General features: G+C 39.8%; 1 long non-coding RNA gene across 5 annotated transcripts; it reads right to left on the bottom strand.

Moving 5' to 3' along the window:
• Window positions 1-69,425: 69,425 nt before the first annotated feature.
• LOC123253849 lies at window positions 69,426-130,923 on the bottom strand. Of its 5 annotated transcripts, XR_006506617.1 has the most exons (12): window positions 130,532-130,923; window positions 128,214-128,354; window positions 127,098-127,236; window positions 126,153-126,295; window positions 124,898-125,035; window positions 123,806-123,946; window positions 122,481-122,613; window positions 121,553-121,687; window positions 119,914-120,058; window positions 118,906-119,052; window positions 80,622-80,741; window positions 69,426-74,053 (listed from the first exon to the last, which is right to left on the bottom strand). It is a non-coding gene; the product is annotated as an uncharacterized LOC123253849 (long non-coding RNA). The 5 variants fall into 5 exon arrangements; XR_006506619.1 differs by lacking the exon at window positions 80,622-80,741; XR_006506616.1 differs by lacking the exon at window positions 69,426-74,053 and having other exon boundaries at window positions 78,133-80,741.
• Window positions 130,924-144,179: the final 13,256 nt, after the last annotated feature.

Raw genomic sequence — 144,179 nt, 5'->3', positions numbered from 1 at the left:
GAAAAGGGAACGGAAGAGGGATCGCTTATCTATCCCAGGGCACAGGGTCAGGTGCTAAGTGGTACCTCTGTCTCCCATTACTCAGTTCGAAGATGTAGTTCCAAGATGGAAAGAAGTGTAGGTAGTCAGGAGGGAGCATGTGCCCTCCCTGAGTAAGGACCAGGGCCCAAATCAGCAGACTGGTGACTAGACCTTTCTTTCCCAGCCACTTTGGAAGCACCAGAAACCTACGGGAAACCAAGATTGAGCTGTAAAAGCAAAAGGATGTAATAGACAGAAGCTCAATATAGTCATCCCCTCCACTGGAGAGCAGAGTCCAAGTATAACATAAAGTCCAAGGTGGAGGAGTAGGTGAGAAAAATGAGCAAACCAAAAAAGGAACCTAATGATAGAAAGCAACTATGGTGACAGGGAACCCTGGGACATCAACTCAGAAATAGACAATATCTTAAAATCTAGAGCAGTAGCAGAAAAATTGGGAAAAGAATGGAAAAGTGGGCACAAAGATGATGATTACAGAATGAACAACTTGATAAAATATAGAGGCCTTAAATCCTATGAAAAATATCCCCTTAGCTATCAGACTTCAACAAATGGCAAAAACGTAAAAAAGCTCAGTGAAGAAATAAAGTCCTGAAAAATAGGAATTTGAGCAGTGGGAGCTAATGAATCTATGACATATAAAGTAATACAGGCAAACAAGGAGGAAAGCATGGGGAAAAAAGAAAAAAAATGAAATATCATAGAAATAGCAACTGAATTGTCAAACTGATGGAAGAAAGATCAGTGCAGGATCATTCTACTCACTGACAGCTATGATTAACCAAAGAGCCTTGATATCTGATTTAAATACAACATGAAGGAAATATTTCCAGATAGCTTGGATCCAAAAAGCAAAGTCACAATTGAAAGAATTCACTAGTGAACTCCAAAATGAAATCCCTATAGGAGGACTCCCACGATAAGTCTAGCTACTACCCTGAGCTCCCAGGTCAAGGAGAAAAAACTGCAAACAAGCATCAAACAATAATTTCAGTATTGTGGAGCCACACTGAGGATCACACAAGATTTCTCCTCTAGCATTCTATAGGATCGCCAACTCTGAAATTCCCTTCTCTCTGGCTTCTGCTGGACCTGATCCCATAGACACTTTCAGTTCTCTGCTTCTCATCGTCTTAGGCCTTTCTGTGATCTAAATCCCTTCCCAAGTTGGATCATTGAGGTGTGAAGGTGCCATCCTGCTCAGGACCCATCTCTTCTAAATTGCCTCTAAGGCCTATCACTCTCTTTTGACCATAGCATCTCAAGTCTCATAGTCTGAATACTATATCGGCTCCCTATTGTGATAGTAAGAGCATGGACTGACATACCCACGTGGAATTTTTCGATGCCAAGCTGTTTCTATGCTCTTTCATGGCACCTCCAAGTTAGACGTTCAGTTTCCTCTCCCGGCATAATTTTTCATTAGTATTTTGGTTGGTTTCTGTTTCCAGATATATCGACATTCTTATAGCAGAACTTAGAAGAAAATATTTTCATATCACATCATGTTTCTTTAGAACCTTTTTCTGACATTAATGGTTTTATTTTAGTCTAGTGCATGGTTTGACCTCTGCTCATACCAGAATTCTCTTTGCAAGAGAAACACATCTAGTCATGCTAACATGTTATCATCATCTTCATAACAACAGAAGCTTATTTTGATATCCAGATTTCCAGAGGTGCTTGGCCATCCATCATCTTATTTGAATTTCTAACAGTTGTGCAGAGGACAGCTTTTTTAAATTCTTCATTTTATCCTCATTATTATATATAAAGTTGATATTTCGCATTATTTGCTTTGTTTTCAATGTTGCGTTCCCATTTGTCCCTGTCACTCCCTTGCTTAGACAGTAAGTACTCCAATATGGCGTTTACACGTGCAATCCAATCACAGTATTATTTTTTGATGTTTAAAAGGCTTTTGTTCTCTGATATTTCTTCTTTTCACTTTTTTGGTCAATCTTAGTATAAGAAATGGCATAAGTTTCTTATAAATACAAGTATTCAAAAATCAGAAATGGCTTCCCTTCTAAAACTTGTATACTTACGGGATTTTTTCTGTATGTACAGCCTATCGATTCACCATAACGATCAGAGGCAAAATAGCCTTTCCTGTGCAAAACACTGCATTTGATTCCATTTTTATAGTTATTATTGTTTTTCTATCTTATTATTTGACATTTAGTTTGGGAGTGACATATTCAACATTGAATATTGTGGGTCTGAGGGAAGGTTTCAGAGCAAAAGGCCATAACAACAGCCAAACCTTCTCCACAACATTCTTCTATAAAGGAATCACAGAACATCCTGAATCAATTTTCCATGAAGATAGACATGAAAACTCACAGTTATTCCTTTTTGTTGCACAAGAAAGCTGAGGAAGACCCAAGGAAAGGTTCAGAAATGTTGGAATGCACTTGACTCTTGGTATGATGGAACTGCCAGATGGCTGCCAGGTACTGGCGGAAGGTAGCAGCAGTGAGGACGGCAATGGTGGTGGTAGCTTCGGCACCAGAGCCAGGAATAGAAAAGGGGGCTTCCAAGTGGACCGCTATCCTATCCCTGGGTGCAGGATCAGGTACTAATGGTTAGCTATGTTGCCCATTACTCAGATTCTAAGTGACGTTCCAAGATGCAGAGGTGTGGTTGCAGTCTGAAGGGAGCATGAGCCTTATCTGAGGAAGGATCAGAGCCAAAGTCAGCAGCCTAGTGACCCAATCTCTACCAGGAGGATTCCAGGATGGAGGCAGCAGAAACCTACAGGGACTCTAGAATGAGCTGTGAAAGAAAAAGGGTACAATAAACAAAAGCTCAGGCTTAGTCGTTCTGTCCACTGGAGAGAAGAACCCAAGTGTAACAGAAACTCCCAAGTGAACAAGTTGGTAAGAAAAATGAGCAAATCAAATAAGAACCTAATGGCACAAAACTACTATGGCGACAAGGAAGCTTTGGGCATCAACTCAGTTATACACAATGTCTTGAAAACAATACAATCACAGAAACATGGGAAAAGAATTGAATAGTGTGCAAAAAGTTGGTGACTACAGAGTATGAAAAGGTGAGCAAAATAGAGTTCCATCCCAAGTGCTAAAGAAAATATCTACTTAATATTCACAATTGGACGAATGGCAAAAGGAACAAGAAGTTAATCAAGAAATCACCTCCTAACAAGTTAGAATTGGAAAAGTGGCACATGACACATCAAGAAAAACAGACAAAGGGAAAAGCTTGGATTAAAAATAGAAGTAAATGTGAAATATCTCATAGCAACTGACCTGCTAAATTGAAGTATGAGAGCCTATTGATTCACCATAATGATCCCAAGTAAAACAACCTTTCCTGCGGAAAACACTGCATTTGATTACATTTTTGATGATGATGATGATTTTTCCATCTTATTATTAGACGTCCAGATTAAGCATAGCATATTCAGCATAGCACATTGCGGGTCTCAGGGAAAGTTTCAGAGTGACAGGTCATAACCAAACCTTCCCCACAACCTCCCCTACAAAAGAACTACAGAACATCCCAAATTCAATTTGTGAGCAGAATAACCAGAAAAAACTCACAGTGATTCCTTTGTGAAGTATGAAGAAGCTGAGTAAGATGTAAGGAGAGGTCCACTGATGCAGGAGTAGAGCTGGCCCTTGGCATTGTTGGTGTGTCAGGCACCTAAAGGAGGTGCTGGCAGAAGGCAGCAGCAGTGGTGATGGTAGCAGCGGCACCAGTACCAGGGATAGAAAAGTGGATTTTGAAATGAACCGCTATTATATCCCTGGGTGCAGGGGCAGCTGCTAATGGTTAGCTCTGTTGCCCATTACCCAGATTCAGAGTTGAAGTTCCAAGATGTAGAGGAGTGGTTGTAGTCTGGAAAGCACATGCTCTACCCAGAGCCAAGGTCAGCAGCCTAGTGAGCAGACTTTTCCCAATAGCATACTAAGTTGGAGGGAGTAGAAAACCTAAAGGAAATCATGAGTGAGCTGTGAAAGCAAATGTAATACACACATTTTCAGGCCAGTCATCCGCTCCACTGGAGGGCAGAGCCCAACTGTTATATAGGGTCCAAAGTGAAGAAGTGGGTAAGCAAAATGAGCAGCAAAAAAAAGAACCTGATGATACAAAAGAACTATGGTGAGAGGGAAGGCATGAACTCAGAAAGAGACAGTGTCTTAAAAACAAGAGTAACAGCAGAAAATTTGGGAAAAGGATTGATAGGTAGGCATAAAATTGATGACTATAGAACGAATAGCTTAGGCAAATAGAGGGACCCCAATCCTAAAAGCAATATTCCCTTAGATAACAGAATTTGAGAAATGGTGAAAGGTACAGAAGCTCAGTGAAGAAATTCAATTCTGAAAAATCAGCATTGATTTGATTGATTGAGCTAATGAATCTATGACCCATTAAGAAAAACAGTGAAAAAATGTGCAAAACTTGAAAAACTAGAAAAAAAATGTGAAGTATAGGTAAAGCAACTGCCCTGCAGGGGAGGAGAGGAGAATTACATCATCACTGGACTACCTGACAGTCTCTATTACCCAGAGTCTTGACGTGTGATTTCAAGTAGTTATAGAGAGCCATGTCCAGATAGTTTGTAACCGAGGGTCAAATTCACAATTAAAAGAATCCCCTGGTCACCTCTGAAAAGAAAACCCCAAAGGAGAACCCCCACTCCCCCGAGCTCCCAGGTCAAGGAGAAAAGAGTAGCAAACAATAATTCTGATATTGTGGAGCCACAGTGAGGATCACACGAGATTTCTCTTCTACCATGCTATGGGATTGCCACTACTGAAATTCCTTTTTTCTGGCTTCTGCATGGACTGACATTTTCTGTGTTCTGATCCCATGGAATTAGACCACTTTCGGTTCTCTGGCTCTCATCATCTCTCCTTTTTTTTGTGCTAAATCTCCTCCCATGTGAGATAATCTAGGTGAGAGGGCGCCGTCGTGCTCTTGTCTAAATTACCTAGAAGCTCAGCCATTTTTTCTTGGCCATGGCTTCTCAAGTCTCACAGGCTGGACATTGTCAGCTCCCTCTTTGGACAGTTAGTCAGGACTAACCACTCATCACAGGAATGCCTCATGCTAAACTGTTTCCATGTTCTCTTGAAAGGCACTTCCCACAGAGATACTCAATCTCCTAATCTATAGTATACAGTATAGTAATCGCCTAGTATATAGTTTTTGAATTGGGTTTTTTCTGCTTTGATTTTTCAGATCTGTTGTTGCACCAAAGGCAGATTTTAGGGAAAAAAATTTCATATCACACCATAGTTCATCAGGACAATTTTTCTGACATTAGAATACAAGGCCTTATTGGACCTATGATAGTTTCATGATCACCTTCAAGACAAAATCATGTCTACTGAGCCTACCATGTTAAGATCATCTTTAAAACAGTCGAAGCTTATTTTGATATCAAATTTTATAGAGGTGCTTTGCCCTCCATCCATTTATTTGATTCTCCGATAATTGGGAAGAGAATAAATGCATTAAAAAGATTTCATTTTCCCCATGATTACATGTAAAGACTTTTTTAATACTAGTTTTCTGCTTTTATTTTGAGTTCCACATTCCTGCCCCCAAGCCTTTGCTAAGACAGAAAGCACTCTGTTATAGATTTGACACGTGCAATCTCTATATACTTATTTGATGGTCAAAAGCATTTCATCTGTTAATATTCTTGGACTTTGTTCCTTTAAACTTCATTTGTCAATCTTACAATAATGGCATCCGTTCCTGAGAAAGACAAGGATTCAAAATCAGAAATGGCTTTGCTTCTGAAACTTGAGTATTGATCTGATTTTTTTGCTAAACAAACAGCACATTCCTTCACCATAACAGTAATAGGTACAACCTTTCTAGTAGAAAACGGTACATTTAATTACATTTATGACAATTTTTCTTGCTCTTTTCATGCTTTTCCTTTGACATTCAGATGTATAGTCAGCATTACATATTGAGGGTAGAGTGAAGATGGCAGGGTGCAAAGTCACCACCACAGCCAAATCTCCCTCAAAACCTCCCCTAAAAAGTCATCAAAGAAAATATCTAATCGATTTGTGAGCAAGAAAAGCAGGAAAATGTTCCAGAGATTCTTATTTCAAACATGAGGCATTTTAGGAAGACGCAAGAGAGGTCTGCAGATGTCTGACTGGAACTGGCTCTTTGTACGGTGTTTGTGGCGGTCAACTGAAGACACTGGCAGCAGGCAAGCAGCAGCGATGGTGATGAAGGTAGCAGCGGCACCAATGCCAGGGATGGAGAAAGGGATTACAAAGGGATCACTTATCTATCCCAGGACACTGGGGCAGCTGCTAAGTGGTAGCTCTGTCTCTCATTGTGAAGTTCCAAGATGGAGAGGAGTGGTGGTAGTCAGGAGGGTGCACATGGCCTTCATGAGTGAGAACCTGAGCCAAGGTCAGCAGGCTGGTGACCAGACCTCTACCAGGAGGACCCCATGTTGGAGGCACCATAAATATACAGGATACCAAGACTGAGCTGTGAAAGCAGAAGGATGTAATAGACAGAAGCTTCTGGCTTTTGCTGGGCCTCACATTCTGTATGCTCAGATTCCATGGAATTGGACACTTCTAGTTCTCTGGCTCTCATCCTCTCAGCCCTTTCTGTCATCTAAATCCCCTCCCATATTGTATAATTGAGGTGAAGGGGTGCTATCCTGCTCAGAGCTTCTAAATTGCCTCCAAGCTCAGCCATTCTCTAGATATTATGTAAGCACTCTGTTATGAGAGAGTGTGGACCAACGTGCCCACATGGAAATTCTCCATGCTAACCTATTCTCATTGCTCTTTCATGTTCTCTTGTAAGGCACCTCCAAGTTAAATATTTCATTTCCTCACGACCCTCCCAGCATAGGTTTTTGTTTGTTTTGTTGGTTTCTATTCCAGATGTGTTGATATTCTTTTTTTAATTAAGTTCATTTATTTAATTAGTTAATTTAGGTATGTTGATGTTCTAAAGGCAGATTTTAGGAGAACATATTTTCATATCTTACTATATTTCATGAGGACCCTTTTTAATGACAGTAATGGTTCAATTTTAGTATAGGGCATGGTTTGACATCTGTGAACATTATGGTTATCTTTATAATAAAAATACTTTGGTCCATGCCACCAAGTTGTCACCATCCTCATAACAACAGAAGCTCATGTTGATAGCCAGATTTCCAGAGGTGCTTTCCCCACCTTCGTCTTATTTGATTCTCTGCCAGTTGTGCAGAGGATCATTTCTTTTTGGCCATTCTCCATTTGCCTCCATTATTACATATAATGCTGATATTTTACGTTGGTGGCTTTATTTTCAATTTTGCTTTTCTACTTGTCCCCACAACCCCCTTGCTAGGATGGTAAGCACTCTGATATAGATTTGACATGTGCAGTCACAGTACAGTTATTTGATATTCTAAAAGCTTTTGTCCTCTAATCTTCTCTTACTTTTCATTTCTTTTGCCAATCAGTATAAGACATAACACGAGTTTCTTAGAAGTACAGAATTCAGAATCAGAAATGGTGCCCCACCTGAGACTTGTTTATTTACAGGATATTTTTCTATAGGTACAGCCTATTGATTCATCATAATGGTAGATCAGTGGCAAAACAAACATTCCTGTGGAAAGCATTACATTTGATTACATTTTTGATAGTTATTATTATTTTTGCATTTTATTCTATGGCATTCAGATTAGGAATGACATATCAAGCATTGTGCATTGGGGGTCTGAGGGAAGGGGGCACAGTGAAAGGTCATTAGAACAGCCAAACTTCCCCCCATAACCTCCTCTACAAAGCAATCACAGAACAATTAGAATTCAATTCGCAGGCAGGTAGCCAGGGAAAACTCACAGTGATTTCTTTTTGAAGCACAAGGCAGCCGAGGAAGACCCAAGGTGAGAGGTCCACTGAGGCCAGGGTGGAGTTTGCCCTTGGCATAGTGGGCAGCAGGCACCTGAAGGTGCTGGCTGAAGGCAACAGCAGGGGGGCATCACTGGGAGTTGGTAGTAGCAGCACCAGTGCCAGGGATAGAAAAGGGGGCTTCCAAGTGGACCGCTGTTCTATCCCTGGGTGCAGGGTCAGGTGCTGATGGTTAGCTCTGTCACCCATGACTCAGATTCAGAGGTGTAGTTCCAAGACACAGAGGAGTGGTTGAAGTCTAGAGAAATACATGCCCTACCTGAGACAGGACCAGAGCCAAGGTCAGCAGCCTAGTAACCAGACCTCTATAGCACATTGGAGGCACCAGAAAGTTGAGCTGTGAAAGCAAAAGAGTATAATAGACACAAACTCAGGCCAGTCATCCCCTTCAGTCCCAACTGAAGAAGTGGGTGATAAAAATGAAGAAACTGAAAAAGAACCTGATGATAGAAAGCTACTATGGTGACAAGGAAGCTCAGGACATTAACTCAGAAATAGACAATGCCTTAAAAACCAGAGCAATAGCAGAAAATTTTGTGAAAGAATTGAAAGGTGGGCACAAAGTTGATGAATAGAAATGAACAGCTGAATCAGATAGGCAGACCCCAAATCCTACAGAAAATTTCCCCTTAAATATCAGAGTTCAATAAATGGTCAGAAGTACAGAAACTCAGTGAAGAAATAAGATTCCCAAAATTAGTGTTGGACAAGTGGGAACAAATGGATCCATAACACATCTAGAAAAACAGTTAATGTGCAAAGAATGAAAAAAAGAGAAGAAAATGTGAAGTATAAGAAAAGCAACTGACCTGCAAAATAGGTGGAGGGAGGGAGAATTCCAGAATCATTGGACTACCTGACAGTCACGATTAACCAATGAACCTTGACATACGATTTCAAGTAGTCATAGAAGACCATGTCCAGATAGCTTGGAACCAAAGACAAAACCACAACAGACAGAATCCCCAGTGAACTCCAAAAAGAAATGCCCAAAGGAAAACTCCCAGGAATATTCTAGCCAAAACTGTTCTCTTGAAGGGCTCATCCCAGTGAGACACTCGGTCTCCGAAAGACTCTCCCAATACGGTTTTGGTGACCTCCTCTGACTACTTCATGATCATCTTTGAAATACAACCACTTTTACTCATGCTACCATGTTATTATCATCATCTTTATAACAATAGAACCTTATTTTGATATCAGGTTTTACGGAGGTGCTTTGACATTCATCCTCTTATTTGGTTCTTTGAAAACTATACAGAGGATAAATATATTAAAAATGTTTCCTCCCCCCCCCATGGTTACATGTAAAGACAAATTATAATATTAGTTTTTTGTTTTAATTTTAAGATCCATATTCTCACCCCCACACCCTCACCAGGACGGTAATCATGCTTCTATAGAGTCTATAGCGTACAGTCTAGTTATTTGGTGTTTGAAAGCATTTTGTCCCCTAATATTCTCAGGATCTGTTCCTTTAAACTTCTTTTGTCAATCTTAATATTTTTTGACAGCATCTGTTCCTTAGAAATACAAGGATGAAAAATCACAAATGGCTTCACTTCTGAAACTTGAGTACTCACATTTTCCCCCATAAAAGAGCCCATTCATTCGCCATAACCATAATAGGTAGAACAACCTTTCTTGTAGAAAACAGTGCCTTTTATTACATTTCTGACAATTGTTCTTGTTCTTTTCATGCTTTTCTTTTGACATTCAGATTAGACATGATATGTCCCCCATCGCATATTGGGGAGCAGAATGAAGGTGGAAGGATATAAGGTCACAACAAGAACTCAACCTCCCCAAAACTTCCCCTCCAAAAGCATCACAGAAAATACCAAATTGATGTGTGAGCAAGAAAGGCAGGAAAATGTCTGGCGGGTTCCATTTTCAAGCATGAAGCACTTAAAAAAGATGCAGGAGACACCAAAATGGAGCTGGCTGTTGGCATGGCGGGTCCCTGAAGATGCTGGCAGCAGGTAGGCAGCAACAGTGAAGGCAGTGGTGGCGGCGGGAGCAGCGGCACCAGTCCCAGGGATAGAAAAGTGGGCTGCTAAGTGGACCGCTATTCCATCCCTGAGTGCAGGGTCAGGTGCTAAAGGTTAGCTCTGCAGCCCATTACCCAGATTCAGAGGTGCAGTTCCTAGATGGAGAGGAGTGCTTGAAGTCTGGTGGGAGCATGTGCCCTACCTGAGGAAGGACCAGAGCCGAGGTCAGCCGCCTAGTGACCAGACTTCTACCAGGAGGATACCATGTTGGAGGCACTAGAAACTTACAGGAAACCAAATTGAGCTGTAAAAGCAAAAGGATAAAATTGACATAATCTCAGGCTAATCATCCCCTCCACTGGAGGGCAGAGCCTACCTGTAACATAGAGTCCAAATGGAAGAAGTGGGTGAGAAAAATGAGCAAACTGAAAAAGAACTTGATGATAGAAAGTGACTATGGGGACAGGGAAGCTCAGGACCTCAACTCGGAAATAGACAGCGCCTTAAAAAGCAGACAATAGCAGAAAAATTGGGCAAAGAATTGAAAGCGAGGCACAAAGTTGATGACGAGGGAATGAATAGCTTAGTCGAATAGACTATAGACTAAAATCCTAAAGACTATATCCTCTTAGATGTTAGCATTCAACAAATGGCGAAAGGTACAAAAGCTCTGTGAAGAACTTAAATTTTGAAAAATTAGAATTGGATCACCAGAAACTAATGAATCCATGACACGTATTAAAATGGGTAAACAATGTGCAAGGAATGAAAAAAAATAGAAGAAAATGTGAAGTATAGGAAAAGCAACTGACCCGCAAAATGCTTGGTAGAGGAAGAATTGCAGAATCGCTGGACTACTTGCCAGTCGTGATTAAGCAAAGACCCTTGGCCCGCGATTTCAAGTAGTTATAAAGAACGACGTCCAGAGAGCTTGTGACTAAAGGGCAAAGTCACAATGGAAAGAATTCCCTGGTCACCTTTAAAAACCCAAAGGAGAACTCCCAGCAATATTCTTGCCACAATCCTGAGCTCCAGGGTCAAGGAGAAAAGACTGCAAGCAAGCTGCAAACAGTAATTCCAATAGATTGGAGCCCCGGTGAGGATCACACAAGATTTCTCTTCTACCATTCTACAGACTTGCCAGTTCTGAAACTCCCTTCTCTCCGGCTTCTCCTGGGCATGATATTCTATGTGCTCAGATCCCATGGAACTGGACACTTTCAGTTCTCTGGCTCTCATCATCTCAGTCCTTTCTGTGATTTAAATCCCCTCTCAAATTGAATAATCGAGGTGAGAGGATTCCATACTGCTCCATGGCTCATCTTTTCTTAGTTGCCTCAAAGGTCAGCCATTCTCTGTTGACCATAGCTTCTCAAGTCTTGTAGTCTGGACACTATGTCAACTCCCTGTTATGATGGTCAGAGTCTGAAATGACATCCCATCATGGGAATTCTTCATTCTAAGCTGTTTCCATGTTCTCTTGAAGGGCACCTCCCAGTGAGACACTATCTCCTAAAGACCCTCCCAATATAGATTTTGGTTGTTTTTATTTGGGTTAAGTTTCCAGATCTGTTGATGTTCCAAAGGCAGATTTTAGGAAAGAAACTTTTTCTAGTCATACTATACTTCATCAGGACTGTTTTTCTGACATTACTTGTTCTTTTTTTTAGTTCGGCACCTAGTTTGACCTGAGATATTTAATGATTGTCTTTGAGATATAACCATTTCTACTCTTCATCTTCATTCAAATAAAGGCTTATTAAGATGTCAAGTTTTACAGAGGTGCTTGGCCATCCAGAATCTTATTTGATTCTCTGACAACAGTGGAAGTAGTCACTGTTTAAAAAAATATTTCATTTTATCCCCAAATTACAGGTAAATACAATTAATTTTTTTTTTGCTTTAAGTTCCACATTCCCACCCCCAAGCCTTTATCAGGATGGTAAGCACTCTGATGCAGATTTTACATGTGCAATCACAGTATAGTTATTTGATGTTCAAAAGCTTTTTGTTCACTTATATTCTTGGGATTTGTTACTTTAAACTTCTTTTTTATCAATCACTATTTTTTTTAAAACCCTTAACTTCTGTGTATTGGCTCCTAGGTGGAAGAGTGGTAAGGGTGGGCAATGGGGGTCAAGTGACTTGCCCAGGTTCACACAGCTGGGAAGTGTCTGAGGCCGGATTTGAACCTAGGACCTCCCGTCTCTAGGCCTGGCTCTCAATCCACTGAGCTACCCAGCTGCCCCCTCAATCAGTATTTTTAACAGCATCTGTTGCATAGAAATGTAAGGATGCAAAATCAGAAATGGATGCGCTCCTAAAACTTGTGTACTTACATGTTTTTAGTTCTATACGAACAGCCCATTCATTCACTATTACAATAATAGGTACAACAACATTTTTAATGGAAAACAGTAGATTTGATTACATTTATGATGGTTATTCCTTTTTTATGTTTTTTTTTCCTTTTACATTCAGACTAGATATGGAGGAGGCAAGCAATCATTGCAGTATTGTAGAGCTACAGTGAGTATCCTATGGAATTAGACACTTTCAATTCTCGCTGCCCTTCTCTAAATGTAGATCCCACATGGAAATTCTCCACGCTAAGCTGTTTCCATGTTCTTTCATGTTCTCTTGAAAGGCACCTCCAACTTAGACATTCGATTTTCTCACAACCCTCCCAGTATGTTTTGGGGGGGGAGTTTGGTTGGCTTCTGTTTCTAGATGCGTTGACGTTCTAAAGGCAGATTTGAGGAGAAATTCTTTTCATATTCTACTACATTTCATTAGGATTTTTTTCTGACCGTAATGCACGGTTTCACCTCTGCTGATATCACAGTCATCTTTGCAATAGAAACACTTCTAGTCATGCTACTACCGAGTTATAATCATCTTCGTAGCTCATTTCACTATCGGAATTTCCATCCATTGTCTCTTATGATTCTCTGGCAGGTGTGCAGAAGATGCCCTTTTTTAATTCTTCATTTTCCCCTTTTTTTATATGGAAGGCCAATATTGAACATTAGTTCTTCTTTCTTCAGTTTTGGGTTCCCAGTTTCTCCTTGACACGCCCTCGTCAGGACGGTAAGCCCTCCGACATTGGTTTTACATGTACAATCACTATAGAGTCATTTGATGTTCAGAAGGGGTTTGTCCTCTGATATTCCTTTTCCTTTTCAATTGTTTTGTTGGTCTCAGTATAAAAGAAATGACATATTTCATACAAGTATTCAAAACCAGAAGTGGCTTCTTTTCTGATTCTTACATACTTACAGGATATTTTTCTATGTGTACAGCTGATTGATTCACCATAAAAGAAGCATGTTACGCAATATCGCCTATGGGAAACGCTGCATTTGATTACCTTTTAATGGTTATTATTATTTTTCCATATTAGTCTAGAACATTAAGATAGCATATTCAGGTTTATACATTGGGGATCTGAGGGAAGGTTGCTGAATAAAAGGTAATAACAGCCCAAACTCCCCCATAACCTCCCCTCCAAAGGAATCAAAGAACATTCCCAAATTGATTTGCAAGCTGGAAATACAGGAAAAACTCACAGTGATTCCTTTTTGAAGCACAAGATGACTGAGGAAGACACAGAGAGATCTGTAGACACTGGAGTGCACCTGGTTCTTGGCATGGCAGGTGTGGCAGGCACCTGAAGGTGCTGGAAGAAGGCAACAGCAGTGACAGCAGCAGTGGTGATGGCAGCAGCGGCACCAGTCCCAGGGATAGAAAAGGGGGCTTCCAAGTGAACCGCTATTCTATCCCTTGGTGCAGGGTCAGATGCTAATGGTATGCTCTGTCGCCCATTATTCAGATTGGGAGGTGCAGGTCCAAGATGCATAGCAGTGGTTGTAGTCTGGTGGGAGCAAATGCCCTACCTGATGAAGGACCAGAGCCAAGGATGGCAGTCTAGTGACCAGACCTCTACCAGGAGGACACCACATTGGAGGCACCAGAAATCTACAGGAAACAAAGGTTGAGCTGTGAAAGCAAAAGGGTACAAATAGACACAAGCTCAGGCCAGTCATCCACTCCACTGGAGCGCAGAGCCCATCTGTTAGATAAAGTCCAGGTTGAAGAAGTGGACAAGAAAAATGAGGAAACAGAAGATACAAAGCTACTGTGATGGCAGAGAAGCTTATGATGCTAAGTCAGAAACAGACAATATCATAAACATTAAAGCAATAGGAGGAAAATTGGAAAAAGAGTCGAAAGTTAGGCAGAAAATTGATGACTCTAAAAGGAACAGCTTAGTCAAATAGACATGCCCCAAATCCTAATGGAAATATCCCCTGAGTAATAAAAGAATTCCACAAATGGTAAAAGGTACAGAAGCTCAGCGAACAAATGAAATCCCTAAAAATTAGAATTGTGTAAGTGGGAACTAATGAATCCACAGCAGTCAAGAAAACATGCAAACAATGTGCAAAGAATGAAAAAAAAAACTAGAAGAAAATGTGAAGAAGAGGAAAAACAACTGACCTGCACAATAGGTGGAAGAGGGAGAATTCCAGCATCATTTGACTAGCTGATAGGCACGATTAAGCAGAGAACCTTGTCATACAATTTCAATAAATTATAAAGCAAATACGTCCAAGATACCTTGGAAGCGTACCTTTTCAAGTGTCAGAATCTGGAAACTGTGAACTCCCTATACTGATAGTCAATGGCTAGACTAACATGCTTTCATACTAGGCTATTTACATTAAAGGCTATTGCTCAGTAAGACATGCAGTCTCCTATAGACACTCCAAGCATATTTTGGGTTTGGTTTTAATTTCCAGATCTGTTGATGTTCCAAAGGCAGATTTTAAGAAAAAAATATTTTCATATAATAGCATATTTCATCAGGACTGTTCTACTGGCAATGCTGGTTCTTTTACATTAAAGCTCATGACTCGAGTAGAGGTGATTTCATAATTGTCTTTGACATATATCACTTCTGTTCATGCTACCGTATGATCATAATATCACAACAGCAGATTATTTTGATATCAAGTTTTACAGATGTGTTTTGCAATCCAACATCTTATTTGATTCTCTGACAATAGTACGGAGGATAATTTCTTTTAAAATGTTTCATGTTTCAAAAGATTACATGTAAAAATAAGTTTAAGTTTAGTTTTTTGTTTTAATTTTAAACTACATATTCCCACCCCCAAGCTCTTGCCAGGACAGTGAGCACTCTGATAATAGGTTTTCCATGTGCAATCCCTACATAATTAACAGATATTCAAAAGAATTTTGTCCACTAATATTCGTGGCGTTTGTTCCTCTAAATTTCTTTCATCAATTTTAGTATATTTAATGGCCTTGGAAATTCAAGGGTGCGAAATTAGAAATGATTTCACTTCTGAAACTTGTGTACTTGCATGATTTTTTCCTATACAAACAACCAATTCATTCATCATAAAAATATTAAATACAACTTTTCCTGTGGAAAACAGGACATTCGATTACATTTCTAACAATTGTTCTTGCTCTTTTCATGTTCATTCCTTTGACATTCAGATCAGTCATGGTACACTCAACTTGGCACTTTGTGGGGCTGAGTGAAGTCGGCAGGTTATAAGGTCACCGCAACAGCCAAATCTCCCCAAAACATCCCCTACCAAAAAAAATCACAGAAAATATCGAATCGATGCGTGAGCAGGAAAGACAGGAAGATGTCCCAGGAATTCCTTTTTCAAGCATGAGACATTTTAGGAAGATTGCAGGCAAGGTCTGCAGATGCTGGAGTGGAGCTGGTTCTTGGCATGGTGGATGTGGCAGGCCCTGGAAGACTGGCAGCAGACAGGCAACAGCAGTGAGGCACAGTGGTGGTGAAGGCAGCAACGGCACCAGTGCCATGGATAGAAAAGGGAAAGGAAGGAGATCACTTATCTATCCCAGGGCACAGGGTCAGGTGCTAAGAGGTAGTTCTGTTGCCCTTTACTCAGTTCACAGTTGTAGTTCTAAGACGAAGAGGAGTGGTGGTAGTCAGGAGGGAGCACGTGCCCTACCTGAGGAAAGACCAGAGCCAAGGTCAGCAGGCTGGTGACCAGACCTCCAATAGGAAGATACCCCTTTGGAGGTACCAGAAACCTACAGGAAACCAGGATGGAGTTGTGAAAGCAAAAGGATGTAACAGAAACACAGGACAGTCGTCCCCTCCACTGGAGGGCAAAGTCCAAATGTAACATCAAGTCTAAAGTGAAGAAGTGGGTGAGAAAATGAAGGAACTGAAAAAGAACCTGATGATACAAAGCTATTGTGATGGCAGGGAAGCTTCAAATATAGACAGTCTTGAAAATGAGAGCAATAGCAGAAAAATTGGAAAAAGAATAGAAAAATGCACTAAAAAGTGATGTCTAGTGAATGAAAAGCTGAGTAAAATAGAGGTCCTCCATCCCCAAATACTGAAAAAATATATTCTTAGGAATCAGAATTGGACAAATGGTAAAAGATACAAAAACTCAATGAAGAAATTACCTCCAGAAAAATCAGATTTGGACAAGTAGGAGCTAATGAATCCATGACACATCAAGAAAGACATGCCAAGAGAAATGTAATGGGAAAAAATAGGAGAAAATGTGAAATAACTCATAAGATTAGCAAATGACCTGTGAAATAGATGGAAGAGAGATAATTACAGAATGATTGGATGACCTGTCAGCCATGATTAAGCAAAGAGCCCTGAAATCTTATTTCAAGAAATTATAAAGGAAACCTTTCCAGATAGTTTGGAGCCAAATGAGACAGTCACAACTGAAAGAACCCCTTGGTTACTTCCAAAAAGAAATACCCAAAGGAGGACTCCAAGGAATATTTTAGCAACTACCCCAAGCTCCCAGGTAAAGGAGAAACGACTGCAAGTAAATGGCATGTACATATAAAACAATAATTCCAGTATCATGGCGTCGTGGAGAGAATCACACAAGATTTCTCCTCTACCATTCTATAGGATTATGAACTCTAAAATTCTCTTCTCTCTGGCTTCTGCTTGGCATGACATTCTGTATGCTCAGATCCCATGAAATAGACATTTTCCGTTCTCTGACTGTCATCCTCTCTCCCTTTCTGTGAACTAAATACCCTCCTAAGTTGGGTAATCAAGGTAAGGGGGTGCCATCCTGCTCAGGGCCCATCTCTTCTAAATGATCTCTAAGGTCAGGCATCCCCTGTTGACCATATCTTCTCAAGTCTCATAGTCTTGATACTACGTCGGCTCCCTATTTTGATAGTCAGAGCCTGGACTCACATGCCCACATGGAATTTCTCCCTGTTAGGCTGTTTCCATGCTCTTTCATGTTTTCTTGAAATGGACCTCCAAGTCAGTCATGTGATTTTCTCATGACACCCCCAGCATGATTTGGTTTTGGTTTTGGTTTTGGTTAGTTTCTGTTTCCAGATGTGTTGGCGTTCTAAAGGCAGATTTTAGGAGAAAATATTTTCACAACCTACTATATTTCACGAGGACCTTTTTTCTGACAGTAATGGTTCTATTTTAGTACAATGCGTGATTCGACCGGAGCGTCATGGTTGTCTTTGCAATAGAAGCATTTCCAGTCATGGAAATTATCATTATCATCAGCTTCATAACAATAGAAGCTCATTTCAATATCCAGATTTCCAGAGGTGCTTTGCCACCCATCATCTCATTTGATTCTCTGACACTTGCACAGAGGTGCACTTTTTTCATTCTTCATTTGCCCCCCATTATCGTATGTAAAGCCAATACTTAACGTTAGTTCATTTCTTTTCAATTTTGCCTTCCCAATTGTACCCATCACCCTCTCGCAAGGACTTGCACTCTAATATAGATTTTACACGTACAATCACAGCATAGTTGCGTGCTTTTTTTAAAAAATACAAGTATTCAAAATCAGAAATGGCTTCCCTCTTCTAATTTGTGTACTTACAGGATATTTGTCTATAGGTGCAGCTTATTGATTCTTCATAACGATAGCAGGTAAAAGACCCTTTCCTGTGGAAAACACTGCATTTGATTACAATTTGGCGGTTATTATTATTTTTCCATCTAATTTTTTGATACTCAGATTAGGTATGGCATATTCAGCATTGCCCAATGGGGGTCTGAAGGAAGATTTCAGAATGAAAGGTCATAATAACAAGCAAACCTCCCCCACAACTTCCCCTACAAAAGAACCACAGAACATCCCGAATTGATTGGTGAGCAGGATAGCCAGAAAAAAAAAAAACTCACAGTGATTCCTTTGTGAAGCGCGAGGCAGCTGAGGAAGACCCAAGGAAAAGTCCGCAGACTCTGGGGTGAAGTTGACCCTTGGCATGGCGGTCGTGGCAGGCCCCTGAAGGTACTGGCAGCAGTGAGGCAGCAGTGGTGATGGTAGCAGCGGCACCAGTACCAGGGATAGAAAAGTGGGTTTTAAAATAAACCGCTATTATATCCCTGGGTGCAGGGGCAGCTGCTAATGGTATGCTCTGTAGCCCATTACTCAGATTCAGCGATGCAGTTGCTAGATGCAGAGGAGTGATTGTAGTCTATAGGGAGCAAATGCCCTACCTGAGGAAGGACCGAAGCCAATGTCAGCCACCTAGTCACTATACCTCTACCAGAAGGATACCACTTTGGAGTCACCAGAAACCTATAGGAAACCACAAGGGATCTGTGAAAGCAAACGTATACAGTAGGCAGAAGCTCAGGCCAGGCTCCTCTCTCACTGGAGAGCAGAGTCCACCTGTTACATCAAGGCCAAAATGAAGAAGGAGTTGAGAAAAATGAGCAACCAAAAAAGAACCTAATGATACAAAGGTAATATGGTGACAAGGAAGCTTTCTACATCAACTCAGACCTAGGCAATGTCTTAAAAATTAGAGCAATAGCAGAAAATTTGGAAAAGTATTAAAAGGTAGGCACAAAGTTGATGACTACAGAATGAACACTTCAGTAAAATAGAGGAGCCCCTAAATCCTCAAGAATATATACCCTTAGAAATCAGAATTCAAGAAATGGTAAAAGGTACAGAGGCACAGAGAAGAAATTAAATCCTGAAAAATTAGAATTGAATAAGTAGTAGCTAATGAATCTATAACACATCTAGAAAAAAAAGGTAAACAATGTGCAAGGGAGGAAAAAAAAGAGAAGAAAATGTGAAGTATAGGAAAAGAAACTGACCTGTGAAATACATGGAGGAGGAAGAATTCCATATTCATTGGTCTACCTGACAGTCATGATAAACCAAAGAGCCTTGTCATCTGATTTCCAGAAGTCAGAGAAAATCATGTTCAGATATCTTATAACCAAAGGGCATAGTCGCAATTGAAAGAATCCCTTGGTCACCTCCAAAAAGAAATCCCCAAAGGAGAACTCCCAGCCAAAATGCTAAGCTCTAGGGTCAAGGACCATGGTGGCAAACCTAAGATACGTGTGCTAGACAGGGCACTCAGAGCCTTTCTGTGGGTGTGCATGCCATTTCCCCAGCACAGAGTTCACCAGAGTTTGTTACTAGAAAGCCAGAGGGATGCAGGGCCAGGCTGCTCCCTTCCCCATCTCCACACATGCCTGAGAACATTTCTCACATCACCCAACCTTCTAAAAGGTTTGCCATCACTGGTCAAGGAGAAAAGACAGCAAGCAAATGCACACAATAATTCCGACACTGTGAAGCCAAAGTGAGGAACACACAATATTTCTCCTCTATCATTCTATAGGATTTCCAGTTTTGAAATTCTCTTCTCTCTGGCTTCTCCTGGGCCTGACATTCTGTAATCTAAATCCCCTCCCAAGTAGGATAATCAAGGTGAGAGGGTGCCTTCCTTTTCAGGGCCTGTCTCTTTTAAATTGCTCCACACTCATTCCACATTGACCATACCTTCTCAAGTCTCATAGACTGTTGATGTTCCAAAGGCAATTTTTAGGGGAAAAAGTTATGCTATACCATAGTTCATCTGGACATTTCCCCTACCATTACCTGTTCTTTTATAGTTTAGCACCTGGTTTGATCTGAGATCATTTCATGATTATCCTTGAGATATAATCACTTCTACTCATGCTACCATGTTATCATTTTCAATACAATAGCAGCTTATTTTGATATCAGGTTTTACAGAGGTGCTGTGCCATCCATCATCTTATTTGATTCTCGGACAATTCTGCAGAGGATGAATATATTTAAAAATATTTCTTTTTTCCCATGATTACAAGCAAAAACATTTTTTAAATATTAGGTTTTTAAATTTTTGAGTTCCACATTCCTGCTCCCAAGCCCTTGACAGGATGGTAAGCACTCAAATATACATTTTACATGTGTAATCTCTGCATAGTCATTTAATGTTCAAAAGCTTTTCATCCACTCATATTCTCAGGACTGGGTCCTTTAAACTTCTTCTAGCAATCTTAGTATATTTTATAGCATTTGTTTTACAAAATCAAAGGGATGCAGAATCAGAAAAGGATTCGATTCTTAATGTTGGGTACTTACGTGATTATTATTCTGTACAAACAGCCACTTTTAATAGAACAATAATAGGTACAATAATATTTCTTGTGGGGAAAAAAGTTCATTTGATGACATTTCTGAAAGTTATTGCTCTTTTTCATGTTTTTTCCTTAGACATTCAGATTTGGCATGATTTACTCAGCATTGCACTTTAAGGGGCTGAGTGAATGTGTCAGGGTGAAAGGTCACAATAACAGCCAAACATCCCCCATAACATCCCCATCACAATAACAGCCAAACAAAAGCCTACAAAAGAATCACAGAAAATCTTGAAATCAATTTCTGAGCAGTATAGCCAGGAAAAACTCACAGTTTTCAAGTATGAGGCAGTTGAGGAGCAAGAGATGTCCACACATGCCATAGTGGAGCTGGCTCTTGACATGGCAGATATGCAGGCACCTGAAGATGCTGGCAGCAGCAGTGATGGCAGCAGTGGTGGTGGCAGCAGCGGCACCAGTCCCAGGGATAGAAAAGGGGGCTTCCAAGTGGACCGCTGTTCTATCCCTGGGTTCAGGGTCAGGTGCTAACGGTTAGCTCTGTCGCCCATGATTCAGATCTGGAGATGGAGTTCCAAGATGGAGAGGAGTGGCTATAGTGTTGAGGGAGAATCTGCTCTATCTGAGTAAGGACCAGAACCAAGGTCAGCAGACTAGTGACCAGACCTCTACCAGGAGGTAACCACATCAGAGGCACCAGAAATCTACAGGAAATCAAGATTGAGCTGTGAAAGCAAAAGGGTACAAATAAACACAAGCTCAGGCCAGTCATCCACTCCACTGGAGAGCAAAGCCCAGCTGTTACATAAAGTTCAAATTTAAGAAGTGGGCAAGGCACACGAGCGAACCAAAAAAGAGTATGGGGGTAGAAAGTGACTGTGGTGACAGGGAAGCTTAGGACATCAACTCAGAAATAAACAATATCTTAAGAACTTCAGCAATAATGGAAAATTTGAGAAAAGAATTGAAAGGTGGGTACAAAGTTGATGACTAGAGAATGAACAGTTTAATCAAATGGGGGGGGGCAAATCCATCAAAAAATATCCCTTTAGACATCAGAATTCAACAAATGGTAAAAGGTAGAAAAGCTCAGTGAAGAAACTAAATCCTGATCAAGAAAAACAAGTAAACAATGTGCAAAGAATGAAAAAATAGGAGATAATGTGAAGTATAGGAAAAGCAACTGACCTGCAAAATAGGTGGAGGAGGGAGAATTCCAGAATCACTGAACTACCTGGGTCATGATTAATCCAAGAGCCTTGAAATGAGATTTCAAGAAATTATAAAGGAAACATGTCCAGAGAGCTTATAAACAAAGGGCAAAGTCATAATTAAAAGAAATCCCTGGTCACCTCCAAAATGAAATCTCCAAAGAACTCCCAGGAATATTCTAGCCACAGGATCAAGGAGAAAAGAATACAAACAAGCCACAGACAGTCATTCCAATATTGTGGAGCCACAGTGAGGATCACACAAGATATCTCCTCTAATATTTTACAAGATTGCCAGCTCTGAAATTCCCTCCTATTTGGCTTCTGCTTCTAGTCATGTTACCACATATCAACATCTTCATAACAATAGAAACTCATTCCAATATCCAGATTTCCAGAGGTGCTTTGCCATCCATCGTCTTATTTGATCCTCTGACAGCTGTGCAGAGGACCACTTCTTTCCTCCCCCCCCCCCCATTAGTTGCTATTTTGTCAGTACTGATATCAAAATTGTCCCTGGCACTCAGATATAGATTTTAATGTGCAATCACATTATATATAGTTATTTGATGTTCAAAAGGCTTTTGTCTTCTGATATATTTTCCTTTCCACTTGTGTCATCAATCTTAGTATAATAAAAGAAATATTTCTTAGAAATTCAGATATTCAAATCAGAAATGGCTTCCCTTCTGAGACTTGTGTACTTCCAGGATATTTTTCTCTACATACATCTTAACGTGGAGATAAGAGGTAAAATAACCTTTCCTGTGGAAAACATTGGATTTTATTCCATTTTTGAAAATTATTTTTTCCCATCTTATGTTTGACATTCAGGCTAGACACGGTATAATCAAAATTTCACACTGGGGTCAGAGGGAAGGGGGCTGGGTGAAAGGTTATATATATCGATAGCCAAATCTCCCCCTGCCAAACTTCCCTTTCAAAAGAATCACACAAAATCCCAAAACGATTTGTGAGCTGGAAATGTAGGGAAAAGTCCAAGGGATACCTTTTTAAAGCTTGAGGCAGTATAGAAAGATGTGAAGTGAGGTCCACCAAGGCAGAGTGGAGTTGGCTCTTGCCAGAGCAGATATGGAAGGCATCTGAAGACACTGGCAGTGGGAAGGCAGTAGAAGTGTTTGTGGAGGCAGCAGCAGAAACAGTGCAAGGGATGGAAAGTGGATTCTAAGGGGACCTCTTATCTATCCCTGAGCACTGTGTCCCGTGCTAAGTTGTAGCTCTGTTGCCCATTTCTCAGTTCACAGGTATAATTCCAAGATGAAAAGGAGTTTTGATAGTCAGGAGGGAGCATGTGTCCTACATGAGGAATGACCAAGGTCAGCAGCCTGGTGACCAGCCCTCTATGAGGAGGATACCACGTTGGAGGCAGCACAAACCTACAGGAAACCAAGATTGAGCTGTGAAAGCAAAAGTACGTAATAGAGAGAAGCTTAGAACAGTTTCCACTGGAGAGCAGAGTCCAAATGTAACAATTAAGTCCAAAGTGAAGAACTGGGTGAGAAAATGAAGAAACTGAAAAAAGACTGTGATGATACGAAGCTACGATGGTGACAGGGAAGCTTAAGCTATCAGCTCAGATATAGAGAATTTCTTGAAAACAAGAACAATAGAAGAAAAATTGGGAAAAAGAATTCAAATGCGTGCAAAAAAACTGACGATTAGAGAATGGAAAGCAGAGGAAAAAAACAGGCCCATCACCCATGAAAATCCAGTAGAAAACATCTCCTATTTTCATATCCTACCATATTTCATGAGGGCCTTTTTTCTCGCAGTGACAGTGTACAGTTTGACCTCTGCTAATATCATGATCATCTTTGTAATAGCAAAAAGTCTAGTCATGCTATCATGATATCATCGTCATGAGAATAGAAGCTCATTTGGATAACCCGTTTTCCAGAGTGCTTTCCCCGATCTCTTCCTACTTGATTCTCTGACAGTTGTGCCATGGATCACTCTTTTCATTCTTCATCTTGTCCCCATTATTACATATAAAGTCTATATTTAACATTATTTGCTTTGTTTTCAGTTGGGCATTCCCAGTTGTCCCCGTCACTCCCTCACTAGATGGTAAGCACTCTGATAGAGATTTTGCATAAGCAGTCACAGTATATTTGTCTATCTTAGTATAAGACATCACATAGGCTTCTTAGAAATACAAGTATTCAAAATTAGAAATAGTTTCCTTTCTGAGTCTTGTGTACTTACAGGACATTTGTCTATAGGTACAGCCAATTGATTCACCATAATGATCACAGTCAACCTTTCCTGTGGAAAACACTGCACTTGATTACATTTTTTTTTAACCCTTGTACTTCGGTTTATTGTCTCATAGGTGGAAGAGTGGTAAGGGTGGGCAATGGGGGTCAAGTGACTTGCCCAGGGTCACACAGCTGGGAAGTGGCTGAGGCCGGGTTTGAACCCAGGACCTCCTGTCTCTAGGCCTGACTCTCACTCCACTGAGCTACCCAGCTGCCCCTTGATTACATTTTTGATGGCTGTTGTTACTTTTCCATCTTCTTATTTAACATTCAGGTTGGGCATGGTATATTGAACATTGGGGATCTTGGGGAAGGTTTCAGAGTGAAAGGTCATAACAATAGCCAAACATCCCCCACAACCTCCCCTACCAAAAACATCACAGAGCATCCCCGAAACAATTCACAAGGAGTGCCAGAAAAACTCACAGTTATTCCTTTTTGAAGTATGAAGCTATTGAGGAAGATGGAAGGAAAGGTTCATAGACGCCACAGTGGAGCTGGCCCTTGGCATGGTGGGTGTGGTAGGCGCCTGAAGGCAGCAGCAGTGAGGGCAGCGGTGGTGGTGGTAGCAGCGGCACCAGTGCCAGGGATAGAAAAGGGGGCTTCCAAGTGGACCGCTGTTCTATCCCTTGGTGCAGGGTCAGTTGCTCATCGTTAGCTCTGTTGCCCATTACTCAGATTCAGAGGTGCAGTTCCAAGCTTCAGAGGAGTGGCTGAAGTCTTGAGAGAACATGTTCCCTATCTGAGGAATGACCAGAGCCAAGGTCAGCAGCTTAGTGACCCGACTTCTACCAGGAGGATACCATATTGGAGGCCCCCAAGACCTACAGAAATTCAAGATTGAGCTGTGAAAGCAAAAGGGTACAAATAGACACAAACTCAGGCCAGTCATCCGCTCTACTGGAGAGCAAAGACCAGCTGTTACATAAAGTCCAAATTTAAGAAGTGGGCGAGAGACACGAGCGAACCAAAAAAGAACATGGTGGTAGAAAGTGACTGTGGGGACAGGGAAGCTTAGGACATCAACTCAGAAATAAACATTATCTTAAGAACTTGAGCAATAATGGAAAATTTGAGAAAAGAATTGAAAGGTGGGTACAAAGTTGATGACTAGAGAATGAACAGTTTAATCAAATGGGGGGGGGGCAAATCCATCAGAAAATATCCCTTTAGACATCAGAATTCAACAAATGGTAAAAGGTAGAAAAGCTCAGTGAAGAAATTAAATCCTGAAAAATTAGAATTGGACAAGTAGGGGGCAGCTGGGTAGCTCAGTGGATTGAGAACCAGGCCTAGAGACAGGAGGTCCTAGGTTCAAATCCGGCCTCAGACACTTCCCAGCTGTGTGACCCTGGGCAAGTCACTTGACCCCCATTGCCTACCCTTGCCAATCTTCCACCTATAAGTCAATACACAGAAGTTAAGGGTTTAAAATTAAAAAAAATACTCTCTAAAAAAAAAAAGAATTGGACAAGTGGTTGTTAATGAATCCATGACACATCAAGAAAAACAGGTAAACAATGTGCAAAGTGTGGAAAATATAGGAGAAATTGTGTTGTATAGGAAAAGCAACTGACCTGCAAAATAGGTGGAGGGAAAATTCCAGAATCATTGGACTACCTGACTGTCACAATTAATCAAAGAGCCCTGACATATGATTTCAAGAAGTTTATAGAGAATCATGTCCAGAGAGCTTATAACCAAAGGGCAAAGTCACAATTGAAAGAATCCCCTGGTCACTTCTGAAAAGAAATCCCCAAAGGTGAACTCCCAGGGATATTCTAGCCACAACCCTGAGCTCCAGGGTCAAGGAGAAAAGACTGCAAGCAAGGAGTAAGCAATAATTTCAATATTTTGGTACTACAGTGAGGATCACACAAGATTTACCTTCTACCATTCCATAGGATGTCTAGCTCTGAAATTCCCTTCTTTCTGGCTTCTACTTTGCCTGTCTTTCTATGTGCTCAGATCCCATGGAATTAGACACTTTCAGTTCTTTGGTTGTCATCATCTCAGTCCTTTTTGTGATCTAAATCTCCTCCCAAGCTGGATAATTGAGGTGAAGGGGTGCCATCTTGCTCAGGACCCATCTCATCTAAATTGTCTCCAAACGAACAAACACATAAATAGTCTCCAAGCTCAGTCATTCTCTTTTGACCATACCATCTCTATTCTCATAGTCTGGACACCAGCACCTCCCTATTCTGATAGTCAGAGACTGCACTGACCTCCCATCATGGAAATTACTCATTCTAAACGGTTTCCATGTTCTCTTGAAGAGCACCTCCCAGTAAGACACTGTCTCCTAAAGTCCCTCCCAGCATAATTTTTTTGTTTGGGTTTTAGTTGGTTTGACCTGATGATTTTCCAAGGGCAGATTTTTGGGCCGGGGGAGAAACCATTTTCCTATTATGCAGTATTTGATCAGGACCATTTCATTGACATTACTGGTTCTTAGACTATGGTGCCTGGTTTGATTTATGATAAATTGAAGTTCGTTTTGGAGTTATAACCATTTCTACTCCTGCTGCCACGTTATCATCATCTGCATAACAATAGAAGCTTATTTTGATATCAGATTCTACAGAGGTACTTTGCCATACGTCATCAAATTTGACTCTCTGACAACTGTGCCGAGGATGACTGTTTTTAAAACGATTTCATTTCCCCCCAAGATTACACTTAAAGACAATTTTTAATATCGGTTTTTAAATTTAAATTCTGAGTTTCACATTCCCACCCAGAAGCTCTTGCCAGGATGCAAAATCAGAAATGGCTTCGCTTCTGAAACTTGTGTACTTAAAAGATTTGCTTTCTAAACAAACAGCCCATTTATTCACCATAACAGTAATTGGTACAACCTTTCCTGTGGAAAAGAGTGCATTTGATTACATTTCTGACAATTGTTCTTGTTCTTTTCATGTTTATTCCATTTACATTCAGATTAGTCATAGTACATGCAGCCTTGCATATTGGGGGGCAGAGAGAAGTTGACAGTGTGAATGGTCACAACAACAGCCAGACTTCCCTCAAAACCTCCCCTACAAAAGCATCACAGAAAGTGCTGAATCAATTTATAAGCGGGAAAATGTCCCAGGAATTCCTTTTTCAAAAACGAGGAAGTTTAAGAAGACGCAAGAGAGCTCGGTGGATGCCAGAGTGAGCATTCTCTTGTTATGGCAGATGTGGAAGTCACTTGAAGATGCTGGTAGCAGGTGGGCAGCAGACGTGAGGGCAGCAGTGGTGCAGGCAGCAGTGGAAACAGTACGAGGGATGGAAAGTGGATTTTAAGGGGACCTCTTATCTATCCCAGGGCACTGTGTCCAATGCTAAGTGGTAGCTCTGTCGCACATTTCTCAGTTCGCAGGTGCAGTTCCAAGATGAAGACGAGTGGTGGTAGCACATGTCCTACATGAAGAATAACCAGAGCCAAGATCAACAGGCTGGTGACCAGACCTCTACCAGGAGGATACCATTTTGGAGTCACCAGAAACCTTAGATTGAGCTGTGAAAGCAAAAGTATGCAGTAGAAAGAATCTCAGGGCAGTCATCCCCTCCACTGGAGATCAGAGCCCAACTGTAACATAAAATCCACAGTAAATAAGTGGGTGAGAAAATGAAGGAACCAAAATAGAACTTGATACAAAGCTACGAGGGTGACAGGGAAGCAGAACGTCAACTCAGACAGTGTCTTCAAAACAAAAGCAATAGAAGAAAAATTAGGAAAAGAATTGAAATGTGTGCAAAAAATGGTGACTAGAGAATGAAATGCTGAGCAAAATAGAGGCCCTCACCCCCAAATCCTAAAGAAGATATCTTCTTAGGAATTAGAATTGGATAAATGTTAAACGATAAACAGCTCAATGAAGAAATTACATCTTGAAAAATTAGATTATACAAGTGGGAGCTAATGAATCCATGACACATCAAGAAAAACAGGGAAACAAAGGAGAAAAGAATGGGAAAAAATAGAAGAAAATATCTTAGAGTAATAGCAAATGACCTACCAAATTGATGGATGAGAGGTAATTCCAAAATCATTGGACTACCTGACATCTATGATTAACCAAAGAGCCTTGACATTGGATTTCAAGAAACTATACAAGAAATATGACTGGATAGCTTGAAACTAAAGGGCAAAGTCACAATTGAAAGAATCCCCAGGTTCCTTTCAAAAAGAAATTACCTAAGTAGAACTCCCAGAAATATCATAACCACCACCCTAAGCTTTCAGGTCAAGGAAAAAAACAACAGCAAACAATAATTCTTATATTGTGGAATAACCACAGTGGGGATCACACAAGATTTCTCCTCTACCATTCTATAGGCTTAATAGATCTGAAATCCCCTTCTCTCTGGCTTCTGCTGGGTCTAAACATTCTGTGTGCTCAGATCCCATGGAATTAGATACTTTCAGATCTCTGGCTCTCCTAATTTCTGCCCTTTCTGAGGTCTAAATTCCCTCCAAAGTTGGATAATGGAGGTGAGAGGGTTCCATCCTGCTCAGATCCTATCTCTTCTAAATTGCCTCCAAGCTCAGCCATTCTGATGATCATACCTTTTCACTTCTTATTTCTGGATTCTATGTCAACCCCCTATTCTCAGAGAGCCTGGATTGACACGCCCACATGGAATTTCTCCATGCTAATTTGTTTCCATGCTCTTTTATGTTCTCTTAACCTTAAAAGGCACCTCCAAGTTAGACATTCAATTTCCTCCCAGCCCTCCCAGCATAGTATTTTGTTTGGGTTATAGTTGGTTTCTTTTTCCAGTTCTGTTGATGTTCTAAAGGCAGATTTTAGAACATGATATTTCATCAGAGCCATTTCCCTGATGGCAATGATTCTATTTTAGTCCAGTGCATGGTTTGACCTCCGCTAATATCATGATTGTCTTTGCAAAAGAAACACTTCTAGTCATGCTATCATGTTATCATCATCTTCATAACAATAGTAGCTCATTTTGATAACTAGATTTCCAGAGGTGCTTTGCCATCCATTGTCTTATTTGATTCTCTGATGGTTGTACAGAGGGACACTTTTTTCTATTCTTCTTTTTGTCCCCATTATTATATATAAAGCTGATATTTAACATTAGTTCTTTTGTTTTCAGTTTTGTGTTCCAAATTGTTCCCACTACCCCCTTGTTAGGATGGCAAGCACTCTGATATAGATTTTACATGTGCAATTACATTATGGTTGTTGGATGTTCAAAAGGCTTTTGTCTTCTGATATTTTTTCCTTTTCATTTTTTAAAATCAATCTTAGTATAAGACATGACATAGCTGTCTTAGAAGTACAGGTATTCAAAATCAGAAACGGCATGTCTTCTGAGACTTGCTTATTTACAGAATATTTTTCTATAGTACAGCCTATTGATTCATCATAACGATAACAGGTAAGACAACCTTTCTTATGGAAAATGCTGCATTTGATTACATTTTGATGGTTACTGTTATTTTTTTCATCTAATGCTTTGACATTCAGATTAGACATGGTGTGTTGAGCATTACACATTGGGGATTTAAAAGAAGTTTTCAGAGTGAAAGGTCATAACAACACCCAAATCTCCCCACAGCAACCTCCCTTACAAAGGAATCACAGAAAATCCCCAAACAATTTGTAAGCAGGATAACCAGAAAAAATCTCACAATTATTCCTTTTTGAAGCACGAGGCAGCTGAGGAAGATGCACAAAGAGGTTTGAAGACACTGAAGTGGAGCTTGTTCTTGACATGACGGGGTGTAGGCACCTGAAGGTGCTGGCAGAAGGCAGCAGCAGTGAAGGCAGAGGTGGTGACGGCAGCAGCGGCACCAGTGCCAGGGATAGAAAAGGGGGCTTCCAAGTGAACCGCTATTCTATCCCTGGGTGCAGGGTCAGTTGCTCATGGTTAGCTCTGTTGCCCATTACTCAGATTCAGAGTTGAAGTTCCAAGATGCAGAGGAGTAGTTGTAGTCTGGAGGGAGTACATACCCTACCTGAGGAATGACTAGAATTGAGATCAACAGCTTAGTGACCAGACCTCTACCAGGAGGATACAACATCGGAGGCACCAAAAACCTACAGGAAACCACGACTGAGCAAAAGGGTACAATAGACACAAGCTCAAGCCAGTCATCTACTCCACTGGAGAGCAAAGCCAAAGTATAACAGAGCCCAAAGGGAATAAGTTGGCAAGAAAAATGACAAACCCCCTCCAAAAAAAAAAAAATATATATATATATATATATATATATAGAGAGAGAGAGAGAGAGAGAGAGAGAGAGAAAGAGTTATAGAAATTCATCTAATCCAACAGGGAAGTAAGCAGGGAAGGGGCTAAGAGAAAGGAAAATTATAAATTGGTAGGGCAGTGGTCAGAAATAAACCAGACTTCTGTACTTTCATTTCCTATTCAGGATAAAAAAGGATAATTATTAGAGAATGGAGGGAAATACCCAATTAGCGATCTTAATAGTGAAAGTAAATGGAATGAATTTACTCATAAAATGGTAGAGGTTTGGGGAATGGGTTAGAAACCAGAATCCAGCAATATATTCTTCATAAGAAACACATGAATCAGAAAGATACTCACAGAATTTATATAAGGGGCTAAAGCAAAAAATATTATGCTTCGGCAGAAGTAAAAAAGGCAAGGATAGCAATAATGGTCTCACACAAAGATAAACACATGAAGACTTAATTAAAAGTGATGGTCAGGCAAACGCCATTTTGCTAAAAGTTACCATATATGATGAATTAACATCAATACTGAACTTATGTGCATCAGATGATATAACATCAAATTTTTTGAGGGAAATATTAAATGCTTTATAGCAGGAAATAGGCATTAAGATGGAAATATTGCAGCATCTCAATTTATCCCCTCTCAGACCTAGATAAATGTTATAAAATTGGCAAGACAGAAGTTAAGGAGATGAACATAATTTTTTCAAATGAGATATGATGGACTCCTGGAGAACAGTGAATGGAAATGGAAAAGATTATGCCTTTTTTCTCATCTCTACATGACACCTTCACAAAAACTGACAATGTATTTGGACTTAAAAAACTCAGAAAGAAATACAGAAAAGCAAAAATATTAAATTCACTTTAGGAGCCCATAATGCAATGAAAATTACACTCAAAAAAGAGCTTTTGGAACATAGATGAAAAATTAGTTGGAAACCAAATAATCTATTCCTAAAAAATGAGAGATTTAAAGAGTAAATGATAGAAAGAAATTTCATTAGTTAATGAAAAAATTAAACAACAGGCCAAAGTTTGTAGGATGCAGATAAAATAGTACTTAGTGGAAAATTTACATCTATCAATATTTATTTCAGTAAAAGAGAAAAAGAACAGACCCACAAATTGTATTAATGAATTATATTAAATTACATGAGTCAGCAACACAATTATTTAAAATGACAAATGGTGTATCTTTTAAAAGTAGGTACTTCATAGCTTTTTTGTTAAAAACAAAACAAAACCTCAAACTTCATAATTTATTTCTAATAATAGGAATATCAATAGTTGTCTTACCAGATTAAGGCAGTACAAAAATTATTTTTTTGAGTATTTTTGGGGGGATTTTCTTCTCACCAAAGTAATATAATTTTCTATTTTCTCACTGACTGTTTTCAGGACCTGGCATTTACTAAAGAACATTAGCATGGTAGTGATATAAATTAGTTAAAAACCATGATGCATGTCCTGTGCTAAATTACTCTTTTATTGATTGTTCAATTTAACTGTCCCTACTCATTAGTGGAAACTCTGCACACAGAAACAAAGCTTATGTAAATGTGTTTTTTCTTTTCATTTATTTCTTCAGTTTCAACATATTAAATTACCTCTACACATTAGCAGTATAATTATTTGTGCACATAAATTGTATCTTTTGAATTTTGTGTGCTGACTTTTTCAATAAATAGTGACCATTTATTAACAATGATAATGATGTCTACTGCAACTCTAACCCTTCAAGACACTGAATTTGTTTTCAGGGATTTTTTCTTTGATTAAAAAAAAACTGGAGCCAGATTAGGCACTTGAGGTTCACCTTTCTCTACTGACTTTGTCTGAATGAATATGGATAAAAAAATCCTAAGTAAAAAACTAGCTAAGAACCTATAACAACAAACAGGATTTACATCAGGAATGTAGGAATGGTTTAATGAAGGAAAATATCAATATAATTGATTATATTAACAAAATCATTTGGTTATATCAAGAGATGCAGGAAAAACCTTTGGCAAAATCCAACACCCATTTCTATTTAAAAACACTGGAAAGTATAGGAATAAATGGATTTTTTTCTCAAAATGATAAGCATCTACCTAAAACTATCAGCAAGTATTATTTGTAATGGGGAGCAGCTAGAGGCCTTCCCAATAAGATCAAGTCAGACAATCTGTGTACTAAAGACTTTCCAAGCTGTGTCCTTTTATGTTCAAAATCCCCTCACTACATTATTATTCTAGAAAATTGTTTTCCTTTTCAAATTTCTATTCCGTTGTAGTATATTAAGTGACATATACACACACACATGGATACATATACACATTTATGTATACATACGCAGATATATTGTTCTTGTCTTTCATTCCTTCAGTTGTATCTGACTATTTGTGGTCCCACAGACCATAGTAGGCCAGGCTCTTCTGTCTTCCACTATCTCCTAAAGTCTAAGTTCATGTTCATTGCTTCCATTATACTATCTATCCATCTCATCCTCTGCCTTCTCTTTCTCCATTTGCCTTTAATCTTTCCCAACATCAGGATCTTTTCCAGTGAGTCATTTTTTCTCATTATATGGTCAAAGTATTTAAGCTTCGGCTTCAGTATTTGTCCTTCCAGTGAATAGTCTGAATCAATTTCTTTCAGTATTGACAGATTTGATCTCCTTGCTTTCCAAGGGACTCTCAAAAGCCTTCTCTAGCACTACAATCTTAAGGCATTGATTCTGCAGCACTTGGCCTTCCTCATAGTCCACCTCTCACGGCCATATATTACTGCTGGAAAAACCATAGCTTTGGCTCTCTGGACGTTTGTCAGCAAAGTAATGTCTGCTTTTTAGTATGCTGCCCAGATTTGCCACTGTTTTCCTCCTCAAGAGCAAGCATCTTTTAATTTTATGCTATCGTCACTGTTTGTAGTGATCTTTGAGCCCAAGAATATAAAATTTGGCACTGCCTCCATTTCTTCTCCCTTTATTTGTCAGGAAGTGGTGGGATCAGCTGCCATAATCTTAGGGTTTTTTAATGTTAAACTTCAGGCCAATTTATCCCCTCTCAGACCTAGATAAATGTTATTATAAAACTAACAAGACAGAAGTTAAGGAGATGAATATAATTTTATACTTTCAGTCCTCTTTCACCCTCGCCCAGAGGCTTCTTAATTCTTCTTTACTTTCTGTCATCAGAGTGTTATCCTCTACATATCTGAGATTGTTGATATTTCTCCAGGCAACCTTAATTCTGGCTTTTGATTCATCCAGCCTGGCATTTAGCATGATGTATTCTGCATATTAGCTAAGTAAATATGGTGAAAACATACAGCTTTGCCTTACTCTTTTCCCCATCTTAAATCAACTAGTTGTTCCATGTTTGGTTCTAACCATTGCTTCTTGGCCTGTATACTGGTTCCTCAGAGGACAAGTAAGATGATCTGGTACTCCCATCTCTTTGAGGACTTGCCATATTTTGATATGATCCACAGTCAGAGGCTTTAATGTAGTCAATGAAGCAGAAGTATATGTTTTTTCTGGAACTCTCTCATTTTCTCTATTATCCAATAAATGTTGGCAATTTGGTCTCTAGTTCTTCTACCTCTTCAAAAACCAGCCTGCTCATCTGCTAATGCTTGGTTCACATGTTGCTGAAGCCTAGCTTGTAGAATCTTAAGCATAACCTTGCTGGCATGTGAGATAAGTGCAATTGTTCAGTAATTTGAACATTCTTTAGCATTGCCTGTCTGTAGGATTGGGACATAAACTGATCTTTTCCAATCCAATGGCTACTGTTGAGTCTTCCAAATTTGCTGGCATGTTGAATGTAGCTCTTTAATTGTATAATCTTTTGGGATTTTAAATAACTCAACTGGAATTTCATCACCCCCACCAACCTTATTGTTAGCTCTTCTTAAGGGCCACTTGACTTCATTCTCCAGGATGTATGACTTTAGGTCACTAACCATAACATCATGGTTACTGGTGAAGTGAAGATATTTCTTTTATAGTTCTGTTTATTCTTGCCATCTCTTCTTAATCTCTTCTACTTCTCTTAAGTTCCTATCATTTTTGTCTTTTGTCATGCCCATTTTTACATGAAATATTGCCTTGATATCTCTAATTTTCTTGAGATGTCTTGTCTTTCACATTTTGTTGTTTTCTTTTTTCTTTTCTTTTTTTTTTTTTTTTGCTTTGTTCATTAAGTAATCCTTCCTATCTCTCCATGCTATTGTCTGGAATTATGCATTCAGTTGGATTTATTTTTCCCTTTCTCCTTTGCTTTTCCTTATTTTCTCGGCTATTTATAAAGTCTCATCAGAGAGCCATTCTGCTTTCCTGCTCTTCTTTTTCTTTAGGATGTTTTTCGTTGCTGCCTCTTGTACAATATTGGGAACCTCTGTCCAGAGGTCTTCAGGCCCTCTATCTACCAGATCTATCCCTTAAATCTTCATCATTTCCACTTCATATTCATATAGATATGATGCCTAGATCATATCTATATGGCCTGATGGTTTTCTCTACTTTCTTTCATTTAAGTCTGAATTTTGCAACAAAAAGCTTATGATCTAAGCCACAGTCTGCTCCAACTTTTGTTTTTACTAACTGTATGGAACTTCTCCACCTTTGGTTACAAAATTTAAAATCAATCTGATTTCTGTTTTGACCATATGGTGATGTTCCAGGATAGAGTCTTTTTTGAGTTGTTGTAAAAGTGTTTCCTGTAACCATGAGTTACCTTGACAAAACTCTGTCCATCTGTGCCCTGCTTCATCTTTGCACTCCAAGGCCAAACTCTCCTATTATTCTAATTATTTTTCGATTTCCTGCTTTAGTATTCCAGTCCCCTATGATGAATGCTATGTCTTTTTAAAATGTTATTTCTAGAAGAAGTTGTAGGTCTTTGTGGAAATGATCAACATTGGCCTCTTCAGCATCGATGGCTGGAGTGCAGACTCGTATTGCTGTGATGTTGAATGGTTTTTCTTGTATTCGAACAGATACCGTTCTGTCATTTTTGAGATTACATCCAAGGACTGTTTTCTTCTGCCTTTTATTGGCTATGAAGGCTCCTCCATTTCTTCCAAGGGATTCTTGCCCACAGTAGTAGAAATAGTGATCACCTGAATTAAAGTTACCCCTTCCTGTCCGTTTAGATTCAATGACACCCAAGATGTCAATGTATAATCTTTCCGCAATGTGTTTGACCACATCCAGCTTGCCTTGGTCCATAGATCTTACATTCCAGGTTCCTAGACAATATTGATCTTTATAGGCCCAGACTTTCCTTTTGGCACCAGAGCTTGCTTTCAGCTTTGGCCTAGATGCTTCATTCTTTCTGTAGCTACTTGCCCTCCTCTTTTCTCCAGCAGCATGTCGGATACCTTCTGACCTGAGGGGCTCATCTTCCAGTGTCATCTCTTTTGTCATTTTAATATTTCCTAAGGGGTTTTCTTAGCAAAGATACTGGAGTGGTTTGCCATTTCCTTCTCCAGTGGATCACCTTTTGTCAGAGCTCTCCACTATGACCTGTCTGTCTTGACTTGTCCGCCTCGGGTAACCCTACATGGCAGAGGTCATAGTTTCATTGAGCTACGCAAGCCCCTCCGCCACGGCAAGGCAGTGATCCAGCAGGAGGGGATATATATATATATATATCTAATATATATATATATAAAAACCTGAATTCGAATCTGGTCTCAGACATTTACTAGCTGCGCAAGTCATTTAACCCTATTTGCCTCAGTTTCCTAATCTGTTAAAATGAGCTGGAGAAGGAAAAATATCCCTGCCAAGATCCAGTATCTTTGCCAAGAAAACCCCAAATGGGGTCACGGAGAGTCAGACCCAACTGAAAACGATTAAACAAGACAACAGTGATGCAGTAAATAGAGTGCTGGGCCTGGAGTCAGGAACGCTCATCTTCCTGAGTTCAAATCTGGCTTCAGGCACTTACTACCTGTGTGACCCTGGGCAAGTCACTTCACCTTGGTTGCCTCAGTTTCCTCATCTGTCAAATGAGCTGTGGAGAAGGAAATGGCAAACCGCTCCAGTATATCTGCCAAGAAAACCTCAAATGGGGTTATGGAGAGTCAGATACGACTGAAATGACTGAACAAACACAAAGTACATATATATATATACCATACAATTATTTGTGATTGCATATTATTTCCCTTCTGAATCCTGTGTGCTTACCTTATGTTTTCAATGAATATGTCCCACTCATTAACAACAATAGAAAGTGTTTAAAACACCACATGTTTTTAATTCTTTATCTAATTGTTTTCTTTTTAATATTTTCCAGTGAATACAGGTCACACACTATATTCACATTGCCATTTTTGTTTTAATTCAGAGCATTACCATCGGGGCTACAGATATTATTTTGAGAAAAATCTTGCATTTTATACCATATACATTTTAACTGCTTTTACATTTTAATTTGCCTTCTGTAAGACTTGGAAGCCTGAGCATATAAACAAGACCTCTTCCCAGCACTGATATTATGCATGCATAAGACCCTCAGAGGGAGGATAATCTATATTTGAAGAACCTACCCAGCTCAGACCCTCTGTGGTTTTACGGGCAAAGCTGGAAGTGACGTTGTTGTATGGGCTCTGCTGGGCCACATGCTGCTGGCTCTAACATTCCTTCTTCTATGTTTTCTCCCCAGCCAGACATTCTCTTTGCTCAGCTACCTTGGAGCCAAACAGTTTCCTTTCTCTGGCTCTGACCATGTCTCGCTTTCTGAGCTCTAAAGTCCCTCTCAGACTTGATAAGTCAGGTTGGAGGGTCCCATGCAGCTCAGGCCTCATCGGTCATAAATTACCTTCAAAGTCCTCCCTCGAGTCTTTATCTGGTTTCTATGCCAATCGTCAATTCTGACCCATATGGATTCGGTTTTCCTTTTCATCTATTTCTTCAGTTTTAGTACATCAAATCCCATATACTTATTAGCAACATGCATTTTTGAGAGCACCAGTTATCTTTGGAAGTCTGTGTCTATCTTATGTTTTTGGGAATGAATCCTTGATGATTCCTTAACAATAATAGTGATGGCCACAGCAGTCTTGAGCCTTCAGACACTAAGCAATTACTGTGTTGTTGGCTTTTTGCTTTTCTTTTCACTTCTTTATGTAAATACCAGATTAGACATTGCATGTTCGTGTTTCATCTTTCTGAGATATATAGTACATGAGTTTTCATTCAAAGGATCGCCATAGTGCTGATGAAAATTATGCTAATATATACATATATACATATGGCATCTCATATTCTAAATATATTTTGTTTTGGTTGTGCAAATTTGTCTGCTCTTCCTCTTGATTTGGAACTCTGAGCAGAGAAACAAAACTCCTTCCCTGCAACAGGACTGCTTTTCCTCAGGACCACTGGAGAGCTGATTCTCTACATTCCCAGAGTCCTCCCAGTTCTGACACTGTGCAGTTTTATGGCTAAAGCTTGTCCTGGTATTGTATGTTCTAAGGCCTTATTCCTTCTTCCAACTACCTTCTCAGCTTTAACATTCCCTTTTCTGTTGCTTCTCTTTGGCCCCAAATTCTGTGAGCTTAGATTCCATGGAATTAAGCAATTTCGGTTTTCCAAATCTGACCACTCTCATTTTCTTTGATCTAAAATCCTGCCCAAGTTTGATACTCTAAGGTTGGAAGGCCTAAATGCAACTCAGATCCGATTGATTCTAAATTGCCTCAAAGCTTACACTTTATATTGAATATACTTTCTCAATTGCCATATTCTGGCTACTAAGTCACCTCTTGGTTCTGCTATTCAGAGCCTGGGCTGCCATCTCAGCAATGGAAATCTCCATTCTAAGTTCTATCCACTCTCCAATATATTCTCTTGCTAGGCACCTCCAGACCTTCCCAAGCTACTTATTTTTGTTCAAAAGCCTTTTCCTCCTTAGGATTTTTTATGCCTTTGAGCTTCTTAATCAGCATTAGTATAGTAGTATAAGTTTACTAACAATCTCATCATTTAAAATCATAAATTATTTCCTTTGTGAATTCTGTGTACTTACCTTTTAAAAAATTAATATGACCCATTCATTAACAACAATAATAAAATGGACAGCAGTCCCTTCCCTTGAGAACATTACTTTTTTTGTCAAGCATTTCCCTTTTTTGTTTAAATTCAGATTAGACATTGTATATTTCAACTTCCATTTTGCCTCTGTGACTCAAGACATGAATTTAATTTCAAGGGATCATGATTGTGCTTAGTGGTACTATATTCCCATATATTTGGCCTTTTATACCAAAAATATACTTTTTAAATGTTTTTTTTTATTTTAACTTGCTTTCTATAGAACTTGGAGCCCTGAGCATATAAACAAGATTCCTTCCCAACACTAATATTGTCTGTTCCCAGGACCATCTGAGCTCTGCTAATCTTTGTTCTAAAAGCTTTCCCAACTCTGACACTGGTTTTATGGCCAAAGCTAGTCTTGAAATTGCATGTTCTAGTGGCTTTCCCAGCCCTGATATCCTTTCTTCTAAGTGCCCTTACTGGGCTGGACATTCTCTTCTCTGTGGTTTCTCCCAAGCCCTCCATTCTGTATGTTCACAACCACAGAATCAGATCATTTCTGTTTTCTGAGTTCTAAAGTCCCTCCCAAGTTTGATATTCCAGGTTGCAGTGACCCATCCAGCTCAAGTAATTTTTTTTTCTTAGTTGCCTCCAAGCTCATTCATTCAATGTTCTGCATTCTCGCCTAGTTCTAACGTTCTGCCTTTTTGTCAACTCCTGCTTTTCACGCTCAGAATCAGGACTGTTGTCTCCACCCTGGAAGTCTCAATTCTAAGTTCTCTCCAACTTCCAATATATTCTCTTGAAAGGGCCCTCTAAGTCAGACACTGTTTTCGATGTTCCCTCTCAGTATGGTTATGTTAGAGTTGACGACTCCTCTCTCCTCTAATATTCTAAGGGGATTTTTTCCTTTTCACTGATTTCCTTAATTTTATTATATTAAATTACACATATATTTGCAATACTCATTTAGAAGTATAAACTCTTTTTCTTTTGAATTCTCTGTACTTCATTCTTTTCAATAAACCACCATTCTATTCATTCTATAATAATAGTATTGAGATATATGTGCATATAATCCTTAACCCTTCAAACCCTGGGTGCGATTATTGTGTTTCAGGTTTTGTTTTGTTTTGCTTTGCTTTCTCTTCCTTCCAGATTAGGCATTTTATCTTGATCTTTCATCTTTGAGTGAATGATGTTAGACATGAGTTTTAATAATCAGAAAAACAACATTGTGTTGATAACAATTATTATGTAATATAGATTGCATCTGGCGCTCTTAAGTAAATTTTAAATTACTGATCCAATTTATTTGTCTGTCCCCATACCTTGCAACTCTGAACTCAGAAACAAAAATCCTTCCCAGCAATGATATCCTGTGTTCTCGTGCCCATCTGAGCTCTGATAATGTGTATATATTTCTTTCTTTCTTAAAACAGTTACCAATAGAATCAATGTTGTGTATTGGTTCCAAGGCAGAAGAGCGGTAAAGGTTAGGCAATGGGGGTCAAGTGACTTGCCCAGGGTCACACAGCTGGGAAGTGTCTGAGGTCAGATTTGAACCCAGGACCTCCCGTCTCTAGGCCTGGCTCTCCATCCACTGAGCTACCCAGCTGCCCCCTGATAATCAATATTCTAAGAGCCTTCTCAACTCTTATAATCTAATAATCTTATAATGTGGTTTTATAATCCAAGCCAGTTCTGAAATGGTGGAGTCTGAGGCAATTCCTGGCTTTTCTATTCCTTCCTCTAAGTTCTTTGCCAGTCTTAGCATTCCTTTCTCTGTGATTAATTGTGGACCTGACATTCTGTGTGCTCAGATCCCACAAAATCAGATAATTTCTCTTCACCAGCTTTGAACATCTCCTACATTTTATGTTTGAAAGTCTCTCACGTCTTTGCGATCATAGGGTTGGAGACCCCCCATCCAATGTCGGTACTTGAAATGTTCAATTGCCTACAGCAGGGGTCGGCAACCTTTTTGGCCGTGAGAGCCATAAATGCCACCTTTTTTAAAATGTAATTTTATGAGAGCCATACATTGCCGACCCCTGGCCTACAGGCTCAGACATTCTGTGTTATACAGACCTTTTCAAAAATGTGACATTCTGACTTCTCTTTGAAAACCCATCTCTAACGTCCTGAACCTGGGACTGACATCGCAACCCTGAAATTCTCCATTCTAATCTCTATCAAGTTTCCAAGCAAGCTATACACCTGCACTGCCCCTCCAAGTCTGGCATTCTTTTCTCAAAAGAACCTGTTGGCTCTGTCATTTTATGTTCAAAGGCTCCTCAATCCAGTGATATTCAAAGGTTTTGTTTTCCTTTTCAATTATTTATGTTTTATTATATTAAAGTTACATATGTCTTAGCAATACAATTATTTTAAGCAACTGTCACTTTTAAAATTAGGTCTTTAACACCTTATTTATTAAGAAAAAACCCCACTTCCCTTTCCCAAAATGAATAGGAACAGGAGAAGTTCGATAGCTTAGTGGATCTAGAGACCCAGGCCTGGAGTCAGGAGGCCCTGGGTTCAAATCTGACCTCAGACACTTCCTAGCTGTGTGACACTGGGCAAGTCACTTCACTCCAATAGCCCACCCTTACCACTCTTCTTCTTTAGGATCAATACTTAGTAATTGAAGCATTCATGGTATAGGAAGTATATAGAAACATATGCTGCATATCATCCTCTAAATATATTTTAATATCAATCCTTAAATTTATTTCTCACTCCCCCCCTCAAATTGGGCCTCGGAGAACAGAAACAAAACTCCATTCCCATATTGTGTCTTATTAAGACCATCTGAGCGCTGATAATGTATGTTTTAAGAGGCCTCTCAGCTCTGATGCTTTTTGGTTTTATGGCCAAAGCTGATCCCGAAAGTGTATGTTGTAAGGACTTTCCTTACTCTGATAGTCTTTCCTCAAAGTGCCCTGTCAGCTCTGACATTCCCTTCTCTATGGTTTTCCCCGAGTCCGACATTTTGTGTGCTCGAGTCCCAAGGACTCAGAAAATCTCAATTCTCTGGCTCTGGCTGTCTCTCACTTGCTGTGGTCCAAAGACCCTCCGAAATTTGCTCTTCTAGATTGGTGGGGATTGTCTAGCCCAGACCCAAAGCTCAGCTATCCTATGTTGGTTATGCCTTTTTGAGTACCACATTCTGGATACTATGTCAACTTCCAGGTCTGCTATTCAGGGCCCAGACTGCCATCATAGCACTGAAATTCTCCATTCTGAGTTCTATCCATCCTCTGATATGTTCTCATGAAAGGCACCTCCAAGCTAGACATTCTGTTTTCCAAATTGGGCCTGCCAATTGATGTTCAAAAGCTTTTCTGTTCTCCAATTTCCAACATTTCTTTTTTCCTTTTCATTTATTTAGTCAGTTTTAATACATTCGTATATTTAGTATACTAAATGGCTTATGTGTATTAGCAATATAATTATTTAAACTCGCAAATCGTTTCCCCTGTGAATTCTGTTCTTTTTCCCACCAATAATAACAATAATATGTAGAGCAGCCTTTCTCCATGAAAACAACACATGCAATTACTTTCCTAATTTTATCAATTTCTTTTTTTCTTTTTTTTTTTTTTTTTTTTGCTTAAATCCTGATTAGGCCCTGTATATTCGCAATTTCTTTTTGCCTATAGCAGGGGTTGGCAACATAAGACTCTTTCTGCAGGAGCCATAAAGTCCATTTTTTTTTTTCAGGCACTGTTACAGGAGCGGCACTGTGAGCGCTGTACGGCTCTCACGAAATGACATTTTAAAAAAGGTGGCGTTTATAGCTCTCACGGCCAAAAAGGGTGCCGACCCCTGCTCTATAGGATTCAACGCATGATTTGGGTTGGGTTATTTCTTCAGAGGCTCACCATATGCTTATTGTAATTATACTCAAATATATGTTGCCTTACAAATCATAATCTTTTTTCAGTGTTTTTTTTTAAATTGGACTTGCCTTTCCCCGTGACTTGGACTACTGAGTACACTGATAAAATTCCTTCCCAATGCTAATATTATCTGTTTTCACTGAAGCCTTGGTGACCTTTATTTTAAGAGCCCTCCCAGCTCCGATGCTGATTTTGTGGTCAAAGCTAGTCTTGAAATTGCATGTTCTAGGGGCTTGGCTCTGATATCCTTTCTTTTAACTGCTCTCCTACTCCAACATTCCCTTCTCTGTGGTTGCTCCCAGGCCCTCCCTTCTGTGAGCTCACATCGCATGGAATCTCAGATACTTGTTATTCTTTAGCTCTAACCATTCCTAACTTTCTCTGTTCTAAAGTCCCTCCTCTATTGGATATTCCAGGTTCAAAAGGCCCTTCGAGCTCAGCCACTCTTGGTTCTAAGTTGCCTCCCAACTCATTCATTCTGTGTTCTACATTCTCTCTTAGGTCTAACGTTCTGGCTTTTTGTCATCTTCTGCTTTTCACACTTAGAGCTGGCACCCCTGTTCCCAGAGCAAACTCTAGCCAATTTCCAATAAATTGTCTTGAAAAGGTCCTCCAAGTCAGACAGTATTATTGCTGTATCTTTTCAGCCATGTCATTTTCTGGTGAAAATTCCCATCTTCTTCTGATAGTCTAAGTTTGCTTTTCTCCCTTTTCACTTATTTCTCCAGTTTTATGATATTAAACTATCCATATGCTTAAGCAATACAATCATGCGAGAACACAAATTGTTTTTCTTTTGAATTCCTTGTACTTTATTTTTTCAATAAATATTGATCCTAACAGCAATTATACTATCTACTACAACTTTAACCCTTTAAGACACATATGCAGTCGCTGCCTGTTATTTTTTCTTTTCCTTTCCTTTTCCTTCTTTCTTTTTTATTAGAAAGAGATTAAGTTCTGTGTCTTCATCTTTCATCTTTGAGTGACATTAGACCTGAATTGTAGTTGAGAGCATTGCCATTTTGCTGATATAAATTTTTACGCAATATTAAGTGGTTCTCTAACCCTATATAAACCTTAAACATTTTTTGTTCCTATTTGCCTGCCCTTCCTCATAAGTTGAGTATAGAAACAAATTTGTTCCCAGGATTGATTTTGTTTTTTTCTTAGGACTATTTGAGCGCTGGTAATTCATGTTCCAAGAGCCCTCTCCACTGGGACACCGCATGTGACCACAACTAGTATCGAGATGATATGTTCTAAGGGCTTTCCTGCCTCTGCTATTCCTCTTCTAAGTCCCGGGCCTGCTCTGACCTTATACTCTCTGTAACCTTTCTCTGGTCTGATAATTCTGGGCAGACATGCATCACGTAGCATCAGATACTTTCTGTTCTCTAGTGCTCTTTCTAACTTTCTGTGTTCTAAAGACCCTTCCACATTGGATGTGCCAGATTCCGGGGCCCCATCCAGCTCAGAACTCATTATTTCTTAATGGCCTCCTAGCTCGGATATTCGATGTCAGATATACTTTCTCAAGTCTCATATTCGAGATGCTATAGCAACTCCTACTTCTGAATTGGAGAGCCTGGATTGCCATTCCAGCATGGAAATTCGCCATTCTAAGTTCTGACCTTCTTATTCACTCTCATGGAAGACATCTCCAAGTTAGACATTCTTGTTTCCGAAAGACCCAGCGAAGCCTAGTTATTTTATATTCAGTAGCGTCTATCTTCCCTGATGTTCTGGGGGTTGTTTTCCTTTTCACTTAATCACTAAAATCACTAAAAATCACTAAAATCACTAGTTTTAGTATATTAGATGCAATATATTTATTCATAATATAATTCTCCCAGTGCATCCCTCTTTCTCACCCTTCTTTTCTTCTTTTGAGATGAACCCAACCCAACAGTCACAGCCATGCTCCTTTCTTAAGTAAGTTCCCTTTGACGGTTCTAATGGTGATAAAGTTCCAAGGGGTTACCATGGATCATTTTTCTTCCTATTTGTGCCTTTTCTGCAACTGACATTCCCTTCTCTGTGGTTTCTCCCAGATCTTACATTCTATGTGCTCATATTCCATAGAAACAGACAATTTCTGTTCTCTGACCATCTCTCCATTTTATGTGTTCCAAAGTCCCTCCTCCCAAATTTGATATTCCAGGTTGGAGGGCCCCATCTAGCGCGGGCCCACACCGATGGATTCTAAATAGCCTCCAAGCTCAGAAATTCTATGTTGAATGTACCCTCTCAAGTCTCATATCCTGGATACTGTGTCAACTCCCTGTTCTGATCTTTCAAGCCTAGACTGACATCCCAGCACAGAAAGTTCCCATTCTAAGCTCTGTCCTTGCTTGAAAAGTACCTCTGACTCAGACATCCTAATTTCCAAAGATCTTCCCAGCCTAGGAATTTTATCTCCCAAAACCTTTCTGTCACCCGAGAGGTTACGTTTTTTTTCCTCATCTCTCATTTAATCAGTTTTAATGTATTAGATGGCATATAGTTATTACAATACAACTATTTTAAATCACAATATTTCGCTTGTGAATGCTATGTATTACCTTTTTTTCTTGACATATCTGGCCCATCCACTACCAGCAAGTAATATATACAACAGCCTTTGGACTAGAAGGCACTGAATGGGATTGCTTTTTTTTTTTTTTTTTTGGTCATCCCTCCCCCCACTCCAGTTTTTTGGTTTAAAATTAGGAATGATATATTCATATTTCCACTTTGGTTGTGTGATTCAAGACGTGATTTTTAATTCAGAGGATCTTCACTGTGCTCACTGATATTACATTTCCATATACCTTGTATTTTATAACATAAAATCCTTTTGAAAATATATTGTCTAAATTTAACTGACTTTCTCTGTAACTTGGAGGCCTGGACACATAAACAAGACTCTTCAGCAATGAGGTTGTGCGTTCTCTGGCCCATTTGACCTCTCCTCATCTTTATTCTAAGAGTCCTCCCAGCTCTGACAATGGGGTTTGATGGGCAAAGCTCATCCTGAAATTGTATGTTCTAAGGGCTTTCCTAGCTCTGACATCCTCCCTATAGCTTCTCCCAGGCCCTACATGCTGTGTGTGTTCACCACCCAACAATTTCTGGTCTCTGGAATAATGGGAAAATAAACAGAACTGGGAACAGTAACAGCAATGGCCTAATGATGGTCAACTGCGAAAGACTTGGCTACTTTGATCATTACAGTGATCCAAGACATTTCCAAAGGACACATGAGGAAAAAATCCTATCCATCTCCAGAGGGAGAAAGGATGAATTCTGAGAACAAAGTTGAAGCATAATTTTCTCACTTATGTGATTTTTCTTGCTTATTTTTTGTGATATGGCTTTTATGGAAATATTTGACATCATTTCACAAGTATGATTGATATCATATTGCTTGCATTCCCAAAGAGTGGGGAAGGGGTGAGAGGAAGGAAGAGAATTCAGAACTCAAGATCTTTTGAAAAGAATATTAAAAAGAAATAATACATTTATTTTTAAAACAATAAAATAATAATACAGTAGCTCTAACTATTCCAGGTACATTAAGCTATAACTGTATTTTCTCTTTTCCTTTTTTTTTGTTTTGATTAAAATAGATTTGGCATGGTATGTTTCCTTTTCATCTTTGGCCAATACAGCTCATGACTTTTAGCTTAGAGTATCCCCATTGAGCTGAAGTCTCTTGTATTATCATATATGTGGGATCATCTACACTAAATATAATTTGTTTTGTCATATCCGTTTGCTTGCCCTTCCATACAAGGTGGAGATCTGAACCCAGAAATAAGACTCATTCCCAGCAATAATACTGTTTTTTCTGTGTTTTCCAAGCTGTGTTCTTAAAGTTCTAAAACCACTCTGGGTCAGAGTGGTTTTATGGCAACAACTAGTTTCGAAAGGCTGTGCCCTAAGGGCTTTCCTGGCTCTGCTGTCACTTATTCTAACTTCCTCTACAGCTTTATTATCCCTTACCCTGGATTACTTCTCTTGGGTCTGCCATTCTGTCTGTTTAGATCCTATGGAATCCGAGAATCTCAGCTCTTTGCCTCTGACCAGCACTCCTTCTGTGTGTTCCAAAGTCCCTCCTGCATTTGTTATCATAGACTGGAGGGTCCCATCAAGCTCTGGCCCTATGGATGCTAAATTGCCTCTAGGCTCAGACATGCTATATTGGACATATTTCTTAAGTCTCAGGATCATGTCTGTATGCCATTAATTAGTTCTGCTCTTCAGAGCCTTGAATGGGGTCCAAATACATTCTCTGTATTTGGAACGGTATCTCCAAGTCACACATTTACTTTTCTGAAGACCCTCTGCCCATCATTTGAAGGTTAAAAGACCTTCCTGGCTTTTATATTCTGGCTTTGTTTTTCTCCCTTTCAATTATTTCTTCAGTTTTAGTATGTGAAATTACTTATAAAAATTAGCAATTATTTGAGATTATAAATTTTTTCCCTTTTGATTTCTTTCTATTTACTGTATTTTTTCTTTCTTTTTAAACCCTTGCCATCTATCTATCTTAGTATCAATTCTAAAACAGAATTGCAGCAAGGGCTAGGCAATCAGAGTTAAGTGACTTGCCAGGGTCATACAGCTAGGAAGATTTACTGTATTTTTTCAATATTTATTGACCATTTCATAATATTCATAGTTCATAGAACCACATCAGGTTCAACTGTTCAAAGTACTATAAGTAATAACTGTGTTGCTTTTCTTTTTTTGTCACATTTTCCTTCACTTTTGATTTGTTACTATATGTTCACTTTTCATCTTTGACAAGAGTTTTGATTTTGAAGATTCCCATTGTGCTAATAATATCGATCACACTGACGTATATATGGGATCATCTCCCCTACATTTACTTTGTTTGGCTGTATCTCGTTGCCTTCCCTTCCTCATAAAACAAGTTCCTAGCACTAACACCATGTTTTCTCTGGACCATCTGAGCTCTGATGATCCATGTTCTAAGGGCCCTTCCAGCTTTGACATTGTATGGTTTTATGGCCAAAGCTTGTTCTGACATTGCGTGTTCCAAGGGCTTTCCTGGCTTTGACATTCCTTCAAATTGCCCTGCTTGCTCTGACATTCTCTCCTTTATATGCCGTGTGCTCACATTCCACGGAATTAGACAATTTCTGCTCTCTGGCACTGACCACCTCTCTCTGTGTTCTAAAGTCCCTTCCATGTTTGACATTCCAAGTTCCAGACCCTCATCCAGCTCAGGCACTCTTGATCCTGAATCTCCTCCAAGCCCATTCGTACTGTTCTACATTCCGTCCCACTCTTTCACAACAATGCCTACTTTTCACATTTAGAGCCAGGACTGTCACCTCGACCCCAGAAGTCTCAATTCTGATCTCTTGTCAATCTCCAGTATAATTATCCTAAAAGGGTCTATCTAAGAAGACACTATTATTGATGTTCCTTCTCAGTTATGTCTCTTCCCTCCTCTGATAATTTAAGGTTGGTTATTTTTCCTCTTCACTTATTTTTTTCCAAGTTCATTACATTAAATTGCACATAAGCATTTTCAATACAATCAGTTGAGAGCACAGATTGTTTTCCCTTTTACATTCTGAGTGCTTCCTTTTCTTTTTCAAGAAATACTGATTATTCTTTAATGAAACAGTGAGATCTATAGCAGCCTTACTACTTCAAGACATTGACTGAAATGATTGCTTTATTCATTCTCCTTTCCTTTAAAAATCAGTACCAGACCAACATTTTATGTTCACCTTTTACCTTTCACTGGCTGGCACAGGACATGAGTTTTAATTTAAATGAACATAAGGTATCGATTATATGTATATATACATAATGGCATCCTTTATCTTAAACATGACCAGCTAGGTAGTCCAACAGCCTGAATTCAGGAAGATTTATCTTCCTGAATTCAAATCTAGCCTCAGACACTTACTAGCTGTGTGACCCTGGAATAGTCACTTCACTCTGTTTGCCTCAGTTTCCCCCTCTGGAAAATGAGCTGGAGAAGAAAATGGCAAACCACTGCAAGATCTCTGCCAAAAAAAAAGTCCAAATGGGGTCACAGGGAGTCAGACATGACTGAAACAACAATGAAAAAAATATCTTGCACATTTGGTTTTGTTGTGAAAGTGTGCCCAACTCTTTTCAGAGAAATAAAACTCCTTTCCAGCAATGATACCATGTATTCTTTGGGCCATCTGAGCTCTGATAATCCATGTTCTATCAGTCTCCTAGTTCTGACCCTGTACAAATTTTTGGTCACAACTTGTTTTTTAAATGATATGTTCTAAGGCCTTTCCTGGCTCTGACATCACTTGTTCTACTTTCCCTTGTGGATTTTACATGCCCCTTTTCATGGCTTCTCTTGGCAATGCTGTTGTTTGCTCTGATTCCATGGATTCAGAGAATTTCAGTTCCTTGCCTGTGACTATCTCTCCCTTTGTATGTTCTAAAGTCCCTCCCACATCTGATGTTCTAGGCTTTAAGGCCTAGAACTCAGGCCACATTGGTTTGAAATCATCTCCATTTTATGTTGGACATTGTTAAGTCTCATTATCTGGCTTCTATATCAATACTCAGTTCTGATATTCAGAGTCTGGACCGCCATCAGATCAGGGAAATTCTCCATTCTAAGTCTTAACCTGCCTCCTATAAATTCTCTTGGAATTTACCTCCAAGTCAGATATCACATCTTCAACAGACTCTGCCATCTTCCTTACTGTATTGTCAATAGCATCGCCCTTCTCTTCTATTCCAGGGTTTCTTTCCTCCCCTTGCAATGTTAAATGCCATGTTTATTTTCAATATAATTAAGATCACAAGTGGTTTCTCATGATTTCTGTCCTGATAACATTATCGCTCATAAGTATTACCGTCTATTAAAAATAATAGTAATATTACTGTACTTCTACTACGCTTGTGCCATTATAGTTTTTTATTTTTTGTCAGCTATGTTCTTTTCTTTTATTCCATATATGGAAGTGTATCTTCAAATTTCTGACTTGTGTAATTTGGGATATGAGTTTGAATTCAGAGATTCACCATCGTGCTTATAGATACTAACATAAATGCTACATTTCATACTATGAATATATTTTGAAATTTTTAAAATTGCCTTTTCAGTAATCTGGCCCCCTGAGACTTGCACCAATAACCTGTGTTCTCAGGCCCAGCCAAGCTTTGTTAATCTTTGTTCCAAGAGCCCTAAGCTCTGACACTGATTTTATGACCAAAGCTTGTTCTTAAATTTCACATTGTAAGGGCTCTTATATTCCTTCTTCTAAGTCTCTTGCATTCTTTGAAATTCTCTTTTCATGGCTTTCCTGGTTCCTGATGCTACATTTTTGCAAATCCCACAGAATCTGATAATTTCCATTCTTTTGGTCTAAGCACCTTTAACTTTCTGTCTTCTAAAGCCCTCCCACATTTGATTTTCCGGGTTTAAAGGTCTCATCCAGCTCAGTTACTTTAAAAAAAATCTTTTAGTTCAATTTCATCTTATTTTTAATTTTAAGTTCTTTCCTCCCCAACCCTTCCCAATCCATTAAAAAACCCATTACAAATTATGAAATCATTCAAAATACGAGAGAGAGAGAGAGAGAGAGAGAGAGAGAGAGAGAGAGAGAGAGAGAGAGAGAGAGAGGGAGGGAGGGAGGGAGGGAGGGAGGGAGAGAGAGAATTGCTTCATTTAGCACTGACTCCATCAATGCTCTTTTTTGGAAGCGGGTAGCATTTTTCATCATGAATCCTTTGAAAATGGTGGGTCATTGTGTTGATCAGTGTTAAGTCTTGCAATTGATTATCTTTACAATTTTGCTGTTACTGTGTATTTCTTTCCCCTGCTTCTGTTCACTACACTTTGTATCCGTTTATAATGTCTTCTCAAGTTTTTTCTGAAACCACCCCCTTCATCATTTCTTATAGCACAAGAGTATTCTATCAGATTCATATAACTTTTTAAACCATTCTCCAATTAATGGGTAGCCCTCAGTTTCCAATTTTTTACATCACAAAAAGGGATACTATAAATATTTTTATACATGAGTTTTTTTTTTATCATTTTTTAAATCTCTTTGGGTGTATAGACTTTGTAGGGTTTTGCAGAGTTAAAGGGTATGTACAGTTTAACAGGTTTATGAGAATAGTTCCAAATAGTTCTCCAGAAGGGTTAGACTAGTTCACAATTCTAACAGTGCATTAATGTGCCTATTTTGCCACATCCCTTCCAGCATTATCATATTCCTTCTCTCATTCTGGCCAATCTGATGGGTATTAGGTGGTACTTCAGAGTTGTTTTAATTTGCATTTCTTTAATTATTAGTGATTTAAAGAATTTTTTTATTTGACTGTAGCCTTGATTTCTTCCTCTGTAAACTAGGCAGCTTATTCTTTGTCCATTTATCAGCTGAGGAATGGCTCAGTTCCCTGTGTATTTGAGAAATGAGACTTATCAGAGAGACTTGCTGCACAAACCACACACTCTACCGCTTCTTGCTTTTCTTCTAATTTTGACTGCATTCGTTTTGTTAATGTAAAATCCTTATGCTGTCAGAATTATTCCCTTTTCATTTCCACGTCCCTCCTTTTCTCTTGTTTGGTCATGAATTATTCCCACAGGTAATTTTTTCTGTGCTCCCCTAATTTGCTTATGCTATCATACTTTATGACTAAATTATGAACCCACTTGGAGTTTCCGCTGGTATATGGTGTGAGATGTTGCATTATACCTAGTTTCTGTCTGACAACTTTCTAGCTTTCTCAGAAGTTTTTGTCAACTGTTGAATTTTTGCCCTAATACCTGGGATCTTGGGGTTTATCAAAAACTAGGTCACTTTGCTCATTCACCTCTCTAGATTGTATACTTAATCTCGTCCTTTGATTAAACACTTATTTTTTTTTATCCAGGACAAAATTGTTTTTATGATTATAGTTTTTTCTCATATAGTTTTGGAGTATAGTTTGGGATCTGGTACTATTAGGCCACCTTCTTTCTGATTTTTCTCACTGATTCCCCTGATATTCCTCTAGTCTAGATGAATTTTGTTATAATCTTTTTTAGCTCTATAAAGTAATTCTGTAGTAGTTTGAGTGTCCTGGCATTGAATAGATGAATTAATTTGGGTGATATTGTCATTTTTATTGTTTTCTTGGCCTACTCTGGAGCAATTCATATTTCTCCAGTTATTTAGGTGTCTTTATTAGTATGACGTTCAGTTGTTCAGTCATGAGTCATGTCCTACTGTGCCTTCCCTCGGTTATCTTCCTTTGCATATATTTGCTTGCTGCTGTCTCTCCAATTAGACTGTAAGCTTTTTGAGGAGAGAGATGTTTTTCCTTCTGTATCCTCAACATTTATCACAATGCCTGGGACATTGTGAGTACTTAATAAATGTTTATTGATCAGTTAGCAACAGTTATTTGAGAGCACAAATTCTCTCTTCTGAATTCTGCTTACTTTATTTTTCTCTGTGAATACTAAACATTTGTTAACAATAATATTTATATTTCTAGCAGCCTTATTAACCCTTCAAGACACGTCATATAATGAATGTGTTGTTGGTTATTTTGAATTCTTCCTTCCCTTCTTTCCTTCCTTCCTTTAACACTGTATGTTCACTTTGCCTCTTTGACTGGGATACATGACTTTTAATTGAGTATCGCCATTGTGCTCATGTCATTTATACTGAAATCGAGGTGGCATCTCATACACTAAATGTACTTTATCTTTGTTGTGATAATTTGCCTGCATTTCCTCATCAGTCGGAACTCTGTGTATAAAAACAAAACTCATTCCCATGAATGATACTGCATTTTCTCAGAACCATCTGAGCTCTGATAATGTGTCTTCTAAGAGCTTTCCCAATTCCAACACCACATGGCTTCACGGCCAAAGCTAGTCCTGAGATTGGGTGTTCTAAGGCCCTTCTTCCCTCTGATACTCCTTCTTCTATGGGCCCTTCCAGCTCTTACATTCTCCTCCCTGTGGTTTCTCCCAGATCTTACATTCTGTGTGTTCAGATCCCATGGATACAGACAATTTCTTTTCTCTGACCATCTCTCATCTTGTGTGTTCTACAGTCTCTTCTCCCAAGTTTGATATTCCAGGTTTGAGGGCCCCATGTGGCTCAAGCTCCACTGATTCTTAACTGCCTTCCAAGCTTTCAGACATTCTATGTTGGACAAAGCCTCCCAAGTCTCATATTCTGGCTTCCATGTCAACTCTCACTTTGGATATTCAGAGCTTTGACTGACATACATACCAGCACTGAAATTCTCCATTGCAAGCTTTAACTAGCCTCCTCTTGAAAGACTACTTCGAGTCAGACATTATACAGGATCATCCCATCTAGTTATTTTATGTTCAAAATATTCTCATCTTCAAGGGTCTTTCCCCCTTTTATTTATTTAATCAGTTTTTGGATGGTAAATGACATGTATATTAGCAATACAATCATTTCTCAACCAGCTGCACTACTTTGGGACCTGACTGATCTCTCCAGAATGGAACCACCCCATCAACTTTGGTCTTCCACTTCTGCCTCTCTGATTGGAGGGTTGGGCCATGAATTCGAAACTTCCATTTAAGGAAAGGTCAGACATCTCATTTTTTTAGCTGGCTGCATTACTTTGGGATTTTCTGATTGACTTCTTCACCATGTCCCAGGGTCTGGTATATCCTCTCCCAACCCTCTTCCCCACCTCCTCTCCCCTTTTTAGCTTCCTTTTGTGTTTTGTCTTGCCCCATTAAAATCTCCTAGAGAATAGGGACTGTTTTTCTGTTCTTGTATTTGCAACCCTGGTGCTTAGCATAGTACCTGGCATGTACTGGGAGTCTAATAAATGTTTATTACCTACGGACTAAGATCATGAATTGTTTCTCTTGTGAAACTTGATTACTTACCTTATTTTTTCAACAAATACACCAAATTCATTAACAACAACAAAAAAAAAAAAAAACAAAAACACATACAGTAGCCTGACCCCTTGAAAATATTGCATACATTAACTTTTTGTGTGATTTATTTTTTGTTTCATTGTTTTCTGTTTGCACATTTCACATTGCATATTCAAATGTCTACTTTGGCTGTTGTGATTGGAGGTAGGAGCTTTAATTCAGAGGATCACCATTGTGATTCCAGATATTATATTGAAATTATATATATATATATATATTTAAATGTTTTGAATTTTTAACTTGCATTTCCCATAACCTGGACATATGAACAAAATTCTTTCCCAGCAATGATATTTTATGTTCTTGAGACCATCTGAGATCTGATCGTTTTTTTCCTAAGAGCCCTCCTAGCTCTGACACTCTCTTTTCTATAACTTTTTCCAGGCATTACACGTTCTGTGTGTTCATATTCCACAGAAGCAAACTGGACAAATTCTCTGATTCTGACTATCCTCTACTCCTTGTATGCTAAAGTCATTTCCAAGTGGGATATTCTAAGTTGGAAGGTCAGACCCCATTGATTCTAAATTGCCTCCAAGCTGAGACATTCTATAGTGGGCATAACTTGTCACGGTCTCATTCTGGTTTCTATGTCAATTCCCAGTTCTGATATTTTAAGCCTGGACTGTCACCCCATCACTGAAATCCTCCATTCTAAGCTCTATCCATTCTCCAATATATTCTCTTGAGAGGCACCTCCAAGTCAGACATTCTATTTTTTTTAATTCAGTTTTATTTTCAGTTCCAAATTCTTTTCCTCCCCTTCCACCCTCTCCCCCGCCCAATGAGGAAGTAGGAAATACAAAACCTTTTACAAATATGAAGTCATTGGTAAACAAATTACTGCCTTAGTCATGTTGTTGTGGAAAACGTACATACACACACACACACACACACACACACATACACACGAAAAAGAAATAAAGAGAAAAAATATGCTTCATTCTACACTCCGAGTCCATCAATATTTTATGTGTAGGTGTCTCCTCATGAGTCCTTTGGAATTGTGATTGGTCATTGAATTGATTAGAATTATGAAGTCTTTTATAGTTTATTATTCAAAATTGCTGTTACTGTGTATGTCATTCTCATGGTTCAGTCCTGTCACTTGGCATTGATTCCTTGAAGTCTTCTCGGGTTTCTGTGAAACTGTCATCTTCATCATTTCTGGTAGCAATATTTCATTTCTGACCCTATTCCATTCATATGTGTATAGATGTTCCACATATATGCATTCATAATCCATAACTTCTTCAGACTTCCAGTTGATGAGCATTCCCTCAGTTTCCAATTCATTGCGGACACAAAGAGCTGCTATAAATATTTTTGTATATACGGGTCATTTTCCTTTTTCCTTGATTTCTTTGTGGTATAGACCTAATAGTAGTACTGCTAGGGCAAAGGATATGCATAGTTTAACAGTTTATAATAGTTGGAGTAGTTCATAGCTCCATCAATGGGGCGTTTATTCTGCCACATCTCCACCAGCATTTATTATTGTCCTTGTTTTGTCGTCAGCCAATATTATGTGTGAAGTGGTACCTCCGAGTTATTCTCATTTATATTTCTCTAATTATTAAGTGACTTAGAGCATTTTTATATGACTATTTAAAGCTTTGATTTCTTCCTCTGAAAACTGCCTGTTCATATTTCTTTACCATTTATCAATTATGGAATAACTTATTTTTATAAGCTAGTCGCAATTCCTTATAAAATTAGACTTTTATCAGAGAATCTTGCTGCCCAGATTCACCCCTCCCACAGTTTCTTGTTTTTCTTCTCACTTTAGCTGCATTTGTTTTGTTTGTGCAAAAACTTTAATTTTATATAATCAAAATTTTCCATTTTTGTCTTCTGGAAGAGGTGTGAGATGTTGGATTGTGCCTAATTTCTGCCCAACTACTTACCAGTTTTCTTAGTAGTTTTTGTCAAATAATGAATTCTTGCCCTAATTGCTAAGATCTTTGGGTTTATCAAACACTAGGGTACTATGTTCATTTGCTTTTGTATATTATGTGCCTATTCCGATCCACCGTTCACTCTAGTTCTTATCTAATACAATTTAGTTTTGATTACAGCTTTGTAGTACAGCTTAAGATCTGGTACTGCAAGGTCTCCTCATCATTTTTTTCCCATTAATTCCCTTGATATTCTTGACCTTTTGTTCTTCCAGATGAATTTTATTAGTTTTTCAAGCTCTTTAAATTAATTCTTTGTAGATTGATTGGTATGACATTGAAGAAGTAAATAAATTAAGCAGGACTGTCATTTTTATCATATTGTCATGGTCTACATTAGCAACAAATATTTCTCTAGTTTTTTAGCTCTATTTGCCTAAAAAGTGTTTTGTAAATTGTTCATAGAGATGCTGCATATGCCTGGCAGATAGACTCAAGTATTGACTGTTGTTTTTTTAAATGGAATTTCTCTTTCTATTTTTTTTCCTGCTGGGTTTCGTTGATAATATATAGGAACGCCGATGGCTTGTGTGGATTTATTTTCTGTTTTGCAACTTGGTTGAAGTTGTTCATTGTTTTGACTAGTTTTCTAATTGACTCTCTAGAACTAAACCCTCATCATATCATCTGCAAACGGTGATAGTTATATTTCCTCACTGCTGATGCTTGTTCCACCAATCTTTTTCTCGTCTCTAGCACTAGGATCGAATAATAATTGTAATAACAAATATTCTTGTTTGTTCCTTAATGGTTGTATTTGGTTTTAGATAGATATTACTTACCATTTTAAGAAAAGTTCCACTTATTCTTATGCTTTTTAGTATTTTTTAAAAGGAATAGTTGTTTTCTTTTGTCGAAAACTTTTTATGCATTCATTGAAATATAATTTTTGTTATTGATATGGTCAATTATGTTTATAGTTTATTGAATATTGAACCAGTCATAGCGTGGTAACCTCCTTGTTAATATTTTATCTAATTCATTTATCTAATGTTCATTAAGGAAATTGGTCTGTAATTCTTTTTTCCATTTTGGCTCTTTGTGGTATTTACATCAAGATTATATTTGTTTCAGAGAAGTATTTTGGTAGGACTCCTTTAGACATTTTTTCAAAAGTTTATAGAGTATAAGAATTAAATTGTTCTTTAAACATTTGGTAGAATTCACCTTTAACTTCACTTGGTCCTTTGGTTTTTTTCTTAGGGAAGTCATTTTTGGCCTTTTCAATTTCTTTTTTTTAAGTTATGGTTATTTGAGCATTCTATTTCCTGTTGCATTCATATCAGTTTAGTTTCTCAATTTTATTGGCAAATACTTGAACAAAATACCACCTAATTATTGCTTTTACTTCATCTTCATTGGTTGTGAATTTACCCTTTTCATTTTTGATACTGGTAATCTGTTTTTCTTTTTAAAAAATCAAATTAATCAATGACTTATCTTCACTTTTTATAACTAAAAAGCAGTTTTATTAGTTCTATTATTTTATTGGAACTTTTTTTCAACTTTAAATTTTATTAATCTCTCCTTTGATTTTCCAGATTGTTATTTTGATGTTTATTTGGAGTTTAAATTTTTTCTAGGGTTTTTTGTTGGTTTTGTTGTTGCATATTTAATACGTTGATCTGCTCTTTCTTTTATTGCTATAAGCATTGAGATAAAAATTGCCCCCTGAATACTGCTTCAGTTTTGTCCAAAAGATTTTGGTATTTTGTACCATGGTTGTCGCTTTTAATGAAATTAGTGCCTCTTTAGGATTAAGTTATTTAGTTTTCAATGAATTTTAATCTATGCTTCAAAGGTTCTTTTTGGAATGTATTTTTTTATTTAGGGATTTCTTTCAGGATGTGATGTGAATTTCCTTTTCAATTTTTACTTTGCCCTAGGCTTCTAAGATAGCAGAGAAATTTTCCTTTATGGTTTCTTGGAACATGATAGTCTTTTTTTGTGTTGTTCATAACTTTCAGGTATTGTGGTGGTTCTTAAGTGATTTCTTTTTGATATAGTGTATCATGAAAATTTGGGGTAAAGGAGGATGTAGTGGAAGAAGGCATCTGAGTGATAGGAGATGAGGAAGAATGGAAAAGAAAGCTCATGGCAAATGGCTTCTTAAATGACCTCTCCTTGATCTCTTTTCCAGGTTGGTGGTTATTCCTATATTTCATATTTTCTTCTTCATCATCATGATCTTCTTTTTTTCTTAGTGTTTTGACTTAGTTTTATCATTTGTTGACTTCTCATGGAATTACTATCTTTCAGTCTACTTTGGCAAAGTAATTTTTATGAAACTATTTTCTTCCATGAGATTTTGTACCTCTTTTACCATATGGCAAATTCTGAGTTTTAAGGAGTTACTTTCCTTGGTATCTTGGGGGTCCCTTTCAGTAAGGTGTTAAATCTCTTCACAATTTTCTAGGATAGCCTCCAGTTTTTCTTCTACAACTCTTATTTGATTTTGAAAAAGAATTATATTCATTCTCTTTTCTTAGTCACTTTCTTTAGCTCTTCTTTGAATTCTTGTTGGACTTGTGGTCAGTCTGCATTCTTTGAGTCTTTGCTTATAGATGTTTTCAAATCATCGTCTTCTGACGTCTCGTCTTGAACTTCACCATAGAGTTGTGTATAGTCAGGCTCTTTTTTTGTTGTTTGGTCATTTTCCCCAGCCTATTCCTTGATTTAGGGCTTTTTGTTAGAGTTGGGTTCTGCTCACCTCCACAGAGAATGACTGGTCTGTGCTTCTGTCTTTTTATGTCCTTCTGCTGCTTTCACAGCTTGTTCTGGGGGCCTGTACATTTTTTGGTGCTTCCAAAGTGGTGTGATCTAGGGGAGAGGTCTGTGCTCTGCAAATTCCTGACCAGGTTTGGATCCATTGGCTCATGTGTGATTGAGTCTGTGTAGACTGCTACTGGACTCAATCTTATTTAGTGTTGTGGAGAGGTTCTGCAGGTTCAGAGCCACTAAACTGCTGGCTTGCCCTTGGTTTTCATCACCTAGATCTGACACTTGAGGCTTGTATGTGGGGTACTTTAAATGTTGTATGAATTTACTTTTTAATCAGTTATTTGTCTTCTTTTCATTGCTTCCCTTTTAATCCAGATGAGGCACTGCATATTCAAATTTCCATTTTGGCTGTGTGATTCAGGACATGAATTTTAATTCAGAGGATCACCATTGTGCTTATAAATATCATATTGACATTTATGTTGCATTTCAAAGCATAAATATACTTATTAAATGTTTTAAAAATTAACTTACCATTCTTATAACATGGGCTTCTGAGCACATAAACAAGATTCTGTCCCAGCAGTGATCATTTATGTTCTCAGGCCCATTTGAACTCCAACATTGTGTATTCTAGAAGCATTCCCAGATCTAACACTGTGTGGTTTTGTCCAAAGCTAGTCCTGACATTGTATGTTCTATGGATTTCCTGGCTCTGATATCCTTTTTTTCTAAATGTCCTGCCTTCTATGACATGGCTTCTCCCAGGGCCTACACTCTATGCGGTCATATCCCATGGAGTCAGACAATTTCTGTTGTCTGGCTCTGACCATCATTTCTCTGTTCTAAAGTCCTTCCCGCACTTGATAGTCCAGGTTCTAGGGCCACTGCAGGCTCAAACAGTCTTGATTTTAAGTTGCTTCCAAGCTCATTCATTCTCTGTTCTACATTTTCTCCCAGGTCTGATGTTCTGGCATCTGTATCAACTCCTGCTTTTCACAGTTAGAGCTAGAACTGCTGTATCAGTCCTGGAAGTATCTTCTACAATATAGCAAATCTCCAGAACATTCCTTTCAAAGAACCTCTAAATCAGACACTGCTATATAAGGACACTTTCATCCATGCCATTTTATGGTCAAAGCCTCTCTTCCTCTTCTAAATTAATTTCTACTTTTCACTTATTTCTTCAGTTTTATTGTATTAAACTACACAATATGTGTATATGTATTTATAAACAATATAATAATTTTTTAAAATTCTGTATTTTCTTTATCTTTCAGTCAATGCCGACCATTCATTAATAATAACAGTGATATCGTTAGCAGCCCTAAGCCCTTCAAGGCACTGTAAGCAATTATTGGTGGTCAGTTTTTCTTCTTTTCCTTTTCTTTGATATTCCCTTCTCTCGGACCTCACATTCTCTATATATATTAGAGCCAAATTAAGCACTGTATATTTGTCTTTCAGCTTCACACAATGCAGGGCATAAGAGCTAATTGAGAACCTTCCCATTTTGCTAAAATAAATTTTAATGAAATATATATATATATTCCATTTCATACTCTAAACAGACTTAGTTATTGTTGCTTCTTTGTCCTTCCCTATAAATTGTAGCTCTGAGCATAGAAACAAAACTTGTTTCTGGCAGGGATACTGTAAGTTCTCAGGATCATCAGAGCTTTGATAATTCACATTCTAAGGGTCCTCAGCTCTGACACTGAGGTTTTTGTATGTTTGTTCTAAGGGTTTTCTCTGGCTCTTCTATCTCTTTCTCCAAGTTCTCTGCCAGCTGTAACATTGCCTCCTCCATAGTTTCTCCCAGGTCTAAGATTTTATGTACTCCTGTCTCACAATTTCTGATCGCAAACTCTGAAAATCATCTACCTTCTGCATTTTGTGGCCCCCTCACACCTCTGACATTATCTGTTCTACTTGCCCTCCGAAGTCTACAATTCCGACTCCTGTCAGAAAACCCATTTCTAATTGTCCTGAGCTTGGATTGCCATCTCAGTGGGAAAATTCTCCATTCTACGTTCTGTCCAACCTCCAGGATATTCTCTTCCAGTGAATCCTGAAGTCAAACACACCTAGCTCTGTTGTTTTAAGTTCAAAGTCACCTCACATTGATCATATCCAATTTTCCTTCTCAATTATTTATTCCGTTCTATTATATTAAATTATACGTGTCTTAGCAGCATAATGATCTAAAATCATAAATGGTGTCCCTATTAAATTTGGATATGTAAATCTTTGATTTATCAATTTACATATTGATAAAAGAGAAAACTTCTCCCTATTCATAATCAATAATATCAATATCAATATCTCTCTCTATATATATAGCGATATCATTTTGGTTCTTTTCAGATTTCCATCCTGCTAGAATATTTTTCTATTTGCTCATTGGCTATGTTTTGGGAACTGACTTGCATGATGCTACGGAAGCATATGCTGTACATCATGCTCTAAATAAAGTTTTTTTAAACTGAAATATCACTCCTCCAAAATTGGAACTCTGAGCACAGAAATCTTTTTTCCCCCTTAGTTTGTTGTCTCCTTTTCCCTTATTTCTTCCATTTTAGTATAGCAAATTACAGATATGTATGAGTAGCAGAAATATTTCGGAGCTTGGATTCTTCTCTTTTGAATTCTGTGCATTTCTTTTTTAAATGGATAGCCATCATTCATGAACAATAATCGTGATATCTACAGAAGTCCCAACCCTTGAAGCCACCAAGGGCTAGGTTGTTATTTTTTTCCTTTTCTTTTCAATTTTAAAAAACTGGAAGCAGAGTACCCCCTGCAGATTGTCTTTTCTTTCTTTTTTCTTTTTTTTTAAACCCTTCACTTCTGTGCATTGACTCCTAGGTGGAAGAGTGGTAAGGGTGGGCCATGGGGGTCAAGTGACTTACCCAGGGTCACCCGGCTGGAAAGTGTCTGAGGCCGGATCTGAACCCAGGACCTCCCGTCTCTAGGCCTGGCTCTCAATCCACTAAGCTACCCAGCTGCCCCCTCATATTGTCTTTTCATCTCTGACTGTGATACAGGACTTAAGTTTTAATTCAGAGCATCACCATCGTGCTGATATAAATGATGCTGACACACATGTGGCATCTCATAACCTAAATATACTTCGGTTTTATTGTGATAATTTGCCTGAACTTCCTCATAAGATGGAACTCTGAGCACAGAAACAGAACTTGTTCATAACAATGAAATTTTGTGTTCTCAGGACCATCTGAGTCCTGATAATCCATGTTCTAAGAGCTCTGACATTTCGCAATTTCACGGTCAAAGTTAGTTCGGAAACTCTATGTTCTAAAGGCTTCCCTTGCTCTGATAATCCTTCCAAGTGTCTTCTCAGCTTGGATATTGCCTTCTCTCAGGCCTCACTTTTCTATATGCTTAGCTGCCATGAATCAGACAATATCTGTTCTTTGGCTCTGACCATCTCGCATTTCCTATGGTCCAAATAAAATTTCTCCCAACTTTCATGTTCTAAGTTGTAGGACAGCTTTCAGCTCAGGCCCCAGCGATAGATCCTGTTGCCTCCGAGCTCAGACATTCAGTATTGGTTTCTCAAGGCTCCCATTCTGTATACTATCTCAACTCCCAGGTGTGATGGCTAGTCAGAGCCTGGGCTACCAGCCCAACATTCTAAACCCTATCTATCCTCTAATAGAGTCTCTCGAAAGGCACCTCCAAGGACATGTCCTAATCTCTAAAGATCTTCCCAGACTAGCATCTCCCTCCTCTGATATTCTTGGGGCATTTTTCCCTTTTCCCTTAATCAGTTTTAATATGTTAAATGCCAGATGTTTCTCACCTATACAATTACTTAAAGTCATAAATTGTTTCTTTTCTGATTCCTGTATCCTTATCGCATTATTTTTAAACCCTTAACTTCTGTGTATTGGCTCCAAGGCAGAAGAGCGGTAAGGGTGGGCCATGGGGGTCAAATGACTTGCCCAGGGTCACCCAGCTGGGAAGTGTCTGAGGCTGGATTGGAATCCAGGACCTCCTGTCTCTAGACCTGACTCTCCATCCACTGAACTACCCAGTTGCCCCACTCCTTATTGTATTTTAACAAACACGTATGGTCCTTTCATGAAGAATAGTAGTAGTATGCATGCCCACCTTACCCCTTGAAAATACTACGTGTGATCATTTTTTTTTGTCTGTTCAATTTCCCCCCCTTTGATTCTGGATTAAGCATGGTATATTCAAAGTGCAACTCTGCCAGTGTAATTTAGGACTTGGGTTTTAATTTATAAGATCGCTGCTGTGCTTTTCTAGGTATTATTATATGGTTCCACATACATATACTCTTCAAATGTTTTTAAATTCAATTCTCTCTGCCTAAGGGAAGGAGAAGCCCTGAGCACATAAACAAGACTCCTTCCCAGCAATGACATTACTTATTCTCAGGACCATCAGCGTATTAGAATATTAGAAGATTCTGACGCTGCATTTTTTACGGCCAACGTCTTAAGGGTTTTCGTGGCTCTTAGGTCCTTTCTAAGTTCTCTTCTCTATGGCTATCCCCAAGCCTGACATTCTGTGGACCCATTTCTCACTGAATCAGACAGTCCAATGTTGGAAAGTCTCACACCTCTGATATTATTGGCGGGGGGAGGCTCTGGAATCTTAGATGGCCTCCAAGCTCAGACATTCTCTATTCTACACGGCCCTTCCCAAGCCTGATGTTCTGACTTCTTTCAGAAAACCCATTTCTAATGTTTTCTAAGCCTGGACCAGCATCCCAGTTAAGAAAATCTCCATCGTAAGCTCCACCCAGCCTCCCGTATTTTGAGCTGCGTTTCCAAGTCAGACAATCTATGTACTAAAGACGTCCCCGGCTCCTTAACTTTATGGTCAAAGTCCCCTTACTCTAGAGTTATTGAAGGGGATTGGTTCCCCCCTCCACTTATTTCTCCAATGTTAATAGGTTAAATGGCATTTATTAGCAATACAATGACTTAAAAACACAAAAAACGCTTCCCTTGCAAATCCTGTATACTTACCTTCTTTTTCCCCCGACAAATATGCCCCATTAATTAACAGTAGAAACCCTTGAAAAAAAACACATTTTTTCCCTTTTTGGTTCCTTTTCCCCCTTTTCAATCCTGTTCTCCTGTTAATGCAGGTTGCCCACTGTATATTCCAATGCCCACTTTGGTTGGGTGATTCAGGACATGAGTTTTAATTCAAAGGGTCACCATTTTGTGCTTATCGATATTAAATTGCCACAGGCACATGCTTTAAAAATATTGTTAAAATGCCACGTGCTTTCTCTTTAACTTGGACCCTGAATACAGAAACAAGACTCCTTTCCCACAATGCTATCATGCGCTCTAACCCTGGTTAAACTCTGACACTAGGGGGTTGTGGCCCAGGCTAGTCTGGAAATGGTGTAGTCTAAGGGTGCTCCTTCCAAGGGTCCTGCCTTCTATGACAGCCTCTGCTCTCTGGCTTCTCACAGACCTTCCTATCCCCCAGAATCAGACCATTTCTGTCCTGCCCACCTCTCTCTTGTCATTCGAGGGCCCCTTCCAGCTCAGGCCTTCTTGCCTCTGAATTGCCTCTAAGCTCGTTCTTTCTATGCTCTACATTCTCTCCCCGGTCTGATCTTCGAGCTTTCAAGTCAACTCCTGGGTTTCACACTCAGACTGAGGCCTGCTGTTTCAGCCCTGGAAGTCTCTCTTCTAAGATTTCTCCAGACTGTCCATACAAGTCAGACGCTATTATCTAAGGACCCGCTCAGCCGGGTCATGCTTTATTTTGCCTCTTTCCTCATTTCTTCAGTTCGAATACATTAAATTACATGTATGTATTTTTCAATAGTCATTTGCAATCACAAATTATTATTCTTTAGAATCCAAGGTACTCAATTTAATTTGTCAATGATAAGGGCCTTTCATGAGCACCACTAGTGATACTGACAGCTGCCTTCACCCCTCGAGACACTGCCTGGAATGATGCTATTCAGTGATTTGCTTCCTCTCCTTTTTAAAAATCACAATCATATTAAACACCAGACATTAGTTTTTGAGCGATATAGGACATGTTTTCATTATGAGACTCACTAGTATGCCAATATGAAGTACGATGTCAAACAGGCTGCTTCTCATCCCCTAAAGAAACTTTTTTATCGCTGTCCAAATTGACTCATCCGTCCGCATAACTTTGTAACTGAGCAAGCTCAGAAACAAAGACTCTTCCCAGTAAAGACGGTCTGTGTTCTCAGGCCCATTTGGGCTCTGATGATCTCCAAGAGCCCTTCCAGCTCTGGCCCTGAGCGCTTATGACCCAGGCTAGTCCTGAAATATATACGCAGCCTCTTCCAAGGCTCTTCCAGCCCTTCGAGTTCTCTGCCAGCTCTAACATTCTCTTCTCTATAGCTTCTTCCAATTTGCAGTATCATTACTCGAGAGCACATATTCTTTCTCATTTTAATTCTCTGCACTAATTTTTTTAGTAAATCTTGACCATTCGTTAACGGTAAGAGTGATATTTGAAATCGCTTTAACCTTTCAAGACAACGCACAGAATCACTGTGTTTTCAGTTATTTTCTCCTTTTCTTTTTTCTTTCTATTTTCTTTACTGAGGGGTCAGATGGGATCTGATTAGGTACTTTGTGCTCACCTTTCTGTTCAGAGGATCATCATTATGCTGCCACATATTACACTGGATTATACATCATGTCATACATTAAATGCATATTGTTATTGCATAATTTGCCTGTCCTTTCCCATAAGTTGAAACTCTAAATGCAGAAACAAATCACCTTCCCAGCAATGATATTGTGTTTTCTTGGGACCATCTGAGCCCTGATAATCTATGTTTTAAAGCTCTCCTAGCTCTGATCCCATGGAAATGTATGGCCACAACTGAGATAATATCTTCTATAGGCTACACTGGCCCTTAGACATCACTTCTACTTGCCTGAAATTCTCTTCTCTATGGCTTCTCCAAGGTTGTGCTCACATCTCACTGAATCATATCATTTTAGTTCCCTGGCTCTGACCAACTCTCATTTTCTGTGATCTAAAATCCCCCCAAGTTTGATACTCTAGTCCAGGGGTCGGCAACGTATGGCTCTCGAGCCCTATCTGGCTCTTTCGAGGGCCAGATAGGGCTCTTTCTGCAGGAGCCATAAAGTCCATTTTTTTTCAGGCGCTGTTACAGGAGCGGCACTGTGAGCACTGTACGGCTCTCACGAAATGACATTTTAAAAAATGTGGTGTTTATGGCTCTCACGGCCAAAAAGGTTGCCGACCCTTGCTCTAGTCTGAAGGGTCCCTTCTAGCTCAGGCCCCATTGATTCTAAAGTACCTTGAAGCTTAAACATTCTAGGTTGGACATGCCTTCTCAAGTCTCATATTCTAGATACCACGACAACTCCCAGTTCTGCCATGTCAGCACTGAAACTCTCCATTCTAAGCTCTAGCCATTCTCCAATATGTTCTCTTGGAAGACATCTCTAAGTCAGACATTGCAGTTTCTGAAAGATCTAGAACCGTCATTTCATGGTCCAAGTCTTTTCCCCTTATTTCCTTTAGTTTAAGAATATTAAACTACCACATTGACTAGCAATGGTCCTTTGAGAGCATAAACTATTTTTCTTTCGAACTCTACATTCTCTATTTTTTCAATATATACTAACTATTCATTAACGAGAGGAGTGATATCTGCAGCAGGCTTAACACTCAAAATCACTGCAGACAATTACACTATTGTGCCTTATTTTTTCCTTTCTTTTGGAACTGGATTAGGTATTGCATGTTCACTTTTCCTCTTTGACTACGTGAGGCAGGACATGAGAACTAATTCCGGGGATGATCACTTCGTTAATATAAATGACATCGAAATATATGTCACATCATACCAAAACATACTTTTAACTGCTGTTTAAATGTACCTATTATTGCCATTAAGTTGTAACTCAGGACAGAAACAAAACTTGTTCCCAGCAATGATACTGGACATTTCCAGGACCATCTATCTGAGCTCTGCTCGTTTCTATTCTAATGGCTCGTCCAGCTCTGATACACTGTGGTTTTATGGCAAAGCAAGTCTTGAAATTGCATATACTAAGGGCTTTCTCCCCTCTTCTGTCCCTTCCTCTAAATACTCTGCGAGTTCTAACATTCTCTTCTTTCTGGTTTCTCCCAAGCCTGACATTCTTTGTGCTCGCATCTCACTCAATCAGACAATTCCTTGTTCTCGGGCTCCGAACACCTCCCATGTTGGGTGTCGTCCCCTTTGGTATTGTGGGTAGCAGGGACCCATCTCAGGCATTCAGGATGTTAAATTGCCTCCAAACAGACATTTTGATTCTACAGGCCCACAAAAGTCTGACATTCTGGCTTCTATCAGAAAACCCTTCTCTAAGATTCAGAGCCTGGACTGCCAACTCACTGTACTTCTCTCTGAAATGCATCTCAAAATGTGACAGCCCATGTTCTAAAAACTCCCCTGGCTTTGGCACTTTATGTTCAAAGACTCCTCTTTCCAGTGATATTCAAGGAGTTTGGTTTTTTTTTTCCCTTTTCACTTACTCGACTTTGTTCTTTTAAGTTACGCAGTTGTCTTAGAAATACAACTATTTAAATTCACAAATATTGAACCTTTTAAAACTGGGTATATAAAGCTGTTTTCAACAAGCACTCCCTATTCATTACCGATAATAGGAATATCAATAATATTCTTGTTAGACTAAGGTAATAAGTGGAACAAGGATCCCCCCACCCACCCCTCCCCTCAGGATATCCTTTCTTAGATTTGCAGCCATTGAGGGAATATATTTTTACCTTTTCTCACTGGCTGTTTCAGAACCAGACTTGAAAATCATAGCATCTGTGTGGGGCTGAAATAAATGATATCAAAACACATTGCAGGTCATATCCTAAATACATTTTGTTATTGGTTTGTTTTGTTTTCAACTAAACAGTCTCTCCTCATAAAGGGAAATTCTTAACGCTCAGAAATAAGACTCTTTCCCATAAGGAACTTGGAGATTTTCAGGACTGTCTGAGCTCTGATAATCTATGTTCTAACAGTTCTCCCTGCTCTGACACACTGAGGTTTTGAGGCCACTACTGAATGCTCTAAGGCAGTGATTCCCAAAGTGGGCGCCACCGCCCCCTGGTGGGTACTGCAGCGATCCAGGGAAGCGGTGATGGCCACAGGTGCATTTATCTTTCCTATTCATTGCTATTAACATTTTAAAAAAATTAATTTCCAGGGGGCGAAGTAATATTATTTCTGGAAAGGGGGCGGCAGGCCAAAAAAATTTGGGAACCACTGCTCTAAGGCCTTTCCTGGTTCTGGTATCACTTGTTCTACCTGCCATCTTTGACATCATTTCCTTCTCTCCAGCTTCTCCTGGGCCTGACATCATTTGCTTACATCCCACAATGCCACTTTCTGTTTTCTGGGTTTGACCATCTCTAACTTGCTATATTCTAAAGTCTGTCCCACATTTGATAGTTCAGATTCTTTGCCTACGCCCAGTTCAGGCATTCTTGATTCACCACTGCCTCCAGTATGCTCATTCATTGTATTTTCTACGTTCTCTTCTAGGTCTGATACTGTCTTCTGTACCCACTCTCCAGTTAGACACCCAGAGCCTAGACAGTTATCCAAGTCCTGAAATCCTCTTTTCTAAGCTCTATCCAACCTCCAATATATTCTCTTGACAAGCCAGACATCCTGTTTTATAACGTTGTCCCTCTTCTTCATTTATGGTCAGAGACCTCTCCATGTTTTAGGGTTGTTTTTGTTTTAGGATACAAATTACACATACGTATTAGCAGTGTATGCAAGAGCACAAATTGTTTCTTTTGACTTTTGTGCACTTATTTAATTTTTTCCCCACTAAACAGTGGCCATTCGCTAAGAACAAGAGTGATATCGACAGTCATTTTAACCCTTCAAGAACTTGGTGAGATTTCATTTCAGTTGTACTTTTCTCAGATCTTTGGCCATCAAAGGCCATACATTTTGACCTTTCTTCACTGGCTATGTTTTAGGCCCCTACTTTAAAATCACAGCAGCAGTGTGCTACATCCTATTGAAACATGTTGCGGATTAGGCCGTTGCCTCTCTGACTGTGTGATGCAGGCCGTGAGTTCACTCACAGGATCATTACTTGCCAATGAAATTATGCCAATTGTCTTGCACTTCACACCCTATTGTTGTTGAGGTTTGACTATCCTTCCTCCTAAGTTGCAGCCCTGAGTGGAAAACAAAACTCATTCCTAGCAACGGCACTGTGTGTTCTCAGGACTGTGTGGGCTTATAGGCCAAGCTTGTCCTGAAATTCTATGTTCTAGGGGTTTTGCTAACTCTGTTATCACTTGCCCCACATACCTTGAAAGCTGATATTTTCTTGTCTATTGCTCCTTCCCAGGTTCGTACCCCATGGAGACAATTGTGGTTCTGTATTCTAAAGGCCTTTCCAAGCTTGATACCCAGGTTGGAGGGCTCCACTGATTTGAAATTTCCTCCAGCTCATACGTTCTGTGTTGGACATACTCTCGAGTTTCATATTTTGGGGGCAGCTGGGAGGCTCAGTGGATTGAGAGCCAGGCGGTCCTGGGTTCAAATCTGGACTCAGACACTTCCTAGCTGGGTGACGCTGGGCAAGTCACTTGACCCCCACTGCCTAGCTATTACTGCTCTTCTGCCTTGAAACTGATGCTTAGTATCAATTCTAAGACAGACAATAAGGGCTTGGGGGGGGAGGCTCATATTTTGACTTCTATGGCAATCCCCAATTTTAATATTCAGCCCCCGGCCTGGCCTCAGCCATCGTGCTGATCTAAATGATTCAACTCTTATACTAAATATACACTGAGAAATAGAAATAGAAATACTAAATATTTTTTGAGGAATTCTTACCTGGCCCTCCTCCAAAGTTAGAACTTTGAGCAAAGAAACAAAACTTCTTCCCAGAACTGGTTCTGTATGTTCTCAGGACCATCTGACCTCTGAGCTCAAGACCATCAGTTCTAAGAGTTTCTTCAGCTCTGCCATTCTGAGGTTTAAAGCCACTCCTAGTCCTGCCATTCTATGTTCTATCGCTTTTTTTCTAGCTGTCTTTCATGGATTCTCCCAGGCCTACTGAATCCAGCAATCTCAGTTCTCTGGCTCTGACCAGCTCTCACTTTCTGTGTTCTAAAGCCTTTCCCCAATCTGATACTCTAGAGTGCCCCATCTAGGGCAGGCAACATCGATTCAAAATTATCTCCCAATTCAGACACTGCATGTTGGGCACAACCTCTCAGATCTCACATTCTGGCTTCTATGTCACCATTCGTTTATGAAATTCTCTGTTCTAAACACCCCCAGCCTCCAGAATATTTTCTTGAAAGGTACCTCCAAGTCATATTATTTTCTTAGTACCATCCTATAACCCTGTTGTTTTATTAAAGTCACCTCCCACCTGTTTATTTTCTTTTTCGCTCAATTACTCAGCTCAACTATATTAAATTCCATATATGTATGAGAGCACAAGTTTTTCTTTTGAATTCCATGTACTTTTGATCGATCATTCATTAACAATAGTGACATGGAAAATAGTCTTTAATTCTTTAAGACACTCAATGCACTTATTTTTGTCTTTAATTATTATTATTACTAGTAGTAGTAGTAGTAGTAGTAGTAATAGAACCAGTCTTGACAGTCTGCTTCTCCTTCCCCTCTGATTTTCTGCAGTCTGTTTTAATTCAGATCAGCTTTGTGCTGACATAAATCTTGGTTCATACTGTAAATAAACCTTGTCTCCCATCATTTACATTTGCCTCTCCTTCCCCAGAAGTTAACCTCTGAGTGTAGAAACAAAACTCGTTCCTAACAATGGCATCGTGTATCCTCAAGACCATCTGAGATTTTCTCACCTATGTTCTAAGAGCCCTCCTAGCTCTGACACGGTATGATTTTATGGCCAAAGCTAGTCCTGAAGTTTCATGCTTTAAGGCTTTCAGGTCTTCTTCTACCTGCCTAGCTAGCTCTGACATTCTCTTCTTTCGGACCTCTTTCAGACAGTCTCAGTTCTGTGGCTCTGACCAGGTCTCACTTTGAATTCTGACGTCACCCCTGAGTTTGCTATGCTAGGCCGGAAGGCCCCATCTAACAGAGGCTCCTTGTTTCTAAATTGTCTCCACAGAAGGTTCCACCTTCGCAAGTCTCAGATTCGGGCTTCTATGCCTGATTCTGGTACTCAGAGCCTGGACTGCCATCCCAGCCCTGAAATTCTCCATTTTTTAGCTCTATTCATCAACCAATATATTCTCTTAAAAGACCCTTCCAAGGCAGACGTTATAGTTTCTAAAGTCCCTTCCATCCTAAGTATTTTATGCTCAAAAGCCTTTTTGTCCTCTGATATTCTAGTTTTTTTTCTTTTCATTTACTTAGCTTTAGTATATTAAATGATAATTGTATATTTAGTATATTAAATGAGTATTAGCAATACAATTATTTAACATCACAAAATATTTCCCTTGGGAATCCTATATACTTACCTTTTAAAAAAAATAAATTTGGCCCATTTGTGAACGATAATTGTAATATCTACGACAGTCTTCCCCCCTTTAAAATCCTGCATATTTTTACTTTGGGGTCAGTTATTTTGTTTTTCATTCCATTGTTTTTCTTCGAATCCAGTTTAAGCCCTTGCTTTTCAGATTTGTACTTTGGCTGTCTGATTCAAGGATCACCACTTCGTGCTTATCGATAGGTATCGTGTCAGATTTTATTCAATAAACATACTTTTGAATCTTTTTGAAAATTTGCCTTTCTCTCCCTACAACTTAGACACGATTCCTTCCCAAAAATGATACGGTGTGTTTTCTGGATCGACAGAGCTCTGCTAAGAGCTGCTCTGACACTGTGCAGTTTTTTTTTGGTCAAATGCAGGCCTGAAATCGTATAGCCTCAAGGCTTTCTGAGCTCTGATGATCTGTCTTTCTAATTACCTTCCCAACTCTGGCCTTCCCTTCTCTATGGCTTCTCCTGGGACTCACTATGTGTTCAGAACATACTGAATTAAGACAATTATCTCCCACGTTATAGGTTTTGAGGTCCCTCACTTGTTTGATACTAGGGGTAGGAAGGCGCCATCCAGTTCAGGTATTCTTGGTATTAAATTGCCTCTAAGCTCAGCATTCTATGTCTACAGGCCTTCTCAGGTGTGCTGTTCTGGCTTCTGAGCCTGGATCCGTCATCCCAGTGTGGAAATTCTCAATTCTAATTGCTATCTATCATCCAACACATCTCCAAAGCTTCTCCCAACTTTCTTATTTTTATATTCAAAGTCCTCTCATGCTGGTGATATTTAAAGGTTTTTTCCCCCTCTTTTCACTCTCTATTTAGTTTTGTATATTGTGTTACATATTTCTCTGAGCAATACAATTATTTAAAATCACAAATAGTGTCCCTATTAAAACAGGGCACTTAACACCTTACTGGTTTCAGTTAAACATCCCCTATTAGTTACCAAAAAGGAGATGCCAATTCCACCTTTACCTGATTAAGGAAGTGCGCAGAATTTGGATTTCCCCCCTCCCTCAAAGTATTTTTATGTTTCTGGATTGTCAGCCTGCTAGGGTAATATATGTCTGCCTTTCCTTAGTGGCAGTGTTTCGATTCTGATTTTGAAATCAGAGCACCAGTATTGTGCTGATGTTATAGTGAAACATGCCGTATGTCAAACCTTAAATATCCTTTCTTCTTATTCTTCAGTTTTACCTGTCTCTCCTCATACACGGGAACCGAGCAATGGCTCTGTGTGTTCTAGGGACCATCTGAGCTCTGTCTCTGTTCTAAGAGTTTCCTTAGCTCTGACATGCTGACGTTTTCCAGCTACTCTTATTCCTGACATTGTATGATCTACGTCTTAGATTCTAAGAGCTTTCCTGACTCTGGTATCCCTTTTTCTAAATGTCTTCTTGCCTGCTCTGACATTCTGTGCTCTCTGGCTTCTCCCAGGCCAAACATTCTATGTGCTCACATCCCACGGAATCAGACAATTTCTGTTCTCAGCTTCTGAAAATCTTATCACTTTCCATGACCTAAAGTTCTTCCACCTTTGACATACCAGGGTCCCTTCTAGCCCAGGCCTTCTAGATTCTAAATTTCCTCCAACTTAATTCATTGAATGGCATTCTACGTTCAACATATCCTCTGAGTTCTTAGAGTCCGGCTTCCCCAACAACTCCTAGTCTTGTCATTCAGAGCCTGTACTTCATTTTCTTGGTGAATGCTGACCATTCATTAACAACAATAATGCTATCCACTGCAGCCTTTAAGCCTTCAAAATACTGCCTGCAATTCCTGGGCTTTCAATTATTTTTTCCTTTTTTAAACTGGAGCATGATTAGACATTGGCTGGTCACCTTTACTCTCTGTGAGTTCCAGGAAGGGAGTAGGTCATCACCATTGTACTGATGTTAAATTATATTGAAAAAAAATAAATTATATTGAAATAGATATTGTTCCACATAACATAAATATAATTATTTTTAAATTTTTTTCCCATCCATCCCCATGACACACTAAGGAGTCCCCTTCCTAGAAATGATATCATGTGTTCTCAGGACCCTCTCAGCTCTGACACTCAATTTAAAAGGACGGTTTGTCTGTTTGTATGTTCTACAGGCTTTCCTAGGAGGTAATAACTAACATATATATAGCACCTAGGCAGTCTAGCCCTAGGCACCGTGCTAAAATGCTTTCCAAATATTGTTTCCTTTGATCCTCACAACAACTCTAACTCTTTACCCCCTTCCTTGGTGTTCTCTGACATTCCATATGCTCATATCCTGCGGAATCAGACAAATTCTCTTTTCCAGCTCGGAACATCTTACAGGTTCTATGTTCTAAGGTCTCTCTCATTTTCACTCTTCCACCTTTCACGGCACCATTCATCTTGGGCACTCTTGATTTTAAATTTCCTCCAAACATAGACATTCTAGGTCTTACCTGCCCTCCCAGGTTTGAAATTTTATGTGTTCTCTTGAAATGCCCCTCCACATCAGACATTGTACGTTCTATCTAAAGGCTCTCCTAGCTGTCATTTTATGTTGAAAACCCTCTCATTCCTGCTACATTCAAGGATTCTTTTTATCTTACTGTTTTGTTCTAGCAAATTATATATGCCTTGACAATACAGTGATATGAGATCACGAATGGCATCCCATTTTTCAAAGGGGGTTTTATTAGAAAGAGACTGTTTCAATAAACAGTCATCGTTCACTACCAAATTATAGGAATATTCATGGTAGTCTTACTAGAATATCTTTTGGGCATGGAATTAGTTTGGCAGGTTTTTTGGTTTTGCTTTGTTTCAAGTCATCTAAGGCGATAGCATCTGGTTGTGTTTAGACCAGTTTTCATTCAAAGCACTGCCATTGTTCGCTTAGAAATTCCATCGAAACAAACGTGCATCTCCTACAATAAAGGTGCTGTCCTTGTTTTTTAAATTTCCCTCATCTTCCTCACAGTTTGGAAGTCTGAGCACATAGGCTGAAACCCTCTTTGCCCTCCCAACTCTGATGCTTCATGGCCCAAACTAGTTCTCAAGTTGTCCCGTTCTATTGGTATCCCTTGTTCTTAAATGGTGGCCAACGCTGACATTCTCTTTCTCTGTGACCTTTTCCAGGTCTTACATCTCAGATTGCTCTGGCTCTGATCAACTCTCATTTTCTGTGCTCTAAAGTTCCTCCCAGGTTTGATATTCTAGCTTCCGGGGCCCAATTTGCCTCAGGGACTCTCGATTCGAATTGGCTTCCGAGTTCGTTCATTTTAGGACATTCAATGTCCCACCTGTTTTTCAAGGTCTGATACTTTGTCTTCCATGTTTTGCCATTCAGAGCCTGTGAAACTCCATTTTCTCAGCTTTCTCTAATCTCCCATATATGTTCTTAAAGCAGAAGAGTGGGTTCTAGAAACCCCATGATCTAGTTTTAAAGACTCTCCCTCATCACCCATTCGAGGGTCTTATCCAATTTGACTCTATTATGTATGTGTCTCCGCAACAGAATTCGTTAAAATCATAAATTGTTTCCCTTTTCGATATCATGTACTTACCTTATCTTTTTCCAATAAATACAGCCCTTTCATTAACAATAACAGTAATAGTCACAGCAACTTTTGGCCTTCAAGATACTGCATGCAATTACTTTTTGGGCAGGTTTTTTTTTTCTCTCTTTTCTTTTGGAGTCAGATTAGGCACTGTCTGTTCACCTTTCCATTTTGCTTTTGTGATTCAGTACGGGAATTTTAATTCAGAGCAGCATCATGAACATAGGTTGCAGCTTGTACCCTAAATATAATTAAAAATATATATATACTCGTCCCTCCCCAGGAGCATACAAACAGAACTATTGCCCGGCAATGATCTTGAATGTTTTTAGCGGCATCCCAGCTCTGATCCTCTGCTTTAAGAGTCCCTCCAGCTCCAATAGCCTCTCCTAGTCCTGCCACTGCATGTCCTCAGTTTCCCTGGCTCTGGTATCCCTTGTTGACTCTTCCCTATTGGCTGAGCTATTCTTCTTTCTGCTGCCTCTCCCAGGTTTGGGTTTTCAGCCTCTGACCATCTCGCCCATTCCCGATGATTCCTTCTAACTTCCAGGATGTCATCGCAGCTCAGGCACTCTTGACTCTACATTGCCTCTGAGCTCAGAAATATTGTATCCTCTACACGTCCTCACGAGTCTAAGACTCTTTCTTCTACGTCAACTTCCAGGCTTGACATTCAGAGCCCCCAATGCCCTATTCTTATTTAGCCCTAGTCAATCTCCAAGTCAGACACTCTATTCTAAAAAGAGCTTTCCAACCCCATCATTTTATTTTTCAAATTCTCTCCCTCCTATTTTTTCTCCCTTTTCTTCGATTATATACACAATGTTTTAAAATAAAAAAAAAAGTTGTGTCCCTTTTGAATTGCTTGCTTAACTTTTTTTTCAAACAAATACTCCCTTGTTCATGAAAAATAACAGTTGAGAGAGGTAGGCTTGGAGTTGGGAGGTCCTAGGTTCAAATCTGGCCTCAGACACTTCCTTCCTAGATGTGTGACCCTGGGCAAGTCATTTAACCCCCACTGCCTAATCCTTACTGCTCTTCTGCCATGGAACTAAAACTAATATTGATTATAAGATGGAAGGCAAGTGTTGTTTTTTTTTGAATAACAACAACAACAACAACAACAGTTCTATCTACAGCGGCCTTGTCCCTTCAAAACACTGCACAAAATTACTTTTCTGGTGTGTTATTTTTTCTTTTTATTGTTTGATTTTGGAGATAGGGTAGACACTATATTTTAACCTTTTCTCGCTGCCTGGGTTTGAGGCTATGAATTTTAATTTAGAGCGTCCCCATTGTGATGATCAAAACGATAGCTTGCCCTTGTTCCATATGCCTTCGCGTTCTCTCTAGTTAGGCTCAAGTCTGATATTCTGGGAGTTAAGCTCCCACTGATCAAGGCAATTGGTGTTCTTAGGCTCTGGCCAAGTCCCATTTTGTCTTCTAAAGTCCCTTCTACCTCTGGTATTCCAGGTTCTAGGAATCCATCTGGCTTTGGTATTCTGGACTCTGAATTTCCTTCAGACTCCGATACGTTACATTCTGCACGACCTCCCAGGTCTCATCTTCTTGCTTCTATGCCAGCTCCCAGTTCTGCCCGTTATACCTAGAGCTGCTATCTCGATGGGGAAATTCTCTCTTCTAAACCCTATCCAACCTCCATCGTGTTTTCTTTCAAGGTACCACCACGCCCAGACATTCAAGGAACATTTTAGATTCTAAGCCTGTTCCCTCCTCTAACAATCTACAATTTCTGTTTCTTTTCATGTGTTTAATTTTATGACATCATATTACATATGTCTCAGCAAAATAGTGATTTAAAATCATAAATGTTATCCTTTTGAATCCTGTGTACTTACCTTAGTTTTTTTTTTTTTACAATAAAGAGCCCCCATTCATTAAAAATAATGGTAATATCAATAGCAATTTTACCTCACCATGTCACTGCATGGAATTACTTTTTTGCTGATTTTTTTTTCCACTTCCCTTTTTGGTTTGGTTTTGAAGCCTGATTAGGCTGGGGGCATTTACCTTAGCTCTTTGCCTGCAGGGTTCAGGACCTGAGTTATAATTTTCACCATTTCCATTGCGTTGATATGTTATATTGAAATATGTTATATTTAGCTCTATAAAAATACTTTGCTATTTTTAAAAGTTTACTTTTTGGGGGCAGCTGGGTGGCTCAGTGGGTTGAGAGCCAGGCCCAGAGACGGGAGGTCCTGGGTTCACACCTGGCCTCAGACACTTCCTAGCTGGGTGACCTTAAGCAAGTCACTTCACCTCATTGCCTGGCCCTTCTGCCTTGGATCAAATACTGAGTATTGATTCTAAGAGGGAAGATGAGGGTTTTACAAAATTTTATCTTTCACTCTGAATACCTTGCTTGCTGAAGGTCCAAATTTAAAAAAGCAAATTCCTTCCCAGTTTTGATATTGTGTCTAAGGCCTTACTAGCTCTGACATTCTCTTCTCTATGGCTTCTCCTAAGCCCAGCCTTTTCCTGGCTAATGTCCCACTCATTTGCACAATTTGAGTTCTCGGATTCGGTTCATCTGCCGCTTTTTGGAATCTAAGGTCTCTCGAACCTTGATATTCCAAGGCCCCATCAAGTTCAGGCACTGGCGTTCCAAATGTCCTCCAAACTGAGACAATGGGTGTTTGGAGTGACCGTCCTAGTCTGATAGTCTGGCTTCTACGTTATCGACCCCCATTTCTGTCATTCCGAACCCTAACCTGCCTTCTAAGCTCTCTGGAATCCCTTCTAGTTCATCTCTACCAGCACGGCCCAGTCCAGATACTCTAGGTGTGAAGGCCCTCAAAGCCCTGGAATTCGATGAAATAAGGCCGCACCCCGGTATACTATTCTCAGCCTTTTTCCTTCTCATTTTCCTGACCTTTTATTACGTTGAATGTCTCTTTATCGAGAGACTGATTTAAGAGCAAAAATGGGGTCCTCTGTAAGTCTTTACACTCTCTACTTCCTCTTAGGCTGTTCTAGACTCTCCACACCTTATTTATTTCCATAGGTGCTCCCCATTCACTACTAATACCACCAACGTCAACAGCAGTCTGACCTGAGTAAGCCAGTTCCTGGAGTTCCCTTCTTTGGGGCCTCTTCCACTGTGGCTTCTCAGCCTCTAGCCATGCCCGCTTTTCCTATTTGATGCTCCCCTCCACCTCTGAAATCCCAGGTCACCTCCACGCTGGGACCTTCGCTGCTCTCTGACCCCTTCTCCATCTGATGTTCCTTCCGGCTGGCTTCTCTGCCAGTTCTGACCTCCAGAGCCCAGACTGCTCTCCTGACCCGGGCTGAAATGCCCTCTTCTAAATCCTCTCCCATACGTTGTCCGGAAAGGCAACTCCAAGCTCCATTATTCTGGGCTCTAAAGACCTGATCGCTGCCATGTGGAGGCCCCTCCCTTCTCTGCTCTTCCCAGGCTTTTGCTCTCATCACTTACTTATTCAGTTTGATTAGAGTACATACCTGTCTTAGCAATACAATGATTTAAAATCTCCAATGATGTTTCTTTAAAATCCTGTGTACTTACCTTCGTTTTTCAATAAACACGCGACATTTATTAACAATAATAGTAATATCAACGGCAGTCTTGCCCCATCATGGCAATGCATGTAATTACTTTTTTTTTCATTTTTTTTCTTTTCATTTTTTTTTTAGCCAGATAAGGCACTGTATGTTCACCTTTCTTCTTTGGCTGTGTGGTTCAGGACCTGAGTTTTAATTCAGAGTATCACAATTGTGCTCATATAAATGATATTGAAATATATGTTGCATCTCATACCATAAATATACGTTGTAATTTTCAAAATCGATTTACCTGTCCCTCCCAATGCCTAGCTCGTAGGGTAAATCATACAAACGAAACCTCCTTCCCACCTTTACCTTACGTGTTCTAAGGCCCTTTTCATGGCGCCATATTTCTTGTCTCTGAGCTCTGCCAACTCTGACGCCGTGTGGTCTCAAGGAAGCTCCTAGCACTGACTCCCTTGTTCTAAGCGCCTCCCAGCTCTGACCTGCATGTCTCTGGGACTACTGGCTTCACCAAGATTCCAGGGACTTGGACAATTTGTGTCTGCAGTGGCACCAAACTCAGTAGAAATGAGGCCCACTGACTTATACAAAAGGATCTCGGAGGGCCTGGCTTTAAAATGCGATGTTATCTGTTTTATTGCCTTCTTATGGATTTCATTAAGTATCGCCCAATTCCATGATTTTTTACACGCTTACCTTTTATCTAAGAATCAATACTAAGTATCAGTTCCAAGGCAGAAGAATGGTAAGGGCAAGCTAATCGGGGTTAAGTGACTTGCCCAGGGTCACGCCACTAGGAAGTATCTGGAGCCACATTGGAACCCAGGACCTTTCCCAATTCCATTTTCATCCGGTTTAGGGGAGCACCGGGAAATATTGCAGGCATGCCCAATGTTCAGCCCTTTGGCCTAAGGGCCTTCCCAGCTTAGATGCTCCAGGGCCTTATAGAATTCAGGCATTCTTGACTATTTTTTCCTCCAAGTTCTGATCTTCAGTGTTTGAAGGACTCTGATATCCTAGCTTCTCTGGCCACTCCCAGACATATCATTTTGAGCCCTGACTGCCCTCTCCACTCTAAAATTCTCTCTGACCTCACTAAGAATTCTCCCTTGAAAGTCCCCTCTACGCCAGACCCTCTCAGCCCTGGAATTCTTTGTTCTCTCGCCATAATTTGGTATGTATTTCGGGCTTTTTTTTCCCTTTTCAATTACTTATTTTTACTTTATTACACTGCATAGGAGATTGGTCCATATAATGATTTAGAAAGAGAAAATGGTGTGCTTTGGGAATCCTATGCACTTACCACCTTCTTTGTTTCCCTGAGCACTCCCCAGTTCCTTTATCAATAATGGGAAGACCAGATTAAGGCACTACATTAGAATGACTATTTTTGTCAGAGCTTTTTCAATGTGTTTTTTTTTCCTGAGCAGGATAAAGCAATGACTTTCTTTTCCCTGGTCCCTTTGACAATATGGTTGAGGATCACAATTTTCATTCAGAGCATTACCACTGTGCTGATATAAATTATACTGAAACATAACATAAACATACGTGTATAAAAATAAAATCAAACATAGAAATATATGTTGCCCAAATGGACCTGCCCCATGCTTAGACATAGCCCTGAGTACATCAGTAAAACTTCTTCCAAACATTGTTACTGTTCAGAACCATTTCAGATTTGCCAATGTATGTCCTAAGAGACCTCTAAGCTCTGAATTCGAAGATACGAATGCCTCTCCTCGTTCTGACCTTCGGTTTTCTAAGGGCTTTCCATATGCCCGGTCTGCTTTGTCTTTCTCTTCTCTATGGCCTCACTCTTGAACCCGACCTTCTACGTGTACTTAGTTCCCTCTGAATCAGTCTTTTTATACTCTGACCTTTTCTTATCTGCTCTGTTGTTTTTAGGTTCCCTCCAATGGTTGATATTCCAGGTTCTGCAGCCCTGTCCAGCTCAGCTCTTGTGGATTCTAAGTTGTCTCCAAGCTCATTCGTTCTCTGTTCTACACTCTCTCCCGGGTCTCATATTCGTGTTTTTGTGTCAACTCCCTCATTTGACAATTAAAAGTCTGGACTGCCCTCCCAGTTTTATAATCCTCTGTTCCAAACTTTATCGGTCCTCTAATATATTCTCTTCAAGGCGTGCCCATTTATTCTTCGGTCCCACCCTCCTCTGTTGTTCTAGGGCATTTCTACATCTAACTTATTTCACCACCTTCTATGTCACTTAACCATAATTTAAAACCCCCAAAGATGTCACTTCTAAATCTTGCGTACTTACCTTGTTTTTCCAATACTCTCCATACATTAGCAAAAATTGGGATGCTACTGGCAGCCTTACCAGATCAAGTCAGTACACTGAATAATTTTTTCAGGGCTGTTTGGTGAGGGGGGGGGGGATTTCATTTTCACCTTTCCTCAGGACCTGAGTTTTATTTCAGAGCATCACCACTAAGCTGATATGACTTATACTGTAAATAAGTGTGCGTCTCATACCCGCAAGCTCATTTGTTGCTGTCTTTGCAGTTTACCTGGCACTCCCGATACCCTGGACTCTCAAGTACATCAACAAAACTTCCCAGTAATGATACTGAATGTTCTCAGGACCATTTCAGATCTGCTCATCCTTGCTTTGTGAGCCTTCCCTCTCAGCTCTGACGATCTGTGGTTAGAAAGCCATTCCACTTTCTGCCTCCATTTTGGAAAGTCTCTCCTGACTCTGCTATCCTCCAAAGCTCTGCCTGTCCTGGCATTCTCTTCCCAGAGAGCTGCTCCCAGGTCTCACATTCCACAGGTCAAATGATTTGTTTTCAGCTCTCTCCCATCTTTCAGATTCCAGATTATAGGGTCCCTCCCAGCTCTGATTATTCTGACTTCTATTTAAATTTCCAGCATTCCGAGTCACTTGACTACTATCCTAGGGATGAAATTCTCTACTCTAAGCTCTATCTAGCTGCCAATATATTCTCTTCAAAGTCCAGACATTCTATTTTCTGAAGATCCTCCCAACCCTGATATTTTGTGTTCTAAGACTCCTCCCTTTTTGAATAGTTGGAGGTTTTTGGTTTTTAGGGGGGTGAGATGGGGGGGGGTGCCTTCTCTTTGGTTCAGTTTTATTACTTTGGATACAAGTCTTAAAAATAAAATTATTTTAAATCCCAAATATTGTCCCACTTAAATCCTGTGAACTTACCTTATTTTTTTTTCAATAAATACTCCCCATTCATTAAGAATAATAGGAATAGCACCAGCTGTCTTACCCTTCAAGGCACTGCTTGGGCTTACTTTTTGGTCGGGTTTTTTCTTTTCTTTTTTTTTTTAGGGGGGGAAGCCAGACTAGGCACAGTATGTTCACGTTTCCTCTTTGTGTGATTCACGACCTGAGTTTTAATTCAGAGCATCACTATTGTGCTGATATAAATTATATTAAAATAAATGTTGCATCTCATGCCATAATATAGTTATCATTTTTTTTAAATTTACCTGTCCCTCCTAATACCTTGACCATCTTGAAAAAAAAATAAAACCAACAAAACCTTCTTCCCAGCCATGAGGACTTCTGTGTGTGTTTTCATGTGTGTGTTCTCAGGACCAGCCCAGATCAGAAAATCTATGTCCTGAGAGTCCTCCCAGCTCTAACACTGAAGTTTTAAGGATGATGTTGTGTTAAGACTTTCCCTATGTTCCAAAGGTCATTCCAGTGTAGCTATTTAATGTTTTAAAGCCCTCTGATATTCTAGGGTTTTTGCTTATGTGACTTAGCAATACAATGATTGAAAATAACAAAAGTATGTACCTTTTAAATACTTACCTTATTTTTCAAGAAATACTATTTATTTCCTTATAATGATAGTAACAATCATAGCCATCTTTCCTCATCAAGGCACTACGTGGAAATCTTTTCTTTCTTTTTTTTGCCTTTTCCTACCAGCCCTAAGTGCTTCTCCAGTGAATTCCCGCTCTCTGTCTCTTTTCTACGTTTCCCAACGCTGACAGTCATTTTGACTTAGGGGCTAATATTTTATAAACAGTGACCACTTTTATAATTCTCATATTGAGTCAAAAGCCAAATTTAAATCTTACACGACATTTTTTTGGGGAGGGGGAGCCAGAGTAAGTATTCTATATTTACCTTTCCTCTTTGGCTGTGTGGTTCAGGACCCAAGTTTTCCACTTAGAACATCACAATTTTGCTGACATAAATTATATTGAAATATATGTTGTATCTTACACCATGAATATGCTTCATTTCACATTTTATCTATCCCGCATGACAATTTGGTTGCTGAAAACGTCAGGGAAAACCCTATGCTTTCTATCCAGATATGATTTTATATCTTCTAAGGGCCTCCCATTTTTGACATAGTGTGGCTTTAAGGTCATTGCTGGTTCTCCCATTCTCTGTTAAAGAGTTTTTCTGCCTCTGAGATGACTTGTCCTAAGGATCCAAGTGCCTCTGACATTCTCTTCACTACACCTTACTGCCAAGCCTGAAATTTGGTGTGCTGAGGTCACAATGAATAGGATTGTAATTACATCCCCAAGGCCCTACTACATTCGATATTCTTGCTTTGAGGTCCCTTGTCCACTTTGGAATTTGAAATTTGCAATTTGAAATTGCCTCCAAGTTCTGGCATTTGATATTCTGGGTACCTGCTGAGCTCTAATATTCTGGCTTGTTTGTCAGGTCCTAGACTTGACACTCAGATCCTGGCCTGCCATTCCAGCCCTGAAATTCTCCATTCTAAGTGCTATTTACTCACCCACCAGCGTAAATATATTTTATTTATATATAATATACATAATATTATGTATAATTATAATAAATATAATAAAAACATATTTTCTTAAAAGGTACCACCAGACTGAGACAAGACCCTCCCAAATTGAATATTTTTGGTTTCTGAAAACTCTCCCTCCTTTGAGAGTCCAGGCTTTTTTACCTACTTCTAAAGATCTTTCTAGCCATGACAGTTTATGTTCTATGGCCTAGAACTCCTCAGACATGTTTGTATTTTTTTCCTTTTCACTTGCTTATTTATTTTTTATTGCATTGCATATCTGTCTTAGAAGTACACTGGTTTAAAATTACAATGGTGTTCCTTTGAATCCTGTTTCCTCATCTCATTTTTCTTCAATAAATACTCCCGTTCATTAACAATAATAGTAATATCTAGAGCAGTTTTATCCTATCAAGGCACTGCATAGGGGATCCATTTTGTTTTGCTGAGTTGTATTTTTTTTTGAGGTAGATGAGACCGTCTATTTTCACCTTTCAATGTTCCCTAGATTGCTAGGAATAGTTTTAAATCATGGCATCACCAATGGGTTGATATAAATTTTACTGAAATAACTGCTCCATTCCATATCACAAGTATACTTTGTTCTTGTTTGTATATTCCCCTGAGCCTCCCTATACCAAGAACATAAAATCAGCCTCCATCCTGCCTGTGAGCCTGTGAGGTCTAAGTCCTCTCCTGGATTCTACCTGCTCCCTTAGCTCTGATACTCCATTTTCTCAGTGCCCTCTCAGCTCTCTCATTCTTTCCTCCATTACTACTTCTATGTACTAAGGTCCCACTGGCTCTGTTTTTGTTCTAGTTTTGTTCCTTGGCTCTGTCCATTTTTCTCTTTCTTCTATGTCCCTCCTCCTCCTCACATTCCAGATTCTAAGGCCTCCAAAGCCCAGAGTCTGGATCCTAAATTTCTTTCAAGTCCAGATATACAATATATTACATACGTTCTCTGGTCTGATATTCTGCTTTTCATTTGTGACATTTAAATCCAAACTGCCTTCCTTTTGCTGAAATTCTCAGTCTTCTCCCTCCCCCACCCATCATTCCCCCTTGAAAGGTCCCTTCCAAGCCTGACATTCTGGGTTCAAAGCACCCTCACAGCCCTGCTGTTCTTTGTCCTTTGGTCCCACTCTGCTCGAAAATTCTAGAATTTTCCATCTTTTTTTGATCGTTATCGTCTTAACACTGCAAATGAGTCTAAGCAATATGGCACCAATGTCATCCCTCCTGATGTACTTCACAATTTAGAGTCATCAGAAAATAGTCAGCAGCAGTCTCACCCACTCAAGAAATTGCAAGGATTACATTTCGGATTTCTCATTTCCCACTATGCAATTCTGTGCCCCCAACTCTAATAAGTCTCTCTTCTCCCATCTCAAGTATGGGATCTTGAATGCCATCACTCAAGCAGGACCCTCACAGCTCTGACATTTTCTCATCCAAGGAGCAAGCCTCCAAGAATATTCCATTGAGTTGTCTATTTTTCTCTTATTGAACTACACATGAATCTTAGTAAAAGAATCACAGCATAGTCCCTCTTTTAAAAGGACCGTACTTAATTGACAACTTAGAGTTGTCAATAAATCCTCTAAATCCATTCCCAATAACAGGAATATTAAAAAGTAGTCTTGTTTGGTCAGGCTACTACAAAAAATCATTTCTCTTGGGGAATTGTTTTTCTCAGAGCCACCTAGGGCTCTGGATTCTAAACTCACACCTTTTCCTCTGGGATTCAGAACTGGAGTTTCAATTCAGCCAATCACCTCTCTCCAAATCTAAATTATATGAAAACCAAATTTCCATTCCAAACCACAAATCTCTTTTGTTACTTAGGTTTCAATCAGACTCTCAATGCTTTGGCCCATAGAATGCATCAAGAAACCCCATCTTCTCAATGATGAGGCTGGAAGTTCTATGGCATCTCCGAGCTCTGAGGATCTCGGTTCTATGTTACCCTCTCACCTCTGACATTCTGGGTTTTTTTTTGAAAGGTGCCTCCTAGGTGTTCTATGACTCCCAGGCCTGACATTCCATGTGCTAAGGTCCCATTGGCTACGACAATTTGTGTTCTCAAGCTGTCACCATCTTCTACTCTCTGTTTTCTAAGGTGCCTCTTACCTCCCACATTTCAGGGTCCAGGAACCATCCATCTTACTTCTTCATTCTAATTTTTCCTCTAAGGTCAAACATTCTATGTACTCTGGCTTCAATGTTCCCCCATTGCTGTGCTCAGCCAGCTCTGATACTCTAGATTCTAAACTCTCCTCATCCTCTAATATTCTTCCTTCAAAAAAATCACAGGGGAGGGGGCAGCTGGGTAGCTCAGTGAATTGAGAGCCAGGCCTAGAGACGGGAGGTCCTAGGTTCAAATCCGGCCTCAGACACTTCCCAGCTGTGTGACCCTGGGTAAGTCACTTGACCCCCATTGCCCACCCTTACCACTCTTCTGCCTTGGAACCAATACACAGAAGGTAAGGGGTTAAAAAAAATCACAAACAAGCCTTTGGAAAACTCTGACAATCTTTGGTCTATGGCAGAGGTCTCAGACATGAGGCCCATAATAGCTGGAGTGTAGTTAAATCAGATTAAGCCATGAATTTGGAAATTTGAAAGCATTTTAAAGTGGAAATACAATAAAAACCATAGATCACATTTTATATACTTTTGCACACATTTCAAATGCAAGTCAATATGCAGTTGCAGGGCTCCTTGTGTACAGCTGTGCGGCCCCCATTTCTATTTGAGTTTGACCACTGGTCTAAGGCACCACCCTGCTCCCAAATTGTATATTTTTCTCTTCATTTATTTGACTCAGCAAGACCCTAATTTAGAAGTGGAAAGTGCCTCTTAAATACAGTGTACCTGACGCATGACGCTACTCAATAAATGCTTCCTATACTCTACTGCTGGCAGCCGTATCCCTTCGAGGAAGTCTGGGGAATCACTTTTTGCCAGATTCTTTTCCATCTAATATCTGAGACAGATAAGACCCTCTCTGGTCACCTCTTCACTTTCCTGATACAGTTGGAGAACTGGGTTGTCATTCACAGCATCATCGTTTATGGACTATCAAGCAAGCTGAGTCATCATTCTGGGCCTCGGATCGCTAAGGGTCTCCAAGGACTGTGATCTTCACAGGCCCGGTGCCTGGCTGACAGAGGAGGCATACGCAATGCTTGAACCATTTGATTGATTATGAAACTGGGTAGCCCTTCTCTAGTAAATGGCACGTTCCCTAGAACAGCAATAGGCTTTGCTCCCTAGTACAGGTGAAAAGATGCCTCCTCGCCTTTTTATAGAGCTTTATAGTAACTAGGGTGTCGCAGGCAAGGCGTTATGCCAAGGCAGCTAATACAGAAGGCCCTCACAATGGCACCTTTCTGACATTTTCCTCACTACTACCATCGAAGATTTCCCAATTACATGAAAAAAAACCCTTTTCTTCCATTTTAGAAACAACACCATGTATTGGCTCCAAGGCAGAAGAGTGGTGAGGGCTAGGCAATGGGGGTGAAGTGACTTGCCCAGGGTCACACAGCTGGGAGTGTCTGAGGCCAGATTTGAGTGTCTGAGGACCTCCTGTCCCTAGGCCCGGCTTTCAATCCACTGAGCCACCAAGCTGCCTCCCTATTTTAAAAAATATTATACAGTTTTCCCCGTTTATGTCTAATATTCTTTAACTTACTAAATTCTTTTCTACCTAGAACATTCTCCCTTGAATGGCACCTTCCAACTAACACTGTGCTGAATGATATGAAAATAAATCTAGCATTTGAAACCATGATTATACTTTGTTATTAGAGTTTTGATTAACCTCTCTCTCTCTTCTTGCCTTTGTGTTCTGTGAGTATAAAGCACATCATATTCTTAAGAAAGCCATTGAGCATTCCGTCCTTCTAGCTAGAATGATAGTCTAAATTCTCCTTCTACTTGGTAAGGTCTCCCTTGAATGGTGTCTCCCAACCAAGCTCTATGTGCCAAAGAGCTTCATAGCTCTGACAACACAGGTTCCAAGGGCGAACCTTCCTATGATATTCTATCCCTTTATATTAGGTTATTTTTCTCTTACTGCACTGTTTGTGGGTCTTGGTTATAAAATGACAGCACAAACAGTCCTCCTTTGAAATGCTTTAGACTTAAAAATTATGATAGAGAGTAAATACTTTCTATCCATTACCCAAAATAGGAACATCGATAGCTACAAAGAATCGCATGTCTAATCAGGGATTGCTTTTATTTTGTGGAATCATATACACCAAGGGTTCCCAAACTTTTTTGGCCTCCCGCCCCCTTTCCAGAAATAATATTCCTTAGCTCCCTGGAAGTTAATTTTTAAAAAAATTTTAATAGCAATTAATAGGAAAATAAATGCACCTGTGGCTATCACCACTCAGCTGGATCGCTGCAGCACCCACCAGGGGGCGGTGGCGCCCACTTTGGGAATCACTGATCTACAACATCAGATTATAAACTAAAACCTTTAGGTTCTATGGTCTGGGACTTGATCTTTAATTTAGACAACTACCACTCTCCTAATATAAATTATATAGAAATGAATAAAGGTTTCAAGTGACAAAGAGCTTTTGGTAGTAGGGTTTCAAAAACCCTGTGTTTCTCTATGCATTAATAGAAAAACAAGGATGCCATTGAGTTGTAAGACCCCTTACTAGCTCTGAAAATCTAGGTTTTGTCACACCTCCTAGCTCATAGGACCCATTCACATCAGAAATTCCATATTCTATGTGCTCTCTTGCTCTGAAACCTCTTGTTCTAGATGCCTTCCCAGCTCTCATGTTCTCTTCTCTATGGCTATTCTCAGGTCCCATGCTCTTAAGTAAGGTCCCACTGACTCAATTTATTTTTGTCCTATGGCACTGTCCAGGTACCACTTTCTGTGTTTTAAAGTCTCTCCTGTCTCTTATATTCCAGGTTCTAGAACTCATTGGGCAGACCTGATTCAAAATTTCTTCCGTGCTCTTATTGGAGTTTAAATGAACCTTTCTCCCTATATTCTTTGAATCCCTGAAAACAGAAAAAACAACCCATATTCTTCAGGATGACAATGAAAGTTCTATGGGCTATATTGGCTCTGAAAAACTAAATTCTATCATTCTTCTAACCTCTCTAATTTCAAATCCCTCCTAGATCAAGCATTCATCATTCTACATACTTTATTTAAAATGCATTGTGCTTTGAAAGTTATTATGGGCAATTAATGTTCTGCTCATTAACAATAAGTCTTAAGTAATCAAGGTTCTTTAAGGAATCAAATTGATGATCATTTTTCTTTGGTTTTTCTATTATTTTATTGGGCACTTTTGCCCTCCCAGCTCTAATGGTCTGTCCTGAAAGGTCTCATCTCCCCTGGAATATTCTACCATGAATGGCACCACCAAGTCAAGACTTTCTATGTGCTAAGGACTTTCCGACCTCTGACATATTATGTTTTAAGAGCACACACTCCTATGAGATTCTATCCATTTCATGGGTTATTTTTCTCTTACTGCGCTGCCCATATGTTAAGTTAAAGTAGTGAGTAAATACTCTCAATTGATTCCCAATAACAGGAATATCAAAAGCAGTATTATTATTCAGGGCATTACAAGGAAATCCTGGCCCTGTCAAGGGATCCTATTTCATTTTGGAACCATGTAAGAAGCATGATAGTAAGCTTATGCCTTTGGCTCTGTGGTCCCGCGTCTGAGTTTTAGTTCAGACAGTCACCACTCTCATGATGTAAATTATATTTTGAGCCCCAAATATCACTTGTTAGTAAGGTTTCAATGAACCTGTTGCTCTCTATGAGGGCATTAAAAATCTTCTCAAGGATGTCTTTGAGTTTTAGGGGCCCTTCTAGCTCTGAAAGTCCAAGTTCTAAAGGACCTCCTAATTCCATCATTTCAGAATAGTTCCAAACCAGAAATTCAACATTCTATGTTCTGTCCTGCTATGATAATCCATTGTACTTGGGTGTCCTCTCAGCTCTCACATTCACTTCTTTTTGACTACTCTCGGGCTCCATAGTTTATGCAGTAAGGTTCTGCTGGCTCAGATTATTTTTTTTCCCCTATGGCTCTGTCCATCTGCCACTTTCTATCTTCTAAAAGCCCTCCTCCCTCTGTTATTCCGGGTTCTAGGGCTCATCCAGATCTGGCAGTCTAGATTCTAAACTTTTCCAAGTTCTTCCTAGAGCTTAAATTAATTTTTTTCTCTCTCTGTTCCTTGGCCCCCTGAGGACATAAGAACCTCATCTTTTCAAAGATAACATTGAGAGCTCCATTGTTGATCTACTTCTGAAAACCTAAAGTCCATTGCCCCTCTTCTCTAATTCCAAGCCCTTCTTAGATCAAACCTTCACCATTCTCCATGTTTCCTTTTAAGCACACTGTTCCTCAAAAGTTGCCGAAGGCAATAAATAGTCCCTAGTCATTATCAATAGCAGTAATGAATAATTGAGGATCTCGATGGAATGAAATTGATGACTTGTTTTTTTTTTGTATTGTGCAATTCTGTCTTTCCAGCCCCAATATTCCATTCTTTCACTCTCTTCTCTCTGAAAAACTCTCCCATGAATGGCATGTCCCAACCAAGCCTTTCTATTTGCTAAGGATCCTCATTCCTTTGTCATTTAATGTTTTAAAAACGAACCCTCCTATGATATTCCATCCCATTCTTAGTTTTTAATTAATTGATTGATTGATTTAGCGATTATTAGTTTTTTTTGCAATTATTAGTTTTTAAAGAATTTTTCTCTTACTGCATTGCTGATGGGTCTTAGTCATAATGTAACAGCACAAACGGTCTCTCCTTGAAATGCCTTCGGACTTAAAACCTTATGGTCCTGAGGACATACTCTTTGATTCCCAATACTAAGAATATCAATAGCAGTCTTAGCAGATCAGGGTACTACAAGGAATCACATGTTTCATTTGGGGGGGGTTGTATTTATTTTGGGGAGCCTTCCAAGTTGCTCGATGGCAAATTTATACATTTGACTCTGGACTAGAACCCAAATTTTAAGTTGGAGAATCGCCATTACTGTGATATAGATTATGAGGAAATAACTATCATTTTAAGTCCCAAATATCCTTTATCACTAGGGTTTCAAATGTCCTTTCTCTCTGCATGCCTTGGCACCCCCCAAACCTAACAACCTCATGTTCTCAAGGATGCCACTGAGATTTCATTAGCTCGTGCTGGCTCTGAAAATGTAATCTCTCCGAACCTTTCTTAACTCTGTAATTTTAGACTCCTCCTACTTCATGCAGTTAGCATTTCACATACATCCTTTTTAATGCGATGTACTTAGATCATTATTATCATGGGGGCAACTATTACTCTCCAGTCGTTCCCATTAGCAGTCCAAAGTAATCAAGGATCTGCCAGGAATCGGATTGCTGACCAATGTTTTCTGTTTCAATTTTGACATGGTGTGCTGTTGTGCCATCCCTCCAATCGGGTGTAGTCTGATCTCTCTTCCACCTGCAATATTTGGCCTTGAATTGGGCCTCCTCTCAGCGTCAAGCCTTTCTTTGTGCTGAGGAGCCTTCTAACTTGGACATTTTATGTTCTAAGGGTGAACTGTCCTATGATATTTTTACTCATTATTGGTTTATTTTTCTCTTGTTACACTGTCCATGGGACTTAGCCATAAAGTTACAGCACGAATCGTCCTTCTTTGAAATGCCTTCTCGTTAAGATGTTATGGGAAAGATAAGATACTTTTGATCCATCCCCAGTCATAGGAATATCAATACAACTCCAACCAGATAGGGGCGCTTTAAGGAATCACTTGCCATGTTGGAGATTATCTTTATTTTTATAAGGCTCTTGATGATAAACTTTTATGTTTGACTGGGTGGTCTCATGCCTTAATTTTAAAATTAGCAGTCTCTTGGTGTGTATTGGGTAGAAATAAAGATAGCATTTCAAGCCCAAAATATAATTTGTAACATTACAATTAACCCGTTTCTCCCTGCCATTTTGACATGAGAACATATAATAACCCATGTTTTAAAGGATGCTATTCAGAATTCTAAGTCTCCTTCCGATTCTTAAAATCTAGGTTCTAATCTCACCTCCTAGTTTTCTTCTTTCTGAGCAGTTCCAAACCTATTCGAACACATGCCACATGTTCTCCTACTCCAATATCCCTTGTTCTAGGTGCCCTCCCAGCTCTAACATTCTTTTCTCTATGGCTACTCTCAGAACACATACTCTACATACTAAGGTCACATTGGCTTGGACTATTTTCGTTCTTTTCCAATTTTCTGTCTTTTTTGAAATTCCTTCCTACTTCCCATATTCCAGGCTCATCCAGATCCCTCAGGCTAAATTTCATTCATTGCACTCCTTTGTAAATATTCCTTCGCTATTGCCATATCAGTCTTAAGCAATCAAGCGAATAAAAAGGATAACATTGATGACCGTTTTGGAGAAGGAGGGGGGCTTTTCTATTTTTTATATTGTGCGGTTCTGCCCTCTCCACCCCAAGAGTCTACTCTAAGCTCTCTGGTACCCAGAGAATTCCCCCTTGAAAGACACAACCCAGCCAAGCTCTTCTACCTGCTAAGGACCTGCATCCACCGACACTCTATGTTCTAAAGGCAGATCCTCCCATGACTGCATCCTGAAAACCTAAGTTCGCTCCCTCTTCTTACCTCTCTAATTTCACAGCCCTCTTAGACCAAGCATTCAGCATTCCTTCCAAGTGCTCCCTTTTAAGTGCACTGGCCCTCAAAAGTTACTGTGGGCAGGAAAGCCTTCCTAGGCATGACCAATAATAGGATTTAGTAATCGAGGATTAGCAAGAACCAAATTGATGATCTCTTTTTGGATTGTTTTTCTTTTTGAATATTGTCCAGTTCAGCACTCCCGGTCCTAATCATCTATACGCTAAGCTCCTTTACATTTGGAAAATTTGCCAATGAGTGGCATCTTCCAACCAATCCTCTCAATGTGCTAAGGAATCTCACGGTCCTGATACATTAAGTTCTAAAGGTGGACTCATTCGCCCATTTCTTACTGCCCTTAAATCTTCGTGGTAAAATGACAGTAGAGATGGTTATTCTTTGAAATGGCTTAATCTTAAACCCCTGCGGCAATGAATAAATACTCTGGATATATTCTGAACAGTAGGAATATCGGTAGAAGCCTAACTGATCAGTATCACATGAGAAAGGATTGCTTTTCTCAAGGGTTGTTTTTATTTCTCAGAGTCATATAAGGTACTCGATTATAAACTTATACCTTTGGCTGTGTGATTGGGGGAGCCAAGTTCTAATTCAGACTAGCTGGTACCACTCTACTGCTATCAATTATATGGGAACCATGGTACCATCTCTCTCCATGCCTCCTTCTAAAGGATGCCATTGAGAGTTCTAAAGGCAATTTCCAGGTTAGAGAATACAGAAACGAGTTATGGCACCTCATAGCTCTGTGGTGTTTTTAGAACCTTCTCACCCCAGAAATTTCATATTCTATTGCGCTCCCTTCCTCTGATATCCCCTGTTCTTGGCATCTTCCTGGTTCTGACCTTTTCTCCCACCATTGAACCTCCTAGTTCTGCTCTTAGAGAACAGCTTCAAACCAATAATTCCCCATTCTGTGTTTTCTCCTCTGACTCCTGTTGTTATATGTGCCCTTCTGGCTCTCACACTCTCTTCTCTGGCTACTCTCAGATCCCAGAACATACATAGCAAGATCCCCCTGGCCTCGTTCTGTGGCTCTGTCTGTCACTTTCTGCCTTCTCAAGACTCTGTTGCCTCTCATTCCAGATTCTGGAGCTCATCGCAATCAGACAATCTAAAGTCTAAATTTCTTTCACAGTCTTACTGGAGTTTAAATAAACCATTCTCTCTCTATTCTTTGGCCCACTGAAAACATAGAAACATTCTCATCTTCTCAAGGACAACACTGGGCTGGACTGGCTCTGAAAATCTAAGTTCTATCGCTGCTCTTTAATTTCTTTTTTTTTAAACCCTTCCTTAACTCCTGTGTGTTGGCTCCTAGGTGGAAGAGTGGTAAGGGTGGGCGATGGGGGTCAAGTGACTTGCCCAGGGTCACACAGCTGGGAAGTGTCCGAGGCCGGATTGGAAACTAGGACTTCCCGTCTCTAGGCCTGACTCTCCATCCACTGAGCTACCCAGCTGCCCCCATTCACCTTCCATTTTATTTTTTATTTTTGTTTTAAACCCTTAACTTCTGTGTATTGGCTCCTTGGTGGAAGAATGGTAAGGGTGGGCAATGGGGGTCAAGTGACTTGCCCAGGGTCACCCAGCTGGGAAGTGTCTGAGGCTGCTCTTTAATTTCTGAATGCTCCACATTCACCATTCCATATGTTACCTTCTCACTGTGCCGTACTTCAAAAGTGGTTGGGAGTGATCAGTGTTCCCTAGTTAGTACCAATAACAGTCCTAAGTAATCTGGTTTGGTTTTCTTTTTAATCTGGTGTAGTTCTTCCCATCAAGTATTAATACTGTGTATTCTAATCTCTCTTCTACCAGAAATAGTCTCCCTTGAATGGTACTTCCCAGTCAAGCCTTTCTATGTTCTAAGGACTCTCAGAGCTCTCACATTAATGTGCGTGTACGTGTGTGTGTGTTTTCTAAGGGAAAAACCTCCATCTTTTTCCTACTTATCCAAAACTTCCTATGATTTTGTAGCCATGTATTTGTTTCTTCATCGAACTCTTATTGTCCTGCCCATGAGACTTGGCTGTAAAATGACAGCACAAACAGCCTCTCTTTGAAATGCCTCATACTTAATACATTATGGAGACGAGCCAATATTCTCAATTCATTCCCAATAACGAGAAGATCAATAGCAGTTTTAACTGATCGAGGCATGACTTGTCTTGTCAAGGAGTTGTTTTTAACTCTTGGAACTGTATAAGGCACTGGATGCCAAACTTTACACATTTGTCTCTCCAGTCTGTAACCTGAGTTTTATTTTAGGCAATTACTCCCCTGATATCAATGATGTGGGACTAAAGGTAGCATTTCGAGCCACAGGGATTCTTTTTTATTAGAGTTGAAATTAACTATGCCCTACTGCTCTTAGAACATAGAAAAACCCATGTTTTCAAGGATGCTATTGAGAATTCTAAGGCCTCCCGTAGCTCTGAAAATCTAGGTTCTATTGTACCTCCTAGCTCTGTTCTTTCTGAACAGTTCTAAGCCATAAATTCAACATTTTATGTGTTCTCTCATTCTGATCTCCCTTGTTCTAGGTGCTCTCCCAGCTCTAACATTCTCTTTTCTATGGCTGCTCTCAGGACACATACTTCCAATACTTAGGTCACATTGGCCCAGCTAATTTTTGTTCTATGGCTATGCCCTTTTCCTATTTTCTGTCTTTGAAACGCCTTCCTCTTACCTCTCATATCTCAGGTTCTAAGGCCCATCCCAATCCCCTAATCAATCTATTGTCTAAATTTCCAAGGCCGTGTTCTTCAAAGGTTATTAGAGGCAATGAATACTCCTCAGCCATTCCCAGGGTCTTCAGTAATCAAGGAAATGAAAGCAATTAAACTGATGACCACTAGGGAGAGGAAGGGCTTTTTACATCATGCAGGTCACCTCCTCAGCTCTACCCCTCTTTACTCTCTGGTACCCTCAACTGGCACAACTCAGGCAAGCTTCTTTTTTACATGCTGAGGACCCTCATCCTCTGACACTATATGCTCTAAAGGCAGATTCTCCCATGTATTATTGGCTTCTTTCTTTTTCTCTTACTACACTGCACATGGGTGTTTGTCAGAAAGTGACAGCACAAGTGGTCTCTCTTTGTACTTAAAACCTTACGCTAATGCGTCAATACTCTGGAATCCATTCTGAATAAGAGGAGTATCACCAGAAGTGCAACTTGATCAGGACAAGAAAGAAGCTGACATATAAAGCTCTGGATGACAAACATATTTCTGAAGTGTGTTCTGGTACCCAAACTTTAATTCAGACAATCCTCGCTCTCCTGACATACATATGATATGGAAATAATGGTAGCATTTCAAGCCACGAATATCATTTTTCTGGTTAGGGTTTCAAATCACTTTTCTCTCCATGCCTTCTTAACTAGAGAACAGAAAATAATTCACATTGTCAAAGATGCCATTTTAAAGCACCTTCCATCTCTAAACAATCTAGATTCAGTTCCAAGCTAGAAATCTGATACTCTATAGCAGGGGTCGGCAACGTATAGCTCTCAAGCCCTATCTGGCTCTTTCGAGGGCCAGATAGGGCTCTTTCTGCAGGAAAGTCCTTTTTTTTTCAGGCGCTGTTACAGGAGCGGCGCTGTGAGCATTGTACGGCTCTCACAAAATGACATTTTAAAAAATGTGGCGTTTATGGCTCTCACGGCCAAAAAGGTTGCCGACCCCTGTTCTATAGGCTCTCTTCTACTCTGATGTACTTTGCTCTAGGTGCTTCTCAGCTCTCCCATTCTATTCTCTATGGTTACTCTAAGGTGCCCTGATCTACCTACTGAGGTTCCATTAGGGAAGACTATTTTTTTTCCTTTGCATCTGTCTTTCTCCCTCTTTCTGAACAATTCTCTTCTATTCCAGATTCTATAAGTTATTTAGGTTTTGCATATGTAATATGCAATAATATACAATATGCTGTAATTATGTTTTGCTTTCAACTACTTAGTTCCACAGAAAGGCAAATTCAAGTTGAATTAAAATCTCTTCAATTTAATTTTTAATTTTTAAAAATTTTTCAATTTAATATAAATTTCTTTCACAATCTTAATGGCGTTTCAATTAGTCTGTCTTTCTCTATTCCTTGCTCCACTGAAACCATTAAAAAAGTCCATCAAGGATGAAATTGAGACTTCTATGGCTTATGTTGAATTCTCAAAATCTAAGTTCTAGTGCTCTGAGACCCCTCTTATATCAGACCTTCAGAATTATAGGTGTTCACTGTTCTTCAAAAAATTATCATGGTCAATAAATACTTCCTAGTAATTACCGGTCACAATAACCGAGTAATTAAGGATTTACATGGAAAAAAAATTAATGACTTTCATTTTATGATGCTCTTTTTGTTTTTTATATGGTGCAGTTATGTCCTTCAAGATCAAATAGTCTATACTCTAAACCAGTGGTTCCCAAACTTTTTTGGCCTACCGCCCCCTTTCCAGAAAAAAAATATTACTTAGCCCCCTGGAAATTAATTTTTTTTAAAAATTTAATAGCAATTAATAGGAAAGATAAATGCACCTGTGGCCATCACCACTCCCCTGGATCGCTGGAGCACCCACCAGGGGGCGGTGGCGCCCACTTTGGGAATCACTGCTCTAAACTCTCTTATACCTGGAATATTTTCCTCTGAATATCATCTCTTAATGAAGATATAATAGGTGCTAAGGGCCTTCATATCTCTGACACCATGTGCTCTAAGAGTCACCTTCCTATAGTATTCTATAGATTTTTTTTTGCTCATATTATACTGTCTGCATGTCTTAGCTGTAAAGGGATAGCACAAATGGTCTCTCTTTGAAATGCCTTTATACTAGTATATATAATGGTAGTGAGTAAATGCTCCCTATCTATTTCCAATAACAGGAATATCAATAGAAGTCCAACATGATCAGGGAATTACAAAGAATCACTTTTCCTGTCAAGTGGTTGTGTTTCCTTCTTGGAGACATACAAGGCCCTCAATGATAAACAACTGTTTTGCTGTGTGGTCTGGTATCTGAGTTTTAATTCAGATAATCACCATTCTTCTAATACAAATGATATGAAAATAAAGGTAGTATTTCTAGCCGTAAATTTCTTTTTTTTTTACTAGGGTTTTAATTGACACATCTCTCTGTGATTTGATGCCCTTAAATCATAAAAAAAAATCCTCATGTTGTCAAGGATGCCATTGAGTATTCTAAGGCCCTCTCCAGCTCTGAAAATCTAGGTCCTTTCTCACCTCCTAGCTTTGTTCTTTCAGAACAGTTCCTAAACAGAAAATCAACATCTAGGAGCTCTCCTGCTCTAATATTCCTCCCCAGCTCTCACATTTTCTTCTCTATAACTCTCAGGTCTTCTAGTCTCCCACTCCTAAGCCCACTGCCTCAAACTATTTTGATTCTATGGCTCTGTCCTTCTCTGACTTTCTTTTGGTAAAATTCCTTCCTACTTCTCCTATTCTATGTTCTAGGACCTATACAGATCTTGCAGTTCAGATTCTAAATTTCATCCAAGTTTTCACTGGAGTTTTAATTAATCTTTCTCTCTCTGTCTCTCTCTGTCTCTCTGACTCTCTCTCCTTTGCGCTCTCGCGCTCTCTCTCTCTCTCTCTCTCTCTCTCTCTCTCTCTCTCTCTCTCTCTTTTTCCTCTGCTAACTGAGAACATGAAGATAAAGTCTATTATACCGAGGATGATATTGAGATTTTATGGCTCATGTTAGCTCTGAACAATTAGGTTCTACTGTACCTCTTACCTCTGTAAATTTAGACCATTTTGAGATCAGACATTCAGCATTCTTGGTGTTCCCTTTTAAATGCAGTTTCAAAAGTTGTTGTGGGTGATAAATACTCCCTAGTAACCAAGGATCTTCAATGAATCAAACTGATGACCTTTTTTTTAAAATATTGTACAGTTCTGCTTTCTCAGCTCTAATAGTCTGTATACTCGAAACTCTCTTCTACCTGGAAAATTATTCCTTGAATTGCATGCCCCAATAAAGTCTTTCTCTGTGCTAAGGACCCTCATGTCTCCGATATATTATCTTTTAAGGGTGATCTGTCTAAAATATTCTAACCTTTTGTTTGTTTAATTTTTCTCTCATTGAACTGCCCATAGACCAGTCTTAAAGTGTCCACCTTCGAAATGCCTTGTACTTTAAAACTTAAGGTAATGAGTCAATCAATAACTTGGATCCATTCCAAATAACAGACATTATTAGAAATTTAACCTAACTGGGAAAATTCTAGAAAAAGAACACACTTTTACACCCTAATTAAACACCAAATTGAAAATCCTGAAAATCAAAAGAGACATTAATGAAATTGAATATAAGAAAACCATTGAAAAATAAATAAAACTATGAATTGGTTTTATAAAATACATAAACCATTGGTTAATTGGATTTTTTGAAAAGAAAGAACACTTAATTACCAGAACCAAAAATGAAAAGGATGAATTTATCACCAATGAAGATGAAATTAAAGCAAGGAGCTATTTTGCCTAATCATATATCAATAATCTAACAATCCAAGTGAAATGGATGAATATTTGCAAAAAAAATATAAATTGCCCAGATTAAGCGAAGAGGCTATAGAATACTTAAATAACCCTGTCTTAGAAAAAGAAATTGAACAAGCCATCAATGTGCTCCCTAAGAAAAAATCCTCAGGACCAGAAGGATTCACAAGTGAATCCTACCAAACGTTTAAAAAACAATCAATTCCAATATAATATAAACTATTTGGAAAAATAGTCAATAAGGAGTCCTAAAACGAATGCCTTTTAGGACACAAATATGGTGCTGATACCTAAAACTCAAGACCAATTTCCCTAATGAATATGGAGATTATAGCAATATATCACAAAAATCATACATTATGACCAGGTGGTATTTATACCAGCAATGCAGGGCTAGTTCAATATTAGGACAGCTATTAGCATAATTGACATATCAATAACAAAAACAAACAACAAAAATCATATTATCTCAATAGATATATAAAAAACTTTTGACAAAATACAATACTCATTCCTATTAAAAACACAAGAAAGCATAGGAATAAAGGGAGCTTTCCTTAAAATGAGAAGTAGTATCCATCTAAAACCATCAGCAAGCATTATCTGTAATGGGGATAAGCTAGAAGCCTTCCCAGTAAGATGAGGGGTGAAGAAAGAATGCCCATCATCACCACTATTATTCAGCATTTTGCTAGAAAGGCTAGCTATAGTAATAAGAAAAAGAAATTGAAGGAATTAAAATAGGCAATAAGGAAACAAAACTATCACTCCTTGCAGATGATATCATGGTATACTTACAGAACCCTAGAGAATAAAAAAAAACCTAGGGAAATAATTAACAACTTCAGTAAAGTTGCAGGATATAAAATAAATCCACACAAATCATCAGTACTTCTATATATATGTATATATATTTGTATNTTCCCCAATTGAAAAATGGTCAAAGGATATGAATAAGCAATCCTCAGATGAAGAAATTAAAACTCTAGTTATATGAAAAAAATGTTGAAATCACTATTAATTAGAGAAATGACCAAAACGGTTCTGAAGTACCACCTCATACCTGTCATACTGGCTAACATGATAAAAAAAGGAAATAAAAAATGTTGGTGAGGATGTGAAAAAATTGTTCCCCACCCTCCCCCCAGAAAAATGTGAAAAGACTCTTAGTGGGGCTGTGAACTGATATAATCATTCTTGAGAGCAATTTGGAATCATGCCCAAAGGGCCATAAAACTGTGTTTATCTTTTGATCCAGCAATACCACTAGATCTATATCTCAAAGAGATCAAAGACAGAGGTAAAAGATCTACTTGTACAAAAATATTTATGGCAGCTCTTTTCATGGTGGCAAAGAACTGAAAATTGAAGGGATAGCCATCAATTGGGTAATGGCTGAACAAGTAGTGATATATAATTGTAATGGGATATGATTGTACCATAAAAATGACAAATAGGTGGATTCACAAGTGAATTCTTTCAATTATTTAAAGACCAATTAATTCCAACACTATATGAACTATTTGGGAAAGTAGGCAGAGAAGGAACCCTAAAAAAGATCCTTTTTATGGCACAAATATAGTACTGTTACTTAAACCAGGAAGAACAAAAATAGAAAAAGAGAAGTATAGGCCAATTTCATTAATGAATGAAGGTGCAAAATTTTAAAATAAAACACCTGCAAAGAGTTGACAGCAATGTCATAAGAATCATTCACTATGACCAGGTGAGATTTATACCAGGAACTGGTTTAATATTAATAACCAAGCTAACGGAAATCACATGATTATCTCAAAAGATGAAGAAAAAATACAACATTCATTCCTTTTAAAATACTGAAAAGCATAGGAATAAATGGGCAATGCCTTAAAATAATAGTGTCTACCTAAAACCATCAGCAAGTATCATCTGCAATGGAGATAATTTAGAAGCCTTTCCAATAAAATCAGGGGTGAAGCAAGGATGTCCATTACTACCACTTTTTAATATTGTATTTGCTTAAGCAATAAGAAAAAAAAAAACCAGAAATGGAAGGAATTAAAGTAGGTAATGAGGTAACTAAACTATCACTCTTTGCAGATGATATGATTGTATACTTAGAGAACCCTAGAGAATCAACTAAGAACTACTTGAAATGATTAATAAATTGAGCAAATTGCAGGATACAAAATAAACCCACACAAATCATCAACTTTTCTATATATTACCAATAAAGTCCAGCAGCAAGAGATAGAAAGAGAAATTCCATTGAAAATAACTGTAGATGATATAAAATACTTGGGAGTCTGCCTGCTAAAACAAACCCAGGAATTATATGAACACAATTACAAAACACGTTCACACAGAAAAAGTCAAATCTAAATAAGTGGAGAAATATTAATTGCTCATGCCAAGCCAATATAATAAAAAAATGGCAATTCTACCTAAATTTACTTATTCAGTGCCATACCAATCAAACTACTATGAAATTATTTTACAGAGCTATGAAAAATAATAACAAAATCCACCTAGAAGAACAAAAGGTCAAGAATATCAAAAGAATCAATGGGAAAAAAAAATGTGAAAGACGGTGGTCTGGCAATACCAGATCTCAAACTATTACAAAGCAGTAATCATAAGAACAATCTAGTACTGGCTAAGAAACAGAGTGGTAGATTAGTGGAATAGATCAGATAAACAATACACAGCAGTAAGCAACCATAGTAATCTAGTGTTTGGTAGACCCAAAATTTGAAGAACAAAAACTCACTATTTGACAATAACTGCAGGGAAAACTCGAAAGTAGTCTGGCAGAAACTAGGTATAAAGCAACATATCTCACATCAGAAACCAAGAGAAGGTCAAAATGAGTACATATTTTAGATATAAAGGATAATATAAACAAATTAAAGAAGTATGAAAATTTTTACCTGTCAGGTCTGTGGATAAGGGAAGAATTTATGACTAAAGAAGAGATAGAGAACATTATGAAATGGAAAATGGATAATTTCGATTAAATTAAATTGAAAAGTTTTTGTACAAACAAAACAAATGTAGGCAGGATTGGAAGAAAAGCAGGAAAATGGGGAAAATTTTTATAGCAAGTGTCTCTGATTATTTGTTCTTATTTCTCAAATATACTGAGAACTGATTCAAATGTATAAGTATACGAGCCATTCCCCAATTGATAAATGGTCAGAGGATATGTACAGGCATTTTTCAGAAGAAGAAATCAAAATGATTTATAATCAATCATATGAAAAAATGCTCTAAATCATTATTAATTAGAGAAATGCAAATCAAAACAACTCTGAGATACCATACCTCATACTTAGCAGATTGGCTAATATGACAGCAATAGAAAATGATAATTGTTGGAGGGGATGTGGGAAAATTAGGTCACTAATGTATTATTGGTGGAGTTGTGAGCTGATCCAGTCATTCTGGAAAGCAATTTGGAACTATGTCTAAAGGCCTCTGAAACTGTGACTACTCTTTGACTCGGCAATACAACTGCTAGGTCTGTATCCCAAAGAGATCAAAGGAAAAGGGAAAGGACCTCTATGTACAAAAATATTTATAGGAGCTCTTTTAGTGGTAGCAAAGAATTGGAAACTGAGTTTCCATCAGTTGAGCCCATCAGTTAGGGAATCGATGAACATGCCATGATATATGATTCTGATGGAATACTATTGTGCTATAAGAAATGACGAGCAGGATGGTTTCAGAAAATCCTGGGAAGACATACATGAACTGATGCAAAGTAAAGTGAGCAGGACTAGGAGAACATTGTACACAACAGCAATATTGTACAATGATCAATTGTGAATGACCTCGCTATTCCGAGCCAAACAATGATCCAAGTCAATTCTGAAGGACTTCTGATGAAAAATGTTATCTACCTCTAGAGAAAAAACTGATAGTTTGAGTGTAGATTGAAGCATTTTTTTACTTCATTTTACTTTTTTGCTGTTTCCTTTTGCAATATGGCTAACATGGAAATGTTTTGCATGACATGTATAACCTATATCAAATCACTTGGCTTCTCAAGGAGGCAGTAGGGAAGGCATGGAGGGAGAGAATTTGGAAATAAAAAAATTTTTAAGTGAATGTCAAAAAAAATTCAATGTAATTTTGAGAAAAATTAAAGGAAATTTTAAAGAAAGGAAAGAAAAAGAAATCCAACCTGATCAAGATAGCATAAGGAAACACTTTTCTTGGGAGGTGGTGATGTTTTAACTCCCTAGAGACAAATAAGTTACTCAATTATAAACTTATATCTTTAGCTGTGTGATTTGGGACTTGAGTTTTAATTCAGACAATCTCCATTCTCCTGATATAAATTATATGGAAATAATGATAGCATTTCAAGGCACAAATATCTTTCATTCCTAGGGTTTCAATTAACCTGTCTTTCTTGAGGCCTGGGTGCCCTGAGAAAATAAAAGAGCCCATGTTCTATTGAGACTTCTAAGGCTCCTTTTAGCTCTGAAATTCCAAGTTCTATTGCAACTTTTAGCTCTGTTCTTTAAAAATAGTTCCAAACCAGAAAGAGAACACTCTGCATGCTCTCCTGATATAATATCCTTTGTCCTCAGTGCCTCCTGTGTTACCTTCACCTATCCTTATCTATGTCTTCCATCAGGTCCCATGGACTACATACTAAGGTCCCAATGCTATTTTAGTTCTCTGGCATTGTCCTCCAAAGTCCTTCCTCCTTCTCCTATTCCAGCTTCTAAGGCTTATCCTACAGTCTGGATTGTAAATTTCTTCCAAGATCTCACTGGAATTTTTATTAACATGTCTTTCTCTCTCATTCTCTCTGTCTCTCTGTGTCTCTGTCTCTGTCTCTGTCTCTCTCTGTCTCTCTCTGTCTCTCCCTCCCCCCTTTGGACAAGTGAGAATAGCAAACCCCCACCAAAACTCATGTGCTCAAAAAGTGGCACTATGGCCCATACTGCTTCTGAAAATGCAAGTTCTCTGGGCCCTCTTACCTCTTCGACATTCTATGTGCTCCCTTTTAAATGTACTACTCTTCAAAAGTTATTCTAGGGAATAAATATTCTCTCTTCATTACCAATTGCTATCTTAAGTCATAAAGGAATCGAAGGGAATAAAACCGACATTTAATTTTTGTTTCCAAATCTTTTATATGGTGTCGTTGTGAACTGCTGGCTCTAAAACTATGGTACGCTAAGATCAATTCTACTTGGAAAATTCTCCCCTGATTAGCACCTCATAGTCACGACTTTCTAAGTTCTGAGGTGACGCACTATCTTCTAAGGGAACACATTTCTATGATATTCTATTGACTTAGTTTGTCTGCTCTTCTCTTATTGCACTGCTCGCAGGTCTTAACCGTAAAGTGATGGCACAAGTGGGCTCTCTTTGAAATGCTTTGTATTTAAAATCTCAGGAGAGCGAGCAAAGAAACTCCATACATTCCCAATAAGAGGAATATCCATAGAAAGCTAACCTGATCGGTACACTACAAGGAATCACTTGTCTTAGAGGATTTTCTTCTTTTACTTCCGATTAATAAGATTAATAAGATACTCGATTATAAACTTCTGCCTTGAACACTATCATTCAAGAGATGAGTTTTAATGGAGAAAATCACCATTCTTTTAACATAAATTAAACCTGATCAGGACACTAAAAACAATGAATTATCTTATTGAGGGATTGTTTTTTCTTATTAAGAGACATAGAAGGCTCTTGATAATAAACTTATACTTTGGGCTATGTGGTCTGGTACCTGAATTTTAATTCAGACCATCACCTGTCTCCCAATGAATAATATATGGAAATAAAGATACCATTTCAAGCCACAAATATCACTTCATACTAGGATTTCAGCCAAGCTATCTCTCTCCATGCATTGTTGGCTTTAGAACAAGAAATAACCCACGTTCTCAAGGATGCCATTGAGTGTCTAAGGTCTCCTCTAGCTCTGAAAATCTAGGTTCTGGCAACACTTCTTAGCTCTGTTCTTTTAGAACACTTCCAAATCAGAAATTCAACATTCTATGGGCTCTCCTGCTTTGATAGATCTTATTCTAGGTGCCTTCCCATCTCTCACATTCTTTTCTCTAAGACTACTCTGTCTTCTTACTAAGGACCGACTGACTTGGATTATTTTTGTTCTCTGACTATCTTCTTCACACTTCCTTTTGTTGACATTTCCTCTCACCTCTCATGTTCCAAGTTCTATGGCCCAACCATATGCCCCAGCCAAGAATCTAAAGTTCTTACACGATCTTTTTCTAAAGCCTTTACCTTCTGTTTTAGAATGTATAACAATTCTAAGGCAAAAGAGTGGTAAGGGATAGGCAATTAGGGTTAAGCGGCTTGCCCAGGCTCCCACAGCTAGAACGTCTACCTAGCTGCCCCTCTTCCACAATCTTAATGGAAGTTCAGCTAATCTCTCTCTCTCTCTCTCTCTCTCTCTCTCTCTCTCTTCCTTGGCTCTCTGAGAACATAACAATTCACATCATTTCAAGGGTGACCCAGATTTCTAAGGCCCACGCTGGCTCGGAAAAGCGAAATTAGAATCCACCTCTTGTCTCTCTAATTTGAAGACCCTTAGCATCTTCTCTGTTCCCTTTTAAAGACACTGAACTTCAAAATTTATTGTAGGCAATAGGTGCTCCCTGGTCGTTACTAATAAAATTGAGTAATTAAGGATCTGCATGGAATGAAATGGATAGTGATCATTTGGTGTTTTTGATGTTTTCTAATGGGTTGTATTTCTACTCCCTCAGCTCTAATAGTCTCTACTATAAGCTCTTTACCTGGAATATTGTCCCCTGAATGACAGTCAAGACTTTTTTTGTGCTAAGGACCCCCATACTTATGACATACTATTTAGGTAAAGGCAGGTCCTTCCAGTGATAGTCTATCCAATTATTAGTTTATTTTTCTTAAATTAAAGTTCAGTCATTGACCACAGGTCTTAGTCATAAAGTAACAGAAAAAAATGATCCCTCTTTGAAATGTCTTAGACTTAATGTCATGTGATGTGGAGTCAATATCTCCACTCATTCCAAATAACAGGGAACTCCAGAGCAGTTTTACCCGATCAGGTCCCTACAAGGAATAATATGTCTTGTTGGGTGATTGTTTTTACTTCTTGGAGCCATGTAAGTCTCTCGATTGATAAACATACTTTTGGCTCTGTGGTTTGGGATCTGAGTTTTAATTCAGACAATCACCACTCTGCCGATATCAAGGATATGGAAATATAGTTAACATTTCAAGCTACAAATGTCCTTGGTTATTAGGGTTCCATTTAACCTGTCTCCCTCCATTCCCAGGTACCCAGAGAACATGAACTAGCCCATCTTCTCAGGGATGAAATAGAGAGTTCTCTGGCCCATACTGCCTTGGAAAATGTAAGTTCTCTCACCCCATATCACTTGGATAACTTCCTACCCCTCTAATCAGACATTCGGTATTCATTCCAGCGTCTTCCTTTTAAATGCCCCGTATTTCAAAGGTTACTGTGAGCAGCAAACGCTCCTAATCGTTACCAGGAGTTGTCTTAAATGGTCAGAGGTCTGCGAGAGGTCTGCAAGGTGGCATTCTGGGTGTCTGGCTTTTGATTTGTATATTGTGTCATTTGGGGGTCACCAGCTCTGATGCTCTAAGCTCTCTTCTAGTTGGAAACTTCTCCACTGAATAGCGCCTCCCCCAAATACTCTCTCTACGTGATAAGGAGCCTCAGAGCTTATCCATTCGGTTCTAAGGGCTAATCCTCCTGCGACATTCTATCCATTTGTCGGTTTGGTTAGTTTTCACTCATTTTACCATCAGCGTTATTTCGCCATAGCTCTTAGTGGTAAAACGAGAGCACAAATGGTGTCTCCGTGACACGCCTTTTACTCCCGACTTAGCGGCAGTAGGTCAATATTCTCGACCCTTTTCGAAAAACAGGAATATCGACAGAAGTTCAATTTGATCAGGGCACTATAAGGAATCCCTTGCCCTGGCGGGGGATTAGTTTTACTTCTGAGGGCCATGTAAGGCTTTTGCTGATAAACCCATGTTTGGTCGCATGGTTTTATGCCTGAGTTTTAATTCAGACAACCACTATATATTATGTGGAAATGATGGCAGCATTTTAAGGCACAAAAATCTTTTCTTTACCAGGGCTTCAACTAGTCTGTCCTTCTCTATGCCTTGACCTGAGAACATAAAATAATCCACGTTCTCAAGGATGCCATTGGGTAGTCTCTTTTTTTAAACTCCTACCTTCTGTCTTAGAATCACCACTACGTATTGATTCCTAGGCAGAAGAGCCGTAAGGGATAGGCAATGAAGTTGAGTGACTTGCCCAGGGTCACATATAAAGGAAGTGTCTGAGGCCAGATCTGAAGCCAGGACCTCCCACCCCAATGCCTGCCTCTCAATAGACTGAGCTGCCCAGCTGGCCCTGCCAACGGGCATTCTAGGGTCCTTCCTAGCTCTGAAAATCTTGGTTCTGTCTTCCATCTGTTCTTTCGTAACAGGTCGAAACAGGAAATTCACCCTTTTATAGGCTCTTCCGCTCTGAGTTCCTTTATTCTATCTGCCCTAACTGCCCCACTCCTCTATCTCCAGCTTTCACATTTCACATTCTTTTATCCACGTTTCCATTAGATCTCATAGTCTATGCACTAAGGTCTCACTGACTTAAAGTATTTTCGTCCCCTGTCCCTCCGACCTCTCATATACCCAGGTTTTCTGGGGCTCGTGCGGATCCCAAAGGCTGGATTCTAAACTTCTTCCAATATCCCACTAGAATTTCATTTAACCTGTCCCTCTCGAATCCTTGGCTAGCTGATAACAGCATCAACCCCTGTGATCTCAAGGATGACATTGAAAGTTCTATTACCCAGACTGCCTCGGAAAATCGAACTTCTCTCGCCATAATTTCATTCCCCTGGGAGACCAGACATCCAGCATCCTCTGTGCTTCCTTTCCTTTCCTACCTCCAATAGCCTGTATTCTGAGCTCCCTTCTCCTTGGAATATTCTGCTTTGAATGGTGCCTCCCAAACGAGCCTCTCTAAGTGCCAAGGACCCTCAGAGGTCCGACACTGTATGTCCCAAGGGCAAATTCTCCTATGATGTTCTAGCCATTTATTGGTTTGTATATTTTTTCTTTTACGGTGCTGGTCATGGGTCTTTGTTGTAAAGTGACAGCACAAATGGTTACTCTTTGAAATTCCTTGTACTTAAAACCTTCTGGTAATGAATTCTTGCCTTTCATCTTGAATAACGGGAATATCATCCGAAGAGTAGAAAATTAAGAAGACTTAGTTTTCAGCTATCGCTTGTCTCTTGGGGTATTGCTTTTATTTCTTGGAGGTATAGAAAGTATTCAATTAGTGATTTACATCTTGAGCTCTGGGGTTTGGGAACTGAGTTTTAATTGAGAAATTTAACATTTTCCTGATATGGCTCCCCGCTTCCCCTCTACCTCTACCCCTAACCCAGCTCTCACATTCTCTTATCTATGTCTGCCCTCAGATAACATAGTCTAACATTGTTTTTATTTCTCAGACCTATATAAGGTACTTGATTATAAACTTGTACCTTTGGCGTGTGGCTCAGGACCTAAGTTTTAATTTGGACGATCACCACTCTCTAGTATAAATTATATGGGGGGAAATGTGGCCTGTCAAGCTACAGATACCCTTTTTTTTAAACGAGGGTTTCTTTTTTTTTAAACCCTTAACTTCTGTGTATTGGTTCTGAGATAGAAGAGTGGTAAGGGTGGGCAATGGGGGTCAAGTGACTTGCCNTTATATGGGGGGAAATGTGGCCTGTCAAGCTACAGATACCCTTTTTTTTAAACGAGGGTTTCTTTTTTTTTAAACCCTTAACTTCTGTGTATTGGTTCTGAGATAGAAGAGTGGTAAGGGTGGGCAATGGGGGTCAAGTGACTTGCCCAGGGTCACACAGCTGGGAAGTGTCTGAGGCCAGATTGGAACCTAGGACCTCCCGTCTCGATCCACTGAGCTACCCAGCTGTCCCATAAACGAGGGTTTCTATTAACCTCTCTCTCTCTCTCCATGCTTAGGTTCCCCCGAGAAGATAAAATAATCCATGCTCTCAAGCATGCCATTGACAAATCTAAGGCTCCCCCACCAAGCTCAGAAATTCTTGGTTATATTGTATTGCACCTCTTCCCTCTCTAACTTCAGACTCTTCTACATCATATATTCAATATTCTCTATGCTCCCTAGTCATTGCCAGTAGCAATCTCAAATAAAAAAGACCTTTTACTTTCTATTTCCATATTGTACAATTCTGCTCCCCCCCAATAGCTAATGCTCTAAACATCAATCTACCTAGAAAAGTTCTCTTTGAATGGGACCTCCCAGTCAAAACTCTTTTTGTGCCAAAGACCCTTCTAGCTTGGGCACTCTGTTCTAAGGATAGCCCCTGCTATGATATTTTATACATTTATTCGCTTATTTTCTCTTATTGTACTGCACTTTGGTCAGTCATAAAGTGACAGCACAGAGTCTCTTTTGGAAATATCTTGTACTTAAAATCATATAGGAACAAGTAAATATTCTCCATCCATTCTGAATAATAGAAACATCCATAGCAGTGGAGCCAGATCAGCACTCTACAAAGAATCACCTGTCTTGGGGCATTGTTTTCATTTCTTGGGGCCATATAAGGGATTCGATGAGAAGTTTATGCCTTTGGCTGGGTTTTTCAGGACCAGAGTTTAAATTTAATGATCACTCTCCTAATATAAATAATATGGAAATCAAGGTAGCTTTTCCAGCTACAAATATCTCTATGACTAGGGTTTCAATTAAGTCATCTCTTTCTATTCTTTTATGCCCCGGGAACATAAACTATGCCATGTTCTCAAGGATGCCACTGAGAATTCTACCCATTTCGCTTTAAAAAATCAATCTAGGTTCTATCACATCTATCTCTGTTTATTTCAAACTTTTCCAAAGCAGAAATTCAACATTCGAAATGCCCTCCTGATACAATACCTTTTTTTTTTTCCTAGGGAACAACCCTAGCCCCTACAATCCCACATTCCATCTCTCACATTCTTCTATCTGTCTACTCAGGTCTCATAGTACATGTATGAAGGTCCCATAACTCAAACTATTTTTGTTTTCTGGTTCTGTCCAACTCCTAATTTCTCTCTTCAAAAATCCTTCCTTCCGCTGATATTCCAGGTTCTGGGGCTGATCCAGGTACTGAAGTCGGTATTTTATTTCTTCCAGGATCTCACTGGAATTTCAATTAACCTGTCCCTCTCTATTCCTTGGTCTTCTAGGGCCAACCCTACCCCCATCTTTTCAAGGGTGACACTGAGATTTCTCGGGTCCACGTTATCTTGAAAATCTAAGTTCTAGATCTCTTTCTTCCTTTGTAATTTTGGACCCATGCCATTATATCAGACAATCGGCATTCAATAAAGCTCCCTTTTAAAGGCACTGTACTGTGTATTTATTGTAGGGAAGAAGTACTCCATAGTCATTACCAATAGCAGTATTGAATAGTTATGAATCTGAATGCAATAAAATTGATGACTTTCTTTTTGTGTTTTTGATTTTTTTTAAATATGGTCCCTTTCTGCCCTTCTACCTCTTACATTCTGTCCTCGAAGGTCTCTTCTAGATGGAAAATTCTCCCATAAATGGCACCACCCAGTCATGACTTTCTCTGTGCTGAGGATCCTCAAAACTCTTGACATACTGCCTTCTAAAGGCAAAACTTCCAATGGTATTCTATCAATGCATTGCATTGATATTTTGTCCGTGGGTCTTAGTTACAAAGTGACAGTAGAAAAGGGCTCTCTTTGAAATGCCTTGTGCATTCTAGGTGCTCCTTTTTAAAGCCACTCTTCAAGAGTTATTTTGGACAATAAATAGCTTCTACTGGTTAACGATAACAGTTTAAAGTAATCGAGGATCTGCAAGGACTCAAATTGATGCCCATTTTTATTTTTTACTAACACAGTACAGTTCTGTCCTCCCAGCTCTAATATCCTGTACTCTAAGCTCTCTTCTACCTGGAAAATTCTTCCATGAATGGCATATCTAGCAGTCCAGACATTCTATATGTTAAAGACCCTCAAAACTCTGACACATTATCTTCTAAGAGCAGGTTAGCCCTCCCACGATTTTCTGTTTATTGGTTTGGGTATTTTTCTCTTATTGCACTGCCCAAAGATCTCAGTTATAAAGTGACAGCACAAAAGGCCTCTCTTTGAAATCCCTTATACTTAAAACCTTATGGAACTGAGTCCACATTCTCAATCCATTTCTAGGAATATCATTATAATAGGAAGAACATTCGATAACAGTTTAACGGGAATATCATATGAAGTCCAAACTGATCAGGGCACCATAAGGAATCTTTTGTTTTGTCAGGGGATTGTTTTTACTTCTTAGAGACATAAAATGATAATAAACTCATACATTGGTCTGGTACCTGAATTTCAATTCAGACAATCACCACATTCCTGCTGTATATTACCTGGAAATAATGGTAGCATTTCCAGCCACATCTATAATTTCTTACTAAGATTTCAATTATCTCGTCAACCTGAGAATATAGCATGTTCTCAAAGATGCCATTGATCATTTTCAGGCCCCATCTAGTTCTGAAAATCTAGATTCTACAGAATCTCCTAGATTAAAACCCCAAATTAAGCATTCTAATATGATCGTCTGTATGACATCTCTTATTCTCCCTTGTTTCCATCTCTCTACTATGCCCTCAATTCTCTCACATTCTCTTAGGGCCCATAGTCTATGTTCTAAGATCCCACTGGCTCAACCTATTTTAGTTCCCTGACATTGTCTATCTCCCCCCTTTCTGTCTTTGAAAATCCTTTTCCCCTCTTATATTCTAGGTTCTAGAGGTCAGTCAGATCTCACCAATTCTAAGTTTTTTCCAAGATCTTGCTGGAATTTCTATTAACCTCCCTGTCTCTATCCATCTGCTGGCTGACAATAAAAAATAAAAATGAAACCTATGTTCTCAAGGATGACATTTAGAATTCTATGGTTTATACTGCCTCTGAAAATCCAAGTTCTAGCATCCCGCTTTAATTTCAATGCCCTCAGAGATCAGCTATCCAGCATTCTATGTTGCTGATGTCATTGTCATTGCCAACAGTCATTAGCAGTCTTAAGTAATCAAGAAACTTTAATCAAATTTATGATCACTTGTTTGGGGGTGGTTTTAACCCACCTAGTGTATGGACTACAAGGAATCACTTGTTGTGGGAGATTGTTTTTATTTCTCAGAACATATAAAGTACTGGATTATATAAACTTAAGCCTGTGGCTATGTTGTTTAGGACCTGAGTTTTAATTCAGACTCCCACCACTATCCTGTTGTATATTATATGGGAATAAAAGTACCATTTCAAGTCACAAATACAATTTCTTACCAAGATTTTAATCTGTTTCTATGTCTTGTCAATCGAAGAACATAAAATAATCTATGTTCTTTGAGTATTCCAAGTCCCCTTCCAGCTCTTCACGTCTAGGTTCTATAGCATCTCCTAGATCTGTTCTTTAAGAACAATTCCATTTCAGAAATTCAACATTCTTCCATATCTCCTGTTCTGACACTCGTTGTTCTAGGTACTTTCCCAGCATTTACACTTTCTTCTCTATGGCTACTCTCAGGTCCCCCAAGACCATAGTGCCATTGGCTGAGAATGTTATTATTCTTTGGCTCTGTCCTCCCACTTTTTCCTAACTCTCTCATATTCCAGGTTCTGAGGTCCTCTAGGCTCTTAAATTTCTTCCAGGACCATAATGGAATTTTCATTCTTTTGTCTCTCTATTCCTTGGCCTTCTGAAAACGTAAAAATACTCATCTTCTCACAAGTGGCACTGAGATTTCCAGGCCCCATACTGGCTGTGAAACTCTAACTTGCCTTTGTAATTTCAGACACCTCCTACGTCAGACATCCATCATTCTATGTGCTCCTTTTAAAGGGCGATATACTTCGGAATTTATTGTGGGCAATATATACACCCTGATCATTGCCAATAGCAATACTGAAGAATGATAGGCATACAATGAAATTGATGAGCGTCATTTTGTGTTTTTCATTTTGTATTTTTGCCTTCTCGGTTCTAATAATCTATACTCTAAGCTCTCTTTTACCTGGAAACTTTTCCAATGAATAGCACCTCCCAGTACAGACTCTCTATGTGCTAAGGATCATCAAAATTCTGACATATTATCTTCTCAGAGCAGACCTTCCTATGATATTCTATGGTTTATTTATCTCTTATTGCACTGCCTATAGGTCTTTGTCATAAATTGACAGCACCAATAAGCCTCTCTCTGAAATGTTTTAGACTTCAAATGTTACAGTAGGCAGTAAATATTCTGGATCCATTCCCAATATCAGGAATATCATTAGAAGTTCAACCTGATCAGGGAATCGCTTGTCTTCCCTTTACTTTTTAGAGATACGGAAGGCCCTCCCTCAGTGATAAACTGCTTTGTTTGGCTGTGTGGTCTGATACCTGAATTTCAATTCTGACATTCACTACATTCTAGATAGATATTAAATGGAAACGATGGTAGCATTTCAGGCCAAGAGGATCATATCCTCCTAAGGTTTTCGTTATTTTGTCTCTTTCCATGCTTTACATTATGGTAGTGAGGTAAATATTTTTTGATCCATTCTGCATAACAGGAATATTAAGAAAAGCCTGACCTGATCAGTTACACTCATGGGATTTTTTTTGAGCCATATGAGGTACTTGATGATAAATTTATAGCTTAGACTTTGTGGTTTGGGATCTGAGTTTTAACTCGGACAGTTATTACTCCCTCTGATATAAATTATATGAAAATTAAAGGTAGCATTTCAAAAGTTCTAAGGCTCTTTTCTGCTCTGAAGATCTAAGTTCTATCACACCTCCTAGCTCTGTCCTTTTATTTTTTTATTTTTTTTTAAACCCTCACCTTCTGTCTTGGAGTCAATACTGTGTATTGGTTCTGAGGCAGAAAAGCGGTAAAGGCTAGGCAACAGGGGTCAAGTGACTTGCCCAGGGTCACACAGCTGGGAAGTATCTGAGGTCAGATTTGAACCTAGGACCTCCCGTCTCTAGGCCTGGCTCTCAATCCACTGAGCTACCCAGTTGCCCCCTCAGCTCTGTCCTTTTGGAAAAGTTCCAAACCAGAGCTTCAGCATTCTATGGGCTATATAATATTCCTTGTTTTAGAAGGCCTCCCGTTCTCACATTTTCTCCTCTATAGGCACTCTCTTGTTCTATAGTCTACAATCTGATACCTTAATGATTCAAGAATATTTTTGTCCAGTTATTTCTTTCAATCTTCTAATGCTTCCCCCCACCACCTATCATATTCCATTTTATAGGGCTCATCCAGATCCTGCAGTCTAGATTCTAAATTTCTTCCATAATCTTAATGGAGTTTCAGTTAATCTGTCTCTCTTTAGTCCTCGGCAAGCTGAGAACATTAAAAAACCCATCTTATCAAGGATAACATTGAGATTTCTAAGGCCCATCCTGGCTCTGAAAATCCAAGTTCTATTGCCCACTCTTACTTCTGAAATTTCCAACCCTTCTTACAAAAGACCCTAACGTTCTGTGTGCTCCCACTGAAATTCGGTGTTCGCCAAAGTTTACTGTAGTCAATATATATTCCCAATTTGTTACTAATAGCAGTATTGAGTAATAAAGATCTTCAATGGATGAAATGGATTACCTTTTTTTGTTTGTTTTTTCTAGTACTAAACCATCTAGTTCTGTCCTAAGCTTTAACATTCTATACTTTAATTTCTCTTCGGCCTGGAATAGTCTCCGTTGAATGGCATCTCCCAGGCCAAACTTTCTTTGTGCTAAGGACTCTCATAGTTCTGACACATTTTCTATTGGAGAAGTTTTCTACACTATTCTATACATTTATTAGTTTGTTTAGTTTTCTCTCCTTGCACTGCCCATAGGTCTTAGTTGCAAAGTGACCCTACAAATGATCTCTCTTTTAAATGCTTTATAATCAATACCTTACGGTAACGAGTCAGTATACTCTGTTGGCTCCCAGTAACAGAAATAAATATCGATAATTATCTTCCATGAACGGGGCACTACAAACAATCACTTATGAAGGGATTGTTTTAGCACTTCGAAGTATAGAGGGTAGTCGATAAACTTACACCTTTTGCTTTGAGATTCGGGAGTTGAGTTTTAATTCAGACAATCTCCACTCTCCTGATATAAAATATGTGGAAACGAAGGTAGCGTTTCAAGCCACAAATGTCCTTTGTTACCAGGAATTAACTTTTCTCCATGCCCTGAGAACATAAAGTAACTTCCCCAAGGATGAAGTGGAGAGTCTATGCCCCATACTGTCTCTGAAAAGTCTATCAACTATGTCTATGAAGGTCCTAGCAACCTCCTTACTTCTCTCATTTCAGAACCATGCAAGATCCGATAAGTCAACATTCTGTATGCTTCTTTTAAAATGCACTCTTCTTCCAAGTTATTGTGGGAAATAAATACTCCCTAGTTGTTACCAAAGGTAGTCTTAAGGAATCAAATTGATGACCATTTTGAAAGGCTTAAAAAATATATATTTGTGTAGCTCTGCCCTCCCAACTTCAATATTCTGTAGTCTTAGTTTTCTTCTACCTGGAAAATTCTCCCATGAATGGCACTCCCAAGTCCAGCCATTCTATGCGCAAAAGGGCCCTCAAAGCTCTGACGCATCATCTTCTAAGAGCAGACCTTCTTATGATATTCTCTCCACTCACTGGTTTGGTACTTACTCACTGCTCAGAGGTCAAAAAGTGGCGGCACAAATGAAATTCCTTATTTAAGACCTTCTGGAACTGAGTTCACACTCTGGTTCCATTCCCAATAGCAAGAATATCATTCGAAGCTCCACCTGATTAGGGCACTACAAGAAATCACTCAACCTATAGGGGAGTTGGTTTTATTTCTTAGAGACATAAGGTCTTTGAAGACAAACTTCTATGTTTGGCTGTGGGGTCTGGTGGCCCAGGTTTAGTTCAGACAGTCACTACATTCCTGACATGTGGAACTGTGTGCAAATAATGGTAGCATTTCGAGCATTTCAATATCATTTCTTAGTAGGATTTCAATTAACTAATCTGTCTCCTTATTGCCTTGTGGACCTGAACACACAAAATGAGCCATGTTCTCATAGATGTTCCTGAGTGTTCCAAGGTCCCTTTCAGCTCTGAAAATCTAGATTCTATGGCACTTCCCAACTCTAAATCCAAAATGTAACCCTCTATGTGCTCTCCTGACATGTTATCTCTTGTTCTATATCCCTCTCTTTCATTCCCTCCCTCCCTTATTGCCTCTCACATTCTCTTATCTATGTCTTCCCTCAGGTCTCAGTCTATGTTCTAAGACCCCCTTGGCTTGAGTTATTTTAGTTCCCTGAAACTGTCCATCTCCAACTTTCTGTCTTCAAAAAGCCTTCTTCTCATATTCATGGTTCTAGGCCTCATGCAGATACTACAGTCTAGTTTCTAAATTTCTTCCAGGATCTCACTGGAATTTCTATTAACCTGTCCCTCTCCATGGGCCAGTTGAGAATAAAAAAATAAATCAATAAAATAATAAACATATCCTCAAGGAAGACTTTGAGAGTTCTAGTACCCACATTGCCTCTGAAAATCCAACTTCTATGGTCTCTCTTAAGCTCTCTAATTTCACTCCCCTTGAGGTCAGACATTCCGCTTTCTATGTGCCCCCCTTTTCAAAAGCACTGTCTTCAAAAGCGATTGTAGGCAATAAAGATGGCCGTTAGCCATCTTAAGCAAATCAGGAAACTCAAAGGAATCCAACTGATGCCCTCTTTTAGTTTGTTCATCTAACTTGATTAGTGCACTCAGAAGAATTGCTTGACCTGGGGATTATTTTTCTTTCTTAGAGCCATATAAAGGTACTGGGTTATGAATTTATACCTTTGGCTCGATTGTTCAGAACCTGAGTTTCAACTCAATCACTGCTCTCTGGATAGAAATGATATGGAAATAAAAGTAGCATTTCAAGCCACAAAAATAATTCCATATGAGGGTTTCAATCATCCCATTTCTCCCTCTGCCTCCATGTTGATTGAAGAACATAAAATTAGTCATGTTCTCAAGGATGTGATTGAGTAGTCTAAGACTCCTTTCAGCTCTGAAAATCTAGGTTTGAAAGAACCTCCTTGCTCTGTTCTTTAAGAACAGTTCCAAGCCAGAAATCCAACATTCCATGCATTATTCGGATTTGATCTCCCAGCTCTCACATTCCATTCTCTGTGGCTAATCTCAGGTCCCCAAGTCTACTTAGGAAGGTTCCACTGGCTCAGATTATTTTCTCTTCTAAGGCTCTGTCCATTCCCAACTTTTTCTTTTCTAAAGTCTCTCCTACCTCTTGTATTAGAGGTTCCAGGGCTCATCCAGATCTGGCAGTCTAGATTTTAAATGTCTTCCAAGCTCTTCCTGGAATTCCAATGACCCTGTCTCTCTCTATTTTTTGGTCCCCCGAGGACATTAAAAAAACTGATCTTCTCAAGGATTCCACTGAGAGCTCTTAGACACCCTCCAGGTCTGAAAATCTTGTTTTTATGCTGACAGCAGAAATGTAGGCCCCATTGACTGGCTGTCAAATGGCTTGAGGCCTCTTCCACTTCCTTTCTTCTAAATTCCCCCCTACCTCTCAAAATGCATGTTCTTGGGCCCCACTGAGATCTGGCAATCTGTATTGTACATTTCTTTCAGGTTCAGTAATTTTATATTCTATGTCCCCCCTGGTGTGATAGTCTGTCTTCAATGTCCACTCCCATTTGTGATACTCAAGCTTCGGACTGCCTTCCTGTTTCTGAAATCCACTTCTCTGTCTCCTCCCTTTTCTCTGTGTTTGAAACCCTTACCTTTTGTCTTACTAGCAGTTCTAAGACAGAAGAGTGGCAATGGCTAGGCAATTTGGAGTCAAGTGATTTGTCCAAGGTCACACAGAAAAGATAAATCTGAGGCAAGATTTGGCCCCAACTCTTCCTGACTCTAGGCCTGGCTTTCTATCTTCGGTGCTACCTCGCTGCCCCACTATTCTCTCTTGAAAGGCACTTTCCAGTTCTGACATTCTATGTACCAGGAACCTTAACAGTCCTGACATTCTATGTTCTATGACCCGCCTGCTATAAAACTCCAGTTTTTTTCATGTATTTATTTTTATTTTTTCATACTGCAAATATGATATCTGAGTAATATAATGGCTGAAAAGCACCAGGGTTGTCTCTTTTAAATACATGGCATTCTACAAGTCACTGTGGTCAGCATGTACTCTCTCTTCATTACCAATAGCAGTCTTAAGTAATTAAGGAACTGCGTTTAATCAAATCAATGCTCCCCCGCTTTTTTTTAGTCGTATTATCATTATTATTCCATCCGGGTCCTCTCACTTTCCTTGTAGGGGATTTTTCTTTCTTGGAGTCACATAAGGCTCCAAGATTTTAAAACTACCCCTTTGGCTTTGCAGTCTGGGAGCTAAATTTGGATTTTGGCAATTATCGCTAGCCTGATACAAGTTATCTCGGAAATAAACATTGCATTTCAAATCACAAATATCCTTTGTTAGTAGGTTATGCGTCAAGCTGTCTCTGTCCATACCTTGGGGTTCTGAGGTCACCAAAAAACTCATCTTCTCAAAAATTACATTGAGATCTCTAGAGGCAAAGCTCAGTGCTGTCGTTCTCTATTCTGTGGCCTCTCTAGTCCCTGACATGGTTCCCAAAACAAAAGATTTAAAGCACCTCCCAGATGAGACATTTTGATGCCTTCTTGGTTACTCCCTAGTCCAGTGGTCTGTTTATCGTGGTCCTGTGGGCCACGACAATCTGAGTTCTGAGGCTCACCTTTCCACCTTAAAGATGTCAGACCGTAATGCCTCAGTTGGCTTGAATTGTCTTTATACCACTTACGATATCTATCCTAGCTTCATTTGCCACTCCCACATCTGCTTAAGCAGCTCTAAGATTCTGTCGCCTAATGTCTTCCCCTCCAACAATTTCCCTTGAATGACACCTCCCAGAGAAGGTAATTTATGCCGTGATGACCCTGCCAGCTCTGACAATCCATGTTTTAGATCACCATCCTCCTCTCAAATTTAGATTTTGTTCTCATTTTTGAATTTACTTTTCTCTTACTGCAGTGTGTATGTCTTGGAAATGGGATTATTTAAAAGCATGTTGTTTTTTTTTTCAGCTTTAAGTACATTGTACTTAACACAGTATGGAAATCAATAAATATTTCCCATTCATTATCAAAAGTAGTCATTTCGATCACAGTCTTACCCCATCAAAAATTGCATGTAACCACTTCTGTGCCTTTATTTTTAAGCCATGAAAGGGTATTTTCATCATTCCTTTTTGGTATTTGCTTCATGGTCTCAGTTTTAATTCAGTGTATTACCTTTATCCTAATATAAATTATATTTAAATAAATATTCCATCTCATAACAGAAATCAACTTTGATAATTGTTTTTTAAATCAACTTGTCTCTTCCTCCTACCTTTGGCCACCAAGGACAAAAATAAACCCTTCTTCCCAGCTATCTGGTGTGTTATAAGGTGCCCCATCGCTCAGAACTACGTTCTAAGGTTCCCGCCAGCTTTGGCCTTTTGTGATTTTTAAGACTTCTATTCCTGACATTTTAGGTTCTGATATATTTTGTCACTGTTTTTAAAAATTAACCTGTGCTTCCCAATGACTAGGCCCACTGGGCACATTAAAAAAAATGCAAACTCTCCAACCCAGCTACAGTACTGCAGGTCTGAAGATGCCTTGGAAGGCTGAAGCCTTATGTTCTAAAAAGGCTATCTAGGCCATCACTGACTTTTCCTAGGCTTCAGAGTTCGCTCTTACTCTTGACATCTTCTGTGCTCCTGGCTCTGGTTTCCCTTCTTCTACATGCCCTCGGGACATCCTGACATGCTCCCCTCTGTGCCTATTCTCTATGCTAAGGGCTCCTGGACTCTGACCATCTGTGGCCACCAGCCCTGAGCAGCTCTCACTTCCTTTGTTCCAAGATTCTCTGAATGTCCACTTTAGCTATTCCAGGTCCTAGGGCCTCGTCCGGCTCACACCTTCTGGAATCTGACACATCTCTCAGCTCACAAATGCTCTGTTCTAAAAGCTCTCCAGTTCTGAGATTCTGGCTTCTCTGTGGCCTCCCGGTACAGAGTACCACTCAGAGACAGGACTGTTCTCTGGCTCTCAGATTCTCTGTTCTAGGCTCTCTCTTTCTCACCTCTAAGTTCTCCTTTTGAAACACACTTCCCAGACCAGGCGTCTATGATCTGCAAGGCCCTACCCTCCTCTGACATCCTAGGGAATTGTTTCTGTTCCTTTCTTAATATTTATTACCTTCGATATGTATATATGCACATAGATTATATAAGCTTCAGCAACACGGTAATTAAAAAAAGACAAATGGCTTCCCTTGGAAAACCTATGTACTTAATACCTTACGATTACGACAAAGACTTGACACTCATTACCAGTGTTAGTAAGATTAATCGCAGTCTTACCTGATCAAGGCACTTCTTGCAATTACTTTTTTGCCCGTTTTTTTTTCTTTATGGAACCAAATAAGGCACTCCATTTTCACCAATCCCCTTTGGCTATGTTGGGCCCAGTTCCCTGAGTTTTTTTTAATACAGAGCTGCACCACTGCGCTGAAATAAATTATATGAAAATTAATTTTGCCTATGATACCACAAATGACATTTTTGGTTCATTTAAAATTTTACTTGTACTTCCCAATACATAGATCCACTGAGCATATAAAAACTTCTTTCTGCTACAATACGGTTCCTTCAAAAGCTCACACAGATCCAAATATCTGCGTCATAAAAGCCACATTACATGTCTGACATTGTGTGCTTTTAAGGCTACTCCCTAGTCTGTGTTTTAAGGGTTCTCCTTTTTCCACAGATCCTAGAGGTTCCCCCCTCTCTGCAGCTCTCAGGCCTGACATTCGGAGTGCTAAGGTTGCCTGGATTCTAACAATTCTGTGTTCTCAGGTTCTGGCCATCTCCTGCTTTCTTGGTTGCTTAGTAAAGGTCCTTCGGTCTCCCCACTTCTGATATTTCAGGTTCTGGGGTCCCATCCTGTATTCTAAGACATCTTCCAGATCTGAATAGCTATGTTCTAAATGCTGTCCCAGATCTGAGAGTCTGGCTTCTCTGGCCCCTGCCCATTCTACCATTCCAAGTCTAGAACTCTCCAATTCTCTATTCTAAGCTCTCTTCCACATGTAACATTTTGTGTTGAAAGGCACTTCCCGGCCTAGACCTACTGGATTCTAAGGGAACCTCCCAGCACCACCATTCTTTGTTCTGAGGCCCCACACATTTCTGATAGCAAGCTTCCCCCCGCCCCGTTTATTTTGATTATGTTCCACTGCACATGAGACTGAAACACGATGACATGAAAGCACAAATGATGTATGTCCCTTTGAAAGCTTATGTATTGAACACCTTATTTTTTTCATGAGACACTCCCCCTAGTAGTAATATCAGTACTGGCAATCTTACCAAATCAAGGCGCTGCATGGAAATAATTTTAATACCCGTTTTGTTTCCTTTTTATGGAGCCTGAGAAGGCACTGCATTTCCCCCTTTCCGTCTTTGGCTGAATTGATTTAGTACCTGAGTTTTAATTCAAAGGATCACCACAGAGCTGAAATGAATGAAACAGAAATTAATGTTGTAAGCCATGGCATCACTTTCATACCTTAACCCAGTGATTCCCAAAGTGGGTGCCACCGCCCCCTGGTGGGTGCTGCAGTGATCCAGAGAGCGGTGATGGCCACAGGGGCATTTGGGGGCGGTGAATAACCGTAAGGGGGCGGTGATGGTATGTGACAGGGGGTGCTAAGTCATATTTTTTCTGGAAAGGGGGCGGCAGGCCAAAAAAGTTTGGGAACCACTGGTCTAAGGGCTCATCTAACTCTGAAATCCCTTGTTCTAAGTACCCTCCTATCTCAGACATCCTCCCATGTCTATTCCCAAGCATGACATTTCTGTGCGGAGATACCCTGCCATTTTGTGTTCACGGGCTCCATTTTCTTGTCTATCTTCTATTTTCTGGCTCCCCTGAAGGTGCACCTCTGATATCCCAGGTTCTAGGGTCCCATCCAGTTTAGACATTCCGGATTCTAACGCATCTCCCAGTTCACAAATTCTCTCTCAGTTTTGATATTCTAGCTTCTCTGTGGACTCCCTCTATTTCATATCATTCAGAGACAAGATGACCTCTAGCTCTTGCATTCTCTTTTCTAAGCTCTCTCCCACTTCTAACACTCTCCTTTGAAAGGCACCTCCAGCCTAGACAGCTAGAATCTACCCTGGCCGGACACCTTAGGGATTTTTTTTTCGCTTCTTAATATTTATTTTAGTACACTGCATGGTCTTAGTAATATGTTATTTTAAAAGCCCAACAGGTATCCCCTTCAAAATCTATATTTTTTGTCAGTCTTTTTTTAAACCCTCAATTTCAATCTTGGAATCAATACTAGGTATCAGTTCTAAGTAAGAAGACCAGTAAAGGTGAGGTAATTGGGGTTAAGTGACTTGTCTAGGGTAACTCAGCTAGGAAGTGTCTGATGCCGCATTGGAACTTAGGACCTTCTCCAGGCTGGGCTCTCTCCCCATTAAGACACCTAGCTGCTCTTCTTTCCAGCCTTCTGAATCCTTATTCCCTAACGCATACTCTCTGAACTAATGACTCTGGCTTCTTGGATGTTCCACAAATGAGATGCTCCTCTAATATAGCTCTCTAATGTTGCTCCGGGCAGTTCTCTGGCTCTTCTCCCCCATGCCTGGAATGATCTTCCTCCTCTGCTCAGACTACCAACTTCCCTGGCTTCCTTTAAGTCCCCCTCCCAAATCCCACCTCCTACAGGAAGCCATCCCTTAACCCCTCTTCATTCTAGTGCCTTCCCTCTGTTCATTATTCCTTATTTATCCCGTATAAGGTTTGCTTTGTATAGATTTGTTTTCCTGTCATCTCTCCTATCAGATGGTAAGCTTTTTGATGCTAGGGACTGTTTTTTGACTCTTTTTGTATCCTAAGGCCTTAACACAGTGCCTGACACAAATTAGGCTCTCAACGGCTGTTTGACAAAGACTCCTCATTCATTACCAATGACAACAATATCAATGACATTCTTACCAGAACAAGGCACTACTTGGCATTACTTGTTTTGCCTGATTTTTCCTTATTTTAGAGCCATAAAAGGCAGCATTCCCTCTTTCCTCTTATTGGATTAGTAGTACCTGAGTTTTAATTCAAAGGTTCACCACAGAGCTGAAATGAATGATATAGAAATTAATGTTGCATGGCATGCCATACTTCCCCATACCTTACCCCGCCGAGTACATTTTTTAAAAAAGAAGTTCTTTTCCCCATACGATATTCTTTATTTTAAAGGCCCTCACAAATCAGAAGGTCTGGGTTCTGCTCCTGGCATTCTTGTATTGTAAGATCACTCCTGCTTCTGATATCATATCTTCTAATGGCTCACTTAGCAAAAGTATTGCTTGTTCTAAGTACCCTCTAGCTCTAGGCCACTTGCGGGCCTGCCCTTCCTCTGTGCTACAGTCCCCTAAGCGCTGACAGTCTACATTCTCAAATTCCACCATTTCCCACTTTTCTGAAGAGCAAGGCCCCTCCGAACCCTCGCCTCTAACATTCGAGGCCCCCATCCCGCTGGATTCAAAGGTACCTCCCACATCTGAACAGTTACGTTTTTAATACTTTCCCGGTTCTGATATTCTGGCTCCTACGGTCACTGCCTATCCTACTATTCGGAGCCTCTTTCACATTTCACATTTTGTATTGAGAGGCACCTCCCTGCCTCGATGTCCTCTCAGCACTGTCATTCTCCGTTCTGAGCTCTTGCCCTTTTCTAATATCCAAGGTGGCTTTTTCATTTGTGACGTTCATTTACTATTTCTCATTTGTTGTACACATGGGACTTAGCAATTAATCATTGAAAAAAAAATCCATCATGCCCCTTGGAAATCCTACATCCTAAACATCTCTTTTTGCCCCCATTCGACAGCCCCCATAGTAGCAATATTAGTAAGAGCGCTCTTACCAAGTCAAGGCACTGCATGGAAATAATACCCGTTTTGTTTCCTAATTTATGGAGCCAGAGAAGGCACTGCACCCTTTTCCTCTTTGGCTGTATTGGTTTAATACCTGAGTTGTAATTCAAAGGATCACCAGAGCTGGAATGAATGACACAAAAATGCATGTTGTACATCACAGCAGAATTTTACTTTCTTGCTGTTCTTAACATTCCAGTGCTTCCCGAGACCTTCCCCCACTGGGCACGTTACCACAATCTCCCCACTGCGTTATTACGTGGCTTCTACATAATTTCTTTGAAAAATTCTGTATTTATTTAAATTCTTACTTTTTGTCCTAGCTAACAACTCAAAGACAGAAGGGCAAGGCCTAGGTCAACGGTCGGCAACCTTTTTGGCCGTGAGAGCCATAAATGCCTGCGGAAGGAGGAGGATGGAGGCGGAAGGCGCTGGAATATGGGGCAGGGGCTGAAGGGCCCCCTGGGGCACATCCTGGGGCTCTGCCCGGACTGGCTGGTTGGGAGGTGGTGCCAGATATGGCTCGAGAACCATACCTTGCCGACCCCTGGCCTAGGTAAATGGGGTTCAGTGACTTGCCTGACTTCCAGTTAGGAAGTGTCTGAGGCCAGACTTGAATGGGAGTCCCCCCAACTATCTATGCACTGAGCCACCTAGCTGCCTCTAACATTCATATTGGAAAATTTTGAGTTCCAAATTTTCTTCTATTCCCCTTCTAGTCATATGCTACATGTAAAGTCACGTCAAAATCTTTCCATATTAGCCAGGCTGCCAAAAAAGGCAAGAAAAAGAGAGTGGAAAGTCTGTGTCCATCTCCACTCAGAGTTCCTTAGTTCTCTCTTGGTGGGCATTTTTGGTCATAGCTCCTTTGGAATTGCCTTGAATCAGTCTTGATCAGAGTCAGCTCGGGCTTTCTGGATTCTCAGAGAGCGCTCAGATCTGAACAGTTACATTTTAAATACTTTCCCAGATCTGGTGGCCACAGCTTGTTCTACCATTTGGAGCCCAGGGACATCCCAGCTCTCGAATTCTTCTCTAAGCCACATTTAACATTTTGTGTTGGAAGACACCTCCCCGCCTAGATCTGCTAAGTTCTGAAGACCCTCCCAGCACTGCCATTCTCTGCTTGGAGGCCCCACACATTTCTGATATCACAGGCTTTGCTTTTTATCAGATTCCACTGCACATGGGACTCACTAGAAAGACAATGCTGCGAAAACACTAGTGATCCCCCTTTGAAATACTACACATCAAATCCCTGATTTTTTCCCAATCAACAGTCCTGATAGTAGCAATATCGGGAAGAGAGCCTTACCAAATCAAGGCACTGCATGGAAATAATACCCGTTTTGTTTCCTTTTTATGGAGCCGGAGAAGGCACTGCATTTTTTTTCTTTTGCTGTTGGCTGTATTGGTTTAATACCTGAGTGAGTTGTAATTCAAAGGATCACCAGAGCTGAAATGAATGACATGGAAGTTAATCATGTATATCATAGCAAAATTTCACTTTCTTCTCGTTTTTCAATCTCATCTCTCCCACTACCTCAATCCAATGAGCTCTTTTCCAGTATGAAACTCTTTGCTCTAAAGTCCTTCACAGGTCAGAAGGTTTACACCAGTGATTCCCAAAGTGGGCGCCACCGCCCCCTGGTGGGTGCTGCAAGAGATCCAGGGGAGTGGTGATGGCCACGGGTGCATTTAGCTTTCCTATTCATTGCTATGAAAATTTTTAAAAAATTCATTTCCAGGGGGCTAAGGAATATTTTTTCTGGAAAGGGGGTGGGAGGCCAAAAAAGTTTGGGAGCCCCTGGTTTATACTATAAGGGCTACCAAACTCTGACATTCTGTGATTTTAATCTGAAATTCTCTTGAGTGCTCTCTGAGCTCTTACTTTCCCTCTGTGCAACATCGAAGCCTCACATTCTCTACCTCTCTAGGTCCCCTAGCCTCTGGCCATTTGTATCCTCAGCCTCTCATCATCTCCCTCCCATTTCCTGAATGTTCTAGGTAGGGCCCCAATCCAGCCCAGACATTCTGGAGCTCACAAATGCTCTGTTCTGAATGCTCCCCCCTTTCTGATCCTCTGGCTTCTCTGGGTGCTCCCAAGAGATAGCACCATCCAGAGGCAGGACTGCCCCCCAGCTCTCAGACTCTCTATCCTAAGCTCCCTCCCAACCCCAACATTCCCCTTCGAAGAGCATCTCCCAATCTATCTTCCTCGGATATCCTAGGGGTGTTTTCTTTTCCTTTCTTCTTCTTCCTTTTATTATTTATTATTTACTATTGTGTTTCTTTCTTAGCAACATAGTATTTTAAATACTTGGATTAGCTTTTCTAATCCATGTACATAAGGGCAACAGACACCTCATTCATTATCCAATAATGGTCATTTCGGCTACATACTTACCAGACAAGGCACGGCTTGGGATAACTTGTTTTGCCTGATTAGTCCATATTTTAGAGCCTTAGAAGGCAGCATTCCCCCCTTTCACTCTTTGGCTGAATTCATTTAGTACCTGAGTTTTAATTCAGATTCACCACAGAGCTGAAATAAAAGATGCGGAAATTAATATTACATTTTCATGGCAGAATTTCCCTTTCTTACTATTTTTAAATGTCCTGGTGCTTCCCCAATACCTTTGGCCACTGAGGACAGCAAACAACATCACTTTAGCCACTAATGGTATAGTAGGTGCTTAATAGATGTTGGTTGGTTATTTGCAATAAATATTGGATGGCCCTGTATTCCAAGGGTCATCCTGTCTAGGACACTGTATTATTTCAAGGCCACTCTTACTCGTCACCTACTGAAAAGGATGTAAGCAGCTCCCAGACCTTGGTCTCTCCTAAGTCTAGTTCAGAGTGTCTGATGGAGGTTCTAACATTATGCTCTCTCTACAGCTCACGGGCCTGACATTTTTCTGTGCCAATGTCCCCTGAGCTCTGGCAATTTGTGTTCTTAGATTCCAACCATCTCCCACTTTCTGGATATGCCCTCCCCACCCCTCACTTCTGACATTTCAGGCTTGGGGCCTCACCTTGTTCAGCCACTCTCGATTCTAAGACACCTCCTAGTTCAGAATAGCTCTTCTGTCTTCTGTATGTACTCCCAGGCCTCCCACTGGAAGCGTGACATCTCCCTGAGCTCTGACAACAATCTGTGTTCCCAGGCTCTGACCATCTACCACTTTCTGTGTTATAAGGTCCCACTGAGCTCCAGCACTCTGGGTTCCAAGATACCTCCCAGAAGTGAACGGCTATATTCTAAATACTCTCCCCGAGCTGATAGCTTGGCTTCTACGGCCACTGCCTATTCCACCATCCAGAGGCTGCCCAGCTTTCCAATTCGCTTTTCTTTTCTAAGCTTTCCCCCCACATTTATCATTTATTTCACGTGGAAAGATTCCTCTCAACCTGGGCATACTAGGTCCTAAGGACTCTCCCAGTGCTGTTATTCTTTGTGCTGAGCTCTCGACCTTTTCTAATGTCCAAGGTTCTTTTTCGTGGATGAATGTTCATTATATTACATAGAACCTGGGACTTAGCAAGATACTGAGCTAAACTGATCAGCAATGTCCCTTTTAAATGACATGTACTAAGCATCCTATTTTTCTTTCATGAAACAGTCCCCGTAGTAGCAATAGCAGTAATAATAGTCTTACCAAAGCAAGGCACTGCATGGAATTATTTTACCCGGTTTTTTTCCGCTTTATGGAGCCTGAGAAGGCACTGAATTCCCTCCATTCCCTCTTTGGATATTTCGGATTTGTACCTGAGTGAGTTGTAATTCAAAGGATCACCAGAGCTGAAATGAATGACATGGAAATGAATGTCGCATGTCCCGGCAGAATTTCACTTTCTGTTTTTAAACTTACTGGTGCTTCCCAATAACTTAACGAACTGAAACATAAGAAAAACACTTTCCTGCTATGATTTCTTTACTTTAAAGCCCTTTCGCAAGTCAGAAGATTTGTGTCCTAAAGACTGCCCCATCTCTGACACTGCGGGATTTTAAGGCCGTTCCTACTTGTGGTATCTCTGTTAGCTCTTGTTCAAAGTGACTTCCTGCCTCTGACATCTCTTCTCCAAGACTACTCAGAGGCCTCATGGCCTGCTTGCTAAGGTTCCCCTCTTTCTAGCATTTTGTCTTCTCGGACGCTCATCATCCCCCATCTTCTGAGTTACAGGCTCCCTTGAATGCCCGCCTCTGCTATTCTGGGTTCTAGAGTCCTATCCAGCTTATTATATGTTCTAGACTCTAACACATGTCCCAGCTCACGCATGCTCTATCCTAAGCTCCTTCCCACCCCCAACATTCCCCTTCGGAAAGCATCTCCCAGCCTGGCTAGCAAAGATCTGAGGTCGTACCAACTTCTCACATCCCAGGGATTGTTTAATTCCGTTTTTCACTGTTTCTTTTTTAAGACAGCGTATGTGTCTCAGAAACAACACCGGCATTTCAAAGGCCGTCTGCATATGGCACCCCTTTTAAAAGCTATGAACTGAACCTTATTTTTTTTTCAACAAAACATCTGATTAACGAATGTATTATTATTTATTACTATGATCTTTTATTATCTAAGAAGTCATTCCAGTTAAGGACTTACCAGACAAGGCACGGCTTGGGATTACTTGTTTTGCCTGATTAGTCCGTATTTTAGAGCCATAGAAGGCAGCATTCCCCCCTTTCCCGGTTAGTTATATTGGATTAGTACCTGAGTTTTAATGTAAAGATTCACCACAGAGCTGAAATGAATGATATAGAAATTAATGATGCACATCCTGCCATAACATTGCTTTCTAAGTGTTTTTCAATTGATTGGTGCGACCCACAGAACACATTAAAACCCACTCCAACCACACATTCCTGGTTGCATTATTTCTTCTTAAGGCAGAAGATGCAGATTCTAATGGCTTTTCTGTCACTGACACTCGGTTATTTTCAGGCCGTTCTTCCTTGCTTCCGATATTCTGTATTTTTAGCTCTGATTTCCCTTCTTCCACATGCCCTGCTGGGTCTCACATTCCCTCTGTGCAGCTCTTAAAGCCCACATCCTCGGTGCTAAGGATCCTGAGACTCTGGCCATTTGTACCCTCAGCCTCTCATCATCTCCCTCCCATTTCCTGAATGTTCTAGGTAGGGTCCCAATCCAGCCCAGACATTCTGGAGCTCACAAATGCTCTGTTCTGAATGCTCCCCCCTTTCTGATCCTCTGGCTTCTCTGGGTGCTCCCAAGAGATAGCACCATCCAGAGGCAGGACTGCCCCCCAGCTCTCAGACTCTCTATCCTAAGCTCCCTCCCACCCCCAACATTCCCCTTTGAAGAGCATCTCCCAATCCGTCATGTAGAATCTTATCTTCCTTTGATAGCGTTTTCCTTTTCCTTTTTTAAAAATTCTGTCTTAGACTCAGTACTATATATTGGTTCCAAAGCAGGAGAGCAGTCAGGGCTAGGTGATGGGGGTGAAGTGACTTGCCCAGGGTCACCCAGCTAGGAAGAGTCTGAGGCCACAACATTGGAACCCAGGACCTCCCATCTCCAGGCTACTAAGCCACCTAGCTGCCCCCTTTTGACTTTCTTAATATTCATTTTAATTGACTGCACGTTTCTTAGCAACACGGTGTTTAGAAGAACTTGGTGCTGTTTGTTAAACCTGTGTACTTCACTTAACTTCAATGTTAACAAATCATCCAATAATGGTCATTTCAATTGCAGACTTACCAGACAAGGCACAGCTTGGCATAACTTGTTTTGCCTGATTAGTCCATATTTTAGAGCCTTAGAAGGCAGCATTCCCCCCTTTCACTCTTTGGCTGAATTCATTTAGTACCTGAGTTTGTAATTCAAAGTTTCACCACAGAGCTGAAATAAATGATATGGAGATTAATGGTGTATACCATGGCATGAGTCCCTTTTCTCCCTGCTTATACATTTACTGATGCTTCCCAACACCATGACCAACTGAGCACATTGCAACCGAAATACTCCCCCCTCCCCTTTCCCGGGGATCTATGTTCTAAGGGCTGGACCATCTCTGACATTCTGGGACTTTAAGGCCATTCCTGCTTCTGACCTGCTCTGGCCTGTGTGCTTTTCTAGCTCTGGCATTCCCCTCTGTACTCGGGCCTGACGTTCCGTGTGCTAAAGTCTCTGGGGCTCTGAAAGGAAGTTCTTTTTTACTTCCTTACTTTTTAAATTAAGAGATTAAATTAAGATTTTAAATTAAATTACTTAATTTTTAAATTAAGATTAATTTTAAATTAAGGTTTTCACCGTTGTTTTCAGACATTTTAGAATTCTGAGTTTTCTCCTTCCCTCCCTTCCCCAAGGCTATTAGTAGGCTGGTATGAAGGTATGTGCTAAGATTCAGAGCCCAGCCCACCCCTGGTATTCCAGATTCTAGAACCCCATTCAGCTTTAGGCATTCTGGATTCCAGGATGGCTCCCAGCTCACACATGTTATGTTCTATCAGTGATTCCCAAAGTGGGCGCCACTGCCCTCTGGTGGGTGCTACAGCAATCCAGGGCGATGGTGATGGCCACGGGTGCATTTCTCTTTCCTATTAATTGCTATTAAAATTTTTTAAAAATTAACTTCCAGGGAGCTAAGGAATATTTTTTCTGGAAAGGGGGCGTCAGGCCAAAAAAGTTTGGGAACCGCTGTAAATTATCTCTCGGTTCTGATATTCTAGCTTCTATGTTCACTTCCTATTCTACTCAGAGCCAGGCCAGGACTTCCCTCATTGCTGTCAAATTCTCTTTCAGTTCTAATTTAGTTTTAGTTCTAAAATTCTGTTTTAGGCTCCCTCCCGCCTCTTAATATTCCATAGTCTGGACTACAAAATGTACTCTCCAGCTCAGACATTAAGGTCTTATCTCCTCTGACACGCTAGGAATTTTTTTTCTAGTTCTTAATATTTATTTTATTACATTACATATTGCCAGTCAGTCATTAAACATTTCTGAGCCTACTATATGCCAGGAAGTGCTAAGTGGAGATACAAAAAGAGGCAAAAGCATTTCCTGCCCTCAAGGAGTTTACAATCTAAAGGAGTAGACAATAAGCAAACATATACATGCAAACAACTGTATACAGAATAAACAGGAAATAATTAAGTGAGGGAAGGCACTGGAATTAAGAGAGAGGCCAGGGAAAGGCTTACTCTAGAAGAAAGAATTTTAATTAGGACTAAAAGGAAGCCCAGGAAAGCCAAGAGGTGGAGAGAGGGGGGGGGGGGGGGGGAGCATTCCAAGGAGACAGCCAGAGGTCCTGGGTTCAGATGTGGTTTCTGACTCTTCCCAGCTATGTGACCCTGGGCAAGTCACTTAACCCCAGGTGCCCTAGCCCATGCCCCTCCCCTGCCTTGGATTCTAAGACAGGGAAGGTAAGGGTTTTATTTTTAAAATGCTGGGGAGATGGGGGTGAGGGCAGTAGGAGGGAGAGGAGAGGTCACGAAGGACTTTGGTTGCCAAAGAGGATTTTACGTTCAACCTTGGAGGTGATGGGGACCCAGTGAAGTTCACCGAGCAGGGGAGTGACATGGTGGGACCTAGCTTTAGGAATATCACCTTAGTGCCTGATGGAGAATGGCTGGCGTACAGGCCGAGCAACTATCAAATTACTGCAATGAGGGCTTGAGGGGATTGAGGGCTTACACCAGGGTAGTGGTGGTGGCAGTGGCAGAAGGAAGAATATTGGAGAGAGACTGCGAAAGAGAAATTCATAATAGTCCTTCCCAATAAATTGGATCCTGAGGAGGGTAAGTGAGAAGGAAGAGTCCAGGATGATTCCTACGGTTTGATGCCAAGGGCCCGAGAGAAGAATGGTGTTGCCCTCTACTGGAAGAAGGACAATCAGTTCAGTTTGGGGCATGTGGAATTTAAGATGTCCATTGGCTATCCGGTTGTCTCCTCGGTACGATATTTTATGAAAAGCAGCAATGGTGCCCCTTCTTAAATAGCTGGCACTTAACCCCCATTGGTTTCCACAAAGACTCATCATTCATGGCCAACAACAGTGACATCAACAGAAGGCTTACCAGAGCAAGGCACTGAGTAGAATTACTTTTTTGCCGTTTTTTTTTCTTTTATGGAACCAAATAAGGCACTGCATTTTTCACCAATCCCTTTTGGCTATTAATTCGGTCCCTGAGTTTTAATTCAGAGCTGCACCACCGCACTGAAATAAATGATGTGAAAAGTAATGTTGCACGTTTATATCTCCACACATTGCTTTTACATTTTACTTGTGGACCCACTGGGTGCATTCAAAAGACCAAAATCCTTTCCACTACAGCACGGATCAGAAGTCCTCTATTCTAGGGTTCATTTCATGAGTTATTGTTATTTTAGGACTCCTCTCATTGTTGTCTGACTCTCCGTGACCCCATTTGGGGTTTTCTTGGCAGAGATACAAGAGCGGTTTGCCATTTCCTTCTCCAGCTCATTTAACAGATGAAGAAACCAAGGTAACTAGGGTGAAGTGACTTGCCCAGACTCACACAGTTTTCCATTTCCTTCTCCAGCTCATTTTCTAGATGAGGAAACTGAGGCAACCAGGGTAAAAAAAAAAAGTGACTTGCCCAGGGTCTGAGGCTGGACTTGAATTCAGGAAGATCTGCTGTGTCGCCTAGCTGCCCATCCTACTTCTGACATACTTAGTTCTATGTGTCCTTCCAGCTCTGACCATCTCCCTTTCTGTGTCATCGGGTCCTCTGAATCGTGCTTTCCAGGTTCTTAAGACCCACCAAGCACAGGCATTCTGGATTCTAACACCTCTCTCAGCTCACAAGTGCTCTGATCTAAATGCTCTCCCAGTTCTGATACTCTGCTTTCTCTGTAGCCTTCAGAGGCAGGACTGCTCTCTAGCTCATAAAGTCCCTATTCTGAGCTCTCTCCTACTATCGACATTTTCCTTTGAAAGGCATGTCTAGCCCAGACATCTAGAATCGTCCCTGGGCCAACATTCTAGGCTTCTTTTCATTTCATAATATCTGCTTTAACACACTGTAGTTGAATACAGTATTTTATTTTATTTTATTTTAACCCTTAACTTCTGTGTATTGGCTCCTTGGTGGAAGAGAGGTAAGGGCTGGGCTATGGGGGTCAAGTGACTTGCCCAGGGTCACACAGCTGGGAAGTGTCTGAGGCCGGATTTGAACCCAGGACCTCCTGACTCTCAATCCACTGAGCTACCCAGCTGCCCCTGAATACAGTATTTTAAAAGCACAACTTAGCGTCCCTTTTAAAACCTATGTGTCGTTTCATCGCTCTTCAGTCACACCCAGATCTTCATGACCACATTTGGGGATTTCTTGGCAAAGACATTAGAGCAGTTTGCTCTTTCCTTCTCCAGCTCATTTTATATATGAGGAACTCGGGCAAACAGGGCTAAATGACTTGCCCATAGTCACACAGCTAGAAAGTTTATCTTGAGGTCAAATTTGAACTCGGGAAGAGTCTTACTAATTTCTAGTATGGTGCCTTATTCGCTTCACCACTTAGCTGCTCCATACTTAACCCCCAATTGTTTTTCATTAAGATTTGTCATTGATTACCAATAATAATAGCAATATCGCTATCTTGCCAGATCAAGACACAGCACAGAATTACTCTGCCCATTTTTAAGCCACACGGGGCCCGGCGTTTTCCCCAGTTTCCTTTTGGCTGTGTTGTTTCAGGCCCAAATTGTTGGTTTTTGTTTTTGAAAAAACCCTTAACTACTGTCTTAGAATCAATACCAAGTATTGCGTCTAAGGCAGAAGAGCAGTAAGGGTTAGGCAGTGGGGGGTTAAATGACTTGCCCAGGAACACCCAGCTAGGAATTGTCTGAGACCAGATTTGAACCCAGGACCTCCTGTCTCCAGGCCTGGCTCGCTATCCACTGAGCCACCTAGCTGCCCCTAGGGCCTAGGTTTTAGAAACAAAATACTTTGTCATGGTGCAGAAAGTATATGGAAATTAATATACAAGATTGTATATCTGTCCTAAAAGCCTTCAGAACCCTAACATTTTCCTACCAATGGCCACTCCCAGGATTCACTGTCTGTGCTCATCCTCTGCCTACCTAGATCCCACCAGCTCAGTCTATCTGCCATTGTCTTCTAAGGCCTCTCCCAGGTCCTGTGTTATTAGGTTCTGGACCCCATTCATTCAGCTCAGGCTTGGATTCTGAGATGCCTCAGGTCTCAGAAGAGCTTTGTTCTAAGGGATCTAGCAGGCCTGATATTTTGATTGGTATTTCAGATTTCCCTTCCTGGAGTCGGCATCTAGAACGAACTCCCAGCTCGGAAATTCTGGATCTTAAATCCCCTTCCGACATTTTCTGTTGGCCCAGCCATTCTACAGCCGCCCGGAGCTTTGATATCTTATGGCCCAATACCCTGGCCGGCTCTGGCCTTCCAGCAATATTTTTCTTTCACTTCATTCAAAAAATTTCATTACCACACATTTGTAGCTGAACAAAGCAATGATTTCCAAGCCTAATGATGTACCTTTTAGACCCAATGCTAAGTGCTTCAAATAAATAGCCTTCATCGTCACTAACAGAAGTCTCAACGTAAATCTTACTGAATCCAAGCACTGCGTGGAATTCCTTTTTCTAATACGGTGTTTTGGTTTACTTTTTGCCATTCGAGGCAGTGCGTTTTCACCTTTTCTCTGGCTATGAGCTTCAGCGCCTGATCTTAATTCTGAGGGTCACCCGCATATACTGCTATAAATTATATCCAAACAACATTGAGTTGCGTAGCATATCCATCTGAATTATTTTACAGATTAACCTGCCTATTCCATTATTTCCACCCAATGAAGACTGTATGCTTGCCTGCGCCGCCCCCCCAAAAAAAACAAAAAAACCGTCCTTCCTAGCAATGGTTTAGTATATTCTAAAACAGAAGCAACAAACTCAGGCCAGCAAAGTCCTAAGTGCAGCCATAACCAGATTAAAATGTCACTGGGAAATGCTAAATAAAATAAGAATGAAACCCAGCAGAGAGATTCACTTGTGGTTTTCTAAACCAAAATATTTTCTATGGAGTTCGATACCACTGTTTTGAAGCACCTCAAGAGTTTGAAGATCTAGATTCTAAGGATCTAGATTCTGGCTCTGACTTTCTGTGGTCTAAGAGCTCTCCTGGCTCTGAGATCCCTAGTTCCAAGCACCTGATCAGCCTGGCGTTCCTTTATTTGTGGCTAAACCTAAGACTTCTGTTCTATGATCTAAGATCCCACAGACTTGGCTAACGTGTGCTTTGGGGTTCTGACCATCTCCCACGCTGTTACATTTCCCTCCCACCTCCGATATTCCTGGTTCTGGAGCCCCAGCCATCACACACATTCTTGATTCTAAAACAATTCCTGGCTCAGACCATCTCCATTTTAAGTACCCTTCCAGGCCAGATATTTTTGACTTCTTTGACCACTTCCTGTTCTAGGACATTAGATGCCTAGATAGGACTCTCAACTTTGGAATTCTGCATTTAAATTCTTTCCTCTCTCCAGCATTCTCCCTGGAAAGGTTCCTCTCAGCCTAGTCATTCCTGATTCTTGGAAAGGGAATAAGCATATTATTATGTATATAACTACTATGTGCCAGTCACTCTGCCACACGCTTGAGAAATATTCATTGTCATTTTATTCTATTTGGATCTCACAACAACCCAGTAAGGTAGGTGCTATTATTAATTGCGCTGAGGAAACTGAGGCAGATAGTGACTTGTCCAGGGTCACATGGCCAAGAAATTGGATGTCTGATTCTGGATTTGAACTCTGGTCTTCCTGACTTCATCCAGTCGCCTCAGTTCTAAGAATCTAAGGACCCTCCCCATCTTGACATCGGATTTTCCAAGATCCAGTCTTCTTGGCAAATTAGGGTATTTTTTCTATCAAATTTTTTTATACTAACTGTTTCTGAACCAAAACTATTTAAAAGAATAGTGTTCTCTTAATGCCTTGTGTTGATTACCTCTAATAGCTTATAATAGCAGCAGTTTCCCCAAATTAGGACACTGCATGGAGTTAGTTGGGGGAGGCTTATTTTTCTTTTCAGGGAGCCCACACGCCTTTCCTTTTCTGGCAGTGTGGTGAAGGACCTGAGTTTTGACTCAGAGCATCATCACTGTGCTGATATAAATTTCATTAAAAGAAATGTTGCACAGGTACCATGAATATCTTTTATTATTTTAAAATTTTCCCTCTCTTCCATACTCTGATGTGCTCGGCCTAATCAAAACCACTTAAACAACTATCATGTTTTATGTTCTCAGGTCTGACTCTTGAAGTTCTAATACCTCTCCCATCTCCAGCACTCTGTGCCTTTAAGGCCACTCTTGGTTCTGGAATTCTTTGTTCTAAGGGCTTTTCTAGCTCTGACATCCCATGTAGGTTCTAAGTGCATTGGAAAATAAACTTCCTTCCAATCTCGACTTTCTTCCTTGAAAGGTTCCTCCCAGCCCAGCCACTGTAGGTATCAGGGCTGTTCAAGCCTTCTAGGGATTATTTATTCGTTTGTTTGCATTTCAGATGTGCCTTAGTAATATAGTATTTTAAAAGCACAAATGATTTTTTTCAAATCCTATATACAGAACAACTTGCCAATGAAAGTAATATCAATAGCCATCTTACCTCATCAAGCAATTGAACAGAATTACTTTTGGGGGGCCAGATAAGGAACTCTATTTTCTCTTTGGCTGTGAGGTTCAAGACCGGAGTTATAATTCAGAGCATCACCACTGGGCTATTGTAAATTACACTAATATAAAGATTGCAGCACGTATTGAACACAAGCAAAAAAAGCTCAAGTTATGATATTGTGTGTTCTAAGGTCTCTTCTCTCAGCTCTGTATATGTTGTGAAAACTCCCTCTCAAGGAGAGTCTCTTCCTTCTGACATTTTGTGTTCTAAGAGCTTTCCAAGTTCTGATATCCCTTCTTTTACATGCCCTCCTGGCTCTGACAGTCTCCTCTCTATGACTACTCCTACGTCAAATATCCTGCGTTCTCACATCCTACTGGCTTCAACAATTTCTTTTCTCAGGCTGACTCTCATTTTTGTTTTAGAAGGTCCCTCCCACTTCTGCTATTCCAGGTTCTAGAGTGTCATCCAAGTCAGGCGTTTTTAAGACACCCCAGAATTCAGCCAAACTGTGGTCTTTGTGTTCTGAAGTTCTCATAGTCTGGCTTCCATGTTTGCTCCCAGTTCTGACATTCAAAACCCAGACTCTACTGTCAGTCTTCAATTTCTACCTTCTAGACTCTCCCACCCACAACATTCTCCCTCAGAAGTCACATCCCGTATTCTAAGGACCCAACCGGGGCTGCCATTCTTTTGTTCTAAGGCGCCATCTGGTCCTGACCTACTCCTTTTTGGTCATTTATTTTTATTTTGTGACAATGCATTTCTTAGTGAGTCAATGATATAGTTGTAACAATCACAAGGGATGCTTTTAAACCTGTGTACTTAACACTCCTTTCCAATACAGTAAAGTCAATACCAATGACAACTTCAGGAGCACCTCTTACCTGAGCAAGGTAAGTACCAGAAATTAATATTAGTGGCCAGATTAGACACTGCACTCTCACTCTTCCTCTCTGTGAAGCCCAAACCTACCTTTTCATTGAGAGCATGAACGCTGTGTTGGCATGGAAATAAAAGTTGTATGTCATGCCACATAGGTGTGCTTTTACAAAAATGAAACAATCCTTCCCAATACACTGGACCACTGAGCAACGATAGCAAAACAGCTACAGTTGTGTTCTAAGGCTTTTCTCAGTTCTGACTGTCTATATTCTAAAAACCGACTCAACTCTGACATTGTTTCGAAGGGCTCCTGTCTCTGATAGCCCTTGTTCTAAGTGACCGCCCACAACTCGCCATTCTCTCTAGGGCTATGCCTGAGTGCGATATTCCGTATGCGAAGGTCCCATTAGCCTGATGATTTAGGTTGGCACAAAAAACAGCCATCATGGGAACAGCACTAGAGCAAATGAAATACTTGTGAAGCTTTAGCCCAGTACCTGGCACAGAGCCAGGTATGTAATAAACGCTCGGTTTCCTTCCAATCACTGGCTGTGTTGTGGGGTTCCTTGGTATCAGTGATGTTCCCTGAACAGAGGCCCCTTCTTACCACTACTATCAATGGGAATTTTTTCTTATGGAGCCTTTTTTAAAAGCCCCATAAGGCACCATGTTTTCTCCTTTCCTCTTTGGCTATGTGAATCAGGAGCCCAATCCTGAATAAAATATTGCCTGTCATACCATAAATATGCCATTTTAAAAATCAAAGTGCAAAACTCCTTCCCAGCTGTGATTTTTGTTCTAAAGCCCTAAGGCCAATTCTTTTCCAGAAATTTCTGTTTGGGGAGGACTCTCCTAGTTCTGATATCCCTGTTATAAGTGCCCCTCTGACATTCTGTGGCTCCTCCCAGGCTTGGCATTCCAAAACGAAGACCTCATATGTTCTCCAACTTTGACCATCTCCTACTTCTTGTGTTCTGATACCTGTTTGCAATATGCCTTCCAGCTTAGACATTCTGTATTCCAATTTACTTGACCACTTGCAACTTTCTGTGTATTTTAGCATATTCTTCCCACTGATATTCCCATTGGCTCCTTTCACTTTAGAGTGATCTGGATTCCAAGATGGCCCCCAGCTTATACATTCCATGTCCTGAAGGTTCTCATAGGTCTGATATTCATTGCACATTCTGAAATGCTGTCTCTGGAATGCCTTCCTAGCTCTGAAAATGACCTCCAGGACCCAACATATTCCAGCTCAAGTTTTTTACTTTGCATCTTTCAAAAATAATGCTGCATGTTTTATAGCAATGCAATGATTTTAAAAGCATAAATGGTGGTCCTGGTAAATCGTGTGTACTTAGTAAATTCTTTTTCTGATACAGCAAATTTGCTGCCAATAAAATGAAAAATCTATTGCTGCCTTATCTAATTAAGGCACTGAATAGAATGGGGTGGTGAGGTTACCCCAAGGGAGCCCTTTTGTTTTTTACTGCTCCTCTGTGTGGTATAGAGCCCAAGTTTTAATCCAAAGCATCAAAACTATGCCAAAATAGACTATTGAAATAAATGTTGCATAGTTACACCACATACTTTCATTATTTTTTTTTAAAAGCAACGTGTCCCTCCTAAAACTTTATCCTGTGGAACACATAAACAGAACCGCTTCCCAGCTATGTTATTTCATTGGTTTCCAAAATCCCTTCCAGTTTTATCTTTGTTCAGAGCTCTCCTGACAATCCGAAATTTTAAGACCACTTCTAGATTTGATATTCTTCCATCTAAAGCTATGCCTGTGCCTGATGTTATGATCTAGGTCCAGGATGGTCCACAGAATCGAATATTCTAGGAACTCTCTTTTCAAAACCTATATTTCTGAGTTTTAAGGTCTCTCCCACTTGTGCTATTCCAGGTTCTAGAGTTCCTTTCAGCCAGATTCCAAAATACTTCCTAGGTGGGTCGTTGTATTTTAAGAGTGCCACCTGTTCTGATATTCTGGCTTCTGTCTACTCCTGATTCTGCCAGTGTCTCAACTCCCTTTGCAGCTCTGAAATTTTGTGATCTGAGCTCCCTCCCACTTCCAGCGTTCACCCGGAAAGGACTTCCCAGCCATGACAATATTCTGAATATCCCCTCCCTCTGCTCTGACCTTCCAAATGTTTTTTTTTCCCTTTTATATTTAAAATTTATTACACCTCATGTTTCTTAGCAATCTGATGCTTGAAAACATGTTTCCTTGGAATCTTGTTTACATAAAGTTTTGCCCAGATGTAGCCAACTCATTAAGAGCAACAGGCCTATCAGTGGCAGTCTTACTGCAATTATTTTTCTGTTGGTAGTCAGGTAAGTTATTGCATATTTTTGCACTTTGTCACTATGGTTCAAGACCTGACCTTAACTCAGAGAATTAAAACTGTGCTAATATAAACTATATTAAGACAGATATTGCACTATTGTTCAGTTTTATCTGATTCTTCAAGACCCTATATGGATTTTCTTGGCAAAGATACTGGATTCCAGTAGATTAAGGCAAATGGAGTTTAAGTGGCCTGCCTAGAGTCATCCAGTTTATGTCTGACTCCAAGCCCAGCACTCTATCCACTGAGCCATCTAGTTACCTCCACATTCTCTACCATACCATATATTGTTGCACTGTTTAAACAAGTAAACGGTCCCAATACTTTGGCCTACTAATTTAAAAAAACCATTCCATTTTAGATATGAACTCTGGTCCAAGGTGCTTTCCGAATGTTACAATAGGTCAAGGCCCTTCTCAACTCTCATATTCTGTGGCCTTGCTACCATTTCTGTTATTCCATGCTCTTAAGGATTTTAGATCTGTTATCTCCTGTTCTAAATGTGCCTCCAGGACAGACTCTCCTTCTCTAGGGCTATCTCAAAGCTTGCCATTGTGTTCAGATGTTCCAAGGGTTCCCAAACTGATCATCTCCTACTTCCTGTTATAAGGTCCCTCCAAACTCTTATCTTCTAGGAGAGTTTAAGGATTCCATCAGTAATTGTTTCTAAAATTCCTCCCAGCTCAGAGATTCAATTGTTTCCTATAGTCCTGTAAGCTCTGACAATCTCGGTAATCAGAGGACCTTCTGACAAACCCAGTTCTAGTGACAATTTCATCTTAGTTGTTGCCCTTTTTTAGATGCCTCCTAGTATTCCAAGATCTCTCCCACACCCACTTTACTTCCTTAAGAGGCACTACTCAATCCTGGATTTCTAATTTCTAAGGTCCCACCCGGCTGGGATTTATGTTTTCTGTCCATCTTTATGACTTCAAATATGATAATGATGTGCTCTGTGCTGAATTGAGAAAGCCTCATTTAAATTTTTAGTGTAAACATTTACATTTAGAAATGAACAAAAGCTAAAAAAGTGAGAGAAAATGTTACTAAAGCAGATTAAATGTAAAAAGCATGTTATGTGTCAACTTTCCCCCAGAGCCCATCATTTAGACATTTACAAACACATCCCTATTTAACACTTTTATTTCTTCGGTAAATAAAGAGTCAATTATGAGGGCAATCTTACCTGACCAAGGCCATGGATACTACTTTTGGGAGAGCCAGATACGGTTTTTTGTTTTACTTCTCCTCTTTGCATGGTCTAAGACCTGACTTACGCAACAATTCTGATAGAGATTATATTGACATCATTGTTGCGTATCATACCGTAAGTGTGCCTTATTACTTTTTAAAAAATTAACCTGTCCCTTCTGCCTTGATCCATGGAGCACATAAACAAAACCCCTTCCCAGCTACAGTGTGTTTTCTAAGGCCCCTTCTCGCCCTGATAATTTGTGTTCTAAGTCTCCTAAAGCATTGCATGCAATAATTTTTTTCTGGTTCTGGGGCGGGGAGGGAGAGGTTACAAAAAAAGGCACTGTGTTCTCCCTTTTGGTTGTGTGATTCAGGACCCAAGTTTTAATCTGGAACGTCACTATTTTGCTGTTATAAATTATATTGAAATAAGTATTTCATATCACTGCATCTTGTAAAACCAATTTCTTTGACCATACCTCTGACTATAACTCGAGCCTAACAATTAACAAAAATTCCTTCTCATCTTTGCTATTGTTTTAAAGGCCCCACTTCACTCGGGATTTTAGGTTCTAAGGGCAGTAGTCCCATCCCTGAAATTGTCTGGTTTCCTGCCACTTCTAGTAATAACATTCTGACTTTTAAAAGCTTTCTTATTTCCCTTCTCTTTGTCCCTAGGCTTGACATCCTAGGATCTTGACAATTTGTGTTCTCTAGTCCTGAATACCTCTCACTTTTGTGTATTATGAAGTCTTTTCTCCATCTGATATTCCACGTTTTAGAGCCCCATCCAACTCAGGTGTTCTGGGTGCTAAAAACCACTGTCCTAAGTTCTCTCAGGTCCGATGTTCTGGCTTCTGTGCCAATCCTCAGTTCTAACTTAAAATGCCCAAGTTGCCTTCCTAAACTTGTGTTCTAAGCTCTTTCCTATGCCCAATAAGATTTGTTAAAAGGCATTTTATTCTAAAGATGGGGTCTAAAGAATGGTAGGCCATTCATGACCTTCTACAGGCCAAGACCCCATCCTGGTCTGAGATGCAGCTTTCCCACCTACCCCCCCTTTCCTTTCTTTTATTGTTACACCATGTATGGGTCTCAACAATATGATTTAAAAACACAAAAGATATTTCTTTTGGATTCTATGTAATGAATACCTTTAAAATACTTTATATTTAATACTGATAATTTGACCATCAATAGGAGTCTTATATGGTCAAGACACTGCATGAATTAGTTTGATCCTTTTAATTTAGCCAGATAAGGAACTGTATTTTCCGTTTTCCTTTAGACACATGATTCTGTTTTGAGGACCTCTCGATCTCAAACATTTTATATCCTGAGGTCTCACGCAGTTCCAACCTTTGAGAGATTTTTGTTTAATTTTGTGATACTGCATATTTCTTAGAAATGCAGTGACTTAAAAGCCCAAATGGCATTGCTTTTGAATATTGCATACTTAACGCTGTTTTCAAGAGATAAAAACTTAATGATCAGTAGCATTAATATCAATTGCATTCTTACCCGATCAAAGTAGTACAAAGAAATCATTTTAATTTTGTCACCCAGATGATGCTCTGTATTTTTACCTCCTTTACCTCTGTGCAGTTCAGGCCCCAACTTCTAAAATCCCGAGCACCAATCGTGCTGACAGAAATCATGTTGAAATTAATGTTGCATCTTATGCTATGGCATAAGATATATTACTGATCCTTGAAATGAACCAGTCTTTCCTAGTATCTGAGCCCAGAGTAAAAAAAAAATGAAAGCAAAAGAAGGAGCCCTCCCGCCAAGCTATAGTTTGTGTTCTCAGGACCCTCCTAATTCTACCCATCAATATTCCAAGGGTTCTCCCCAATCCAATATCCTGGAGTTTGAGCCCTGTTCTAACTCTGACACTGTTGTTCCAAGACCTCATAATTCCAGGATCCCCTTGGGAAAGGGCCTATCGAACTAAAGGATTCATGTTCTAAGGTCCCACCACCTCTGCCACTCTGGGTCCTCCCTCCTACGTTGATCATTTCCCACAGTATAAGTTTTAAGGTCCCTTTGACCTCTACTACTGTTCTCAAGCCTTTCAGCTCAGGCATTTTAGGCTCGGAGAACCCTCCCATGTCAGACATTTGGGTTTCTCTAGCTACTGGCAATTCTGCCGTTCAGTATCCCCAGTGCTCTTCCGGCCCTAAATTTCACCCCTCAAAAGATACATGCCAGTACAGGCATTCTACACTCCAAGGACCTCTCTGGCCTAACGGCCTCTGCTTTCCACCTCCACCCAACTCTCATCTACAAGGGTTTTTGTTCTTTTCATTTCATGCCTTAAAAGCACAAAAGGTGTCTCTTTTGAATCTTGAATACTTAACATTTTATTTTCTTCAATAAATCTAACCAATTCATTCCCTAAAACATTGTTATTGATGCCAGTCTTACCTGATCAGGGCCATACAGGGAATTATGGTTTGGTGGAGGCTTTTGGTAGCCAAATAAGACAATGTAATATTAATGTACTTCTTTGTCTCTGTCACAATCTGACTTTTAATTTAGAGCATCAAAACTGCTGATGTAAGTTCTGTTGAAATATGTGTTGCATCTTACACCCTCTCTATGCTCAATCTTCCTTCTAGTATAACCAGGTACTCCTCATAATTTAGCCCACTGAGCCAATAAGAAACACTATACCCCAGCTTTTGCTATTGTGTGTCCTAAGTCCCCTCCCAGCACTAAGATTCTCCTCTCTAAGCCTATTCACAGGCCTGATGCTCTAAGGCCCCTCTCCATCCCAGGGCTCCATCTACCCCAGGCATTCCAGATGCTAAGATGTCTCCCAACTTGTTCTCCCCTCCCGGGGCTGCTCTCCTGGCTTCTGTGTCCACTTTCAGTTTTGACATTCAATGTGCAGCCTGACCTATTGGTCCTGAAATTCAATTTGTGAAAGCTATCTGCCACCTCCAACATTCTGCTTGAAAAACAGCGTTCTCTCCCAACCTCACAGTACTCTGGACTAAGGCCCAAACTCACTCTGCCCTTCTAAGACCCTTTTTCTTTTCCTTTTGTTTTATTTTATGACATCGCATATGTTTACAATGATGTGAAAGCACAAATGGCAGCCTTTTAAGTCTTGTGTACATATCACTTTATAGTTTTCAAGAAATACAACCAATTCATGTCCTGGGTCACACAGCAAGTAAGTGTCTGAGGCCAGATTTGAACTCAGATCTTCCCGATTCCAGGTCCAGCACTCTCTGCACTGCATCACATAACATTAAAATCCACAGGAATCTTACCTGATCCATTCTTAAGACTTTTTGGGGTGGGGTGGAGGGTGGGGGTGGGGGAGATCCAGATAAGGCACCGTATGCTTACCTTTCCATTTTAGCAATGTAGTTCAGGACCTAACTTTTAATTCAGAGCATCAAAATTGTGCAGAAATAAATTTAATCAAAATAAATATCGCAGCTCATACTAGAAATATACATCATTAGTGTTTGTAAAAATGTCCCTGTCCGTTTCAAAACAGTGGCCCACTGAGCAAAATTTTAAAAAGCCTCCTTTCCAGTCTTCCCAGCTCTGACAATCTGTGTTTTAAAGACTCTCCCCACTCTGACATTCTGTGATTCTTAGGCCACTCCCACGTCTGCAGTTCTCTATTCTGAGTAATATCCAACCTCCAGTATATTCTCTGGGAAGGCTCCTCCAAGTCACATATTCCATGCTCTAAAGAATCTCATAGTCCTGTCAGCTTAAGCCCCTCCCTTCTCTGATAGTCTAGGCTTCTTTTTTCCTTTTAATGAATTTTTATTTATTACATTGCACATGCTTAGCAATACAGTGATTTAAAAGCACAAAATGGTGTCCTTTTTACGTCTTGCATATTTAACATTTTATACTTTTAATAAATAGAACCAATTCATGTCCTGGGTCACACAGCAAGTAAGTTTCTGAGGCCAGATTTGAACTCAGGTCTTCCCGATTCCAGGTCCAGTACTCTATGCACTGCATCATATAACATTAATATCGACAGCAATCTTACCTGATCCATCCATGCTTAGGGAAAAAAAATGGGGAGGGGGAGGAGGGAGATTCAAATAAGGCACTGTATGCTCACCTTTCCACTTAAGCGACGTACTTCAGGAAATGACTTTTGATTCAGAGCATTAAAATTGTGTAGAAATGTTAAATAGAAATAAATTTTGCATCTCATAGCAGAAAGAGACATTGTTACTATTTTTTCTAATTTACCTGTCCCTCCCAATACCCTGACCCACTGTCCTTCCCAATACACTGGCCCCACTGAGCACATTAAAAAAGGCTTCTTCCTAGCTAGGAACGTTGTGCACTGGAAAGCCCTTCCCAGCTCGGCCAATCTGTGTTTCGGATTCTTAAGTCTCTCCTACCTCTGAAATTTATGATTCCAAAGTCTTACCAGCCCTCCAGTATGAGTCTCTTGAAAGTCACCTCCAAATCAGACTTTTCACGCTCTAAAGAATCTCCCGGCCCTGTGGTCTTAAGCCTCTGCTCACTCCTCTGATATTCTGGCTTTCTTTTCCCCGTTTAATTTGTACATTCATTTTTATTTTAGTAAATTACATGTGTCTCCCTTAGTAACAGAGTGATTTAAAATCCC

This window comes from Gracilinanus agilis, chromosome X (genome assembly GCF_016433145.1).
Source record: "Gracilinanus agilis isolate LMUSP501 chromosome X, AgileGrace, whole genome shotgun sequence".
NCBI classification, from domain to species: Eukaryota; Metazoa; Chordata; class Mammalia; order Didelphimorphia; family Didelphidae; genus Gracilinanus; species Gracilinanus agilis.
The sequence above is the reverse complement of the archived record's forward strand: the minus strand, read 5'-3'. Positions and strand labels throughout refer to the sequence as shown.